Here is a 115438-nt window from a genome sequence, read left to right on the forward strand (position 1 = left end):
CCCACCAACATGGCCAAAGTTAAAGGACTGACAGTACAAGGGGTTTGGTGGAAAGCATCTCAAATTCTCATACACTGCTGGTAGAAGGATGTATTAGTTTTCTATTGCTGCGTAAAAAACATTGCCACAAAGTTAGCAGCTTAAAACACCACACATTTATTGTCTTCCAGTTTCTGCAGATCAGGAATCCAGACATGACTTAACAGGGTCCTGGGCTCTGGGTCTCAGGAGGCGCAATCAAGGTGTGTTTATGTCAAGACAATTAGGGAAGAATTCACTTCCCAAGCTCACTCAGGTTGTTGTGAAATTCACTTCCTTGCAGCTGTAGCACTGAGAGCTTCAGTTTCTTGCTGGCTGTTGGCCAAAGGCCACTCTCAGCTCTAGAAGCTGTCCCAGTTTCCTACAACATGGCCCTCTCCGTGGGCAGTTCACAATACGGCCACTTGCTTCTTCCATGCCAGCAGGAGAATGAGAGCCTAAGATGTGGTTTTATCAACACAGAATATAGTGGGACTATTATTTTTCTGTGATGAAGTCTACACCTATTTTTCAAAATTAGAATGGTTTCTTTTTCTGATTTAAAAAAGTACATAGTCATTATAAAACATTTAAACTGCACACAGAAGTAGAAAGAAGAAGGTAAAAATCACCCCAAACCCAAACATCCGAAGTTTACTACTCTTAACAGTGTGGAGAACCTCCTTCTAGTCCTTCCTCAGTGCATGCACACATACTATACTATCATTCTTGGGATGTGCATGTTTCTGTCACATGTTCCTACAGGGTGGCCTCTGTGCTGAAGTCAGTGTCCCCTGCTACCTCTTATGGTCTTCCCACATTTCCCCAATTTTAAAAGTTATGTATCTTTATAAAGGGAAAAAGAAAATATAAAAACCATAAACAAGAGGATAAAAATGCAAAAGAAGTAAAAAAAAAAAAAAGTAAGCATCACCCCCACTACCCAGATAATACCATTAACATTTCTATGTGTTTCCTTCTAGTCATCTCCACTACCCAGATAACACCATTAACATTTCTATGTGTTTCCTTCCTGTCTTTCCATCTTTTATATAATTGTATATATACCTCATAAATCTTGCCTTACCTCCTGGCTTCTCACAAATCTCAGACCCCTACTCATCCACCCCCCCATCCTGGACAGCCAACCTCTCCCTCCATTTATCCTTATTAGCTTCATGTTCTTCCCAGGGTACATGGGAAGAGAGAAAATCTTCTAACCCTGTGTCACCCTCCAGATACTGCCAGATCACCTTCCATTCATAGCCCTTTAAATTTTTTTCCTTTAAAATTTTTTAAGAATATTTTACTTAACCCAGTATATCTAAAATAATATCATTTTGGAATGTAATCAGTATAAAAAGTATTGCGATATTTCAGTTTACTTAGATACTAAGTTTTTGTGTATTTTACACTCACAGCCCATCTCAGTTCAGACTAACATTTCAAGCATTCAATAGCCACATTGGTGAGTTGGCCACCATACTGGGCAGCAGAGATCTAACTCATTGCTCCATCTGATCACATACCTTCTCCAGCATCCCCCCCTCCCCACTCCAAGAATCATCTAGCACCCTGCTACTCAAATGTGGCCAATTGGCAGCATCAGTATCACCTGGAGCTTGTTAGAAATGCAGACTCTTAGGCCCCGCAGAGGACCTACCTAAATTAGAATCTGCATTTTAACACTATGCCCAGGTGAACTGTTTGCATATGAAACTTAAGAAGTCTGTTCTGCCTTCTATTAAACACTTCCAGTAACAAGGAACTCCCTATCTCATCCCTAAGGAAGCCCATCCCATCTTTAAATGGTTCTAATTATTAGAAAAACATTTGTTCTTCCTTTATTGAGGATTCCCTGTAAGTCTGGCATTGTGCTAAGAACTTCACGTCAATTATCTCATTTAAGCCCAACACTCTATGAGATAGTTGCCAATTTTGACTCCTTTTGTTGTCGCCATTTATTGCAATAAAATATACAAAACATAAAAATTTGCCATTTAACGATTTTAAGTGTACAATTCAGTGGCATTAACTACATTCATAATATTGTGCAACCTTGACCACGTACCTCATATAAGTGAAATCATACAATATTTGTCTTTTTGTCTGGTTTATTTCACCTAGCATAACGTTTTCAACATTCATCCATGTTGTACACTGTATCAGAATTTCCTTCCTTTTTACAATAATTATTCCATTATATATATGTACCACATTTTGTTTATCCATTCATCTGCTGATGGACATTTGGATTGTTCCCACCTTTAGGCTATTGTGAATAAGGCTGCTATGAACAGTGGTGTACAAGAATCTATTTGAGTCCTTGCTTTGAATTCTTTGGGGTAAATACCTAGGAGTGGAATTGGGGATCATATGGTAATTATATATATTTAACTTAAGGAACCACCATACTGTTTTCCACAGCAGTTGTACCATTTTATCATAGCCCTTAAAAAATAGGAGTCATCATATGTGGAATATAAGAAATAGTGCAGAGGGGAAAGGAGGGAAAACTGAATGGGAAGAAATCAGAGACAGAGACAAACCATGAGAGACTCTGGACTCTGGGAAACAAGCTGAGGGTTGCTGAAGGGGAGGTGGGTGGGGGGATGGGGCAACTGGGGAATTGGCATTAAGGAGGGCATGTGATGTGATGAGCACTGGGTGTTATACGCAACTGATGAATCATTGAACACTACATCTGAAACTAATGATGTACTATATGTTGGCCAAGTGAATTTAAATTAAATAAATAAATAAAAATTAAAAATAGTCATTGTGGTTATTTTTCTGATCAGAAAATTTTTAAAAATGCTCTTTCAAGAAAACTGGACTATAGAGAGAAAAAAGATTTTTAAAAAATTGTAATCCCATTATCCAATGAAACTCTTCACATGTTCATAAAGATTCTTCCAGGATTTCTTTTTATGACAGTTGTTCCTTAAAATAAAGGTTTCTATGGGGCACCTGGGTGGCTCAGTTGGTTAAGCATCTGCCTTTGGTTCAGGTCTTGATCCCTGGTCCCGGGATGGAGCCCCAACATGGGGCTCCCTGCTCAGTGGGGATTCTGCTTCTCTCTCTCCCTCTCCCTCTGCCCCTCCCCACTGCTCATGTGCTCTCTCTCTCTCGAATAAATAAATAAAATCTTTAAAAATAAATAAATAAAGGTTTTGTTTGTTACCATGGAATTCTAAACATGCTTTTGAAGGAATAATATTTTAGAAATGTACTTGCCTTAAAAATATACCATTTTTCAAATAATATACAGCCATCAGAAATTATGTTTATGAGAACTACGCCATCATAATAATAAGCTTTATGTTCTATTCAATGCCGACTGTATTCCAGAAACTTTACACATGCTGACTCTAATCCTCACCACAGCCCTGTGTAGGCTTTGCCATTGGATGGGCCCGGTTTTGGCAGCTGTGTGGCCTTGAACCAGCACCCAAACTTCCTGTCCCTACATTCCCTCACCCATGAAAACAAAGAACCTACTCGCACCTACCTCTGGAGTTACTGAGCATTCAAATGAGGGGATCCACATAAGGCACTTGGAACAGAGCCTGGCTCATTATCAGCACTCAAGAAATGTCTATGTTCACCAAATAAATTCCAGGGGCCCTGACAATTTAAACATGAAAAATGAAATCCAGCCATGACAGTCCTCACAGTCCTTGAAGAATAGAATATACTAGGGGCACCTGGGTGGCTCAGTGGGTTAAGCCTCTGACTCTTGATTTCGGCTCGGGTCATGATCTCAGGGTTGTGAGATAAGCCCCATGTCACATATGGCTCCATACTGGACATGGAGCCTGCTTAAGATACTCTCTCTCCCTCTCTATCCCTCCCCTCAACCCCCCTCCACCTCCCCTCCACACTCAGTGAAAAAAAAGAATAGACTATACTAGAAGTATAACCCTGGGGGCAGGGAAGGCCTTCTAAGCACACTATCAAAGGCAGAGACAAAGCAAAGGAATATTAGAACTGACCACACAATACAAATCATGGCTGAGTGACAGAAAACACCAAAAAGTTAGAAGATAAGCCATAATTTGGGGGGAAAATTGTAACTAATGTGACAGACAAAAAGGTCTTTAATATACAACAAGCTTTACAATAAAAAAAAAATACAAACAACGGTATTTTCCTGGAAGAATAGATGAAGGATAGAAACAGTCAAGCAAGACAATCCGATGTGTATGCCTGGGGACATTTTGGTGAGCCCTCCTGACACAGCTGCCCTGACACTTGACACAGCTGCCCTGACACCTGACACAGCTGCCTGTTTCCGCTGTCCCCGTCACAGTGCACCCCCCGACCTCCAGTCCAGAGAACTCTCACCTTGTAGTTCAGTTCTTTCTGCATTATTTATGTGTTCTACAAAACTGTTATTTCTAATCCAAAAAAAAAAAGAAAATTTTTTAGACAAGGCTAAGCTCCAAGGGGAAACTAAAATCATCTTTATAAGAGAAGTTTTATGATATTAAATATAATGCTTGCATACTCGAATCCTGAGAGAAAAGTTGAGAATTTCATTGAGCATCTCCTCTACATTCTGGCATTCTGGAGCTGAGAATAAGGAATCTTACATGTTCCAAATACCCTCCTTCTTCCCCTCCACTCAGTGTCCATGGACAGATAGATACATAACTAGCTAGCTAGCTAGGTAGATAGATAGATGCAATTTATTCGTCCAGTCACTGGATAGGTACTTAAGAAGCACCTGTTGGGTGCCAGGCATTGTGCTAGGCAGAGGGATCTAGCAGTGAACTAGAAACAGTTCCTGCCTCCATGAAGCAGACCGTGTAGTTGGGGGAGGGGCAAACAGAAAGGAAGTCAGTATTCAGGTGAATGACATCGTCCGGTGTGAAGAAAAATGAGGCAGGGAAAGGACACAGAGAATGGCAGGGGCTGCTGTTTTAGATTAAATTGTCAGGAAGGACTCCTCTAATGCAGTGATATTTGAGGAGAGGCATGGAGGAGGTGAGGGAGTAAGCTATGAGGATTTCTGAGAACATTCCAGGCAAAGAGAACAACAACAGGAAAGGCCCTGAAGTAGGAGGTGTGTTTGATGAACCTTCAGGTCACCAGGGTGACTGGAGCAGAGGGATGAAGGGAGAGAGCAGTAGGAGATGAGGTGGGAGAGGTCATGGGTTGAGAGAAATCAGGTAGAGCTGTGTATATTATGGTAAAAACCTTGGATTTTATTTTAAAAGTCTGGGAAGGTTGACATAATAAGGAGAAAGCAAGCCTACAGAAAGCAGAGGTATCTATCCTTTATATTTTTAAACAAAAAGAGTAATTTCCATTAAAACAAATGATTTCCAGTTATATGTGATTATACACCAAATGGTGCCCAATCCCTAATCATCCTTTACTCCCCCATCACTAAGACCTTTACCTCAAACTGGCAGGGTTAGCAGTAGGGAATTTGGGTGTTATGAGGAAAGAGTTAACATAGCAGGTTTGGTGGCTTACTCCTTGCATGTCTCCAAGAGAACCAGGATAGACCCTTAGGCAACTCATGAGAATGTATCTGTCAAAGTGTTCTTTATAATGCCAATGGATTGATGATTTTGTTGTGTACACCTAGAGTAATAGGCCATGCCATGCCATCTTGTTAGGATTACTTGGCACAAACACAAAGACTGATGATGTGAACCTGATTTCATTGTTGAGGTCAACATTGTTGAGGTCCTGAGTCTCCTGGTCATGGCCAGTTATCAATAAGATATACATATGTGACCAGCCCTCCCATCTGTGACCCAAACCCTGAGACTCAAAATGGGCTTTACTGGGCATAGATATTCCACATGTGTCCCTGGAATTCACTGCTATAAAACATTGAAAGGGAAATTAGAAAGTATTTTGAACAAAATGAAAATGAAAACCTAACAACGTAACAAAAGCTGTGGGATACAGATCAAGCTGTATTTAGAAGGGAATTTATAGCACTGAATTCCTATATAAAAAAGAAGAAAGGCTTCAAATCAATAACTCCAGCTTTGATCTTCAGGAACTAGAAAAATAAGGAGAAATTAAACTAAAAGTAAGCAGAAGAAAGGAATTATTAAGGTAAGGGCAGAAATCAATGAAACAGAAAACAGGAAATATAGAGAAAAATCAATGAAACCAAAAACTGGTGATTTCAAAAGATCAATGAAATTTATAAACCTATATCCAGGAGAAAAAAAGAGAGAGAGAGAGAGAGAGAGAGAAGACACAAAGTATCATTATCAGAAATGAGAGCAGGGATATCACCATAGATCCTCCAGACAGCAAAACGATAAGGGAATACTATAAACAACAAACAATATAGGAAATTTAGATAAATTGGAGTTCTTCAAAATTTAAAAATTTTTGTGACTTAAAAAAATAAAAAACTTTTAAGATGTGGTTCATGTATACAGTGGAATATTACTCAGCCATCAGAAAGGATGAATACCCACCATTTGCATCAACATGGATGGAACTGGAGGGGATTATGCTAAGTGAAATAAGTCAAGCAGAGAAAGTCAATTATCATATGGTTTCACTTATTTTTGGAACGTAAGGAATAGCATGGAGGACACTAGGAGAAGGAAGGGAAAAACGAAGGGGGGGGAATCGGAGGGAGAGATGAACCATGAGAGACTATGGACTCTGGGAAATAATCTAAGGGTTTCAGAGGGGAGGGGGGTGGGGGGATGGGTTAGCCCGGTGATGGGTATTAAGGAGGGCACGTGTTGTAAGGAGCACTGGGTGTTATCCGCAAATAATGAGTCATGGAACACTACATCAAAAACTAATGATGTACAGTATGGTGACTGACATAACATAATAAAAATAAATAAATACATAAATAAATACATAAATTAAAAAAATAAAAAATTAAAATTAAAAAAATTTTTGTGCCTTAAAGGACACTACCAAGAAAGTGGTAAAATAACCCACAGAAAGGGAGAAAATATGTGCAAATCATATATCTAATTATAGTTTAGTATCTAGAATGAAGAACTTTCATAATTCAACAAAAAGATAAACAATCCAATTAAAAGTGAGTACTACAGGGGCACCTGGGTGGCACAGGTTGTTGAGCATCCCACTCTTGCTTTCCGCTCAGGTCCTCATCTCAGGGTTCTGAGATCCAGCCCCACATCAAGCTCCGTGCTCAGCACAGAATCTGCTTGAGATTCTCACTCCCTCTCCCTCTGCCCCTTCCCCCCCAAAATAAATAAATCTTTTTTTTAAATAATAAATAAGTAAATAAAAGTGAGTATTACCAGAGACAGAGATGGACATAATGTGATTATAAAAGGGGGCGGTAAATTTTGCAAGAGGACATACAATTCTAAACATTTATACACCTAATAACAAAGCTTCAAAATACATGAAACAAAAACTGATGGAATAGAAATGAAAAATAAACAAATACACACTTAGAGATTTCAACACACCTTTCAATAATTGATAGTAAAGTAGACAGAAAGTATGTAAGGATACAGAAGAATTAACACTATCTACCAACTTGGGGTGCCTGGGTGGCTCAGTCAGTTTAATGTCTGCCTTCGATTCAGGTCATGATCCCAGGCTCCAGCCATGATCCCAAGGTCCTAGGATGGAGCCCCGCCTCAGGCTATCTGCTCAGCGGGGAGTCTGCTTCTCCCTCTCCCTCTGCTTGCTGCTCTGCCTACTTGGGCTCTCTCTGCCAAATAAGTAAATCTTAAAAAAAAACACTACCAACTTGACCTAATTGAAATTTATAAAACAGTCAATGAACAACAGAATATACATTCTTTTCACATGACCAGGTAAGGTTTACCAAAACAGACCATATTCTGGGCCACAAAACAATTCACAACACATTTAAAAAGTATTAGAATTATAAAATGTATGTTTTCTGAACCCAATGAAATTAAATTAGATTTTACTAGATTAGATTAAATTAAATCAATAAAACAAAGATTTCTGGAAAATCCCCAAATATTTGGAACATGAATAACAAACTTTTTTAAAAAGATTTTATTTATTTGGGAGAGAGAGAGAGATAGGAGAGAGAGCATAAGCAGGGGGAGGACAGAGGAGGGGCAGAGGGAGAGGGAGAAGCCGACTCCCCACTGAGCAGGGAGCCCAATGTGGGGCTCCATCCCAGGACCATGGGATCATGACCTGAGCTGAAGGCAGATGCTTAACTGACTGAGCCACCCAGTGAATAACAAACTTTTGAATAACACATGGGTCAAGGAAGAAATCAAAAGGGAAATTATAAAGCACCTTGAAATGAATGAATATGAAAACAGTAAAAGGGTGCCTGGGTGGCTCAGTTGTTAAGCGGCTGCCTTGGGCTCGGGTCGGGTCATGATCCCAGGGTCCTGGGATCAGGCTCCTTGCTCAGCGGGGAGCCTGCCTCTCCCTCTCCCTCTGCCTGCTTCTTCCCTGCTCCCTGCTCGTGCTCTCTGTCAAATAAATAAATAAAATATTTTTAAGAAAGAAAAAGAAAACAGCAAAAATTGTGGGTTGCAGTTATACCCCTAGTTAAAAGAAATTTTATAGCAGTAAATACTTATATTAGAAAACATTAAGGATCTTGAAACAATGACCTCAACTTTCACCTTAAGAAACTAGAAGACAAGAGCAAATTAAACCTAAAGTAAGCAAACTTAAATCCAAAGTAAAGATGACAGAATTCAAACACACTGAAAATTAGAAGAAAAAGAAAGAAAGAAAGAAAGAAAGAAAGAAAGAAAGAAAGAAAGAAAGAAAGAAAGAAAGAAAGAAAGAAAGAGAGGGAGAGAGAGAGAGAGAGAGAGAGAAAGAAAGAAAGAAGAAAGAAAGAAAGAAAGAAAGAAATAAAGAAAGAAAGAAAGAAAGAAAGAAAGAAAGAAAGAAAGAAAGGAAGGAAGGAGGAAGGAAGGAAGGAAGGAAGGAAGGAAGGAAGGAAGGAAAGAAGCTGGTTCTTTGAGAATGTCAATAATATAGATAAACTTCTAGACATACTGACCAGGGGGAAAAAGGACCCAACAAACCAATATTAGGGTTGAGAGGAAGAGCATAAATTATACATCCTACAAATATTGTGGCAGGTAGACTCTAAAATAGTCCCCATTGATGCTTGTCTCCTGGGATTCATGCTCCTGTGTAATCCTCTCCCCTTGAGTGTGGTCTGAGGTAGTGACTTGCTTCTAACCAATAAAGTACAAAAAAGGTAGTGTGGTATCACTTCCATGACTAAGCTATGACTACCATCTTGTTATAGTCTCTCTGTTGCTGGCTTTAATAAAGCAAGCTGCCATGTTGGAAAGGCAGCATGGCAAGGAACTGAGGGCAAACTTTTGCCAACAGCCACCAGAAAATCGAGGCCCTCAGTCCAACAGCCCACAAAGAACTTAATCCTGCCAACAACCATGTGAGTTTAGAAGAGAATCCTTCCCCCCAGTCAAGCCTTTAGATGAGACTCTGGCCCTGGGTTACAGCCTTGTGAGAGACCCCAAACAGAGGACCCAACTAAGCTGTGCCTTCTGGATCTGCAGAATCTGTGAAATAGTAAATGCGTGTTGTTTTAAGCTGTTAAGTTTGCAGTAATTTGTTATGTAGAAATAGGTAACTAGTACAAATGTTAAAATAAGGAAATAGTATCAACAACTTCATGCTAATAAATTTGTGAACTTTGATTAAAAGGAAAAATGGACAAACTTCTTAAAATACATGAACTATCAAAACTCATTCAAGAAGAAATCAATAACCTGAATAGTCCCATTACTATTACAAAAGTTTGTAGGGGCACCTGGGTGGCTCAGTCAGTTAAGCGCCAGACTCTTGATTTTGGCTCAGGTCATGATCTCAGGATTGTGAGACGGAGCCAGACATTGGTTGGGCTCCCTGATCAGTGGGGAGTCTGCTTGAGATTCTTTCCCTCTGCCCCCCACCTCTCAGCGTATGCACATGCACTCTCTCTCTCACATTAATAAATAAATATTTTCTAAAAATTTGTAGTTAAAAACTTTCCCACAAAGAAAACTCTGGGCCCAAATGACTTCACTGGTGAATTCCCCAAGCATTTAAGAAATAATTAAAATTCTATACAAACTCTTCCAGAAAATAAAAGATAATAGAATACTTCCCATCTCATTCTATAAGAAAGCATTACTGTGATACCAAAATTAAAGACATTATGAGAAAGAAAACAAGGACCAATACTGCTCAAAAACTTAGATGCAAAAATTCTTTGTGAAATTTTAGCAAATTGAATCTAACTATATGTACAAAGGATACTTCATCATGACCAAATGAAGGTTTATCTGAGGAATGCAAAGTAGGTTGAACAATCAAAATCACTGTAACTCACCACATTAACAAAAGAATAAAGAAAAACCATATCATCATCTCATTAAACCTACAGCTAACATCACATTTAATGATGACACACTAAATGCTTTCCCCTTAACATCAGGAATAAAGCAAGGCTATCCACTTTTACCATTTCCATTCAATATTATACTGGAAATTCTAGCCAAGCCAGTAAATTAAAAAAAAAATACATCTAGACTGGAAAACCTTAAGGGAAGGAAAACATTAAACTCTCATTAGTCATGGATGATAAATTGGCAACACAGAAAATCTTCCAGAATGCATAAACAAGCCACAACAACTAATAAGTGAGTTTAGCAAGTTTGCAGGATATAAAGTCAACATACAAGGATCAGTTGTATTTTTATATATTAGCCATGAATAACTGGACATTAAAAATTTTTAAGCATCAAAAATACGAAATATTTAGAGATAAACTAGATGAAAAATGTCCAAGTCTTGTATATTGAAAACTACAAAAAAATTACTAAGAGAAATTAAAGAAGACTTAAATAGAAAGATATACTATACTTATGAATTAGAAGACTTGGTATTAATGTCAATTCTCCTCAAATTGATGAATAGATTGAACAAAATACCAACCAAATCCTAGGAGACTTTCTTGCAAAAATTGACAAGCTGATTCTAAAACTCCTAATTGATATGCAAAGAACCTAGAATAGGCAAAAACAATTTTGAATAATAATGACAAAGTTAAAAGACATACCACCTGATTTCCAGATTTCTTATAAAGGTACAGTAATCAAGACAGTAGTATAGCCAGGATAGACCCATATAGATCAACAGAACAGAATAAAGGGTCCACTGCTCTCTCCCAGGCTGGCGGGGGTCAGGCGCTAGGCGCGGGGGGGGGGGGGCCCTCACTCCCACCCTCACCTTCCAAGAAGGAGGAGCCCCTGCAGAGGGAGTGCCAGACCGGGGCGGAGTGCGGGGCCCCCCGGGGTGAGCCAGCGCCTAGGTGGAGAAATGGATTCAAGTGAAACGGAGACCCCAATAACGGAAATGAAGGGAGACAGAAGAAGTGTTTGAAAAGCTCCTTCCAGACCAGCTTGTCTTTCTTCTGGAGCATCTCTTGGAGCAGAAGACTGAACTCCCGAACTCTGCAAAGCCTCAAGAGGACACACCACCTCCCCCAACAGGATGCAGAGGGTCGCCATAGGTGGTGTGAACTCATTGTTAAGCACAAATGCACAAAAGCGTACAAAGACGTGGAGAGATTCCTCCAGGAGGATCAGGGCATGGGTATATACCTCTATGGGGAGCCAATGGTGAGCAAAGACGCCAGGCAGCACCAGGTTGCCCAACGTGCTTTGTGCTGACCAAGGAGCAGATGGATAGATCCTCAGCCGAGGTGGTGGCTGAGATGTTATTCTGAAGAGGAAAGACCACAGTAAGATTCTTTTTCATGCATCTATGCCTAGCCCTGATGGGACCAGGATCTCATTAACCCTGGACATCACAGGAAGGGTAATGGGGCTGCTAAAGCCAGCAGCCAGCAGCATCCACGCCTTGGTGCTTCTCTTTCCATAGGCTGCTCTCCCTGGAACTCGTGGACAGCATGGTGCCTTTGTCCTCTGCCCTGAACTTGCCACCTCAAGATACTGAATCTGCACTGGATCTCTTCCCTGAGGTGAAGGCACTTCTTTCACACAAATGATGAAAGCTGCCTAAGATACATTGGAAAAGCTGCTGAACATTTTGCATCAATCCCCTCAGCATATGGCTGCATTTCTAGAATTCCAGGAAGTCACAGATTCTGTATCCTGGGACCAGCGAACACCATTTGATAGTCTTCTCTAGATCATTTCAGAAAGATTCTGCAGGATTATTTTGATTGATATGTCTGTTGTTTAGATTTTTCCAAAATGGTAATACCCTTGGTAAAAGGGCAGGGTAAAATCCAAGATGTATTAATAATAAAACATAATGGATTACTAAACAAACAAAAAAAGAACAGAATAGAGGGTCCATGTTGCATATATGGTCAACTGATTTTTTACCAAAGTGACAAGGATAATATTTTCAACAAATGATGCTGTCAAAATTGGATAACCTTATGCAAAAAAATCAAGTTTGATTCATTTTGTCATATACAAAAATAAATTCACAATGTACTATAGACCTATAGGTATTAAAATACTTGAAGCTGTTATGCAGCAGTTAAACTTAATTCCTGATATAGAGGGATTCCGTGGTGTTAAAAAATATGAAGAATTATATTCCTCTCTTAAATATTTATAATGTAAAATAACCGATTAAAAACTGAGAAATATGGGACGCCTGGGTGGCTCAGTCAGTTAAACGTCTGCCTTAGGCTCAGGTCATGATCCCAGAGTCCTGGGATCAAGTCCCGCATCGGGCTCCTTGCTTGGCGAGGAGCCTGCTGCTCCCGCTGCTTGTGTGTGCTTTCTCTCTCTCTCTGACAAATAAATGAATCTTTTTTAAAAACTGAGAAATCCAACAATAAACAAATCTCTTTAATTTTGTTTAATCCAGTAATACACAAATGTATTTGATCATGGAGCTCTTTATTTGCACATTAGTAATACTCTATGAAACACACTTTGGAAACCATGATTCTGTTCATCACTTTTGCTTTACTTCTGAGGAATCTGATACTCAAAGACAGTAACTCACTTGACCAAGACCACTTGTCTAATGATGTCTCCAGGCATAAATTCTCTGCTCCTTGTATTATGCAACAGATTATCATTTTCATTAGATATGGGATAAGTCTTGAAGGTTTCATAAGCAAGTACTCTTTCTATTTCTGTGCTTCCACTACTCCAGGGCCTGTCCCTATTATAGCACTTATCATCATATAGTACAGTAATCTGTCTTCCCCATTAGACTGAGCACTCTCTCTGCCCAGGGAATGTGGATGGATATATTTTGTTTTGCCCAGGTAGTTCCAGTGACTAGAATATAGTGGAATCTCAGTAATTGTCCCACGAATAAAAGGACTTGGGGTGGGGGAAGGACTTCCATGTGAACAGCCCAATAACGAGAGTACAGATATCCAAGAGAAGAGCACAAGACTCCAAGTTGGGAAAAAAGATACTGAGGAACAGTGATCCAGGGGAGGGAGACAGGACTGAAGAAAAATTAAGAACAGTATTCTCACAACAAGGAATCAGGAAAGTAGTCACCAATGCAGAGAAGATATTTGGTTCAGGACAGCTGGTGCATTATTGCATAATCTCTAAATAATTAGCTATACTAAATGCCAAGAAAATGCTCTCCTTCATGCAAAAAAAATAACATATTATGACATAACCACATTAAAATAATTATTTCAGGGGCATCGGGCTGGCTCAGTAGAGCATGCAACTTTTAATCTCAGGGTACTCAATTCAAGCCCCACGTTGGGGTGGAGTGTGCTTTAAGAAATAGGTAAATAAATAATTATTTCAGTTGGGTAACACTGAATATCTATCATAAGTATCAGTTCAATATGTTGGGGGAAATCATTTCAAGCTTGTTACTCTCAAAATAAAAATCAAATATATGAAAACAAAATTACATCACAAAAAGAACATTATTGATCACAACAAGCTGTTAGCATACATAAGCTCATTTAGGTCTAATAACTACCCTGTAAGGTAAACATTTCCCTGTTCATTTTTAAGAGATTTGAGGAGGGGTGCCTGGGTGGCTCAGTCGGTTAAGGGTCTGCTTTCAGCTCAGGTCATGATCCCAGGGCCCTGGGATTGAGCACAGGGGCTCCTGCTCAGCAGGAAGCCTGCTTTTCCCTTTCTCTCTGCCTCTCTCCCCTGCTCATGCTCTCTCCCTCTCTCTCTCTCTCAAATAAATAAATAAAATCTTTTTAAAAATTAAAAAATAAAAAGATTTGAGGAACTAAATCTTCTCTTCTAAGAATCTGCATTCTGTCATAAGAATCTGGGTTGCCCCAATTTTCCCTCCAATAATTTCCAAAACCAAAGTTGCTCTAATGTGGTGAACTTCTCCAGTGACCTCAATTTTATAAAAAGAGTTTAATTTTTCTGACTCACATAACTTCTTGTTGAGCATTTAATAATGATAACAGGTGCATCATCTTGTTCAGGACAAACTGTAGGAATTCAAAACAGCTGCCTCTCTAAGGAGCATCCAAGACTTTTAAGAGTTCCTAATATGGGTTTTGTATCAAAATCAATTTGTAACTTTTCATGGGAAGAGAAGAAAAAGCGGAATGAACGCTTATAGAGTGCTTAATAAATTCCAGATATTGTGCTAAACACTTTAAAAAGCTTCCTGTATATAATTCTCATACCTTCCTTTTGAGATAAAATGGACCTTGCTTTCGGAATGTTTATCAAAAATTACGAGTTTTAAAAGTTAGAAAAACAAGGGACACAAATGGGATAAATGTTTAAGAATGGAAATTAGTCATAAATATACATAAAGTAAACTTAAAGACAGCACTACTACAGGAATAAAACCTAATTTAACTTTACATATAAATTTCTATTCATTTATATCACTCAGTAACATTTTAAATAATAGTCCACAAATATAAGGCAACTATATTGATAATATTTCCTAACACCACTTGGAAATATTAGTTATGCTCTATTGTAGAAAACTAGTCACTTAGATGAGATGAGAGATCTTAAGATTAAGTTTAAATTGTAAAGTTAACCTATGATCTTCGCTTTGGAAAAAAGTAAATTTCATTACATTTACATTTACACAGACGCAGTCAAAGTCGTGTTCAATAACTCTACCGCAGGAAAGATTTATTATAACACAGTTCTAGGGGCGCCTGGGTGGCTCAGTGGTTAAGCGTCTGACTTCCACTCAGGTCATGATCCCAGGACCCTGGGATGGAGCCCCACACTGGGCTCCCTGCTCAGCGGAAAGCCTGCTTTCTCCCTTTCCCACTCCCCCTGCTTGTGTTTCCTCTCAAGCTGTCTCTCTTTCTGTCAAATAAATAAATAAAATCTTAAAAACACACACACACACAGTTCTATAGAGCAGGTGTTGGTCCTGCCTCCTACCCAGCACTTAACAACAAAATTCAACCCATTAAAAGTAAGGGCAGGCCCTCTGGTTTGAGTTGATATATTTTTTTAGGTCATTAAGTTATTCCCCCCTTCCCCCAAAATTCCAAAGCAGTCTTAAAATAAAAGTGCCCAGCTCAAATGGCTGGAAATTCCAGCCCTGTACTGGCTTTCCTATAACTGACATTTCAGGTATCATAAACCATTATTAATCTGATCTTGGGAGGGGAATGGAAAGGGATGTTGAAAAAAATTAATATTCTTTTTGCATGTAAGACCTGATCCCTAAATTCCTAATAAACAGCAGGATCAGAGGGTGACTCATGATTACACTTTTATCCTTTTTAACTGGTTAAATCAAATGACCCCTCTGGCATTCACATTTTAAATCTGCAAGTCTAGACATTACATCAAAATTTAGATGTCCAACTTGGGGAAGCTGGATGGACTCCAGTCCCAGGAACTACCACCCAAAACAGATGGAGTTCACGCTACCTAGTCTACACATCGCCTTTTACCCCCCTTTTTCTTTCTTTGTCTTTGTGGAAACCTCGTCAGAAGTCCAAGATGCCGTGGAAAATTCTCAAAGGGCACTAAAGTCGAGCAGGTCGCTCAGCTGCTTGTTGATCCCTGTGAGCGGCCATGCGCTGCTGGGATTCATCTTTGGCCACTTCTTAGGAAGTCCTAAAGCTGCGAAGAGGGGCTCAGTAGGAGACCACCAAAGCCCAAAGTGGAGAGTGGGGAGATGAGGCAGCGCGTTAGGAAAGAGGAAGAAAGTTGGGGGCGCTGGGCTGATTTCCAACGTCCCCTACTCCTTCCCAAAGTAGTGTGAACAGGAAGCGGCAGAGCCCGGAACGGGTGAAGGCTCAGTTCGGCGTCCCGCCAGCTGGGCGGCGAGGAGAGACGAGAAGTGACCCGTTGGCCCCGCAAGGATAGAATTGACAAGCTGCAGGGCGCACGTCTGAGGTGTTACAACCGCCTTATATCCCCAGGCAGGTGTGCAGTCGGAAAGCTCCCCTCTGCAGGTCCAAGGCGCGTTGTTACAAAGAAAACAGAGATACCGACCACTAGTTGTCACTCTCGCCTGGCCTCCTCCTGCCTTTGCTGCCCCGTGCGCGAGCGACTACCCCTGGACGCGCCGAGCCCACGAAGCCCGCTGCGCGCCAAAGTCACGTGTTCTCCCACTTGCCCGGGAGCCCCGGCAGCCGCCCGCGAGCTCGTGACCGTGAGTCGCTGCGCGGCTCAGCTCGCCAACGTGGAGCTGACTCCGAGTTCGGCACCCTGCAGAGGAGCGCGGGCCAGGGCCGCCCCCCCCGCCTGAAATTGCCTGCCACCCTCAGGTCGCATCCAACCACCGGGATTAAAGTTCCCCTTGGCTGGGTTTACTTTGCCCCAAAGGGCTCTGGGTCCGAGCGAGGGCGGAGGGTGCTCCCAGCCCGCCCCTTCCTCCCAGGACCAAGTGGCCGCCCCCCCCCCTCCCCGGGACTTGAACTGGTGGGTCTGGGGCGGGCATTTGTTCCCTGGGGTGGTTTTAGCCCGGGGCTTGGCCACGGCTCCAGCTCTGGCGCCCTCTATGCCTGGAAAAGCCCCTAGTTAACCCCTTAGTCCCCAGCTCGCTGTCGTCACCTGCGCGGAGGAAGTAGGGTGGGTGGGGGGACGCGGAAGAGCCGGCGGGAACCGGGAGGAACCAATGTGCGCGCCGGCACAAAGCCCTCAGTGGCGGGAGGGAGGGCTGGCGGGAGAGGCATGCAGGTCCCCTGGGGAACGCAGCGCGGCGGGCGTGGGCACAGCCTGCCTCCCGCTCTTCTCACTCCTTACTGCGCTCCGAAGAGGAGCCAGAAGGAGAAGCAGCAGCGAACGCATCTGGATCCATTGCCCATGCCACGGCTAGCTGTCGGCCCCCATCAAGCCGCGCTGGATGCTGGAGATTCATGCCCCGCGAGGTTGCGCTGCGCTCCGCGCTGAAGATGGGCGCGTGGGGGAGGGGAGGCCAGGCCCTGTCGGCCCATCTCGGCCCACTCTCGAAGTAGGTTTTGGTTGGTCAAATTCGTGCGGCACCCAATGCAGAATAAAGGGCAGAACCGCCCTTGAATTCCACAAAGCAGTGTGGGCTTCATGTTTCCACACACTACAATCACTCAACCCCCTCCATGTCCACAAATCATGTCCTCCCATCCGAATTCTGTTCGGAATGCTCCACGGAATTTCGCAGTGGAACCAGTCCTTGGAAATGGATCAGAAAAATCCTTTTCATTTCACAGAGGTGAACAAGACAGGTTTTGTCACATAGCCACTATCTGGCACAAATTTTGAACTTGACTTGAGGAAGAAGCCTCAAACGGAGAAAGAAAACATTACTAGACCTCTATTATGTTCATTTCAGGGATGGAAGTAAGGACTTCTCCACTGACAACCAGTCACTTTTTCGGTCAGTGAATGCAATAGAACCCGTAAGGCCCAAGCAGAAGAGGCAGTGCAGAGACAGAAGACAATCCAGAGTAGTAAATTGAAGGAAACAGCCATAGCTGAGGGCAACACCAGGACAAGAAGGAGCCATTGGTACTCTGAATTGGATGAAAACAGGGAGGTAGAGTCAATGGAAAATATATGGATATATTACACTTACAAAAGAAAGTGTCCGGGGGCCCTGGGTGGCTCAGTCGTTAAGCGTCTGCCTTTGGCTCAGGTCATGATCCCAGGGTCCTGGGATCCAGCCCCGAGCCCCACATCGGGCTCCCTACTCCGCGGGAAGCCTCCTTCTCCCTCTCCCCTTCCCCCTGCTTGTGTTCCCTCTCTCGCTGTGTCTCTCTGTCAAATAAATAAATAAAATCTTAAAAAGAAAAGAAAGTGTCCGGCAGGGAAGGCAATTGTAGCTTGGGGGTGGGAATTTCCATGATATCAATAGCTTAAACCAAGACCCTGAGGCAGACTGACCCTATGGTAACTTCCCCAATACCCGCTTCTCCTTGTTAGTAAACACCTGCTGTTCTTTAACGTTACATCCCTGCCCTGAATCCCTTCTGATATGTGTGATTCCAATCTTAGCGAATTAGCACAATTCAAATCTAAATTAATCAGCATAATCCCATTCCCTGCCATTGATTGACTACGAACATGACCCAGTTGGGGCCAGTGAGTGTAGCAATCTCCTGAGGGCTTTGGGAAAAGTTTTTCTTTCATGTTCTGGAGGAGTTTCAGAGGCAATCCCCTCTTCTGCATGTGCTCAAAGAAACAAGGAGCTCCTGATACTGTGGGCAGCCATATCTCAACATAACAAAGAGCCAAGTTAAAATAAAGCAGAGGTCAAGAAAACATAGGCAGAAAGAGATCTGACTTTGGTGTCATTTTTGATCCTCTGAATAGTGGAATTTTTCATATCTATCATGGCCCATAATATTTTATTTTATACTTTCTTTTCCTTATTAGACTGCAAATTCCATCAGGGTTGGAGCTGCCAGGCCTCTTTCTATAACATAACTAACACAGTAGACACTTCAGAAATTGGGGCTGAAATGATATCTATCAATCACATGACGTTAGAAATAATTTTTATGCTGTAATACAGTCTTTGCATGTGTCATTGTTAATGTTTTTAATGACATATTTTGTTATTCCCACCAGTGGATTTCCTATAATAGCTCTGTCCACTTGGGACTAGAGGGAACAAGATGATACAAAAATTAATAACAATCAAGTTCATGCCTTTAGTTCACAGCATGCCAATCACCACTGAACTAAAATCCAAGATTGAGATCTACTCTATCATAAGCCATGTTTAGCATTTGCCAGCAGTTCCAAAATAGAAACACCTAAATATCCATCAAATGATAAATACATTAACAAAATATGGTTTATCCATACTATGGAATACTATACAGCCACAAAAGAGGATAAAGTACTAATACATGCTGCCACATAGATGAACCTTAAAAATACTATGTTATGTGAAGAGGCCAGGCACAAAAGCCACATTTTGTATGGTTAAATTTTATGAAACGTCAAGCATAAGCAAATAAAGAGAGACAGCAAGTAAATTAGGGGTTTATTAGTGCTGAGGGGTGTTAGTGTTAATATGGCAATACTCCCCAAATTGACCTCTAGATTGAATGTAAGACCAGTCAAAACACCACCTGATTTTTTTCTTTTTTCAGAAATGGATGAGCTGGTCATAAAATTCATATGAAATGGCAAAGGACCCCAAATAGCCAAAACAAATTTAAAAAAGAACAATGTAGGATTACCATTTCTCCATTTCAAAACATTCTACAAAGCTACAGTAATCAAAAGAGTGTGGTCTTGCCATAAGGACAGAAATATAGACAAGTGGGGGGGCGCCTGGGTGGCTCAGTTGGTTAAGTGACTGCCTTCGGCTCAGGTCATGATCCCAGGGTCCTGGGATCGAGCCCCGCATCGGGGTCCCTGCTCGGCGGGAAGCCTGCTTCTCCCTCTCCCACTCCCCCTGCTTGTGTTCCCTCTCTTGCTGTCTCTCTCTCTGTCAAATAAATAAATAAAATCTTAAAAAAAAAAGAAATATAGACAAGTGGAATAGAATTAGAGCCCAGAAGTAAACCCAGACAACTATGGTCAATTGATTTTTTACAAGGGTGCCACAACCATTTAGCGAAGAAAATTAGTCTTTTCAATGAATGCTTCTGGGACAAGTGATATCCATATACAAAAGGATGATTTTTGTCCCCTATCTCATACTATATACAAAAATTAAAACGGCTCAAAGACCTAAAACTATGATTTTCTTAGGATGAAATATATGTATAAATCTTGACTTTGGATTATTCAGGTTTCTTTTTTTTAAGATTATTTATTTATTTGAGAGAGTGAGAGAGTGAACAAGTGGTGGGGAGGGGCAGAGGAAGAGGGAGACGCAGACTTTCCACTGAGCAGGGAGCCCAATATGGGGCTCGATTGCAAGCCCTGGGATCATGACCTGGGCCAAAGGTAGTGGCTTAACCGACTGAGCCACCCAGGCATCCCGGATTATTCAGGTTTTTTAAATATGACACCAAAAACACAACTGACAAAAGGAAAAAAGTAGATAAATTGCATTTCATCAGAATTAAAAATGTTTGTGCCTCAAAGGAAACTAATAAGTGAGAAGACAACCCACAGAATTGGAGAAAATATTTTCAAATCCTATTTCTTATACAGGGCTAGTTCAGAGTACAGAAATAACTTCCCAAACTCAACAACAAAAAGAAAAACAATCAACTTAAAAACAATCAAATTCAAAGGACTTGAGCAGACATTTCTCCCCAAAGGCTAACAAACACACAAAAAGATGTTCAGCATCATTCCAATGCAAATCAAAACTACAATGAGATACCATTTCACATCCACCATTATAAGTACTCAAAAAAAGAGAAAATAACAAGTGTTGGTAAGAATATAGAGAAATTGGAACCCTTGTATATTGCTGGTGGGAAAGTAAAATGGTGTAGCCACTATAGAAAACAGTTTGGCAGCTCCTCAAAAATTAGAGGTATAATTATTGTCTCAGTCGGTCTGGGTATCTTAAACAACAGATATTTATTTCTCATAGTTCTGGAGGCTGGGAAGTCCAAGATCCAAGTGCTGGCCAATTCTATTCCTGGTGAGAGCCCTCTTCCTGGCTTACAGATGGCTGCCTTCCTGCTGTATCTTCACATAGTTCTGTCTCCTGTCTCTTCTTATAAGGACACCAATCTCATCGTGGGGCTATACCTTTATCACCTCATCTAAAACCATTTACCCCCCAAAGGCCCCACCTTTTTTTTAAGATTTTATTTATTTGTTTGAAAGAGACACAGTGAGAGAGGGAACACAAGCAGGGGGAGTGGGAGAGGGAGAAGCAGGCTTCCCCCTGAGCAGGGAACCTGACGTGGGGCTCGATCCCAGGACCCTGGGATCATGACCTGAGCTGAAGGCAGACGCTTAACAACTGAGCCACTGAGGTGCCCCCCACCAACTTCTTTTTTTTTTAAGATTTATTTATTTATTTGTCTGAGAGAGAGAGAGAGAGAGAGAGAGACAGAGAGACAGAGCATGAGTGGGGGGAGGGGCACAGGGAGAGGGAGCAGAGATGCAGACTCCACCCTAAATGCAGAGCCTAACAGAGGCAGGGCTCAATCTCACTACCCTGAGATCATGACCTGAGCTGAAATCAAGAGTTGGACGCTCAACCAAGCCACCCAGTCGTCCCCCACAGGCCCCAACTTCTAATACCATCACATTGTGGTTTAGGACTTCAACATATGAATTTAAGGGGGACACGAACATTTAGTCCATAACAATACCATATGACCTATCAATTCCACTTCTGGATATATACCCAAAAGAACTGATAGCAGGGACTCAAACAGTTATTTGTACACCCATGTTCATAACAGTATTATTCACAACGGTTAAAAGGTGGGAGTGTCCATTGACAGATACATAGATAAACAACTTGTGGTATGTGTGCACAATGAGATGTTATTTAGCTTTAAAAAAGATAGATTTCTGACACATGCTACAACATGGATGAAACTTGATAACATCATGCTAAGTGAAAGAAGCCAGACACAAAGGCAACATTATATGATTCCATTTATATGAAATGTTCAGACTAGGCAAATCTAAAGAGAGAGCAAGTAGATTAGTTGTTTATTATGGCTAAAGGTTTTGCAGGATAGGGGAATGATTGCTAAAGACTATGAGATTTTTATTGAGGTGACATAAATATGTTAATAATAATTGGCTGTGGTGATGGTGTACATATAGAGAAATTGGTGCACATGTGTATGACTCTACTAAAAATTATTGAATTGTACAGTTTAAATGGGTGAATTGTATGTTCATAAATAATATATCAATAAAGCTTGTTTTTAAAAAGATTTTATTCTTAAGTAATTTCTATACCCAATGTGCGGCTTGAACTCACAACCCCAAGATCAAGAGTCATATGCTCCACCAACTGAGCCAGCCAGGAACCTGTGGGTTTTTTTTTTTTTTATTGTATTGCTACATACTTGCATAGAACAAATGAAAGCAAAATTAAGAAAAGAACTGTATTTAAAATAGAGTCAAAACTGATTTAAAAAAATACCTAGGAATTATTAACCAAAGAAGTAAAAGACTTATACACTGAAAACTACAAGATATTGTTGAAATAAAGAAGACATAAATAAGAGGAAAGCCATTCCAGTTTCATGGACTAAAAGAACATGATATTGTTAAGATGGCAATCTCCCCAAATTGATTTAAAGAGTGAACGAAAGTCTATTAAAACCTGCCCTTTTTTGCAGAGATAAACAAATCCTAGAATTCATATGGACTTGAAAAGTACCCTGAAGAGCAAAAATCATATTGAAAACATAGAGGAATGAAACAGAATGAAAGTACAGAAATAACATCACACATCGATAATCAATTGATTTTCAATGAGGGTGCCACAACCTTTCAATGAGAAAATAATCTTTTCAACCAGTGGTTCTAGAAGAAATGGATATCTACGTGCAAAGGAAGGATTTTGCCCCCTACTTCACACCATAAGCAAAAATTAACTCAAAAAAGATCAAAGACCTAAATGTAGGACTTAAAAATCTAAAATTCTTGCAAAGAAACATAGGTGTAAGTCATGTTTCTGGATTAGGCAGGTTTTTTTCCACTCTTAGGTATACACCTAATGAACTGAAAACATATGTTTGTACAATTACTTGTCCATGAATGTTCATAGCAGCATTACTCTTTTTTTTTAATGTAAACTCTAAACCCAACATGGGGCTTGAACTCACAACCCCAAGATCAAGAGTTGTGTGCTACTCAGACTGAACCAGCCAGGCACCCCTAGCAGCATTATTTTTAATACAGGAAAAGTAGAAAGAACCCAGATGTCCACCAACTAGTGAATGAATAAACAAAGGAGGAAAACCCATACAATAAAATAGTATACAGCCATAAAAGGAAATGAAGTACCGCTATACGCTGCCACATGGAGGAACCCTGGACACATTTTGTGAAGGGAAAGAAACCAGACACAAAAGGCCACATATTGTATGATGCCATTTATATGAAATATCCAGAATGGACAAATCTATAGAGATAGCAAGTAGATTTGTGTTTGATTGGGGCTGGGAGCCTAGGGGTGAAAGTGATGTAGCTAAAGTATAGGGAGTTTCTTTTTGAAGTGATAAAAATGTGCGATAATCCACCATGGTAAAGAAGACATACAAATGGCCAATAATCACCTGAAAAAGATCATTCGTCATTAGAGAGATACACATCACAACAATGAGATACCACTTCACACTTACTAGGATGGCTATTTTTTCTATTTTTTTGAAAGATTTATTTATTTATTTGAGAGAGGTGAGGGAGGGAAAGAGGGAGAGAGAGAGAGACTCTCAAGCAGACTCCACACTGAGCAGGGAGCCAGACACAGGACTCGAACTCACCACCCTGAGATCAGGACCTGAGTTGGAACCAAGAGTCAGACGCTTAACTGACAGCACCACCCAGGTGCCCCAAGGATGGCTTTTTTTTTTTTTAAGGAAACTAAGTGTTGGAAGAATGTGGAGAAATTGGAACCTTCATGCATTGATGGTGGGAACATAAAATAGTACGGTTGCTGTGGGAAACTCTTTGATGGCCCAGCAAAATTCCATGCCTAGATACACACCCTAAGAAAAGAAAAACATATGTTCACACAATAACTTGTAACCAATGTTCACAGCAGCATTATTCATGATAGCAAAAAGTGAAAACAACCCAAATGTCCATCAAATGAAAGGATAAACCAAAGGAGGTATACCCATGGAATGCAATATTATACAACCATAAAAAGGAATGAAGTACCACATGGATAAACCTAGAAAACATGCTATATGAAAAAAGCCAGACACAGTAGACTACATGTTGTATGATTCCATTTATATGTAACATCCAGAATAGGCAAATCTGTAGAAACGCCTAACAGAATGGAGGTTGCTTATGGTTAAGGGAGAAAAAAAGGAGGTTAGGAGTGACTGCTTAATGGGTATGGGTTTATTTTTTAGGGTGATGAAAATGTTCTGACATTAGATTGGTGATAATTGCACAATATTTTGAATATACTAAAAAACATTGAATTATACATTTTAAAATGGTTAATTTTATGGTATGTGTACTACAACTCAATCAAAACTATGTTTTCTATACATGAGCAATATAGAAACAAATTAAAAAATTTTGCTTCACTTCTAATCCCACCAAACAGCCAATAAGGACTTTTTGGTATGTTTTCTTTCCCTTCTAATCTACATGTGTGTGTGTACATATATAACATGTATTTCAAAATTAAATGTGAGATCATATTCAAATACAATTTTACAACCTAATTATATTTTATAAAAAATTCATACCCTTGGGGTACCTGGTTGGCTCAGGCTGGGGAGCATGTGACTCGATCTCAGGGTCATAAGTTCAAGCCCCATGTTAGGTGTGGAGATCACTTAAATAAATAAAACTTTTTAAAAAGAGCATACCCTTACAATATGAATAGAACAGTATAATTAACCTCCATGAATCTGCTATCTGGGTCAACAAATATTAAACTCATGGTCAATTTTCCTTCATCTTTACTTCCTGATTAATTCAAAGCAAATCCCAGACATCAATTCATATTTTCCATAAATATTTCAGCATATATATAAAAGGTAAAGATACTTCTTAAAACCATAACAAGAATACCAATATTACAATTTTTGTAATAATTTTAATAGCATCAACCTTTCGGTCGGTGTTCAGATTTCCCCCAATTGTATCATGAATGCTTTTGCTATGATTGTTTGTTCAAACTGGGATCTAAATAAGGTCTACACACTACAATTGTTTGATATATTTTAGGTGTGTTTTAATCCAGAGCATCTCCCTCCTCTTTCAATGCATTTGTTGAAGCAATACTGGGTTGTCTGTCCTATAGAGTTTTCCATAGTCTGGGTTTTCGCATTGTGTCATTTAGTGTGTATTTATCCTCTGTATTTTCTGTGACTTATTATTTAGAGTTAGAGGCTTAATAGACTTTAGTTAGGTTTTTCACAAGAATACTTCATATGTGGTGTTGTATACATGCCATCAGGAGGCAATTATTGTCTGCTTGTCTTTATTTTGGGGAGGCTAACAGCCACTTAAGATCCCATCCTAGCTACAATTTTTCACTAAAGATAATAAAATTATGACATTCTATCATTTCTTCTCCATTTATTAACCGGACTACTTCTATAAAAAAAGGAAATGTCCTCTTATTAGTTATGTGGATAACCTTAGGAACAATAGGCATAAGAAAGGTGAGATAAAGGGGACGCCTGGGTGGTTCAGTCAGTTAAGCGTCTGCCTTCGGCTCAGGCCATGATCCCAGGGTCTTGGGATCAAGTCCCACATCGGGCTCCCTGCTCTGCAGGGAGCCTGCTTCTCCCTCTCCCTCTGCCTGCCGCTCCCCCTGCTTGTGTTCTCTCTCTCTGTCAAATAAATAAAATCTTAAAAAAAGGAAGGTGAGATAAAGATATTTCATTCTTTTTTATTTTCCAGTTTTTAAAATCATGAGTTGGTTCCCTAGCATTGTTTTAGAGTATCAGTCTGACCTAATGCACTGAAATAGATTTGATGTATTTCAATCCATTAGTTATTCTTCTCAAATTGTCCCCTCTTTCAGCAGCAGGAAGATCTTCAGGTTGGCTCCTGAGTCCTTCTTTGCATGACCCAGTGGTCTTTGATACTTAACCTCTTATATGACAAGATGTTCGAGGATCATTTTATAATTTTCTTTTTAAAAAAAAAGATTTTATTTATTTATTTGAGAGAGAGTGAGAGAGCAAGAGCAGTGAGGAGGGGTAGAGGGAGGGAGAAGCAGGCTCCCTGCTGAGCAGGGAGTCTGATGCAGGACTCGATCCCAGGACCCTGGGATCATGACCTGAGCCAAAGGCAGACGCTCAACCGACTGAGCCACCCAGGTGCCCCCATTTTGTAATTTTCTGCTCCAATCCTGAAGTCAGCTATATCTCCAAGGAGACCTGGAAAAGTTGATTTTTAATGGCTGCATGTTATGGATGTACTATTATTTATTTAACCAGTCCACTATTTGGAGGGAAAGAACTTTAGATAATTTCTAATTGTTTTGTATTATAAATTAAATACTGACCTATTTTATAGAAATAGTATATATAAGTTGACTGATGGTATGCTTATAAATGTTTTATTATTGTACTATGGGAAAAGATATGTTTTTTCATTAAAGGATTTTATTTATTTATTTGACAGAGAGATAGAGAGAGAGCACAAATAGACAGAGGGCAGGCCGAGGGAGAAGCAGGCTCTCCTCTGAGCAGGGAGCCTGATGCGGGGCTCGATCCCAGGGCCCTGGGATCATGACCTGAGATGAAGGCAGACGCTTAAACGACTGAGCCACTCAGGCACCCCGGGGAAAGATATGTTTTTAGAAATTACGAAATGTATTTGTAATTTTGCCAATCTAAAGAATTCCAGTGTAACAGACAGTTGACAATTGGTTACTACTTAATTTTCAGGTTTCTAAGAGTTAAAATTCTGCTAAATGTAATTAAGACTGCTAGAAATGATAAGGAAAGCAGCTCTGTATGTAGGGACGTAGGAAATGTGTAAGGAAGGTATAAGAAACGAATACATTTTATTGAGAGAAAAAGAAAGTTGTAGAAGTTTTGTGAAGGGAAATCTATGGAAAAGAATTTTATATGTGATCAGGACTAAGATTGAAATAAATGGATTTTAAAAGTACCAAAAAATAAATAAATGTTTTCTTTATTATTTAATATTTAACGAAAGCCTAGTCAGTTGACTTATTTATGGCCTGACTCATGAACTAGTGTGTATCATTAACCTATTAGAAACATCTGCCTTGGGACGCCTGGGTGGCTCAGTCGGTTAAGAGTCTGCCTTTGGCTCAGGTCATGATCCCAGGGTCTAGGATTGAGCCCCTCAAAGGGCTCCTTGCTCAGCGGAGAGCCTGCTTCTCCCTCTGCCTGCCGCTCCCCTTGCTTGTGCTCTCTCTGTCTCCCCTTCTCTGACAAATAAGTAAATAAATAAAAATCTTTAAAAAAAAGAGAAACATCTGCCTCTAAAGCGGGGCTTGCAAATAATGAGTTAAAAGGTGGCAGCAAACATGAAATAAAATCTCTGGAAGGAAAAGTATGTATATTTAATCCCTAATACTCATTAGCCCTTAAGGATGTTCTGCTTTCTGGAACTATAATCCCTTGACAGTCCCTGGACATTTCATCACCAGCCAGCTAGGTAAGACTTGGTGGGAATAAGACAACTGAAAGGTTTTTGTTGTTAAGCGTCATTGGAGGTGGCTCACTTATTCATCTCAGCAAGAAGCTTTTATTTAGAAAACTACTCTCTTACTCCTAAGAATTATAAACAGAAAGTCACTCTCCCAACCACCCAAAATTCCCTATTTGGTTGCTTGGTGATATTTGTATTGGCTGAAATGTTAGAGTGAATTAAGCCATTTCAAACTTGGTATAAATATCAAGGCAATTGGTATATATTTTGGAGTACTAAAAGTTTTCTTTAATTTTTGACCATGATGCTTCTAATTCCTCTTGATACATTATAGAATCTCTCTTTCTCAGACAGAATGTTTGAAAGCTCTTTTTCTAAGACTCCTAGACATGGGCAATAGCTCTTTAGGAAGAAAACGAAGCATTCTCCAGAGAAATGCCAGCACATATTTTCATATTTTTTAATTTACTACATATTTTCTTTATTTACTTTAAGACTCATTTCATCCATATTTTGAGAGAAATGTAAGTCAGGTTCTATGAGATAAAGGTGCTTTTGATCAAATTTCATTAAGTAAAAGTAGTTGCAATTCATAGTGTATTTGGGGGAAAAAAAGACTTCATTCTATGGAATAGTTAATAGGGGAAGCCACTCACCCTTCAAATTTTAGAGACCCCAGGCATGGACTGCTTACAACAGAACTCAGTGTGCTTGAATCTATGTAGAGTTTACCGTTCTGCTGTCGTGCTCTCTATAACCTACCATGCCAAAACAGAAAACTGGTTTGCATGCATTCCTGTAGGCTATGTTAATTTTTCCTTTTGTTCAATTTGTTAATTGTAGGGAGAGGGGTATATGGATGAGTGCAGGTGCTGGATAAAATACAGGCCATGCTTATACTAAAAATTATTTATTGTTTATCTTGAAATTCAAATTTAACCATGAGTCTTGTATTTTTATTTGCTAACTCTGACAGCCCTACTTATGAGTAGAGAGTAATAGTGACTAATCTTTAGAAATTAAAAAGGACTACATATTGTATAACGTAAAGCAGCACTTCTTTATTTTTTTTTATTTTGAGAGAGAGAGCACTCAAATGGGGGTGGGGGTGGGAAAGATAGAGGGAGAGGAAGAGAGAGAATCCCAAGCATTCTCCTTGACCAGTACAGAGCCCAGTGCTGGCTGATCGATCCCACAACCCCCAAATCACGACCCGAGCAGAAATGAAGAGTCGGACACCTAACTGAATGAGCCACCCAGGCACCCCTAAAGCAGCACTTCTAAACTTTAATGTACATACAAATTATCTGGGGTGCTTGTTAAAAACCAGATTCTGATTCTGAGGATCTGGAGCAGGACCAGAGGATTTGCATTTTTAACAGCCGATGACAATAATCCTGGTTTGTAGACCACCATTTGAGCAAGGCTGTGGTGGAAAATTGTGTGTGTGTGTGTGTGTGTGTGTGTGTGTGCGCGCGCACGTGAGTTTTAGCTGCCCAGCATCTGAACTCACTTTCGTTAGGGAATTCACCAGTGTATGATTCTTGGAGGAAAGTAGAGCCTGGTTTCCACTATGGAAGCTGATAAAAAGTGTCAAATACTCATTTTACCAGCCTGCTTTGCAGCCTGGATTTAGCTGTATGATCTACACTGGACCAATCAGAAGCCCCTACAAAGTGATCTGAATCAAGAATTAGTATCACATAAAAACAATGACGGCAGTGAGTTCTCTCTCTGACAAGAGCCACAGCTGTGGCCAAAATGAGTTCCCAGGGCAGTAGGGGTGGTGGAGGAAGGGGCAGAGTCCAGCATGAGCAAGAGCATCAGTAACAGCAGTCCTCTCGCAGGGCTGAATCTGCAGCATGATTTTAGGCATTGTTCCTGACTGCACAGCTCTGAACTTGGTTCCTAGTCCTTATAATGATTCTGTGAGCTGCTTGATTCCTTTCCTACCTCAATCACTCAGAACTGATCTTTGTGGCTTGAAACGAAGACCTCTGTCTGATCAAGCCAAAAGATCTGCCAAAGGCTAGTTGATTTGTATGGCCCTGTCAGTTGGCAGTATATGTGTGAGATACTATCAGGTCACCGCTCAGGTCATCTTTGCCTCACAGGGTGAGCTTCATTCTAAGAGAGAGGCAACCTCCACTCATGGGAAGGATATCTATTTCTTGGCATACATTTCTATGTCTCTTCTTTTATTATTCTGGTGACAATTGGTCTTGGCTTAATAGGACAAGCTTCATATACCCACCCTATCACTAACCAGTTATGTGATTTGGGCAAACCACTTAGTCCTCCGTTTCCTGTTAAAGGGGGACAAGGCTCCATGATTGTACTATTGCATTTATTCACATTATTTCATAATTATTGTTTTTTTTTACAATCTTACTGAGATACAAAGTATACATCATAAAATTCACCCATTTCAGGTATACAATTTAATGACTTTTAGTAAATTCAGCAAGTTGTCCAACCATCACCATAACCCAGTTTTAGAACATTTCATCATCCCAGTGAGATCCCTAAGGCCCATTTACAGTTAGCTAATCCTCATATTCACCCTCAGGCCTGGGCAACCACTAATTTACTTTCTGTGTCTATAGATTTGCTTTCTCTGGCCATTTCAAATAAATAGGATCATTCAATCATAATTATTTGCTACACAGGTTTTTTCCTGCTATATATGAGTGCCCCAAAGGCCTGTGTCTAAGAGAAGAAATCAACAAAACTGAGAACAGAAAGACAATAATCAACGAAACAAAGAGCTGGAGCTTTGAAAAGATCAGTAAAATTGACAAATTTCTAGCAAGTCTGACAAAGGAAAAAAGGCACAATTACCAATATCAGGAATGAAACAGGGAATATCACTACAGATCCTGCAGACATCAAAAGGATAGAAAAGGAATATTACAAAAAATTCTACACACCTGTATTTTAGAATTTAGATGAAGTAGACTAGTTGCTTGAAAATCACAAACTACCAAAAGTCACTAAAGACAAAAGAGATATTCTGAATGTTCCTGTAACTATTAAGTAATACTAATTCATAACTTAAACCTCCTCAAAAACAAATCTCCAGTCTTAGATGGTTTTACTGAATAATTATACCAAACATTTAAATAGAAATAATACCAATTCTACCCAACATCTTCCAGAAAATAGAATAGGAGGTAACACAATACCAAAAAAGAACTTCAGAATAATATGTCATGAACTTAGACACAAAAATCTTCAACAAAACACTAGCAAACAAAATCTAATTCTATCAAAAGAATTATATAGCACAACCATGCGGGATTTATTCCGTGTATGAAAAGCTGGTTCAACATTTAAAAATCATTCAACGCAACCAACCATATCAACAGCCTAAAGAAAAAAAATCCTCTGATCATATCAATTGATGATGAAAAGTATTTGTCAAAATCCAAACTCCATTCAGAATAAAATCTCTCAGTAAACTAGGAATAGAGGGAATTTCCTTAGATCATAAAGTACATATACAAAAACCTACAGCTAATATTATACTCAACAACGATAGAGCATCATACTTAACTGTAGAAACTGAATGCTTTGCCCAGGGGAGCACAGTCCGCCCATGTGGCTCCAAGAGTGTAGCTTTGGTCCAGTCCACTCACCTCCCTCTGGCCCAGCCTCTGGGCGGTGGAGCGGCCCAAGAGAAAAATTTGTCCTTCTGCAGCGGGGGTCCAAGATTCTGGGGCCCCAGAGACCTTGTCTGCTTGTCTGGCAGGATGAGTGGCAGGAGATTAGCCTAGGGCTAATGCAGAATCTTTTTAGTTGAGCAGCCTCCACCCCCATGCTTGCTCCCCTTCTCACTCAGCATCCTTTCTTCCACAGCCTTTCTCCTTTGAACCTCCTCCAGTTCTACACCCTGCCATCTGAATACCATGATATTTCTCTCTACAGTGAAAATGAATGAGCGAAGAGGATGTTTGTTAGAATAGTAGTTAGCATTTCTGTCAAGGTTTATACTAAACGTTCCACTGCTGTCCAGGCTTTCTTAACAGATTGCGTTTAAAGCAATGCCATGGAGACTTCTCAGTGAGGAGGGAGAAAGAATGCATCTCTCCTGATTCTTTAGCGACTCTGTGATGAACCCTTTCAGCATTCTTGAGTGTTCTCTATTAAGAGAATCTTAAACTGGTGAATTTCTCACTTGGTTTTCAGCTGTGGTCCATTCAGAGCATTTGATATATCTTTTACTTTTTATATCTTGGTCGGGGGGAAGCACCACTCCCTCCTGCACACATTTTCAGACTTATGAGCCACACTTGATGCACTTATTTGAAAGAGGAAAATATATTGTGCCTTGTTTTCTCACTTGCATTACATCCTCCTGAGACTGTGGCTGACCTGTAGCCCGTGGTGTTCCTGAATTTGATTGACATGGGTAATCAGCAAGCTAGTGAGAAAGAACAAAGAAAGTTATATCAAACAAGTACATAGAAGGACATCAGAACAATGGCTTCAGAGCCTGAGGACTTAGTGGACCACCCTAACTCTGCACAGATACCCTCTGGGACCTTGGCCAGGTTAGATCAACTGGATGTATCTTCACTTCTTCTTGGTAAATTAAATTAAATTAAACTCTTCTTACCATTCCTTATCTCACAAGTATGTTATAAAAATAAACTTACATAATCGAGGTGAAAATATTGAAGGTTTTGCTTGGCAAGGGAAGGGAATGGTGGGTGAAAGGAGCTCTCTGAATGGAAGATTTAGTAGAAGAAAGCCATCTGACCTTCAGTTTACAAGCCATTCATTTAATTAAATTCAATGCGCATCTATTGAGCACTAACTCTGTATATGCAGCATTTGGGGTTGTGTGCTATGTGGTTTTCATAGGAGTTATAACCCAGGGGAGCCATGCCAACACCTGTGCACTCTGACCTTCTCTTATGCCTGTGCCAGTTCCCAGCCCTGAGGCTGGTCCATTTTCATTCTCTTCCTATTTGTGCTCAAAGTCTGCAGAGCATTCTAAATACAGGCACAAAATGGTGTGGAAGTTGGGGCTCTCCACTTGAGCCTAAGTTGTGGGTTGGGATTCAGACATGTCTGAATACTCCAGGGACGGAGGAACCTCCTGGGAGAGCACATGTCCTCAAGGAAGAAGAAGCCAAACACAATAAGCTTGAGCCAAAAACAAAGACTAGGTCATCAGAAGGGAGAGATCCTCTGAGCCCAGTTCTGTCTCCTGGCCCTTGTCTGAGTCCAGAGGGCAGTGAGGTGGGATGGGGTGAAGAGAAAGAAGAGGGAGGGGGGCTATAGGTAAAAGCTGAAGTATCTGTTTCAAACTTTTCAAATCCCAAACTTTATATTTATCACACATGCTCTCATTTCTTACCTTTCTTGAAGGATCAAGGCATCAACACAAGTGCAAGCAATAGAATACCTGACTAGAAGTGACTTTTTAAAAATAAGAAATGTATTATCTAATAAAATAAGTTGGGGGGAAGATGATTCCAAGGTTGGTTAACTGAGTAGCTCAAGTACATAATTGAAGACCCAAGTGGATTTCTTCTTTCTACTCTGCCACCCTCAGCATGATGGTAATATCTCCTATCATCTCCTGTCAGGGCTACACCATGGTTTCAGCATTCCTTGGCATCAGATGCAAAGGGAGGCATCCAGCAAGGAGGGACGATGCCTCCCAGGTCTGTGATTCATTCCTTACACCCTCTCTCTCAACAAAGGAAGGAAAAGCCTTTCAGGAGTCCTCTAGCAGAATTTCCCTTGGGTCCTATCAGGCAAAATTGTGTCATGCACCTATCCTAAACTAATTCTTTGTAAAAGGAATGAGACTAATCATAATGAGCTCCTCACGCTGAGGAGGAAAATCGCCTTGCCAAAACATGTGGCAGAGTAGGCTCCAACAACATCAATTTTTTCCAGAAATAAGGAAAGGTGACTGTGGCTTAAGCCTCAAGCTCCTTCACCTTCCCTCTCCTCCACTTCAAAGGTTTGTACATACTTCCTTCTACTATAAAATCTTTGTGGATCTATCCCTCTTCATCACCTGTATATTGTTCTGTCTTCATCCAGATTCTGTACTATCTCAATCTGAGAGGTAATACCCCTCCATTTCAAGACCTGGCCCTCTGTGTACCTGACAGGTCCTTGACCTTGCTCTTGTCCTAGCCCCTCACAGTGATTCCTGAACCACACCTACATGCTGTTCCACCTGGCACTCCATAGCTGAAAATCAGAGAATATCTGAAGGCCTTTTATTTGTCCCAGAAGAACACAGATTTAAAGATTCAAGAACACTTTCAAACCCTATGAGGTGGGACAAGAATGGGGGTAGAGAGGTAAGGACCAAGAACATGCTTTATTCTTTCCTACCAGGATTCTATACACAAGGATTCTCTGTCCGATTCTGGTATGTAAGAGTATCATGTGGTATCCACAGCCTGTTTTGAGGCTCCCTCCTTTCTCCACCAGCCACAATCCCCTGGAAATTGAGTTCCACTCTAATTTTCTGTGTCTCATCCTGGAGATATGAGAATGACTGAGAATGATTTGGCTTGAACTTGAAACTTGTTCCATTTTCTTACACTCCATTGATGCGTTTATTCATTCAACAAATGTTCAACTCTGTTTCAAGAACAATATGCTGGGGAGACATTGGTAAATGAATCAGGGTTCCCAGCCTCATGGAGCTTACATTCTGGTGGAGGAAATTGTTTCTCTCACAAGACTTGCCTTGAAATTCATGGCTCTCCGGCAGGGACCAGAATGGAAACAAGACCTAACAGCAATGCTGAGTTATTAACTCTATACAGTATAACTCATATTTTAATCCTTCACAAACAACTACTATTATTAGTCTAAAGTATTTTGATCTTTGTACAACTCATAGGATCGTATTTTTTCACTGAGGGCGTTGTTTCAGTCAATTACCGTTTCCAACAAGATAAACATTGTAGGGCAATGTACTTGTGGTACAATATGCTTTACTAACAACATGCCTTGTCATCTGGATGGGCTAGGCCAAGGATAGATGATTACAGCAAACAAGGAGCTTGTATCTGATCCAAGTTTATGTGCCGTCAGAGTTGTTACCCTCTCTGCTCATGGTCAGGAATCAATCTGATTATTTAACAGAATAGTTTGTAGATGATTTTTTAGGGGATAAAGTATTTACTGTTACCCACTACCTTTTGGTTACACTTACTGGAGAACATATGGTAAAATAGAATTTTATTTTCTATTTTAATGTTTAAAAATTCACCCAAGTTTATCATTCCCATTTTTTTAAAGATTTTATTTATTTATTTGACAGAGAGAGACACAGCGAGAGAGGGAACACAAGCAGGGGGAGTGGGAGAGGGAGAAGCAGGCTTCCCACGGAGCAGGGAGCCCGATGTGGGGCTCGATCCCAGGACCCTGGGATCATGACCTGAGCCGAAGACAGATGCTTAACGACTGAGCCACCCAGGTGCCCCTATCATTCCCATTTTTGCTCAGAAAAAAAGAAATGTTTCACAGATGACAGATGGTGCTACACTATATGGAAATACAATACTGCTGTTTTATATTTTCTACTTACGGTAGTTTTGCTTCAGATGGTATCATGGACCCTTGGTTTCTAATTTATTCTGACAGTGTCCAAAGTGGAACTAAGCCAGTTCAGAAATATGAGTCTGAGAAGATGGATGTGAAATGAGAACATTTAAAGGAAATATGAACCCCGGGCAATCTGAATGAATTCCCTAGCACCTTGGTTCAGGAAAGAACTTGTAAGGGTCTTAATTCACTCACAAGGAAGTTCATGACCCCAAGCAAGTCACTTAATTTATCTCTGGGTCTTGGTGTCCCTGCTTTTATAACAAGGTTAATAGGACCAATAGTGCAACTGCACTTACAGGAGAAAAGAGAATTACACCCTTTCTGAAAGTTACTTGATAATTATCAATCATCAAGAGGAATTTACTGAGCCTTGGGTGTACTCATCATTATATGCCCAAGGCCTACTAAGTACCTTACATATAAATACTCAAGAAATCTTTGTTGCATGGATGAATGAGAAAATGAATGAATGAGCCATTTACTGAGTGCCAGGTCCTGTGCTATAGAAGATCTGAGATGCATCCCTGCCTTCAAGGAACTGATCATCTAGTCAAATAAGACATATATAGATAAGTTATTTAACAATTTAAAGTAGTAAGCACCAAATGAATGTTATAATTCATCATCTTCAAACTAGAATTTCCAGATTCTCTGCTTCATTATGAATTCTTCCCTAAAATTTATTTGCTTTATCTATGATTTTATTGCATAGAAGTACTTGAGGATATTTAATTAAAGACTTCCAAATATAGAAATATATTTCATTAGGATAAAATTCTGTAGAGAAGTAGAATGGAATATAAGTTCAAGGGGAAAAAAAGAAAGATATAAAACATTTCCATCACTTCCAAAATTTTCTCACGCCTCCATCTTGTGCATTTCTCCCTCCATCCCCAACTCCAAGCAACCACTGATTTTGCACATTGTTACTATAGGTTAGTTTGCATTTCTAAGATTTTATACAAATGCTATCACACACTATGTACTCTCTTTTCTAGCTTCTTTCACTCAGAGTATTGATTTTAAGATGCGTCTATATTGTTCCATGTATTCATAATTTTTTCCTTTTTATTGCTGTATTCCATTGTATGGATATGGCCCGATTTCCATTGTATACCACAATTTGTTTATCCATTCATCTGTTGATAGACATTTGGGTTGTTCCTAGTTTAGGCTGTTATGAATAAAACTGCTATGAACATTTGTGTACAGATCTTAACAGGGACATATGTTTTCATTTCTCATGGTGAATACCTAGAAGTAGAACGCCTGGGTCATATGGTAGGTATATGTTTTTTTTTTTAATTTATGGTAGGTTTATTTTAAACTTTTTTATTTGAGTATAGTTTACACACAACATTACATTACTGTCAGGTGTACAACATAGTGATTTGACAAGTTTATACATTATGCTATGCTCACCACAAATGTAGCTACCATCTGTTACCACACAATGCTATTACAATATCAGTGACTGTATTCCTTATGCTGTGCCTTTTATTCCGTGATTTATTCATTCCATAACTGGAAGCCTGTATTTCCCACTCCCTATCACCCATTTTGCCTGCCTCCCACCTCCCTCCCCTCAACTATTCATTTGTTCTCTGAATTTGTAGTTCTGATTCTGCTTTTTGTTTATTCGTTTTTTGGATTCCACATATGAGTGACATCATATGGTATTTGTCTTTCTCAGTTTGACTTATTTCACTTAGCATTAATACCCTCTAGGTCCAACCATGTTGTAGCAAATGGCATTATCTCATCCCTTTTTGGGGCTGCATAATATTCTTGTGTGTGTGTGTGTGTGTGTGTGTGTGTGTGCGTGTGTACCACATATATAAATACCACATTGTACATATATAGTATATATGTATATATACTTATATATACCACATCTTCCTTATCCATTTATTTATCATTGAACGCTTAAGTTGCTTACATATCTTGACTATTGCAATAAACATAGGGATGCATACGTCTTATTTTTTTTTTAGATTTTTTTATGGGGGGGGCTTAGGGAGAGGGAGGAACAGACTCCCAGACTCCCAGCCAAGCAGGGACCCCGACGCGGGGCCCAATCCCAGGACCCCGGGACCATGACCTGAGCCAAAGGCAGACGCCCAACCGACAGAGCCACCCAGGCGCCCCAGGGAAGCATATACCTTTTTGAATTAATGTTTTCATTTCTGGGGCGGTAATACCCAGTAGTGTAATTATTGGATCATATGGTATTTCCACTTTTAATTTTTTTGAAGAATCTCCATACTGTCTTCTACAGTGACTATGCCAATTTACATTTCCTCCACATTCTTGCCAACACTTTTTTTTTTTTTTTGTCTTTTTGATTTTAACCATTCTGTCAGGTGTAAGGGGATATCTCATTGTGGTTTAGTACCATGTTGAAAAGAAGTGCTGATAGTGGCATCCTTGCCTTGTTTCTATCTTAAAAAAGTCATTCAATCTTTCACCATTAATTGTGATGCTACGTGTTGGTGTTTTATAGATGCCCTTTATTAATTTGAAGAAGTTCCTTACTATTTCTAATTTTCTAAAAATGTTTGTCAGGAATAGATACTGGATTTTGTCATGTGCTCTCTGCATCTATTGGAATAATCATACGGGTTTTCTCTATCCTGTTAATATGGTGAATTACAGGGGCACCTGGGTAGCTCAGTCAGTTAAGCATCTGCCTTCCACTCAGGTCATGATCCCTGGGTCCTGAGATCCAGCCCCGCATCGGGCTCCCTGCTTGGTGGGCAGCCTGCTTCTCCCTCTCCCACTCCCCCTGCTTGTGTTCCCTCTCTCGCTGTGTCTCTCTCTGTCAAATAAATAAATAAAATCTTTAAAAAAAAACTATGGTGAATTACATTGATTGATTTTTAGAAGTTAAATTAACATTGCGTTCTGGGATAAACCCTCTTGAGTCTTGAAGTATAATTTTTATATCCTGTTTATTTTACTTGCTAATGTTTTGCTAAGGAAATTTGCCTCTATACTCATGAAGGATATTGATCTGCAATTTTTTTAAATATTTTTCTTTTTTTAAAGATTTTTATTTATTTGAGAGAGAGAGAGCAAGCACAAGCAGAGGGGAGGGGTAGAGGGAGAAGCAGACTCCCCACTGGGCAGGGAGCCCAATGCGGGGCTTGATCCCAGGACTCTGGGATCGTGACCTGAACCGAGGGCAGATGCTTAACCGGCTGAGCCACCCAGGCACCCTTTAAAATACTTTTCTTATGTTGTGGTATGAAGGTTATGCTAGCCTCATAAAGTGAGCTGGACAGTGTTTCCTCTTTTTCTGTTTTCTGAAAAATGTTTGTAAGATTGGTGTTATTCAGTAGTGAAGCCATCTGGCACTGCAGTTTTCTTTTGAAGAAATTTTTTTCTAACAAATTCAATTTTTTTAATAGATAAAATGATATTCAGATTTTCTGCTCCTTAAGTCTATTTTGGTATTTTGTATTTTTTCAAGAAATTTATCCTTCCGGCTATGTTGTTGAGTTGTTGACATAATGTTATTCATAGTGTTTTCTTCTTATTCTTCAATGTCTGTAGGATCTGTGCTGACAACCCTTAGCCATAATCATAATCATTACTATATATGCCTTTGTCATGTATGTTAACATGTAATAGATTTATTATTGTTAAAACAAATTAATAAATAATTTTTAAAATTTTCACACATTTTACTTACCAGAATTTGGTTTAAGGAACACCAGTCCAAGATAACATGGTTCAAATTTCAGTTATTACCATATATGGAAGTGTAAGGGAATACTATGCACAATTTATTTATTTATTTATTTATTTATTTATTTATTTATTTGAGAGAGAGAGAGAGAGAGAAAGAGCATGTGCAAGTGGAGAGACGGGCAGAGGAGGAGGGGGAGGGAAAGGGAGAAAAAATCTGAAGCAGATTCCATGCTGAGTGTGGAGCCCCACATGGGGTTCAATCTCTTGACCATGAGATCATGACCTAAGCCAGAACCAAGAGTCAGACACTTAACCAACTGAGCCACCAAGGCGCCCCTATGCACAATTTTACATGAACAAGTTAGATAACTTGGATGAAATGGGCAAATTCTTAGAAAGACACAAGTTATGAAAACGAATGCAAGAAAAAATAGAAAATCTGAATAGGTCTATTACAAGGAAAGAAGTTTATCTAGTAGTTCAAAATTTCCCACACAGAAAAGTCCAGGACCACATGGATTAACTGTAGAATTCTACCAAACATTTAAAGAAGAATTAATACCAGTGTTTCACAAATGCTTCCAGGAAATAGAAGAGGATGTGATGTTTCCCAGCTCATTCTATGAGGTCACTGTTACCCTAATACGAAGACCGGAGAGAGACATCATATAAAAAAGGAGGAAAAGAAAAGGTCCCTATGGATATAGACTCAAAAAATCCTCAATATGACTTAAATTAATGGAAAGACATCCTGGAATCATGGGTTAGAACACTTAATATTGTTAAGATGACAATGCTACCCAAATGATCTACAGATTAAATACAACTTTATCAAAATTCTAACTGGTTTTTTTTTCCAGAAATAGACAAGTTGACCCCAAAATTCATGTAGAAATACAAGAGACCCTAAACTGTCAAAAAAAAATCTTGAAAAAAAAAAGAACAGTTGGAGAATTTACACTTGCTAATTTCAAAACTTAGTACAAAGCTACAGTAATCAGGGTGCCTGGGTGGCTCAGTCAGTTGAGCATCCAACTCTTGATTTTGGCTCAGGTCATGATCTCGGGGTTGAAGGATCAAACCTTGAGTGGGGCTCTGCACTCAGAAGCATGGAGTCTGCTTGAGATTCTCTCTCCCTCTCCCTCTGCCCCTTCCCCCACTCGCACATGCTCTCTCTCTCTAAAATAAAAAATAAATAAATAAATAAATAAATAAATTTTTAAAAAAGCTACAGTAATCAAGGCAGTACAGTACTGGTATAAAGATAAATATAAAGGTCAATGGAATAGAATTGGGAGCCCAGAAATAAATCTTTGCATTTACAGTCAACTGATTTTTGACAAGAATATCAAGATCATTCAATAGGGAAAGAATAGTCCTTTCAGAGAATGGTGCAGGGACAACAGGATATTCACATGCAAAGAATGAAGTTGGTCCCCTAAGTCACACTGTATATAAAAATTAACTCAAAATGGATCAAAAACCTAAATTTAAAACCTAAAACTATAAAACCCTTAGAAGTGCCTGGATTAACTCAGTCGGTTGAGCATCTGCCTTCGGCTCAGGTCATGATCCCAAGGTCCTGGGATCAAGCCCTGCATCGGGTTCCCTGCTCAGCGGGGAGCCTGCTTCTCCCTCTCCCTCTGTGCTCTCTCACTCTCTCTCAAGTAAATAAATTAAAATCTTTTAAAATAAATAAATAAATAAAACCCTTAGAAGAAAACATAGGTAAATGTTTGTGACCTTCGATTAGCCAGCAGATACGATACCTAAAGCATATACAACAGAATAAGAATATAAAGTGGATTTCATCAAAATTAAATTTTGACGCATCAAAGGACACTATCGAGTAAATGAAAAGACAACTCACAGAATGGGAGAAAATATTTGCAAACCGTAGAACTATATATCTAATAACAACCTAGTATCCAGAATGTTTAAAGAAGTCTTACAACTCAACAATAAAAAGATAGGGGTGTCTGGGTGGCTCAGTTGGTTAAGCATCTGCCTTCAGCTCAGGTCATTATCCTGGCATCCTGGGATCGAGCCCCACCTAGGGCTCCCTGCTCAGCTGGGAACCTGCTTTTCCCTCCCCCTGTGCCCCTCTTGCCCGCTCGTGCGCTCACTCTCTCTCTCTCTAATAAATAAAATCTTTAAAAAAGATAAACAATCCAAGTAAAAATGAACAAAGGATTTAAATAGACATCCATCCAAAGAAGATATACAAATGACCAATAAGTACATGAAAAATGCTCAAATGCATTAAGTGAATCAAAATTACAATGGGATACCAGTTTATATCCATTAGGATGGCTTCACACCCACTAGGATGGCTATAACAAAAACCAACCAACCAACCAACCAAAAACAAAAAAAAAAACCACCAAACAGAAAAAATAAACTATTGGCAAAGTTGTGGAGAAATTGGAATCATAATAAATCCTAGTAGAAATGAAAGGTGGTGCAGCCACTTTGGAAAATATTGGTAGTTTGTCAAAAAGTTAATCAGAGTTACCATATGACTCAGCATCTACACTCTTAGGTACATACCAAGAAAATTAAAGAAATGCATATATGAATGTTCATAGCAGCATTATTCATAGTAGCTAAATGTGGAAACAACCCAGTTACCCATCAATTGACAAATGGCTAAATAAAATGTGCTATATGCATACCATGATATATTATTCAGCCATAAAAAGGAATGATGTATGTGCTACAACATGGATGAACCTTGAAAATACTATTCTAAGGGAAAGAAAAGCCAATCACAAACAATGACACATTATATGACTCCATCTATATGGAATGTCCAAATCAGGGAAGTCAATAGAGACAGAAAGCAGAGTGGTGGTAGCCTAGGGCTGGGGAGTAACTGGTAGGTGGGTAGGGGCATGGCAGTTAACGTGTATGGGGTTTCTTTTGGGGTGATTAAAATATTCTAAAATTGACTGTGGTTATGATCACACATATCTGTGATTGTACTAAAAACCATTGAATTGTACAATTAAATGGGTGAATTGTATGGAATGTGAACTATATCTCAATAAAGCTTTTTTTGAAAAAGTCTTATACACAGTGTTCATAGCTGCATTATTTATAAGAGCCCCAAAAGTGGAAACAACCCAAATATCCATCACCTGAAGAATGGATAAACAAAAATATGGTGTAATCTATATGATGGAATATTATGCAGCCATGAAAAGGAATGGAATACTGATAAACAAAAATATGGTGTAATCTATATGATGGAATATTATGCAGCCATGAAAAGGAATGGAATGCTGATAAACAAAAATATGGTGTAATCTATATGATGGAATATTATGCAGCCATGAAAAGGAATAGAATACCCCCCCATGCTACCACATGGATGAACCTACCTCAGAAACATTATGTTAACTGAAAGAAACCAGATACAAAAATCTACATATTGCATGATTCTGTTTATATGCAATGTGCAATGTCCAGAAGAGGCAAATCTGTAGAGACACAAAGCTAATTAAAAGTTACCAGGGTATGTGGGCAGGAGGGAATTGGGAATGGCTTTAAACAAGTATGAGGTTTCTTTTTTGGGATGAAGGAAATGTTCTGAAAGTGATGATGGTTACATAATATTGTGAACATATTAAAAACCACTGTGTTGTACACTTTAATTTTTTTTTAAAGATCTTATTTATTTACTTGAGAGAGACAGAGAGAAAGGGGAGAGGGAGAGGGAGAAGCAGACTCCCCACCTAATAGGGAACCCAACGTGGGGCTCGATCCCAGGACCCCAAGATCATGACCCGAGCCGAAGGCAGATGCCCGACTGACCGAGCCACCCAGGCACCCCTGTAATGTACACTTTAAAATGGTGAGTTTTTTTATGTGAGTATCTCGATTTTTAAAATTGCCCCAAAAAGGCTAATAGGAGTAACTCCTCATTTAATGGCAGTCCAGAAAAGAAAAAAAATAACCAGTGGCCAGATAATCAACAGAACCAACAGACTGGTTTTCTAGAAGCTTGAGGAGTTTTAAGGAGAGTCAACCATTCAAACAATTTCCCATGTGTTGACTCCATTCTCACCAGGCATCCTTTTTATTATAGTTCGGCTTCTGTGTACATTTCCTTTTGAGAGAAAATTTGCTGACCAGGGTTTTCTGGTCTTCTTGGTTGTTATATTTTCCATGAAGAAAGAATAACATGGATTGGAAGTTTGATTTGGTTTATAAATGTTTTCTGATCATCCCACTTTCCATATTTGTTATTTTGATTATTCTGTTTTTCCTGTAAAGCTTATTTTCAGGACCAGTAGCAGGGTAGTATAGATGAGAAAGAAGAAACTAACTCAAATAGAAGAATTGGTAGGATTCAGCAACTGACTGAACTTACGTGTGTGTTCAGGAACTAATGAAGCAAGATTTTAAATCTGGGTAATTTGAGAGCGGGACCACTGGTGCCATAGACCTTCTGAAGGTCTGTTGGGAGAAGAAACTTTTTTACTCTTCAGAACACACATGTTTAGAAAATGTTTGTGCGCAGTATCTTGGCAAATGTTTTTCTTGTAAATGTATATTTTTCTTAACATTTTAATAACTATTATAGATATCTATATGACAAGATTAACAGAGTTGCAAGTGAAGTTATATTATTTAAAACAAATTTGGTGAAATTAACCAATAATTCAAATAATCTGACTTTTATTCCTTTTACTCATCTGGTTTATGTCTTTGCCTCTCAGGTACAATACTTTTTTTTTTTTTAAAGGATTTTATTTACTTATTTGATAGAGAGAAAGTGCACGCACAAGCAGGGGGAGCGACAGGCAGAGAGAGAGAGAGGGAGAAGCAGGCTCCCCAAGGAGCAGGGAGCCCGATGCGGGACTCGATCCCAGGACCCTGGGATCATGACCTGAGCCGAAGGCAGTCGCTTAACCAGCTGAGCCACCCAGGCGCCCACAATACTTCTTTTTATTGGTGTTCCTGTCTCTTACACTCAAGGAAGACCCAGAATTCCCATTTTCACGGTGGGCAGCCCAAATTTCAAGATTGCAACTCAGGTTGAACAATGGATTCACTGAGGAGATGGGCATCAGCGTGGGACCCTTACTTACCCTGGCCCTCCCCCCACGACCCGTGGCGCAGAGTCCACTGCCAGAATGCCTCTGCCTTCGAGAAAGCGTAAGACCACGCACATGTCCGCGCCGCCCTCAACAGTCGGTTAGAAAAGAAACCCGGATGTGCAGGGGCGGGGAGGAGTTGGCGTCTACCCATGAGGCAGTGCGCGTAGTTATATACTTTCGCCGTGGTCTGAGGCGCTCATTCCGCGCTGGGAGTCGCCGCGGCAGCCGCCGTTTCTGTGGCTGCCGCCTAGTGTCTTCGCGCTCCTCCCTTTCCTCCTCCTCTTTCTCCTCCTCCTTCGAGTCCCAGTCAGGGCGACCTGCTCTGCTCACGGTAAGTGATCCCCCGCCCCCGCCTGCTTCTCGCTGAAGCCGGCAGCGGTTGTGGCACACGGCCGTGGCCGCATTGCTCTGAGGGTGGCGGCGCCGGCTTGAATCTGAGGGGGGCAGGTTGAGGGTCCGGATGCCGGCGTGTGTTGCTAGGATGGCCCAGGGAGCGGGGGAGGGGACGAACTTGGCGGCGCGGTGGCGGGTGGGCCACCATCTTGCGCCAGCCCCGGCGGGGGAGGGATCTCGGAAAGGTAGCTGCTCGGCGGCAGGGTTTGGTGGCCCGCTAAGGCCGTTGGCCGGGCGGGCCGCCGCCGCCGCCGCCGCCGCCGCCGCCGCCGCCGCCGCCCCCCCCCGCCCCCCCCCGCCCCCCCCCCGCCCCCCCCCCGCCCCCCCCGCCCCCCCCCAGGGCCCGTGCGTCTTGTCAGTCCTCAGCCTGGTTTTGGCTTTTCTTTCTGGAGGCAACTCCCTTTGGTCTTTTGTATATTTGATACCAATGTTTGGTGAGACCCGCCCACCCTCAAGTCTCTTCAGTCTTAAGAGACCACAGAAGGTTCTGAACTTTCTGGCTTCTGGGCCTCTTGGGCCCCTCCTTTTCAGTCCCGGTTCCTCCGTCCAGGTTACTGGTCATTCAGTGCTGATACCCTTGTTCTTGCCAAAGGGACTGTGCTGCTTGTTGTAGAAATCGTGCTCCATTCAGTTATTGTCTAGAAGAGAAGAGCCCTGAGGAGAAACGTGGAGTTAGATACAGAATTTTTTAACAGTGAGCTTTGCACGTTTGGCTTGGATGGAAAAAATTATTTCATTTTGAGGTTTTATCCTTCTCTAGACACAGAGGGAGTTCCTCTTAAGTTATCTCAGTTTTAATGCTTTTTTAAAGGAGAAATCATAGAAGAAAATGTCAAGTGAGCCAGCTTCTGCAAGCACAGGAGATCTTCATCCAGGGGATTGTCTTTGTTTGCAAAGATTTTTTAGATGTGTTTTATTTTTTTTTTATCTGTGAACTTAAATTTTGCCTTTATTGTTTTCAGGTTTGGACTGAATTTTAATGTGTTTTTGTGCCATTAAAAATAAAATTGAAACCAAGAAATAGAGTTTCAAACTACAAAAGTCTCTTAGCATTTGTGAGATGTCCTGATTTGGGGGTTAATGTAAAAACTCAAGTTTAAGCAGAAACTTTACTGAGCTTATGAGGGAATTGGTTTGCTTATAAAATTAAGTTAGGGCTGTGTGCCCTTGGTGCTTTAACATCGGTACAAATTCCACTATAATTGCGTCTTTCATTTGTATAGTCATTGATAATTGGTCCTTTTAAGGTGAGCTGTGGAGTGTTGGTAGAATTGCTTAGAAGGTGAGAAGACAGCCTCAAGGAGAAGACTTTCCCTGAGGCAACTTGGATAGGAAGTGATAGAACCAGTTCTTGAACCTAGGTCTTCTGACTTCTCCAATGCACAGTTCACTGTATCATGCCGCACTTCTAATGGGAATGAGGTGGTCAAGGAGAATAAGCAAGGACACTCACCTAAAAAAATATGGGAGCTATTTTTCAATTCCCCTTTCCTTTATATTTTCATTTTTAAGACTTAATATCTTTTCAACTTTTTAGTATTTAAATGATATCGTTATTATTTCTAAGCATGTTGAAATGTTGAAGAATAGCCCATTCTTCCAATAGCTCATTTTTCCATCAGAAAAAGTTGTCATGTTGAAGGGCTCCAAATTTCAGCTTCCCTGTTTAACCCATTTCCTCACTTAAGTTTTCTAGTCCAATCTGATTTCTTCAGCCCAGTGTTTTACTACCCAGCACCAGCATTTTTAGAAGAAAGGAGAGTTAAGTGGAAAGAGTATATAATTCAGTATCCTTGCTTCTCTCTCATTTGTTTTCTTTATTAAAGAGGACATTTAGAACCATATCAAAAAAATTGTTGCTGTTGTTATACTAATTGGACAGGAAAAATATTTAGCTGAAACGTGATTTTTGTGAATAGAAAGTAATCCATAGTTTAGTGACTGGATATAGGAAACATTGAAAACATAGTTTGTTGTTTCAAAAGTAACTTTTCAAAGAACAGAGATATTTATGATATATTGAGTAATTAAATATATAACGCTGAATATTTTTTCTGTCCTCCCGCTTCAGGGAGGGACTTGAAAATGTTTGGTTTTCATAAGGTTTTAAATAATGACTCAGGAAGACATGGTTTACTCAGTAATTTGTATCAAAAATGTGTTTTTGATTCATTCTCTGCAAAGCAGTTTTATTTTAAGGAGTGGTTTTATTAACCCTCAATATGTCAAGGAAAATAGTGATCTCTATGTATTATCTGGATAAAATGGACCATTTTATTTTATTTTTTATATTTTAAGTCCTTTTACAAATAATGTACATAAAAATAAAGAAATAGTGAAATCAACTTTATTAGATATTTAATAAGGATTGAAACATGGTGTACTTCTTTGTATATATTTAGAAAAAAATACATTTTGGAAGCTGATAAAGAATCCAGCTGTCTTTTATTAAACAGATATTAAAGACGTGCAAAAATGTAAATCAGTGCCACTCTTCTCATTAAATTTTTTGTTTTAGAAAATGGTTATTTTCATTAAAATATTTATATGAACATGTAATGGCCTTATTACTTTAAATAAATTAATACATATTTAATTTTTTCTCACTTTCAATTTCTAATATGGTAAGTATCAATAGATACAATCCATATAAACAAGCTCATTTGGGTCTTCAGGTTTTAAGAATGCAGAGAGGTCCTGAGACATCCTGAGACCAAAAAGTTCGAGAACTACTGGTCTGGTGTACATTATTGGTGACAATATCTTAGCAGTTCTTTACATCAACTAGGATTTAGTTTTCCTTTAGTGTTCATCAACTTGTAATATGACTTCCAGTAAAGAAGGAAAAGTTGAGTAAAATAATGTAAAGTACGGTACAGTAATTTTTCTTGTGCTTTATTTAATCTTCCTAATAATGCTGCAAGGAAGATACTACTGTTTTTACTTTACAGGTAGTATAACTAAGCTCAGAGAGATTGATTAAACATCCTGTAGGTTTGGCAATCAGAAAGTGGTAGATTCAAAATTCCCAGTTATTCAGCCCTTATGTCAAGTGTTTTCATCATTGTACTCTACTCTTTTATTTGACATTTTCCATAGTGGATAAGTTTTGTCCCTATAAAATGTGAATTAATTAATAATACTTCCTGAGATTACTTTAGTAATTAGTGATCATAGAATATCTTACGAAACTTATATAAAATATTTATTATATAATTTGGCTTTGAAAAGCCAATTATTTTAGTCTTTTCTGCATATGAAGTGCAATAAAAACATTCTTATAGGTAAAATCTTTACCTTGAGTATGATATAAAAATTACTTTGCAGAAAGTAAATTTTATAGCACCCCACCCAAAAAACTAACATAAAAGAAAATGTTTTAAAATATAAGCAATCTTAGCAAAGTATTATGCTAATGAACTTCAGTTGTAGTGTCAACTAGCTACTTTCCACAAATAGATGAAATCTGAATGTCGACAGAGGGAAAAAAATGAAAACCTAAATAAAATAAGGGGGAAATAGGAAAGTTATTAAATAAATATCTTCTCAAAATATGCCAGGACTTCATGTGTTCAGACTTGCAAAAAAATAAGTCCCACAATATAAAAATTTCTTAAAAAAAAAAAAGATGATGAGCCTAAGTTTTCCTTCTAAGTTATATGTGATTTGTTCCCAAAACCTGGTTTGAGAGTTTGAATTGTTTAGGTGTCAATGAAATTGTCTAAGGAATTAAGGTATATCCCAGTGTTCCTTGCATTTGAGTACCGTGGCAATTAATTTCTGTTATAAGAAAACATTTTCATAGACATCTTCCTACTTAAAATGTTTAAAATAGGGGCGCCTGGGTGGCTCAGTTGGTTAAGCGACTGCCTTCGGCTCAGGTCATGATCCTGGAGTCCCTGGATCGAGTCCCGCATTGGGCTCCCTGCTCAGCAGGGAGTCTGCTTCTCCCTCTGACCCTCTTACCTCTCGTGCTCTCTGTCTCTCATTCTCTCTCTCTCAAATAAATAAATAAAATCTTTAAAAAAAAACTTATTTGTAATTTAACAGTTCATCAGATTTCTTCGAGTAATAAATGCTTAATACGTTTCAGAATTTTATGTACTAAATTTGCATTTATAATTAGGTAAAGTCAGCATACGTATATCAAACATATCAAACTCAAAAGGTAAGCTCTTTGTAGGAGAAAATGATTAAATGTGAATACATTTAACAAATCCACCCTAATAGTAGGTATCTTTATCTTATAGGGCAGAAAACTAAGACTTAACTTGCTGTCTTCTCTGGAGTCATATGGTGAGTTTGCTGGAGATCAAAATTAGACCCAAAGATTTCTAAATCCCAAGTGTCATGTTTCAATATTTGGTGTTAAAGTAACTCATAAAATTGATTGATGTCATGTGTTGGTGCTTAGGTGACTCTGCAACTTGATGGACGACGACAACCCTTTTCAATCAAAAAGTAAGTATTCCTGCTGCAAGTGATACTAGTATGCATGGCTTTTGTACTGATTTACCTTCATGACAGAAGGTAAAAGAAACAGAAGTATGCACATTTTAAAAAAACACTTAAATTTATTAAAGTAATGCATGCTCATAGTAAAAAAGAAAATATACAATAAAAATGTCAGTAAAGTAGAAATGAAGTGTTTCTTCCTGAGCTTCAGAGATAACTACTATTATTGGTTTGGTACACATAATCACAAGCTTTTTTCTTTTTTTTTAATTTAAATTCAATTAGGCAAGGTATAATACATCATTTTTTTTAAAGATTTTATTTATTTGACAGAGAGAGATAGCGAGAGCAGGAACACAAGCAGGGGGAGTGGGGGAGGGAGAAGCAGGCTTCTTGCCGAGCAGGGAGCCCGATGCAGGACTCGATCCCAGAACCCTGGGATCATGACCTGAGCTGAAGGCAGACGCTTAACGACTGAGCCACCCAGGCGCCCACATCATTGGTTTTTTTATATAATGTTCAATGATTCATCAGTTCAATATAACACCTAGTGCTCATCACATCACGTGTCCTCCATCCTTAATGCCCATCACCCAGTTATCCCATCCCCCCACCCACAAATTTTCTTCTATGCATAGTCAAAAAATTTCTAAATAAGACCATACTATATATGCTATTATGTGCCTTTAAAATTTTTTTACTCAACAATCTATCTTGAATATATTGACAGTGGTAGTACCCCGTTAAAAAGAATGAGGAAGATCTATGTGTCAGACATGGTATCAAGACCATGGTATCAACATAGATATAAATTATTTTTTTATTATCTATATACATGAGTGTCCCTCATTTTTTTTAAATTTGGCATTGCCTGACTGCCTAGTTTCTTAGTTCACTGATTATCATGTTAAGTGCTGATGCTTATCCAGTAGACTACTATGTATAGGAGGAGATACAAAGGAAGAAGAAAATAAGTTCTTCACTCTTCCTTTGGATCTTACTTTGGTGTTAGACGTGTACAGTAAAGAAACACACTTTAAGAGGGGTGTCTGGGTGGCTTGGTGAGTAGAGCATCTGACTCGATCTCAGGATCATGAGCTCAAGCCCCACATTAGGTGTGGAGCTGACTTAAAAAAAAACCACATTAAGAAATAGTGAGCAATTTGAAATTATAAATAGTAAATCTTGAACCGTATGGTATAGAATGCCAGTGTAGTAAAAGGTGGAAGAAAAACAAGGTCTACTGGTTTACTGAGGAAGTTGTAACTGAACCAAGAGTTGGGAATTAAGATTTTGTTGAGTATTTGCTTGAGGTTAGGTTAGGAACTTTATATGACATTTTTCTCAGTCTACATTGCCACTTCTATTAGGTAGATATTGTACCCATATTAGAGGTGAGAAAACAAGATCCAAGTAATTTCTCCAGAGTCACGTGATTAGAAATGGTGCAATGGAGATTTGAGCTATTCACTTTGATGTCAAGTCCATGCTCCTTCTACTATACTTGAATAACATGGACAATATAAGGTAAAGAGGAAGAATATTTTAGTTAGAATAAACACTACGAAGGAGGACTCCAGAGGACACAACGAGGATGGTGTTTTCAAGTATTCAGAATACGCAAATGCTAAACTGAGTTACTCTTTTAATTATTTGACTTAGACCATTCTGTGTATGTGTTTTCGAAGTAAAGTTAGAAAAGAAAGTTCATAAAACTGGTTACATTTGGAAGGGTGAGAAGGTTTTTGTTTTGTTTTGTTTTATGGTAAGTAGAGCACTAAACATTAAACAACATTATGCCAAGAAATTATTTTGGCATACCTATATAGATGAGGAAATTAAATTTAAATAACTTTAAAAGAATAGTGCCTATTTGGTTTTTTTTTAAGATTTTATTTATTTGAGAGAGAATGAGAGAGAGAGCATGAGAAGGGGGAGGATGAAAAGGAGAAGCAGACTCCCCACTGAGCAGGGAGCCCGATGTGGGACTCTGTCCTGGGACTCCAGGATCATGACCTGAGCCGAAGGCAGTCGCTTGAACCAACTGAGCTACCCAGGCACCCGAATGGTGCCTATTTGTTATGGTGTTTCTTTTGTAAGCCATCCCCAAATCATTGTTTTCACACACGAATTTTGAGTCAAAATTAGAAATGACATTTAATCTAGTAAAATTACCTTTAGAAATGATTGCATTAAAAAAACAAAGATATCATTGTCTAAGAAAAACAGATGATTATTGTCTAAGCCAGAATCCTGGAATTATTATTTTGTTTTGTTTTGTTTCCTTTTGTTCTTCCACCCACATCTCACTCCATATATCTAGTACCACTTGTATTCATCCCCATTGCTATTATATTAATTTAGGGGCTCCCTTAATACTTTTTTTAAGATTTTATTTATTTGAGAGAGCGTGCGAGCACAAGTGGGAGAGGGGCAAAGGGAGAGGGAGAAGCAGACTCCACTGAGCAGGGAGCCTGACATGGGGTTTGATCCCAGGACCCTGGGATCATGACCTGAGCTGAAGGCAGTCGCCTAACCAACTGAGCCACTCAAGCACCCCCCTCAATATTTTTTTAAAAGCAGAACAATGCATGCATAGTTCTAAAAAATAATCTGAAAGTTATAAAGTTGCATAACCACAGTTTCTTGAAGGGTAAGAGTGAGAGAGAGTGGTGTGTATGTGTTCTGGGCCTGTTACTCCCTGTTTTTGCAAGGCATTCACTTTCAATATTTTAGCTTTTTTTTCCTAATAATTTCCATATTTCTAAATTAAAAAAAAATTTTAAGATTTTATTTGAGAGAGAGAGAGAGAGAGAGAGAGAGCACAAGCCCGGGGGGAGGGGGGAGAGGCAGAGGGAGAAGCAGACTCCCCGCTGAGCAGGGAGGCCCAATGTGGGGCTCGTTCCCAGGACCCTGGGATCATGACCTGAGCCGAAGGCAGATGTTCAACTGACTGAGTCACCCAGGCGCCCCTCCATATTTCTAAATTTTTAAAACACACATACTCCTGTCTCTTAAATCATCATTTTCTTGCCATTATCTAATAATTTTTCTATCAATGGAACATGATGATTTTAGTTTTCTTACACTTACCCCTCCCTCTAAGCATCTCCCACTGCATTTATATCTCAATTTTTGGTTAAATCATCTTAAATGTTTTTATTATAATGGCCATAATAAATATTGTTCACTGATGAGTGTAGTACTATGGTATTAATATGTTATGGATATATTCCCTTTTTCTCTTTTTTGTATATACCCAGATACTTAAATTTTTAATTTTTTAAAATTTGCTAAATTTTATTTTATTTTTTATTGAAGTATAGTTGACTGAATTTGCTAAATTTTATTAAAGTCTATAGCCAAGTCTTCTTACACCCTTCCGTAGCCTCTTAACTCAATTTTCTACATGGTAAAACTTGTCAGGTAATCTAACATTTTAAGTTTTGAATCTGTGTGTGTGTGTGTGTGTGTGTGTGTGTGTGTCTGTGTCTGTGTGTGTGTGTGTCTGTGGTCTCCTGGAGACATTCCTCCTGGGAGTCATGTTCTCTTGCTCTACTCTGGCTGGTTGTTATCTAGACCTATCGAACAGCTATTATCCTGGGACTTTCCTTTGTCTTTGTATTGTATTGAATGTCATGTTTTCTGCATTCTGTATCTTCCTCTTTCTTTTTTTTTTTTAAAGATTTTATTTATTTGAGAGAGAGAGAATGAGAGAGAGAGAGCACGAGAGGGAAGAGGGTCAGAGGGAGAAGCAGACTCCCTGCTGAGCAGGGAGCCCAATGCGGGACTCGATCCAGGGACTCCAGGATCATGACCTGAGCCGAAGGCAGTTGCTTAACCAACTGAGCCACCCAGGCGCCCCTCTTCCTCTTTCTTAAGTCCCATATTTTGGTGGATTCTTCCTAAGAAAGAAAGGGTGAATGGGGGGTAAATTTTGCGTGATGTTGGTGATCTTTATTTTTGATGAAAGAATATGTACCTCTTGCTTGATGAAAACCTTGGCTGGTGGGTATAGAATTCTAATTTGAAAATTATTTTCACTAATACTTTTGAAAGCATTATTCTAACTCTCTGTTGTGCTGATTTTGGGATAGTTTCCCTCTCCAGCATTCTCAAGTCTTATGAGAGATTCCTCTACTGTAGACTTTTTTTCTTGATTTTTGTGCTGGGTCCTGGTAAGCCTTTTCAATCTGGACATTTATGTCCTTTAGAAGTAGAAATTTCTTTTGTATTTTTCCTTTGATTATATCCCCTTTCTTTTTTCTCTGTTATTTTTCTGGAACTTTTATTAGGTGAATTGTACCTTTGAAATTGATTTCTAATAATCTCATCTATTTAGTGTATATCTATTTTTTGTCTTTTAGTTCCACTTATGGGACAGTTATTCAACTTTGGCATTTGTGTTTTTGGGTTTTTCTTTTATTGAATTTTGGCTGTCTTATTTTTAAACTTTTTATTTTCTGAATGTTAGTTTTTATAACATACTTTTTATAACATTTTATAACATTTGTTTCTCTAAAAATCCTAATTACAGTCTAATAACTTTTGCATTCTGTACTATCTCTGTTTTCTTTAAGAGCTTTTAATCTGTTTTATTGTTTTGGTCTTTCACATTGGAGGTTTAGTCATACTTCTGGTATTCAGTGGTTGTCTATCCATATTTAGGAGGCACTAAAATGCTTCCTCAGAACTCTGAATGGCTTGGTCAGTACTAGTAGGCTGGTGGTATTCACCGTATGTTCTTTGCTTAGTTTCTTCAGGTGAGAAACGTCTAATCTTTCCTGGGATGGAATAAGCCTCAATTAAGTCCCCTATTTTCATTCTTGCACTTCATCCCTGCTTTGCTCTGTGCCTGGTGTTTATGGACCTAGTTCAGTTTTTCTAGTATATCTCCAACCTGTTGCCTCTTATTCTTAGCTTACCTCCTTTTTGTTAATTTAAAAGTTTATGGGTTTTTTTTTCAGATATAGATATAATAGATATATATTATTTAAGAGATATATTCTGTTCATAAAACTGAAACTCCTTTTGATTGGATTTGATTATTCTTTTTTAAGTTTTTATTTAAATTCCAGTTAGTTAACATACAATGTAATATTAATTTCAGGTATACAATATAGGGATTCAGCACTTCCATAAAACACCTGGTGCTCATCACAAGTGCACTCCTTAATCCCCATCACCTATTTCAACCATCATTCCCACCACCCCCCCAACCACCCCCGACCCCGCTCTGGTAATGATCGGTTTGTTCTCTGTAGTTAGGAGTCTGTTTCTTGGTTTGCCTCTCTCTTTTTCCCCTATGCTCATTTGTTTTGTTTCTTAAATTCCACATATAAGTGAAATCATATGGTGTTTGTCTTTCTCTGACTTATTTTACTTAGCATAATACTCTCTAGCTCCATCCACACTGTTGCAAATGGCAAGATTTCATTCTTTTTATGGCTGAGTAATATTCCATTGTATACACATACCACCTTTTCTTTATCCATTCATCAGTTGATGGACATTTGGGCTATTTCCATAACTTGGCTGTTGTAGATAATGCTGCTATAAACATAAGGGTGCATGTATCCCTTTGAATTAGTATTTTTGTATCCTTTTGGTAAATACCTAGTAGTGCAATTGCTGGATCGTGGGTAGTTCTATTTTTAACTTTTGAGGAGCTTCCATACTGTTTTCCAGAGTCGCTGCACCAGTTTACATTCCCACAAACAGTGCAGGAAGGTTACCCTTTCTCCACATCCTCACCAACACCTGTTGTTTCTTGTGTTCTTGATTTTAGCCCTCTGACAGGTGTGAGATGGTATCTCACTGTAGTTTTCATTTGTATTTCTTTGAAGATCAGTGATGTTGAGCATGTTTTTACGTGTCTGTTGGCCATCTATATGTCTTTTTTGGAAAAATATCTCTTCATATCTTTTTTTTTTTTTTTTACAGATTTTATTTATTTATTGGATAGAGCACAAGTAGGCAGAGCGGCAGGCAGAGGGAGAGGGAGAAGCAGACTCCCCATTGAGCAGAGAGCTCGATGTGGAGCTCAATCCCAGGACCCTGGGATCATGACCTGAGCCAAAGGCAAACACTTAACCAACTGAGCCACCCAGGCGCCCTTCTATTCATGTCTTTTGTCCATTTTTTAATTGGATTGTTTTTTGGGTCTTGAGTTGTATCGTTTTTTTATATATTTTGGATACTAACTGTTTATTAGGTATGTCATTTGCAAATATCTTCTCCCATTCCATAGGTTGCCTTTTAGTTTTGTTGATTGTTTCCTTCACTGTGTAGAAGCTTTTAATTTGATGAAGTCCCAGTAGTTTATTTTTGCTTTTGTTTCCCTTGCCTCAGGAGACATATCTAGTAAGAAGTTGCTACAGCTCATGTCAAAAAGATTACTGCCTGTGTTCTCCTCTAGAATTTTAATGGTTTCCTGTCTCACATCTTTCATCCATTTTGAATTTATTTTTGTGTATGGTGTAAGAAAGTGGTCCAGATTCTGGGGCACCTGGGTGGCTCAGTGGGTTAAGCGTCTGCCTTCGGCTCAGGTCATGATCCCAGGGTACTGGGATCGAGCCCTGAATCGGCTCCCTGCTCAGCAGGGAGCCTGCTTCTCCCTCTCCTCCCCTTGTTTGTGCTTTCTCTCTCTCTCTGTCAAATAAATAAAATTTTCAAAAAAAAAAAGTGGTCCAGTTTCATTCTTTTGCGTGTCGCTGTCCAGTTTTCCCAACACCGTTTGTTGAGGAGACTATCTTTTTCCCATTGGATATTCTTTCCTGGGTTTGATTATTCTTTTTTTTATGTTTCAGGTTTTTATTGGATTTGATTATTCTTAAAATTTATTGACAACTACTAGTAACTACTGTCGTCTGTTACTTAGCCAGCTAGCTTAATTTTACTAGTTTACTAGTTTAGATCTTAGAGATTGAGTTGAGTTGTACTGACTGTAAATATCAATTCAATAATTAATTTTAAGATTATTAAAGTATATCTTAAATATCATACTATGCATTGCAAAAAGTTATTTAAAAAATAAGATGCGTTTCTCTCTTGAAAATTAGATAACCCAAAAATGGCAGAACTCTTTATGGAATGTGAAGAAGAAGAGCTGGAACCATGGCAGAAGAAAGTAGAAGAAATTCTGGATGAAGATGATGATGAGCTGATTTTTGTTGGAGAGATATCAAGTTCAAAACCAGCCATTTCAAGTAAGCATTTATTTCAGTGAAGTAAAGTTTTGTAAGTTGCTGTTTCTAATAGAAAAACCTGTGAGCTGTCTTCTATGTCCTTGTTATTCTGTAAGGAGTTGAAGCATACAGATCAGTAAGAATTTGTGAGAATCAGAGGGAGGATGTGATTGGGGACTTGAGTAAGGTCAGGGGTTAAAATATCATTCGAGAGAAAAGGGAAATGTTAACTAAGGTAACTAAAGGTTAAGATTACCTGACAGCATTATAGGCCTTCTGAAATTGGAAATCTTAAGTTTTAGTGGAGCTAAGTAGCCTATTCACCTGTTTGTTAATTTTTCTTTTTCTCCCTTAAGTCCAAGCACACCTAGAATAGGAAGTGTTTGGAGTGCTTTGCTTAAAATATCAGAATACTGAATAAGTTTGTGTTAGTCTCTGGTGAGGGTTCTCACATCCAGACAACTGCCTCATCACAGTGTCATCTTGAATCATGGCTACAAAATGAACAGGCACTGCATGATTATACAGTCTCTAGTATGTGTACCAACATGAGCTATAGTTTCTGGCCACACCCATCTTCCAACAACTCCTGATTATATTCATGAAGGAAGGAGGGTCTGGTCTTTAGCTACTGTGCTTGTACACTGCAGGCGGTTAGCACACTTAATCCTCATGGCTTTCTAGCAGAACACGTTCAGTAATTTTGTAGATTGTTAGATTTCAGTTAGAGTTAGAATTGCCATTGTGATAATATTATAGTGAAGATATTGATGACATTTGTTAAAATGTTCAATAAAAAATGTGTAAAGTGCAGAGGAACAACATACTGAATTTCAGGGGAGAAAGAGGAAATAGATTCTTTTCCATTATGTTTACTTTTTTTAAGCCAGGAGAATTTAGCAAAGAATGTAGCCAGCATACCAGTGTTTTCTTACCTACCATGGCAGTGTGTAATATTGTGGTTAAGAGATGAGTTTTTAATTTTCTGAAAGCCCTGTTTTTGCTTCTCTTGACTCTAAACTTCAAATAGCACTTCTATTCAATTTTATCAGAGATAGAATTTAATTCTCAATATCATTTCCTGTGGCAAATTGAGAGGTGCTAAGTGGAATGTTACTTCAATTATAAAATGAAGTATGTTGGCATGTTTGTTGCTGATAGTGGAACAGAATATTATAAATATTGTTTCCTAGTTGCTGTGATTATTTTTATCCTGAAATATTATCATATTTCAGATTATTATTCAGATCATCTTATTTAAAAGCATGGCAATTCAGATTGGGTTTATATCAACTGTAGATAAGTGTTAACAGTACTCAACTTGAATAATGTGTATTAGTTTTAAGTGATTCTATCAAAAAGAACGTTGACCCCAGTGAAATTTCTTTTCTAAATGAACTCAAAATTTAAGTTATTTTATTGATGTTTTATGTGTGAGCCATAAAATATTTTTGGCATATGGAGTATGAGCTAAATATTTCTATAGAACCATCATTAAGTTGGAGGGATGGTAAAAGGTTGTGTTTGATAGACTACAGTCACCACAAAGTACTATAGGTTTAACTCTTTAATGGCTTGAGTAAATACTTATTTTAAAATTCTGAATGAAAACAATATCAAGTTGTTTGAGCAGATTTTTCTCCTAGGAAACTTCTGTAGTGCCTTGTTTTAGAGAACTCAATTTCCATTATCATAAAACAACCCTACTTTTGTGTGACCCTTTACTTTATAGAATTATTCTATGAGATCTGGTTATTTTCTACCAGGAGGGGAAAAGGAAAATTTTTTGAGGTTTTATGGGATTTTTAAAATGTACGTTTTCCTGATTAGCAATTTTAGGCATATCTCTACTCTTCCAGATTTTCATTTGATTCCTTAATAACCTAGAAGTTATGGGTTCACATGGGTACAGGAGTGAGCATCTTAAACTGATTCATAGGGTCATGTCAGGCTCAAATTGACTTTTGGTATAGTAGTAGATTTGAGATACTCTGGTAAACTCTAAATTTAGTCTGCAGTCTTCACTAGTGTCCCTCTCAGAACTCAAGAGGAGTGGTACAGATAATGTGACCAGCTTACCCATAATGAAACTTCCAGGCTTTTGGGGGGTATGAATGTGGCATGGGAATTGGGGAAGGGTTTGATCTGGGGTCACCACTAAAAGAAAGAAATATACTTAAATTATTAGTTGTATGTGGATATATTTTTGGGACGTTTTTTATTATCTAAATATAAATTCAAATAATGAGTTTTAAAATAAACGTAATATTTGTAGATATTTTGAACAGAGGTAACCCCAGCTCATCTTCAAAGGGAATAAAGAATGAGACACTCACTCAAGGTATAGTATTATACCATTTTAATTATAAAGTGAAGTATTTTAACAAAATTGGTTGTATAGAAAAATATTCAATATGTTTAATTTTGAAATGCAGGTGTTACTGATCCATTCAAGCCTACAAGTCAACACTACAAAGATCCAACATCAAATCCAGTGGCTGCCTTGCCTAGATTTCATCCTGAATCGAAATCTTCACAGAATTCTGTTATTGTTCAGAACGTGTCTAAGCCTGTAAGTGTTTCTGAAACTATAATTAGCTCAGGGATGCAATGGATATTATAGTACCCGGTTAGAATTGTGGACTCTCATAGCTAGTCACCATTCCACTAAAAGCATAATCACAATCAGAAAATGTCACTATCTTTGACAGCTCAACCAATACCCAAAGTAGTAACTGTAGGAACTAACCAACTTGTCAATAAATCAGGTAATATGCTTAAATTAAATAGGTATAATATTGAAATCTAGGCTAAAACTGAGTAAAAAAAAAAAAAAGATCAGTAATGAATGTTGCATAATGGCAAAACTCTTAAGAGAGTAAACAGAACCAGGTATTCTTATTTGGGAAGATTGTTCTGAGGTCATTGTTGCTGTTTACTCTGAAAACATACTTTCATGGCTTAGCTTTTAAAACTTTTAACAGAAGTAATAGTTAATGGTAATATTTAACATTTGTTATTCTGTTACTATGGGTAAGTCTTTATTCTAAATGTTGTATGTAAATTAATATCATTTAATTCTTATGATTTCCCTCTGAGGTAGGCATGATTATTAGCCCCATTTTATAGTTGAGGAAACTGAGACTCAGGCTAAATGATTCACTCAAGGCCATATAACTCATAAATAAAAGATGGATCTGGGATTTCAATCCAGGTTAGCCCAGAGGTTTTATTTTATTTTTTTAAGGTATTATTTATTTAGGGGCGCCTGGGTTGCTCAGTCGTTAGGCGTCTGCCTTCGGCTCAGGTCATGATCCCAGGATCCTGGGATCGAGCCCCGCTTTGGGCTCCCTGCTCTGCGGGAAGCCTGCTTCTCCTTCTCCTACTTTTCCTGCTTGTGTTCCCTCTCTCACTGTGTCTCTCTCTGTCAAATAAATAAATAAAGTCTTTAAAAAGAATTTTAAAAAAGATTTATTTTTTAGAGAGAGAGCATAATCAGGGGGAGGGGCAGAGGGAGAGAGAGAAGCAGATGATGCAGGGCTTGATCCCAGCACCCTGAAATCATGACCTGAGCCAAAGTCAGATGCTTAACCAACTAGGCCACCCAGGTGCCCCAGCCCAGAGGTTTTGAAATATGCATACACATATCCATTCATACATTTAAGCATTGCTATACATAGAAATACTGCCTTAGAGCAATATCATAGCGCACAGACCATTGGGGTTCCCTGAGACCCTTTCGGGGGTTCGTGAAGTTAAAACTGTTGTGATAATTACACTGAGACATTTCTTCTTTTCACTCTCAACATTTGCACTGATGATGCAAAAGCAATGGAGGGTAAAACTGCTGTGCTTTAATATGAATGAGGGCAGTGGCACCAAACAGCATGGGTAGTTTTTGTATTAGTGACCATCAAACACGCACGGTAGAAAAATTTCACTTTGACTTGAGAATAACCTTGAAGAAGTGATAAATTGTTACTAATTTTATTAACTCTCAATCCTTGACTTGTATCTGCGTTCTGAAACAATAATAATTTGAGTGTTGGAGTAGTAGTCCAAGAAATCTAGGTTAAAAATGAAAGACTTGAGTGTTGATTCTGTCTGTTCCTAGCTAAAGCATTGTTTACAACCTCAGTGGGCCTCACTTTCTTCATTTTTAAAATGAGAATCTTTACCCAAACCAATGGCTCTCAAACTTGGATCCTCTAAGCAACCACAGGCTGTTCTTAATAAACACTTAATAGGTGTACCTGATAATGGCAGGCTGCCAGAAATGCTAAAATTATTTTATTTTAGCTGGAATCAAACTAATTCAGTGGTTATGCTATCATAAGCTGTTTGGCATTTAAGAAAAGCAAAAACAAAAAGGGAACATGATTATTTACATGGAGATAGATGAAAATTATTCCTACCTTGGACCTAGAGAAGGAGAACAATGGAGGGGGTGGTATCTTTCATATTAAAAAAAAACTTAGAAACTAGAACTCATTCAAAACTCAGAACTTTTTGTTTTTGTGGGCTTGGTTGTTTAATCAAAGCTCCTCAATCAGTTTCCCAATCCTAGGGAGCTTTAAAAAAAAGTTTTTTGTCGTTTGATCTGGGGTGAGGCCTGGGCATGATAGTTTTTTTTTTTTTTTTAACTCTCCAAGTGATTCTAATGTGAGCCAGGGTGGAGAATGACAGATCTATATTTTCAAATTAATTGAGAATCCTATGTGAGGGAATTTTCTCTGATAATTTTAAGTTTTTTCTTCTCTTTACCACAACTCTTCATGGCAGTCTAGAAGATAATTGTTATTGTCCCTTTTAATGTCAGTGTGATATAGCTTAAGGGCACAGGTTGTTTTTTTTTAAATAGGCTCCACACCCACGGGTCTTAAACTCAGGACCCTGAGATCAAGATTTGAGCTGAGATCAAGAGTAGGATGGATGCCTGGGGTGCCTGGGTGACTCAGTCAGTTAGGCTTCCAGCTCCTGGTCTCAGCTCAGGTCGTGATCTCCATGCTGTGTGGAGCCTACTTAGAAAAAAAAAAAAATTAGGACGCTTAACCGACTGAGCCACCCAGGCATCCCAAGGGCACAGGCTTTATAATCAGGCCAACCTTGGTTCCAATTCCAGCTTCATCATCAAGAACAAGCTGGATTGTATTGGGAACCTTACTTAACTATACTGAACTTTAGCTTACCTATTTATAAGGTGGGAGATAATATTAGGTCTTTATTAGTACTGTTGTCACAACTACCTGATATAATACATGGACTGTAAAAGAGTCAAGTACGTTTTAAATAGACAATTGGCAGCTATTATTTCAGTTGGAAAGGTGAAAACTTGAATCTCAAGTGCCTGGCCCATAAATAAATGGAGGTCTTTTAAATTCCAGTCTATTGCCTGTTGTACCTCACTGTTGTATTTGGTATCTTTCTGAACTATTTTATGAGATATAAAAAATTCCCAATTAGAGAATTATTTTAATAAGTTATTTGTTGACTAATATGTCTGCTCTCTGAAACAATGGTACTTAATTGGCCAGAGTTATCACCTAGGAAAAGGTTTAAAGTATTAACTTTAGGGGCGCCTGGGTGCCTCAGTTGGTGAAGTGACTGCCTTCAGCTCAGGTCATGATCCTGGAGTCCCAGGATTGAGCCGCTCATCAGGCTCCCTGCTCAGCAGGGAGTCTGCTTCTCCCTCTGACCCTCCCCCCTCTCATGCTCTCTCTCTCTCATTCTCTCTCTCTCAAATAAATAAATAAAATCTTTAGAAAAAAATGAAGTATTAACTTTATTTGGAGGAACTTCTGTGAAAGAACTGTTTGGAGAATTGCTAGTGAATATTTTCCATTTGTAAGTGCAAATATTTGGAGAAAATATTTACCTTGCAGAAGATTATGCTTGGTTACAGTTAAGTCATAAAGCCATCATTGAGTCATACAGTCATTTTATATAATACATATTAAGGCTCAAATGCAGAAATCTGCCTGTTATGCTCAAATTCTAGGAATGGAATGGTTTGGTTCAGTTCAATATCTGTCTCTATAACTTCTTACTAAGCCCATGTAAACAGAAAACAATAACAAAGTAAAATTCTTGAAACCTGATTTTTTTTCTCAGCTTGTAAGCACAAAACATGCAAGCAAGATCCCTATATTCCTGTTTTATAAACGTACTGTGTATGGGGGCAGTAGTTAGAAAAGAAACAAGACAATACATACTGTACTTTGACTTTGTTTTTTTGCAGATGGGTAGTGTGGTATATAGAATATATCAGGATTATATTTTGTACGCAGATATGTGCTCCTCTTTTTTCACTGAACTTTATATTGGAAACATTTTTCTTTGTTTTTGGTTATTTTTCAAAAGCATGATGTTGCATTATAGTCTATCATTTATTTTATTTAACCATTCCTCCATTGTTGGATATACAGGTTTTTATTTTTTGCTGTTATAAATAATTCTCCATTAAATATTTTCATTTCCTTAGCATAAATTAATGTAAGTGGAATATTTGGGTCAAAGGATATGAACTTTTTAAAGCCCTTGATAGATATTGCCAAAATTTTCTTGTAGAAAAGTTGTACCAAAACATGTCTACTTTGCCAATAATATTGTCATTATTTCTTAACTTTAACTTTTAATTTCAAACTAATTTTAGATTTATAGAAAAACTGCAGAAGTAATCCAGAGAGTTCCCATATAACCCTTACCCACTAAATGCTAACTTTGACAGAATAATAATTACCTTAGTGTCTTATAGCTTATTAGTAATTAAATTATTAAGGTGTTATCTTTATAGTATTGTCATACAATTAAATTTACTTTTATAAAAGTTTATGAAACAAAATAATTATAACTTTTTACAGGATTTTACAAAGAATTCATCACAAGTTGAATCGGATGATTCTTCAGAGTTACTATTTGACTTGACCCAGGATACAATTCCACTGTCCCAAGAGGGATCAACAATTTATATAGAAGGTTTGGCTTAGCACTTTTTTGGGGTATAATAAAAAGAAACTTGATGAATATAGATGTGGAATGAATTTTTATTTTGAAACCCATACCTTCGTGTTAAGTTTTTCATATACCGTAAAATAGAAGCTAATAATCCCTGAATGCCTTTCTTGTGTGATTTTTTATAAATTTGTATTTAATAATAGAATATTGTATCTCTTTCTATTAAGTTAGCTAACATGTATTTTTTGAGCTCATTCTCACTTAGAGCCAGCCATGGGCTGAAAAATCTTAATATAAATTCTCTGAGTCTAGGAAGTCTCCTAATGACCTAATACTATCATTTTTTAAAAAAAAGTATTAATCATTTGGAAGGCCATTAGTATGAGAAAAAGTACATGGTTATAGTTGAGTTTTTTCATAGACTTGTGTCTTTCTTTCCAAATAAATGATGTTGATATGATAGTTAAATATGATTATAGAGTATCATTATAAAAAGGAAGTATTACAAAAATAGTCATTTGTGCATAGTAAGTACTTAGTAAATATCCATTGAAGGAATAATGTAAATTTTTAATTGAAGAATTAGTTCTTTGTGTACAATAACAAAGTTCTTCATTAACTTGAAATAAATTAGTATGCCATGAAAGAATTTTATTTAGTTGAAAAATTCCCCATAATCAAAGCAATTGCTGTTTGTATATTAGTAAGTTTGTTATATTTCAATAATTGGACAGAGGTACATAAGAATTTTTTAATGTTTAAATTGTTTACTAGCAAATTCATATACATTTACCAAACCAAAATAGAAAAAAAATTATAGTAATATGTTTGCCAAAAATATTTTTCCCATTTTGATAACACATGGCTTGTTATTTACCTATCTAGGTGTCACTTATCTAGTTAGTAAAGTAGGCAAGAACCAAAATAAACGAGAAAGTAAAATAGTTGTCTGAAATCTGATTTTATAATGCACATGGTCTTTATTCATAAAAACATCTGAATTCTTGAAGATTCTAGGGGGTAAAACAGTGATGCCTACTCTTTCTGTAAGTTGTTGTATTGCAGGGAGTGGAACTTTGCCTTGATGGGAAATAGGGTTATAGTCAGTTAGGAAGGTGTAGATTTGAGCCTGTATCCTAAAGATTTTTGTGACCTTTATCAAGTCACCTCTTTACACTTCAATTTTCTCATTTTATTGAAATATATACTTTTATCTTTCTCAGATAATACATTCATTTTCCAGACCTGAAGTCACCATTTGGAGATAGAATTTTAATTCTTGCTCTCCTTATCTCAGGCCTTTTTTGAGGTTCAAATGAGATAAGTGAGAAATGAAAAATGCCCTAAGCCTTTAAAGAACTTGACAGTAAACAGTTCTTAGAATGATAATTATGAATGATAATATGTATTATGTGTTCAGAAGCATGATTAATGGACTCCTGTCAAGGATGATCATAGAAGGTTCTTGGAGAAGGTTGGATTTGAACTTGATTTTGAAGAATGAGAATAGGATTTTTATTGGCATTGTTGAAGAGAGTGAATGGCACAAGCCAAAGGCAATAGAAATAAACAAGTTAAACGGTTAGAATTTAAAACTATTGAGCTCAGAGTGATTTTATTTAACTTGGAGATTTACTCATGCTTAAAAAAATTATATACAAAACAGTCTATTTTTACTATACAGCCTGCTAGAGAACTAATTGCCAAAATACCAGCACTCATTGGTTGTTCAAGTAACCTAAGCATCTGAGGAAAATGTTAGTGATTACACAGAAATCAGTCCCAAGTGCCTGCAGTATAGCTGTCAGTAACCATGTGCTTGAAGATGGAAAAAAAATCGTTTCTGTTATCTCAAAGAATGAAAGACAGATTTGACAGGGAGCCCACTAATGCAGTGCTCTCCTTTTCCTTGTATTTCTCTATTCTACTGCTTCGCCTATTAGTGTACAGTTGGGAGCATTAAAATATGATGTGCAGTTTTAGAATCTTTATCACAAAGTACAGTTGTGTGTTATTTTCAAAAGGACTTTTGCTGTGTTTGATTATATCCTAAATAGCCCCACTGTTCTTGCAGATGCCCTGAATTACACAATCCCTTAGCCTTTAAGGTGATGGTTTTCAAGCTCAGAACTATCTTTAGTGATGAAATCTCCTCAAAAAAATTTTATGTAAAAATCTAATTTTTTAAAAAGGGTAAAAGGAGAGTTTTTCTATCTGACATGCTTACTGTATTCCCTAAAGCAAAATCGTTAGCCTCAGGGGAGTGTCATTTGAAGACCATTATACTAACTTCTTAAGACTTTCCATATGAATGAACAAGGTATTATTCAAGATTAGTTGTACTTTGTTCATAGGGAATAAACAGATAATTTAAATCCATCAGATTGTTAATAAGTGGAAAAAGAACCAACTAGAGTTTTCCATTAGACATCTTAAGTTTTTTTTAAGTATCTAAAGGGTTTCTCTAAATTTTTAGAATAAAGGTAGTTTTTGTTTCCAAGCCCAAATGTATTTAAGCATCTAAAGATAAATTCATTTTTGGGAACTGAGCTTAGAACATTCTCTGTGCTTTAATTTTTTTGCTTCGGATTCTTTTGGTCTGACCTCTTTTATACCTATTTACATATTTATTTGAAAGTATTTTTAGAATTTTATTGTATAAAAAGTTTATTTCATGAATTGTTCAAATATGTGTAGTTCATAATAGCTGTTTGTACAATTTCTTTTGACCTATTGATCATATAAATTTTTTCTTTTTTTGATCATTCTTTGTTATTTGTATGATATAATTCAATTATGTTATCTTTAATTTAGCTTCAAAGTGTTTTTACTTAAATTCAAATATAAAGCCATTTTAGTAGCATTTGTAAGCAGTGTTCTATACATATTTACAAATATTTTTCCCACTATTTATATCATTGTAGGTATAGATCAAACTCTGCCTATATTAAAACGTTCTTCTGCTTCTAAAGTAAACAGTGTTACTCCAAAAAAGCCAAAGACCAGCGAAAGTGTTTCTGAAATAAGTCCTTGTGCTTCATTGTCTCTAACTAACTCTCCTCCAGTGACATCTTCCCATGTTATGATATCAAAAGGTAAATATGAATCTAGCATATAAAATAGAAATTATATTATTTATACATAAATTTTAGAAATTGTGATGAATTTTTAAACTTTTTTTACTGGTTGTTTAATGTTTAAAAAAGAATTTGAGTCATAAAAGTTCTTAATCTATTTTAGGTACAAATACCTCATCAGCTCACTATAAAACTGGAACACCTTTTCTAAGATCTTGTCCAAAGTGCAATGTAAAGTTTAATCTTCTGGATCCTTTGAAATATCACATGAAGGTAAAACTTTTTCCAAAATTTGATTTTTAAAAATACTGACAAATCCCTGAAAGCATTAAGGATTGATATATAGTAAATGCTAGTTTGTCCAGGTATTTAGATAAGAAATCTTCTCATTGGTATTTCTATATAACTTAAGTAAAAATTGATATTTGTGATGATTATCTTTTAAGATTTTATTTATTTAAGGAGGGCATGTATTGAATGGAGCACTGGGTATTATATGCAAATAATCATGGAACACTACATCAAAAACTAATGATGTATGGTGACTAACATAACATAATAAAATAAAATTTAAAAAAGATTTTATTTATTTGACAGAGAGAGACACAGCGAGAGAGGGAACACAAGCAGGGGTGAGTGGGAGAGGGAGAAGCAGGCTTCCAGTAGCACAGGGGGCCCGATGCGGGGCTTGATCCCAGGACCCTGGGATCATGACCTGAGCCGAAGGCAGCCGCTTAACTGACTGAGCCACCCAGGCACCCCATGATGATTATCTTTATACAAGATTTTAAAATCTTTCCCAGTCATGAAATCTTAAAAATTAAGCTTATATGTACTATCGTATATGCATATTGTATTTTGGGGGGGATATTAGAGGATACGAAGTAATCCTTGGTAATTTTATTAGATGTGATAATGGCTTTATCAACCATAAAATTATTGGTAAAAATATCTGTTTTCTGGAGCTGGATGCTGAAGTAAGGTGAAAATGACAATTTGTGGGAGTTGCTTAAAACTAATGATGCTAGATCAAAGCTTTAGTTGTTGCTTTGTCTAAGAGATGTGACTGTCATTGATCTCTCTGAGGCTTGAGAGAATACATTAAACACAGTATGTAGTATTTTAAGAAATGGAAGAAATAGACCTACCTCCGACCTCTTTAAAGTATTATATCTAGAAGACTTTGCAGAAAGTCCGATGTTTCTCTTAGTGACAGCCCTGAGTGTTTGTGGGTATTGGAGCTTTCCCAGGTTGAGTCATTTATTTCTCGGATCTTAACATTTCTTTCTCTTCATTTCTGACATTTTGCCACTTGTAGAGCAGATGTCTGTGGCAAATCTTATTTGGAAAATACTTTGCCGCAACCAGCAAAAATGGTTCAGGGGTAGGGGAATCCTCTCCCTCTCTGGGGTGGCCTCTAATCGCATTGCTTTATTCGATCCCAAACGGTTCCCAGCTAAGTGAGTCCCATGTACCACAGCCACCGAGTCGTGCAGGGGCTGCAGCCTTTGTCGGGTTGGGTCCCCAGGTAGATGGCACTCACACATGACACTTGAATCTCTACGCATATTGTAGGGCACCTGGGTGGGTTAGTCAGTTAAGTGTCTGACTCTTGATCTCTGCTCAGGTCTTGATCTCACAGTGGTGCGTTCGAGCCCTGCATTGGGCTCCACGCTGGGCGTGGAGCCTAGCCTACTTAAAAAAAATCTCTATGCATGTTGTATTTTAACTTTTAATGACAATAATGTATTAATCAGAATATTTTATTGACTAGGTCATGCCATTCTTCAAAGCTCTTGTAAAGCAGGCCTTTTGTTTGGTGCTTAATCTTTCCTGTAACTTAAAAACTCCTTTTTTTAACATGATTTTTTTGTCTGGTGACATATGAATGTCACATTACTCAAAATCTCAGTCTTGCATTTTAATGTTCAGAACTCAGACATAAACTCATAATGGTGGAGCATTTCTCAAGAAATCATAGTGTTAGCTCAATCCAGAATATAGTTTGTATAGTTGTTATAAATTCTACCTTTATGTTGGTGTAGGAAACTCTTAAAATTAAGTTTTAGGCAATTTTCGAAGTACTAATGAAGTATGAGGTCTAGGTATTATTCCACTTAAGATATTTTAGTAGATATTACAGTGTTCTGTGTGTCTGTGGAAAGAGAATCTGTATTCTTCTTGCATGCCCAATATAAATGGCAGGAAGGGAGAAAGGAGGCAAGAAAAAACGCAATGCAAATTATATTCAGGAAAGAGGGGGTGAGAAGACTGCAAAGCAAAGAAGCAACTTAGAAAAAGTTATTGCTTGCTATTTCAAAGATCGCCAGTTTTTTCATTGAAATTCAGCATTTTACAAAAAATGTAGAAAGAAAAGTGTAAAATTCCAAACACAATTTCTTTATTCATTGGGCAAAACTGTATTTGATTTATCACTATTTCTACCTCCCTGAGTGTAATTCCTGTGAACTGGACTTTGGGTTTTGGTTTTATATAAAAATTAACTTGTGCCAGTGTTTTCAGTCTTCCTATCTATGTAATATTGTATAGAGATACTTGATGTTTTATGTTTTGCATCATAGATGGAAAGAGAAAAGAAAAGGCTGAGTAGTTATCTTTAGTTTATTTAATTTGGGGGAAGGGTAATAAAGTCACGTGATTCAAAAAGTATAAGAAGGTAGGTGTTCATCATCCTTTACCATCAAGGAAATGCAAATTAAAACTACAATAAGATACCACCTCACACCTGTCAGAATGGCTAAAATCAACAACACAACAGGTGTTGGCAAGGATGTGTGGAAAAGGAACCCTCATGCACTGTTGGTGGGAATGTGAACTGATGCAGAAAACAGTATGGAGATTCCTCAAAATGTTAAAAATAGAACTACCCTACCACCCAGCAATCGCACTACTGGGTATTTACCCAGAGAATACAGAAACACTAATTCAGAGAGATACCTGCACCCCTATATTCATAGCAGCATTATTTACAATAGCCAGGATATGGAAGCAGCCCAGGTGTCCATCAATTGATGAATGAATAAAGATGTGGAATATATACACAATGGAATATGATTCAGCCATAAAAATTGAAATCTTGCCATTTACAATGACATGGATGGAGCTAGAGAGTATAATGCCAAGCGAAATAAATCAGAGAAAGACAAATACAATCTGATTTCACTTATATGTGGAATTTAAGAAACAAAACAAACGAGCAAAGGGAAAAAGAGAAAGAGAAGAGACAAACCAAGAAACAGACTCCTAACTCTAGAGAACAAACTGATGGTTACCAGAGGGGGAGGAAATGGGTGAAATAGGTGATTAAGGAGTGCACTTGTTTTGGGCACCTGGGTGGCTCAGTTGGTTAAGCGACTGCCTTCGGCTCAGGTCATGATCCTGGAGTCCTGGGATCGAGTCTGGCATCGGGCTCCCTGCTCAGCAGGGAGTCTGCTTCTCCCTCTGACTCCCCCCCCCCCCACATGTGCTCGCTCTCTCTCATTCTCTCTCTCAAATAAATAAAATCTTTTAAAAAAAAAAGGAGTGCATTTGTTTTGATGACTACCAGGTGTTGTGTGGAAGTGTTGAATCATTATATTGTACACCTGAAACTAATATAACACCGTATGTTAACTATATTAGATAAAAGGCTAGTATACAAAATGTATAAAGAACTTATCAAACTCAACACCCAAAGAACAAATAATCCAATCAAGAAATGGGCAGAAGACATGAACATTTTTCCAAAGAAGACATCCCAATGGCCAACAGACACATGAAAAAGTGCTCGACATCGCTCAGCATCAGGGAAATCCAAATCAAAACCTCAATGAGATACCACCTCACACCAGTCAGAATGGCTAAAATTAACAAGTCAGGAAACAACAGATGTTGGTAGCGATGCAGAGAAAGGGGAACCCTCCTACACTGTTGGTGGGAATGCAAGCTGGTGCAGCCACTCTGGAAAACAGTATGGAGGTTCCTCAAAAAGTTGAAAATAGAGCTACCATACAACTCAGCAATTGCACTACTGGGTATTTACCCCAAAGATACAAATGTAGTGATCCGAAGGGGTACGTGCACCCCAATGTTTATAGCAGCAATGTCCACAATAGCCAAACTATGCAAAGAGCCAAGATGTCCATCGACAGATGAATGGATAAAGAAGATGTGGTGTATATATACAATGGAATATTTTGCAGGCATCAAAAAACCCAAAATCTTGCCATTTGCAATGACGTGATTGGAACTAGAGGATATTATGCTAAGTGAAGTAAGTCAAAGAAAGATGTGTATCATATGATCTCACTGATATGAGGAATTCTTAATCTCAGGAAACAAACCGAGGGTTGCTGGAATGGGGCGGGTGGGAGGGATGGGGTGGCTGGATGATGGACATTGGGGAGGGTATGTGCTGTGAATTGTGTTAAGACTGATGAATCACAGACCTGTACCTCTGAAACAAATAATACATTATATGTTAAAAAAAAAAAAAGTAGGAAGGGAAAAATGAAGGGGAGGAAATTGGAGGGGGAGACAAACCATGAGAGACTATGGATTCTGAGAAACAAACTGAGGGTTCTAGAGGGGAGGGGGGTCGGGGGATGGGGTAGCCTGGTGATGGGTATTAAAGAGGGCATGTATAACTGGGTGTTATACACAATGAATCATGGAACAGTACATCAAAAACTAATGATGTATGGTGATTAACATAACAATAAAATAAAATTTAAAAAATAAAGTAATTTTAAATTAAAAAGAAGGTATACAGTGAAGAATCCCACTTCATCTATTTGCTTAGTTCCCAATAGGACTTGCAAAAGAAATCAGTTTTTATTAATTTGTTTTATGTCTTCTTTGACTTAATTTCTGAATGTACAGGCACACATGAATGTTCTTATTTTCCCTCTATTTTATACACAAATCATAGCACATTATATATATTTCTGCACCTGAAGAAAGTGGCAAGCATTCTCTAAAATGTAGCTTTTATTTCTTGTAACATTGTTAGTCATTAAAAAAATGAGACTTTCACATTTTACCTTACGCATTTTTTTTAAAGATTTTGTATTTATTTGTCTCAGAGAGAGAGAGAGCACGAGCAGGGGAGCAGCAGAGGGAGAGGGAGAAACAGGCTCCCCACTGAGCAAGGAGCTCGATGTGGGACTCAATCCCAGGACCCTGGGACCATGACCTGAACCAAAGGCACACACCCAACCGACTGAGCTACCCAGGCATTCCACTTATGCATTTTTATATATCAGTTAAATTTACATAATATTACAGTAAGGATTTCCATTTTGAAAAAGTGAATTTTAGATTATTTGTGAATGATCTTTTGCTGTTATTATAGGTAAGGAGATTGGTATACCACAAAAGTAATCTTTTCTTCCAAAGGAAGAATTTTGGGAGTGTAAGTCAAACATCCTATTGATCTAAGACACTGTACTAAGCTTTAAAGTATTATTTCATTTAATCCTTAGAAAATTCTTGAGGCCAGATCTTTTTCTCATTGTCTTATAACCAATTAATTGGCATAGCTGAGATTCAAACCTCAGTTTCTTTGCTGACAATGCCCAGGTTCCTTTTCTCTCCATTTTGAAATTTGTATGTGCTGTTTTCTTGAATGTTACATAGAAAGTTGAAAATAAAGGGTGTTATTTGTTTTTGGAGTATGGAATTTGATAGTTATCAGTCAGATCTAACATACTAATATGTTATTGAGGTTCCTCTGTCTTCATTTATAGTCATCTATTTGCTCTGTCATTTTTTGAGTAGGTCTCAAAGTCTCAAATTACCACTATTTTCTTTGATATCTTACAATTCTGTTTTATGGAGGTTAATATTTGGGATATAGATGGATCTATCTCTTTTAACTTCATTGTGAATGTATCCTTTAGCATTTTTATTAAGTGTTCCCTTTTTGGCCTGGATTCTGTTTTGTTTGACATCACAACCCTTGTTTTCTCATTATTACCATTTGCCTATTATATTCTTTGTTTATCTTTTTATTTTTTTAAAGATTTTGTTTATTTATTTGACAAAGACACATCGAGAGAGGGAAAATAAGCAGGGGGAGTGGGAGAGGGAGAAGCAGGCTTCCCTTGGAGAGGGAGCCCAATGTGCGGCTCGATCCCAGGATCCTGGGATCATGACCTGAGCCGAAGGCAGACGCTTAATGACTGAGCCACCCAGGCACTCCTCAAGCCTTCCAATCTCTTTGTTTTTGGTATATTTCTTAATTTTCACAGTCATTTTTTCTTTTGTGATCCCATGTGAAATTCCTTTTTTCAGTAGCTGAGTTAAACCCACCCATCTGTATTCATTGATAGGTTGGATTTAATTGATCTGATAGATTTGATTGGTCTTGATTCTGTCACAATTTTTTCTTTATTTTTCTAAATTTTTCCCTTTGGGTTGCTTTGCGAGTATGTAGTTTGGGTTATTTTTGCTCTCTAGTTATTCTTAAAGAATTCTTCTAGTGAAATTCCACAGCTAAAAATTGTATATAATAAATGAACTAGTTTTATCTCACTGAAAATTAAAAGTTTATGTATGAAAGTATTCCAGGGGCCCCGGGTGGCTCAGTTGTTAAGTGTCTGCCTTCAGCTCAGGTCATGATCCTGGGGTTCCCAGGGTTGAGCCCCGCATCGGGCTCCCTGCTCAACGGGAAACCTGCTTCTCCCTCTCCCATTCCCCCTGCTTGTGTTCCCTCTCTTGCTGTGTTGTCTGTGTCTGTCAAATAAATAAATAAAATCTTTAAAAAAGTATTCCCTATTAGGGTCAGTTTATATGAGGTCTTAATTTTATTCATGAGATTGATTTCCCCTTAACATATTTCAGCATTCTAGATAGAATGTGTTGAGGTTTTTAAATTATAACTTACGCTTCTTTTTTTGTGTCCCATACATTTTCCAGTATCTTGAATCTGGGGAATGGCAGGTTACCTGTGCTCAGCGTCTAGTTCCAACCAGGCTTTACCAAAATACTACTATATTATTTGATAATTTAGCATGTGCAGAATGGCATATAAAACTACCTTTCCGGGGCACCTGGGTGGCTGTCGATTAAGCATTTCCTTTCGACTCAGGTCGTGATCCTAGGGTCCTGGGATCGAGCTCCGCATTGGGCTCCTTGCTCAGTGGGAAGCCTGCTTGTAGCTCCCCCCACTGTGCTTTCTCCCTCTCTGTCAAATAAATAAATAAAATCTTTAAGAAAAAACAAAACTACCTTTCCTTTTAAGCTATATCTTGACAGATATGAAATGAACAATTTTTGGCCAGGGATCAAATTATTATTAAATATTTACATCTGAGGGGCGCTTGGGTGGTTCAGTTGGTTAAGCGTCTGCCTTCGATTCAGGTCCTGATCCAGGGTCCTGGGATCGAGCCCCGCATCGGGCTCCCTGCTCAGCAGGAGGCCTGCTTCTCCCTCTCCCACTCCCCCTGCTAGTGTTCCGTCTCTCGCTGTCTTGCTCTCTGTCAAAAAAATAAAAAATAAAAAATCTTTAAAAAAGGTATTTACATCTCAAAACTGGAATTACAAGGAAAATGGTATTAGATATATAACCGTCCCTGGCCTCAGGTTTTTGTTTTTGAAGTTATTTCTTTATTAAGGTAAGAGGTGTTTATTGTTTGATTTTTTAGACTCTATAAAGAAAGAAGCCAACATTTTGGTGACTCTCTCCAGATATATTGCCAAGCATAGTTTTACATAAGCCTGCCCTAGTTATAAACACAGAATCATTTTTTTTGGTATCTAATTTTTTAAAGAGATTAAGTAAAACTTACATGTATTTTTTTCTCTTTCAGCGTTGTTGTCCAGACATGGTAAATAAATTTTTGGAAATGATTAAAGCAGAACTTGCAATTACTGAAAATAAAAAGACTGGTGCAGAGAAAGGAAAATTGATCATGTTAGTTAGTGACTTTTACTATGGAAGACATGAAGGAGCTGTTGATGATGAACAGAAGACTTACACAACCTTTAAATGCTTCAGTTGCTTGAAAGTTCTTAAAAACAATATTAGGTATGTAAATACTTATTTCTCTTTCCGTCTGAAAATTGGGATGCTACTGATGTAAATATCATATCTTTATTTTCCTGTGCTATCCTAGATAAGCAATTTAAACACTTCCTAAGAATAAAGGCAGATTATCATGTCAAAGCATTTCTCTTTTATTGTATTTTAGGAGTTTAACACTTGATTTGTATTTAATACAGCTTAAGAAAGGGCAAAATTTATTTTAACTTAGAGAAAAATCACTTATCTATATTACCATTGAATTCAGAATTTTCAATGTGATATTTTTACTATTTAGCTTCTTTTGAATCTACTTTTCCTATCACAAGAAGTACTTTATCCAGTTTGACCTCTTCCATATTAGTCTTATTTAATGTTCTAGTTTTTCAATTCATTTTATCATTTTTACCACATTAACCTTGCAGAGAAAGTGACATTTTTGATGATCTTTAGAGAAGTGCCAGTTTATGAAACATGTCAGCTTTGAGTTTATAATTTAACACATTTTAAAAGTAGAGATTTAATTTTCAATTTTGAAGGTTTTGAAGACTTATACATATATGTTTTAAATGTTAGGAACTTACACTTTGCAGTCATGGAGTAATATGGCATATTACATATCTACAATCCTAAGTAAGATAGTAACCAAAACAAAGTAACAAGATAGACCCATTGGTATTTTGCATTGGTTACGTAGTTTGACATTGTCTTTTCAACATTTTATTATAAAAATTTTCAAATATTCAGCAAAGTTGAAAAAATTTTACAGTGAACATCTGTATATTTACCACCTTGATTCTACCATTAACATTTTACCTCACTTGTGTTACCACATACCTGTTCATCCATAGACTCTATCTGACTTATTTTACATTTCAGAGTAAATTGTAGGCATCAGTGCACTTCCCTTAGATGAGATAGTCATATGTATGTATATTGTGGCACACACACATACACACATGTATATGTAAACTTTTAAAGATATTTACCCTTGATAACTGTCCTTTGTAACTAACATTCTTAAGTGTCCTATAGGTCATTTCTAAGCCTAGCATTTATTTTATTGTCTGATGAATCCTTGAGTCCAAAATGAAGTACATAGAAAAACCCTGAAATGCACTGCAATATAAACCTGAAACAATTATGAATGCTACATTTGTGATAGTGCCTTATAGTTTTCATAGACCTTTCACATATATTATTCATATGAGTTTTCACACTTCTTTACCTCCTTTTATCAAGCCCTAACAGCCATCAGTTGCTAATGGCCCAGTAGCTTAACAGAAGAGAATTGTGCTTTGAGATATAACACTGAAACAGTGTTACAATAGAACTCTGTGACCTGCTTCCATATCTTTACCTTTTTACAGTAAAATGTATCAGAAAATAAAATTAGCAAATTTGGTAAAATACATAGAAAAGTGGGTCCCTGTTTAAGTTCCTTATTATACTTAAATGTTAGGCATATGATATTAGAAGTTCTTTAAACAATAGCTTTTTGTTTTCTCCCGTAAGATTAGTCCATTTACTATTAAACATGAAATTTCCTTTTTTCTTGTTTTCCTTCCAAAAGACTGGTTACAGATTATCAGAACATCTAGAAATTTTAAGCTAAGCATATTTTATAACATTTAGAAAAAAATTTTTAAGACTTTATTTGTCAGAAAGAGAGAGCAAGCAGGGGGAGCTGCAGGCAGAGGGAGGGGGAGAAGGAGGCTCCCCGCTGAGCAGGGAGCCCGATGTGGGACTTGATCCCAGGACCCTGAGATCATGACCTGAGCCAAAGGCAGACGATTAACGACTGAGCCACCCAGGTGCCCCAACATTTAGAAATTTTGTAGCATTTTTGACATATTGTTTAGCAAATAAAACCTGAACAGTAGACACTAGGTAACCAAAGATGTTAATATGTGTTAAATAACATTTTACCTTAATGGTAAAATCTAGGATGGCAAATTGATGGTTTTAGAGAATGATAGAAGCTAATAGTTCAAGATTTCTACTCTCTGCCCTGTCAAGATATTGTAGGATTATTTTTTCCTATATTAAGTGTCACTAAAACCAGTTAGGGCTATTTTATTCTAAGAATAGCTTTGTTGAGGGGGTTGCTTTTTCCCACATCTCCATCTGCTGGTTTGAGAAACGTGCACTGCTGATGGGGGCAGTGTAATAATTGAGACATAGCTAGTTAGTTAACAGATCACTTTATACAGATAGATTTTATTTATTAAAGTTATGAGCTGAAAGGTTAATGGCTCATGACCTTTATATGTAAATATTTAGGCAAAACTAGGATTTTTTAAAACAGATTTTAATAGAGATGATGTTAAAATTAAAGGAGGAGGGGGTACCTGGCTGGTTCAGTTGGCAGAGCATATGACTCTTGATCTCAGAGTCATGAGTTCAAGGCTCACGTTGGGTGTGGAGCCTACTTAAGAAAAAATTAAAGGAGGAAAAAAGATGTTTCAAAGTGTACCATCAGCAGGAGATGTGAAAAGATAAATCTTAAAGCCTGCATATTACAGTTGCTATCTAGGTTAAAGACATAATCACTTCATGATTATATCCTTTTGGGACTCATAATGAATAACTTAATATTTGACTGCATATTAAAGTTGTTAATTTGATTGAATAACTTTACTTTGAAATTTAGTAAAAAGTTTTAATAAGCCCTATGAAATAGATCTGCCTTTTTATATTGTACTCTCTGCCATTGAAGGTCACCGTTCCTTCTCATAAGAAACCTATTATGGAATCTGACAGCGGAATGTAGAGCTGAAAAATGGACTGTGCTTCTGAGGGCACAGTCTGTGAAAAGTGAAGTGTTTGTGCTCACAGTAAACCAGCATCATTAAATAAAACAAAAGTTCTTGTAATTAAGAAAAGTTCTTGTAATTATAGGTATTAAGATTGCTAGTACATGCATTTAGAAACCAAACCACAAATAAAAATACTAATTTGCCATTAAGCAGCAGACAACCTATTGTATATCTTTAAGGTCTTTAAAAGATTTCTCTCAGGACTCTGTAGCTGCTTTTGGTGATAGGGTTTTCTTTCCTTAAGGATTTTATTTTCAAAAGTAAATAGTACTTCATGTATGGAAAAGAAGCCTGTTTTTTGTTTTTTGTTTTTTTAAAGATTTTATTTATTTGACAGAGACACAGCGAGAGAGGGAACACAAGCAGGGGGAGTGGGAGAGGGAGAAGCAGGCTTTCCGCTGAGCAGAGAGCCCAACACAGGGCTCGATCCCAGGAGCCTGGGATCATGACCTGAGCCAAAGGCAGACGCTTAACGACTGAGCCACCCAGGCGCCCCTGGAGCATGTTGTTCTTTACAAAAATTTTTAAATATGAAATAATGATGAAGAGTTTTAGCAAACTAGTGGTATTTCATATGAACTATATTAATGGATTATTTTAAAACAAAGATGGAAAGAAAAATCTTTACTGAGCCACTTAATGAAAGTGATTATTAGGACACCTGGGTGGCGCAGTTGGTTAAGCATCTGCTTTCGGCTCAGGTCATAATCCCAGGGTCCTGGGATCGAGTCCCCCATCGGGCTTGCTCTACCTCTGCTCTCCCCCTCTGACTGACAAACAAACAAATAAATGTGATTATTTAAAGTGCATACTTTTCTAGAGGACTTTAAAGCTTTGGAGATATTTTGAGTACTACAACTGCATTTTTACCATTTAGGTTCAAATCCTTATTTGAGAGGTTTTTTCTCTTGGTTATAAATCTGCATATTTGCACCCATTGGCAATCACTTACAGGTTTATGAACCACATGAAGCACCATTTGGAACTTGAGAAACAGAACAGTGAGAGCTGGGAAAACCACACCACCTGCCAGCACTGCTACCGTCAGTACCCCACGCCGTTCCAGCTGCAGTGTCACATTGAGAGCACACACACTCCCCATGAGTTTTCTAGTAAGTCATGGTTTTATTGAAGTCTTGAACAGTAATGATTTTGGTCATCTAAACTATGAGGAATCCTTAAGAATTCTGATAAAAAACCTAAAAATAAGAAATAGACTTTGGATTTGAGGGCACAGTTGAAAAACACATTTTAACTTGTAGAAACTTTTCAGTAGAATTGCTTGCTAAAACTGAAGTCTCTCTTGTACATAGAAACTTCCTTCACATACCTCATGCGTTCATTGTATGTAGGGGGCTAAGTTAGAAAATCAGATTCTTTGGTCTGCAAGTATGAAATCATCGGTCTTGATTTACACTCTCATAAGAAAAGTAAGTGCAATGATAGTTAAAAATCACAGAGTCTGGGGCTAGCTAGGATTTAAATTCCAGTTCTGTATCTTAATATAGTTGCGAGATCTCAGGCAAGTTACTTAATCTTTCTGTGCCTCAAGTTCCACATCTGAACAATGGGAGTAAAATATCAGTACTCTGTCAGTGATGGCATGAGAAGTAAGCTAATGTAAGTAAAGTCCATGGAACAATATTACGGAGTTAACAACTATAGAAATGTTGGAGCCACCACCACGATTACTATCACTACTTATTGTTGTTGTGGATGTACAAAATGAATCTTTTGTTTATATACATCCATAAAATGGTGTAATGTGTTTTTTTCCACTTTCAGCTATTTGTAAAATCTGTGAATTATCATTTGAAACAGAACATGCTCTTTTGCAACATATGAAGGACACTCATAAACCCGGTGAAATGCCATATATTTGCCAGGTACATATTCATTTTATCATGTACTTCGGTGTTGGTTTTATTTTCATGTGCCACAAAATAGTATTATTCTATCGCTCTTTTTAACCGTTAGAATAAAATGAATTACTAAAATTGAAGACCCTCTTCAATAGTGGAAACTCCCTTGATATAACTGTTGTATGTGGAGATGGTGGCTCGGACTTGGACTGGAGGCTACAGTTTACTGACTCCTCTACTAGACAGACAGAATGCCCTGCTGGAGAAGACAAATATATGGATTTTCTTACCATGTAGAGAAGAATATAGACATGACAGAGAGATAGGAAATGCCATTAGTTATGGGGAACTGAACTAAATGCTTTGGGACTAGTATTTTTCCAGAATTTGAAGTGGTTCCCAATAAGATAGCAAGATAAGAAAAATTTCCTGTCATAGCCTGGATGCTATTTAAAATCCAAAGAAAAGAATATTCTATTTTATACAGCAGGAAGAACTTTCTAGGACAAGAGATGTCAGAGTTTGAAAATTTAAGCAAGGTAGGGAGGGTAGTAGATCTGAGAAGAAGAAGGAAATCTGGTTATATTTAGAAATAGATCCCTAAACTTTGAAACGTAACTTTTCTGTTTCAAAGATGATACTTCCTATTTTCAGTGCTAGAATTCTTGGTTGTATATAGGCAACAGAGCTGAATTAGTAGTGCATAATATTCCTCTAAAACAAATGACTCCTCATTGCTACTTTGATGTAATTGCATATCAGTTATAAACTTTCAAGTTAAACTAAACCTTCTTTATATTTCTAGGTGTGCCAGTTTAGATCATCAACATTTTCTGATGTAGAAAGTCATTTTAGAACATCCCATGAAAACACTAAGAACTTGCTATGTCCATTTTGCCTCAAAGTTAGTAGAATGGCAACTCCCTACATGAATCATTACATGAAGCATCAGGTGAGATTTAGCAGTTATTTGCTCATTTTGTCTTAGTAAAAAGGTAGATATATAAAACTTCGAGCATTTGTTAGATTTGTTCTAAAAGGAAAGTTAAGTGGTTCCAAATGACACAATTAATTTACAATTTATGCTGAATGACTTTTGAAACTTCCACTTCTTTTCTTTGTCTGCTTCCTAGTGGTGATGAGGCTCTTGACTAGTGAAAATACGGAAACAAAGGTAGAAACAGGAACCCTAGAGTGGAAGGGAAAAGGGAAGATGGGTGAAATACTTAAGTTGAATATTTCAGGGGTCTAAGAGTGGTGAAAATGGAAAATGATTTTGAAGGTAGTTAATCAAGAGCAGGGAAAAGGATATGTTTGAACTGGGGAATAAGATTGAAGACTCAATCTTTTTTCCTCCTCTTCAAACTTCATTTCTACTTTTTAGCTTTTCATTATGAAAAGACATGTGGTTGTCATTAGCAACCCATAATGGTCTTCTGTAGCAGCCAGTGACAAAGGAAATAGCAATGACACTTATTTCTAGATATGTGAACTATGCCAGAGAACTATATTTAGGTTACAACTTGTTTCCTAGATGACTTTTGCCAGTTCTGCTATGTAATTTCTGGGATACCAGTGTTAGTGCTTCTACCTTTCTCTTGAATTCTCATTTTATTCTTGCTGGGTCTTTTACTGACACAACTAGACCATCCTTTAGTTAGGCTGAAAACTTTGATGAAACCGTAAGCCTATTCTTGAGTGTTTGAAAGAGCAACAGTACCTTTGCCAAAATTAGAAGTCAGTGAGTTTACTTAATGTGATTATGTAATCAAGTTTTGTCTCCTCACTGATCAGCTCATTACATTTTCTTATTATTGATTGCATTGCCATGGCCAATTTACTCAGTACTGGTGCTAACACTGTTTTCAGTTCCAGTCATTAGATGATCATGAAATCAACTTGTAGTTGTTAATTGAAAAAAAATTACAAAAGTAGAATATCCAGGGGCGCCTGGGTGGCTCGGATGGTTAAGCGTCTGCCTTCGGCTCGGGTCATGATCTCAGGGTCCTGGGATCGAGCCCCACATCGGGCTCCCTGCTTGGCGGGGAGCCTGCTTCTCCCTCTCCCTCTACTGTTCCCCCTGCTTGTGCTCTCTCACTCTCTCTGTCAAATAAATAAATAAAATCTTTAAAAAAAAAGAATATCCAAGTACATTCAGGATCACCTATGTTATGAATGGGATGGTTCCAACATGCTGGTATGGCATATCACCGTTAAGAACCTCTGGCAAAATCTTTCTATTCTAGAGTTTCCCTAACAGTTTTCCATCAGATGTTAATAGATATTCCACTCTAAAATTGCTCCTGGAAAAACAAATTCAGTAAATGGCTAGATTTATAAAATTAAGTTTTTTATTTTTAAGATTAGAGCTTTTAAAATGCTGGAAAACCTCATAAATCTCCAAGGAAGGGATATTGTACATATTGTTTCCAAGACTTATTTAACCATTTATTTGCACAATACCTATTAACATTTCTTGAGAAATAGTTCGGAAAACGCTGGTCTTGGTTCTCTATTCCATCTTTTGACCTTTGATTTTGGGTTTTTTTAAAATATTTTATTTATCTGATAGAGACACAGCAAGAGAGGGAACACAAGCAGGGGGAGTGGGAGAGGGAGAAGCAGGCTTCCCGCGGAGCAGGGAGCCCAATGTGGGGCTCGATCCCAGGACCCTGGAATCATGACCTGAGCCGAAGGCAGATGCTTAACGACTGAGCCACCCAGGCGCCCCTGACCTTTGATTTTGAAAGGAAGGATGAGATGTAAAACACTGGCTCTATTTTATTATGAAGCTTTTAACATAGTGCTTTCTGCCATGCTTTCCTAAGCTCCGGAGTGAGGTATAGATGTAAGGAGAGTAATGGTATCCTTAGAAAGGTAAGAGATGGATGGACTTGGTATGGGGACTGTGTCTCTTAAGTGGTTTACCTGATCTGTAGTCACTCTTCATACCCTGAACTGTATGTCTTAACTTGCCATGTGTATAGGAAAGAGTTAACCCAGCAGGTCTGAGTTCTTCAAATCGTGTACATTTTCAGAAGGGTCTACTTGCATACTTGCATAATTGGCCCTTGGCTAACTCCTGGAAATGGAGCCTTTGTTATTAATTGATGAGTGTTTTGCATGCCTGGAACCTTGAGCCATATTGTACCAGCTTTTCTAGATCATTTGTACAAAAAGTATGATTATGGTGAGCACCTGCTTTTCTTCTGGAAGACTGAAGATGTGGTGACTGAACCCTTTAAAAAAAAACCTGGCCTCTTATACTCAAGAGAGCTGTCCTGGTAAAAAGCACTTCATACCTGTTGCTGCAGTTAGTTGCTGGGGGATTGATTGAGGCGTGTCCTCTGCAACTCCATTGGGAGAGGGTGCTTGGAAGCTGGTGCCAGTATCCTCCAGACTCCACCCAATGCACTTTTTTCCTTTATTACTCCTGCTCTGTATCCTTTCACTATAATAAATCATATCTATGAGTATAATAACTTCTAAGTCCTGTAAGTTCTACTGCATCATCAAACCTGGGAGTAGTCTTGAGAACTACTGACACACCATCGGTGCCCAGTTTTTGTGAGTTTGGAGTACCTAGGAGGTAGGCAGTCAGCATTCAACAGAGGAAAGACTCTATTAATCAGAAGGATCATCACACATTTTTCAAAGCACTTGCAATTTACACAGTTCACAAAAGACTCAAAAACCATAACTGAGCAGGACTATACTTGTAATTGAGGTAATATAAGTGTGATTTTAGATATTAGGAATTATTGAATATATGGCTCATTTTATTCTTTTTAAAGACTTTAGTTGTAACCTTTTCCTAAAAACATATTAGCATGGCTTAAGTGATTTTGGAGCTAACAAATACAGTTCACACAATTTTTAAGAAAGGATGAGGGATTTTAGATATGTTAGATATTCTTATTAGATCTTTATAAAAATCACAAGTAAATATATACTAATCACTTGCCATATGACAGTCACAGTGTTTTTACTTGCATTATTTTGTTTAGTCTTCTCAACCACCCTACAAAACAGATATCTGATCATTTCATTGATAAGGAAACAAAGCTTTATAGAGAATAAGTTACTTGCCCAATATCATATTCTCTCATAAATGGTAGAGCCAAAAATAGACTTAAAGCCCGAGGTTTTATCATAGAGTCATATCCTTTACTGACACTGTCTCAAAGCAGATGTTACAGATAGTCAGAATTAGCCTTGAAAATTCCTCAAATCACCCAAACAATACAGTATGTTTGTCAGAACGTTCAACCCAGACAGGTTATTCTCTATCCTTGGAACAGATCACCAATTTTTTGGTTGAATGTCATATTATTTAAGAGGTACTGTATTTTCCTCCTTACCACATCTCAAGCATACATGCATAAGAGAGATATGCTAGACTTGAGTCCAACTAAGGGAATAGTAGATTAATGTCTCCCATCCCAGGGCTCTGGGTAAATGCTCATTGAATGAAATGGCAGACATTTTGAACTAGTTAAATTGTGCCTGCTGCTCATGTGCACACTCTGTCAATCTCTTGCTGTCTGCCTCACTATTTATTTAACAAATATTTATTGAGTGCTTAATGTATGCCAGGGACTGTTTTACAGAAGTGAACAAAGCAAAGTTTGTGCTCTCTGGAATTTGCATTGTAGTGGAAAAAGTATGTGTATTATGTCTGAATGTATATGTATGCCAGCTGGTGATAAATACCATGGGAAGAAAACATGTGAGGGTTGGGAGTGCCAGGACTTAGGAGGTGAGGAGCTGTTTCTGTTTTATATATTGGCGGGGGGCGGGGGTCAAAGAGAGCCTCTCCAGAGAAAATAAGCGGGTTAGCTGTGTGGGTATCTGGGAGAGAACATTCAACAGTAAGTAGGCAGTGAGTTGAGCATATATCTAGATGTTCAAGGAGCAGCAAGGCCAGTGTGGCGGGAGCATGGTAAACAAGCGGAGGAAGAGCAGTAGGAAAGGAGATTGTACAAATAGAGTGCAGAGCAGATGATGTAGGGTCTTGTGAGCCAGAGTTAGGATTTTGGTATGTATGGAAAGCCACTGGAGGCTTTAAGCATGTGAGAGATGACTCTGGCAGCTATGGAGAGAAGAGACTGTTAGGAGGAAAGAGTGGAAACAAGAAGGCAGGAGGCGATTGTCAGAGTCCAGGTGAGTGGCTTGGACTGATATGGTGGCTGAACAGATGAAAAAAGTGGAAAGATTGTTTCTGAAGGTAGAGCTGACAGGTTTTATTAATGGGTTGGTGGATGTGGGGTGTGAGAGAAAGACAAGAGTTAAGAGTAACCGAGTTCTTTTGTCCTGAGGCACTGCCAAGAATGGTGTTCCTATATATTGAGATATTGGGAAGACTAGGCAAGGAACAGAGTTTTTTTTCTTTGCAGGGTGTATGGGGGGAAATCTAGGGTTCAGTTTTGTCCATGTTGATTTGAAATGCCTATTAAATATCAAGTAGTGATGTCAAGTAGGCAATTGGATGTATACTATTTAAAATCATGAAACTGGATGAGATATAGGTACAGGCAGAGAAAAGACTTCTGGGAACTGTACTCTGGGGAATTTTCTTATCTGTCCTGTGATCTTGCTGTCTGTTTCTTGACTGAGATCTTTTTCCCTCTTTCCTTCTCTCTCTTGAGCACGTATTAGGTGAATCTGTTTACATTGCCTGTACCTATGATATGATCCGATACACCATACTTCTAAAATGGTCTTAAAAATGAAACTAAAACAGTAATATACAAACATATTTCTATATTGCTTTGAAATTTTTTTAAAGATTTTATTTATTTGACAGAGAGAGAGTGCACAAGCAGGGGGAGCGGCAGGCAGAGGGAGAGGGAGAAGCAGGCTCCCCGCCGAGCAGGGAGCCCGATGCAGGACTCAATCCCAGGACCCTGGGATTATGACCTGAGCCGAAGGCAGGCACTTAACCGACTGAGCCACCCAGGCGCCCCTGCTTTGAAATTTTTAAAGAACTTCTATTTATCAAATGCCTGCTGTGCACCAGTAACTGCTAGTTACTTTCGTTTATGTTAACTCATTTGCTTTTCCTAAGTGATTATTTGTGCTTTACATGGAAATAGTGACAGGCCTGTGGAGATGTAGCTTTGGAGAAAACATTCTTTTGCATTTGTATGTTCTAAATTTACATATAAATATAAAATATATTTTTTAATTAGTGAGAACGTATACATAAAGATTGCAGTTGATAATATATACTAGAAGACCAACTAGCTGTGAGCAAATGACTTAGATCTCTCTTGGGTCCTAATTCCCATTGATAAAATAATAATAGGCCTGAGTTTGAGAAGGGACCTAGTCAAGGGGTTCTCTGACAGTAGATTGGGATCAGTTGTTCTGATTTGTACTTCTACACCCATGCTGTCCAATATCACACCCACTAGCCACCTGTGTCTATTTAAATCTAAATTAATTAAATTTGTTTGGCTGTAGGAATTTCAGTTTTTTTATGAAACAAATAGAAATTTTAAAAACTAAAAATAACTTGGTCTTTTCTAGGATTAAAAATTAACTCATTTTCACAGTATCATGTGCTTGAATGGTTTATACTTCAAATTTATAATTAAGCTTTCACACTACAAAGGTATAGGACTTGTCACATTTTAAACTAACTGATATAATTTTCATTTTGATTGCCTATATGGTAACAAATACTTTTTTTTAAGATTTTTTTTTTTAGGTAATCTCTACACCTGATGTGGGACTCCAACTTAAAAACCTGAGATCAAGAGTTACTGTATGCTCTACCGACTGAGCCACCCAGGCGCCCCACAAATACTTTTGAAACTCAAATACTAATGCAAGCAGTGTTTTTAAAAATGAAATAATATTTTGGCATTATTTATGATGGGATATGGTAAAATACTGGTTTTTAAAAATTATTTAGCAATTACAATTAAGAGCAACTTCAGGTCCCAGGATTTGTAGTGGTAGAAGTTATTATTTCTGATAGTATTTTTAATGTTTTTTGTAAACAGAAAAAAGGAGTTCATCGTTGTACAAAATGCAGACTGCAATTTTTGACCTGCAAAGAGAAACTGGATCACAAGACCCAGCATCGGACCTTTATAAAGCCTAAAGAGCTAGAAGGATTGCCTCCTGGTACAAAAGTGAGTTTTAAATATGTTGTATTTTAACAATTCGTGTGGTAGTAGAAATAAATTCCTGCCTGGCTTTATCTGTAATATTAAAAATTAACTTCTGCTTGTCATTAAGATTTAATTTTAGGTTTTGTCATTCTTTTTTAAAGATTTTATTTATTTATTTGTCAGAGAGAGAGCCCAAGCAGGGGGAGCGGCAGGCAGAGGGACAAGCACGTTCCCCACTGAGCAAAGAACCTGATATGGGACTCGATCCCAGGACCCTGGGATCACGACCCAAGCAGAAGGCAGACACAACCAACTGAGCCAGCCAGGCATCTCTTAGGTTTTGTCATTCTTATGTTTGGAAAGAAAAACTAATATCCATTTTTTTTAAGTTAATTGACACATGCTATATTGGAGCATATTCCTTTGTAGTGAGTGCAACTAGATTAACTGTAGACTGAGTCAGTGAGTTGTTTCAATACTCTGTAGGCTGTTCGTGAGCTTTTGCAGCATATATGTCTGCTTCAGCTGCTAGACTATAAGGTCAAGAATCATGTTTAGTTTATCTTTGTGTCCCTAGCATCTATCATAGTGCCTTGAATGCCATACTTTGTTGAAGTTGGTATTACTGAGTCTACTCTCAGTTCCTTATATATTCTGTATACAAGTCCCTTATTAGAAATATGACTTGCGGGATGTCTGGGTGGCTCGGTTGGTTAAGTGCCTGCCTTCAGCTGGTCATGATCCCAGGATCCCAGGGTCCTGGGATCGAGTCCTGCATCCAGCTCCTTGCTCAGTGGGGAGCCTGCTTCTCCCTCTGCCTGCTGCCCATCCTGCTTATGCGCTCTCTCACGTGCTTGCTCTCTCTCTCTGACAAATAAATAAAATATTTTTTAAAAAAAGAAATATGATTTGCAAATACTTTCTCTCATTCTGTGGATTGTCTTGTCACTTTCTTAACAGTGTCCTTTGAAACACAAGAGTCTAAAATTTTTATGAAGTCCATTTAATCTATTTTTTCTTTAAGAGTTTTGTAGTTTTAGCTCTTATAATTTGATCCTTGATACATTTTGAGTTAATTTTTGTATCTAGTATGAGGTAGGGGTCCAAATTCATTCTTTTGCATGTAGATATCCAGTTGTGCTATAGCATCATTTGTTTGAAAAGACTATTGTTTCCTCCACCGAGTTGTTTTGGTATCCTTGTCAAAAACCAATGGACTATAATGTCAAGGCATGCAGTGAACTTTTTAATATTAATGCGATGATTAATTTTCTAAAATATGTATATATTTTGCCTTCATTTTTATAGGTTACTATTCGAGCCTCAATTGGACCGCTTCATTCAAAACCGGTTACATCATCTCCCAGTAGTAGTGTTCCAAGCACTTCTTCTTTTCAGCTCTCACCTGTGAGGTCTAAAAGTACAGCTGCTAAAAATTCCACAAAATCTAATCCAAGTAAATCTAAGACAAGTAAGCTTCAGGCAGCTAAACCTAATACCAGTAAGCGAGGTAGAGGTGCATCTAAATGCAAGACTAAAACCTCTTACAAGCAAAAGAAACAACGCAACAGAAAGAATAAAATCAGCATAGCTTTGAAGAACTTAAGGTAATATCTTTTATTCCAGATATATAATACTAATTGAATATTAAAGGTTTATTTTAATATAATTTACCATATCACAAAGATCCCTTGCATGGTTACGTGCTGATCACTTGTCTGGCATAAAGGCTAAGCAGATAAAAAAAAAAAAGGTACTCTTTACAACTGCTGAGCAGAACTGGAATTAGTGTTCATTGTATAATTATCATCAATTACACTAATCTATTTTGTGCTTATATCTTGTGATAGTTGAATTGATTAATGTGATCCTTTTTATTCCAGGGAAACATTAACTGGTGTTTGATTTTTGACACTTTATTCTAGCTTATTGTTTCAAATCAAATTTTCAAATTATGTCTCTACTTAAAGATGTTAATTTAAACATTTTAGCTTCAGTTAATAAAACATGAATGAGGCTTTACCTTATTATTTTTGTTTCATGATATATTTTCATCTTTTTTTTCTGTCTCTACAAGGTGTCGTCGGGGAGTTCACAAGTGCATTGAGTGTCATTCCAAAATAAAAGATTTTGCAAGCCACTTTTCAATATATATCCACTGTAATTTTTGCAAATACAACACTAACTGTAACAAGGCCTTTATAAATCATATGGTGAGGTAAGTTAAACATGTACACCACCAATCAAAATTCCCATTTAAGATGTTTGTTTTTTTAAAAATAAAGTTGTCCTAATAGTTGTCACATCAAGGAGCTAAAAGGATTGAGCAATAGGGAACTTCTAGGATATTACTTAATATTATTTTCCAACATAATAAATCATGAAATTAGGGGGACAGAAATTTTTAAGAACAGTTAGACCAATGAAATTAGAATAGGTTTGTTTGGGAAATTTGTTTTTCTAAGTCTTTTAAAAAGTGGTTATTCTCAAACATAAAAATTTTTAATGTTTTCAAAATATTTATCACATAAATACATGTAACTCCATGAGTGTTATCCTCTTCAAAGCAGTCACTTTGAGAGACTTCAGGTTTGTCAAAGATGCTAAGAATTTCTCCCCAGCTTCTCCCCCTTCTTTTCATCCATCTTTCTGCCCATTAGTCATTCAAGCCATTTATCTTTGCATTCAACAATGAAATGTGAAATGAGAGACTATAGGGATATTCTAGTCATGATGCTACTGTTAGAATTCCTTTTCACACGTCAATTCAATTTATCTTATTTGAGCACCTACCGTGTACTCTATGCTAGAGAAAGACGTCAGAGACCACATTACTTCATTTGGACCTCATTTGTAGAAGCTTACTTTATTCTTTCAGGAAGGATTTTTTTAAATACATAAAAATTGTTCAGATATAAATATGCTAAGTTGATTATTCAAACTAAGGTAGTTCCATTTATTTTCAGTCAGAAATAAGATATAACTAATAAAAGTGGTTTTCGTGCAGAGCATAACAAGACCCTCTGTTATATGTTGTACCCCCTTCCTTACCAGTGTCCCAACTTAGCTCATCATATACAGTATTCATTTTGAATTCTCATTACCTCATGATTTTTAGAGTCTTGACCCTTCTTTCCAGTCCAGCTGCACCAATCTGACTTCCTATCAGCCTGACCCTTAAGGTCATCTGTTGTGAATGTTGCTTGCTTTTTATCCTAGAATCTTTTTTAACCTTCAGACATGTTAAACCTTGCTATCCGTGAATCTCTTATCCTTTTCGATCTTTTGCTGCGCTCCTTTCTAAACTACCAAACTACACTTGATTTAATTAGCTCTGAATTTGTGATTTTTAACTTTAATTTCGTTCTGTTTTTAAAAATACCTCTTTGTTGAGGGCACGTTCTGCATGGAGCACTGGGTGTTACGCACAAACAATGAATCCTGGAACACTACATCCAAAACTAATGATGTAATGTATGGTGATTACAGATGCAAAAAAAAAAAATCTCTTTGTTTTTTTTATCTACATCTGTTTAAATCCTTTTCAGTACCCTCAAGATTTTATTCTAGTCTCTTTGTTGTTAGTCTTGTTCTTACTAATTACTCAGAGGCCATCCTTCTCATTTTTCCCAAGATTAACTTTTTTCTACCTCAGGTTTTTCTCCCTTTATCCAGACATAAATCTCAGAAAAAGACATTTCTCACTTTTTGAAAGCAAATACTGCCCCTCGTCCCTTCCATTTTCCCCACAACCTCATTCAGTTATTTTGTGTCTTCATTTCATCTCTTTTTCTCTACCACATTCCTTCTGCCTGCACATATTTTCAGGCATTTTTTTTAGGATGAAGGAGATTTGCCTTCACTTTGCATATTTTTTTGTCTTCCTTTTACCGTCAACATTTTAAAGAGTTTCTTTACTACCTATTTGCCACTTCTTTACCCTTTGTAATTTGAGTATCACCCCCACCTATTAGTTAAAGCTGCCCCTTTAAAAATTATCAGTCAGTCATATCCTAATCACTAAATGTACTCACTAATTTCCATTCTTACTTTTCTGTGACTTCTTTAGAATATTTGATGCTTTTGATCACTCACTTTTGAAAATCTTCTCAACTTCTCTTAATATGTTACCATAATGTTTTTCTTCCCTTTTGGCTACTGCTCTGTTTCATTACCTTTTCTTTTTTTTGCCTCAGACATTTTTTTACTTTTTAAGTTTTTCATTTTAATTCCTGTATAGTTAACATACAGTGTTACATTAGTTTCAGGTGTACAGTATAGTGATTCAACAGTTCCATACATTACTCAGTGCGCATCATGATAAGTATGCTCTTATTCCCCATCACCTAACCCACCCTTCCCCCACCCACCTCCCCCCCCCCCCCCGCCCGGTAACCATCAGTTTGTTCTCTGTAGTTAAGAGTCTGTTTCTTGGTTTTGTCTCTTTTTTTCCTTTGCTCATTTGCTTTTTTCTTAAATTCCACATATGAGTGAGATCATATGGTGTTTGTCTTTCTCTGACTTATTTTGCCTGGCATTATACTCTCTAGCTCCATCCACATCATTGCAAATGGCAAGATTTCATTCTTTTTATGGCTGAATAATATTCCATTGTGTGTGTGTGTGTATATACATATAGCTATATACACACACACACATCTTTGTCCATTCATCTGTCAGTGGACACTTGGGCTGCTTGTACAGTTTGGCTATTATAAATAATGCTGCAATAACACAGTAGTGCATGTATCCCTTTGAATTAGTGTTTTGCACTTTTTGGGCAGAAACCCAGTAGTGCAATTACTGGATCCTAGGGTAGTTCAATTTTTACCTTTTGAGGAGCCTCCATACTGTTTTCCACAGTGGCTGTACCAGTTTGCATCCCACCGACAGTGCATGAGGGTTCCTTTTTCTACACAATCTTGCCAACACTTGTTGTTTCTTGTGTTTTTGATCTTAGCCATTCTGACAGGTATGAGGTGATATCTCATTGCAGTTTTGATTTGCATTTCCCTGATAATGAGTGATGTTGAGCATCTTTTCATGTGTCTGTTAGCCATCTGGATGTCTTCTTTGGAGAAATGTCTGTTCATGTCTTCTACCCATTTTTTAATTGGATTATTTTGTTGAGTTGTATCAGTTCTTTATATATTTTGGATACTAACCCTTTATTCGATACGTCATTTGCAAATATCTTCTCCCATTCAGTAGGTTGCCTTTATTTCCTTACCTTTTCTCCTTTTCTTTTTTTCAACTCTTCTTGCCTCCTTACATTCCTTTTCTTGGTTCCTTAATCACTCAGAATTTTGTTTTACCTTTCAACTGTAAATCCTCCAGTTTCAATGCTGAGTTTTCCTGAGATCCATCTCTTCATCAGTTTGATAGATATTTTCATCTTTGACCCACTGGCATCTATAAAGAACAAAAATAAGTCAGACATCACTGTCTGGGATCCAAACTACCATCACCCCAATACTCTTTAAGCTCAGTTTGTCTCAAGGTGTCATTTGTGGAAATGTGGAGCATCAACTGAAAATAATACACTTTAAGTTTCTGAAGCCCATGGTGCTCTCTTGATCTGCCACCATTCATAATGGCTTCCTGAATGTCCACCTTCTGCACTTTACCACTCTGCCTCCCAACTACTGCAGGGATTTCTATACCTCAGTTGCTCTAAACCAGGCCCCAGCGAATCTTTCTCTCAGTATACTGCTGGGAAGAATGCTGGTATTTTGTTAATTTAAGTATAATTAACATACAATTATATTAGTTTCAGGAGTACAATATAATGATTCAACAATTCTATACATTGCTCAGTGCTCATCAAGATAATTGTACTCTTTTTTTAAGATTTTATTTACTTATTTGAGAGAGAGCACAAGCGGGGCAGGGGAGGAGAGGAAGAAGCAGACATAACATTTGCAAATTTCTCCCATTTAGTAGGATGCCTTTTTGTTTTACTGATGGTTTCCTCTGCTGTGCAAAGGCTTTTTATTTTGAGGGCCCCTAGGTGGCTCAGTCAGTCAGGCTTCCAACTCTTACTCTCAGCTCAGGTCTTGATCTCAGGATCAAGTGAGTTCAGGCCCTGTGTTGGGTTCCACACTGGGCATGGAGCTTACTTTAAAAAAAAAAAAAAAAGCTTTTTATTTTGGTATAGCCCCAATAGTTTAATTTTGCTTTTGTTTCCCTTACCTGAGGAGACATATCTAGAAAAATGTTTCTACAGCTGATGTCAAAGAAATTACTGCCTATGTTTTCTTCTAGGAGCTTTATGGCTTCAGGTCTCACATTAGGTCGTTAATCCATTTTGAGTTTATTTTTGTGTATGGTGTAGGAAAGTGGTCCAGTTTCATTCTTTTGCATGTAGCTGTCCAATTTTTGTAGCACCATTTGTCAAAGATACTGTCTTTTCCCCCATTGTATATTCTTGCCTCCTTTGTCATAGATTAATTGACCATGTTAAGTGCGGGTTTATTTCTGGGCTCTCTATTCTGTTTCACTGATCTATGTGTGTGTTTTTGTGCCAGTCCCAGACTGTGGTGATCACTACAGCTTTCTAGTATATCTTGAAATCTGGAATTGTGATACCTCGAGCTTTGTTCTTTTTCAAGATTGCTTTGGCTATTTGATGTCTTTTGCGGTTCCATACAAACTTTAGGATTTTTTTTTCCAGTTATGCAAAAAATGTTGTTGGTATTTTGATAGCAATTATGAACGCTGGTCTCTTATTCTGTGCCAAACACATGGCTGCCCCAATGGAGCTTTAATTCTGCCCCTAATTTATAGGAGATTAAATTGGAAAATATTTTTAGTGTTTCTTAAACCCATGGTCATTCTGTCCTCCTGCCTCCCATTTTCCATAGGTCCTTCAGCTGTCTTCTAGGACCTCCAATACCATTCTATCCCAAAATATTCCCATTTGGCCTCAGGCTTCCTTTATAACCTTTTCCTAATTTCCAGTGAGCCCCAGCCTTGCACTGCATTGTTATCACACACATGGAGCACTTACTCATTACTAGCCTCATAAAGAACTGAAAGTATCCACTTCTGCTTTTCTAAGGGCCTTTGCATTTCTCCTAATTCAGTGGTGTCTTGCTTCCTTTGTTGCCTCAGGTACCTCCCCCCGAATGGTACACCCTGACCCAGTGTGGACTTTTGTCATAGACTTGAGCTCTGTACCTACAGAGTCTCATTTTCTTAGAGGTTGAGTACCTTTATTCCCAGCCCACACCAACTCTGTAACAAGTCAGGCCCCCCAAATTAATCTTCCCCAACATATAGTTTGTTTCATATTCAATATCTAAAGTGGTTTTCCATATTCTTTGTTATTCCTTGGACTGCCCCTCTTCTTCCCTCTCAGTTTACCTTCTTCTGTGAAGAATATGATCACCACAGCCACTCATAGGAATCATTCCTTCCTTTGAGTTCTGTACCATTCAGCTATTCTGCCTCATATTAAATATGTGTCTTATCTACTTGAGAGAGCAGTTCTTTGTATTCAGCATGGCACCTATTCTGCAGCTATTTTCATGGGGTTATAGCTAGCCAGAATCGTGTTTTTTTTCCCATGCGTACATGGTATGCTGGTGATAGTTACCTTTTGTCTAATGATAATCATTGACCTGGTGTGTTGGCTGGTTTGGGTCTGTCAGTGCAAGCTAGGGCAGCTAGTGTTTCTCAAACTTTAGCTTGCATAAGAATTCACCTGAAAAGGGGCACCTGGGTGGCTCAGTCGGTTAAGTGGCTGCCTTCAGCTCAGGGCATGATCCCAGGGTCCTGGGATCAAGCCCCACATCGGGTTCCCTGCTCAGCGGGAAGCCTGCTTTTCCCTCTCCCTCTGCTACTCCCCCTGCTTGTGCTCTCTCTCTGTCAAATAAGTAAGTAAAATCTTAAAAAAAAAAATCACCTGAAAAACTTGTTGAAACTGGTTTCTGGGTCTCACTGACAGCAATTAATTCAGCAGGTCTAGAGTAGGGCCTGAGACTTTGTATTTCTGTTGAGTTCCCACGTGATATGGATGCTGCTGGTCCATGAACCACACTTTGAGTAATACTGTGCTATGCTAGTCCTGGCTAATCCCACCTGACTTTCTAATTCAGGAAAGCTTTCCTTATCAGTTTAAAAGGGGGTATAGGGATGCCTGGGTGGCTCAGTAAGTTAAGTGGTCGACTCCTGATTTTGGCTTAGGTCATGATCTCAGGGTCCTGGGGTCAAACCCCATGCCAAGGCTCCATACTCAGCAGGGAATCTGCTTGAGAATCCTCTCTCCCTCTCCCTCTACTCCTCCCCCTGCTCACGCGCTCTCTCTAAAATAAATAAATCTTTTAGAAATAAAAATAAAAGGGGGTATAAAAGCTAATGCCATTGGCTGCAAAGCTTGGTTAGTGTTTTTTTTTTTTGTTCTGTGCATAAAAGAAATATTGTTTTAACTCATGAGCTCTGCTTTGCTTTCCCTAAAGGCTCTCCTAATAATTGCAAAAGATTCTTTAAGTGTTTCGTTTTACTGATGGCAGGTAAAGGTAATGTAATTTAGCCCAAGTAGCATTTACTTCAAGGGTCATTCAGATTCTCCCCACTTGCTAAGTATATTAAGATAAGAAAGGGATAATTATTATTCATAACAATTTATATTATAGGAAAATACATTATTAACAAATACCTTTTAGATTGTTTTTAACTCTTAATTGTAAAAATTTAAATTGATGCTCTTTACATTTTTAACTTTGAGAGGTTTTTTTTTATATAATGGTGAGGGTACTGATCATTTAAGAATATTCTCAGGGAAATATGTTGTTAGAAAATACACAGGTAAAATGAAATGTAAGATAAAAAATGAATTAAAGCAGAAGAATAGAATTTAATAATTTAGGTCATGATCTTTTATTCAAAACTAAGAAACTAAACATGGACTTTGAAATATGGTCATAAAATTAATATGACTTACTGTATAATAAAATCTCACTTGTCTGTTGTCTCTCCAGCTCTCATAGCGACCATCCAAGTAAACGGTTTTATATTTTTAAGAAGCATTCTGGAACTCTCAGGTAACTAGTTGATCTTTTTCCATTCTCTCTTTTGAAAAATTGTAGTAACTTTTTTTTAACCTGATGTTTAAGTACCTAGTTTGGAAAATGAATGATTGCTACCAGACATAAGACAGTTCTATTCATTATATCATAGATCGAAGAGGAAATAGCTATGTTTTCTAGCTAAACTTTGTTGCAGTGGTGTTAGGCATTAAGATGAAATTTTCATGGATTTGCATTATAAAATAAAAAATAAGGCTCTCCAACAATATTTGAAGGTTAGAAAGATGTTTAAGATATCTACTAAATTGAGTAACACTGGTTTTGGTCAATATATAGCCTTCACAATTCTTAGGGTTTTTTTTAAATTTTGAAATAAAAGTACACAACCTGTTTACAAAAGGAATTGCTGATGAACATTTCTAAAGGCACTGACAATTAACTTTGATTATACCACACACCCTTAGCTCAGAAATCCACTAAGCATCATTTTTTTCCACGTTCTTCTGATTTCTTTTGACTTCATATTCCTTTGTTTAATTATTTTGCTCATGTTGTCATTGCTATTTGAAATTACAGTGCCAAGATCTTGGTAGCACTAGGCTAAGACAAAGACTTAAGTTTAGCCAGTACTTATTTTGATGCTTTCACTTAGTGGGAAAGTGGAGGAGGGGATGATAGATCTCAAGATCTTTGTATTTATTATTCTTTCTTTTTTTTTTTTAAAGATTTTATTTATTTGAGAGAGAGAGAGAGAGAAACAGCATGAGAGGGGAAAGGGTGAGAGGGAGAAGCAGGCTCCGCGCTGAGCCGGGAGCCTGATGTGGGACTCGATCCCAGGACTCCGGGATCATGACCTGAGCCGAAGGCAGTCACTTAACCAACTGAGCCACCCAGGCGCCCATATTATTCTTTCTGCTTGTTGACTCTTCCCTAGATATCTGCAGGACTAGCTCCCTCATCTCCTTCAAGTCTCTAGTCCAATGAGTGAGGCTTTCTTTGACCACTCCATTTAAAATAGCATTCTTTCCCCTGGGCTCCATTCCCACCACTCCCTATCCCCCTTTATTTTATTTTTGTTCACTTTTTACTTTCCAACATGTTGCATACTTCACTCTTTTGTTAATTATCTGTGTCTTCTCACTAGAATGTGTATGGTTTGGATATTTGTCTATGTCAGATGCTTACTAAGCATTGAATAGTGCCTGACACATGGTACACATTCTGTAAATATTTTGAGTAAATTAGTGTATATGTTGAAAATGACATATATGGATGATGGACCAACAGCTCATAGGCAGAGGAAAGATTGATTCTACTGCAAAAATATATTCGTGCTATTTTTAAAATATTACTAAATTCAAGGAAGTAGAATTTTACTGAAAAATTTTATAAGAATGAAAAGGGATTTATTAAGTCTAAAGATTAGAGAGTTTAATTTTATTTACCTCACTATTGTCAAGCTTAGTTGTGTGCTTGATTCTTGAATTCATTCTGTGACTTTAAAGATCTGAGATGCTTTTTTCTTAACTTGGGTGGGCCTCAGATTTAAATAAAAAGTTGATAAATTTCTGTGTATGGGACTTAACATATTTATAATTCTATAAAACAGTAAATTTGTAATTACTGTTTTGTTACAATGCAATGTTCATTTTTTATTTATTGTGCACCTATTATGTATAACACAACGTAGCAGTTCCTATTAAGTTGACAATGAAGAAGGCTTGGTACCAACCTTCAAGGAATGTACAATTTATGATAAGGTGTGAATATAAGTAACTACAGTAATACAGGAAGGTTCATAATAAGTGCCGTGAGAGTTACTGATTTCAAAGGGAGGAGAGACTTCCACTTAGAAGAAACACAAGGGCATTCTCGTTGGAAGAAATAGTATAAATAAAAGTACAGAAAGGAAAGAGCAGAAGGCATACACAATGAATGACTAGTAGTACAATTTAGATGAAGCATGAAGTTTATATAACATAGTATTAAGATCAAAGTCTGGGGGAATAGTTTTGAGCTCAGATCTAGATTATGAAATCCTTGAAAACTAGGCTAGGGAGTTTGGACCCATTGGGGAAACTGTTGGTGTTCTGTGTGTAGAATTAAGGAAGATCAACGTGGAGGGCATATGAGGTAAGATGTAGCTGCATGGGACACATAGACTGTTTAAGATTATTATGGTAGTTAAGTCTGATTTAATAAGAATCTGGGTTAAGGTGGTGAACTGGTATCACACTGTTTAAGAACATGGACTCTGGAATCAAAGGGTTCATTTTCTTTTTTTTAATTTTTTTTAAAGATTTTATTTATTTATTAGAGAGACAGCGAGAGAGGGAACACAAGCAGGGGGAGTGGGAGAGGGAGAAGCAGGCTTCCCGCTGAGCAGGGAGCCCGATGCGCGGGGCTCGATCCCAGGACCCTGGCATCATGACCCAAGCCGAAGGCAGACACTTAACGACTGAGCCACCCAGGTGCCCCAAAGGGCTCATTTTCAATCTAATTTTGGCCTTGGTAGGTTATTAAACCTGACCTTGTCCTTTATAAAAAAGTAAAAATTTTAGCACCTACCTCTTTGGTTTGTTACAGGATTTAGATGAGATAATATGTCTAAAACCCTCAGCCTGGCACAAAGTTAAGTGCTCAATAAATTGTTAATATTGTAAAATATTTGAAATATTGGCTGTTCTAAGAACAAAGAGAGTCAAATAATTTTGAGCCTTTGTGTTGGGAGCATGACATCATAAGAAAGATTAGTTAGGAGGAATGGTTTTCAGGGGTGGGGACGGAAGTACAATTTCAGTTTATGAAGATCATTTTTGATGTGCCAGCATATGACAGCCAGGTATAAATATACAGCGGGCTGTTAAGACTAGAGCTACAATAGGAGCACCTGGGTGGCTCGGTCAGTTAAGCGTCCAACTCTTGGTTTCAGCTTAGGTCATGATTTCATGGGTCATGGGATCAAGCCCCCCTCTGGCAGGTGGGCCCTGTGCTCGGTGGGGGAGTCGATTTGAAAGATTCTCTCCCTGTACCCTTCCCCCTACTCTCTCTCAAAATAAGTAAATCTAAAAAAAAAAAAAAAAAAACCTAAAGCCACAGGGGAGAAGTCAATCTAAAGTATGCTACTGGTTTTTATTCCTATACAAGTGAAGTACTTAAATTTAAAGTATTCAGTGAACTGTAAAGGTATGTTTATGCTCGTTAACTGACAGATAATAACAATAATTAAATTACATGATTTATTTTTAAAACTTTCCCATTTCTTTTCTAATTTTATCACCACTAAAATAAGATACTAGGTTATAGGCTCCACAGAGTTTACCCTCTTTTTTTGTTCACTCTTGTATCCACAACACCTAGTAATATGGAGTGTGTAAAGAAGGTCCTCAGAAAATGTATATTGAGGGGCGTCTGGGTGGCTCAGTTGGTTAAGCGTCTGCCTTCGGCTCAGGTCATGATCCCAGTGTTCTGGGATCGAGCCCCGCATCGGGCTCCCTGTGCAGTGGGGAACCTGCTTTTCTCTCTCCCTCTACTGCTCCCCCTGCTTGTTCTCTCCCTCGCTCTCACTCTCTCTCTGTCAAATAAATAAATAAAATCTTTTTAAAAAAGAAAAGCAAATGTATATTGAACGAGTATTATATCCTTGTTTTCCAGATGGGCGAAGGTACAGAAAGGATGTGACTTGCACAAGCTATACAAATTGTTAGTGGAGCCACCACTGGGTTTTAGGTCTCTTAACTCCTGTCTTTTAGCAACCAATATGAGAGGGAACAGTTTACAAAGCACTGAATGTTAGCATAACTTAAACATGGCTCTATCATTTTCTAGAGTACCATTTCAGATAAATCAGGCTTGTATAACAAAATTGGAAATTGATGGTCATGACACATAAAAAGCACATCAAGAGTTGTTACATGGAAAAATAATTATTGAACTTCTATATGGACTTTCATGAAAGATTGAAAAGATTAAAAACCTTTGCTTTCTTTTTTTCTTCATAGGGGCATTACTCTCGTGTGCCTTAAATGTGACTTCCTAACTGATTCTTCTGGTTTAGACCGTATGGCTAAACACTTGTGTCAACGTAAAACTCATACTTGCCAAGTTATAATAGAGAATGGTATGTGTATATATAATTGTGTTACTTTGAATTTCTGATATTTATTCCAGTATTTTTGATCAGCCACAATATGGGCTCTTCTGTATTAAGTTAATAGTCTCACTCATTATACTATTTTAAACATAAAACTCTTCTAATTTCAGTTCCCAAAAGTACCTCAACTTCTGAACCCGATTCTGAACCCACTTCTGAACTCAGTTCTGAACCCACTTCTGAGTAAGTTTTATTTTCATTTAGTGCATTTTTCTTTGATGGATTTTAGCACTGTTGCATTTTTAAATGTATCATTAATAGAAATGAAAAATATTAAAGTATTTTGTTTTTGTTTTTGTTTTTAAAGCCGCTTGTTGAAATAGATTCCTGCTCTATGGAGCTCGTGCAACCTGGTGCAAGACAAGTTGGAATTTCCTAAGTTCAAAGTTCTGAAGTGTTTTCTTATACAAAGGCAGTTTCCTAAGTTCAAACTTCTGAAGTATTTTCTCACACGAAGGCGGTTAAACAGCCAAGTTCATGACACTAGCTCTGATTCAGCTCTTTTCAGCTTTCAGATGGCACTAGATTCTTATTCCACCTTATCTTTGTGTCAGGTTAACATATCTTAACATATGCTTTTTTCTCCAGTTGGCTCTCTCCAAAAATAACTTTTGTTGCTATGGTCTTTTTTTGCTTTGCTTAAAATAATTTGTGTTTTTCTCTGCTGTACTTCCCTTCAGAATATTGCATTCCAAATGATAATGGCTATTCATTTTCTTTGTCTGTTTTGTCTGGTTTCTTAGTTAATTTCTTATGAGTCTTACATTTTTAGGTCAGATAGCTGTCTTTTTCCTCTTTCCTTGTCTGTCATTGTTCTATTTTTCATATTTTTCAGATGCAGAAGCAACACAGAAATTTCAAAAAATGTCCAGGATACTCCTGGTCAGTGTCCCCCTTCGATGGACACAACTGATGCCTGTTCTCTCTTTCCAAGGAATGTGAATTATTTGACTGTGAGACCTCCTCTAGATTGCGGCCTTAAGAAATCAGACCTTGGGGAGAGTCCCTTCCTTCATGACTGGCCTCCCATAAGGCTGATGCTAATTTGGCCAGAGATGACCTCAAGGCCCACCAAATTGAGCACAACTTCCCACTGGGGGCTTTGGTTTTTGATCTTATGCTTATTGGGTTCATTCTAACCAAGAAAGACCCATCAAATCATTGCTTCAACATCCAAGTTGAAGTTTAATCATTTTGGCTGCTGCCCTTTAATCTTTGTCTAGTTTGCATGCAGTCCAAGGAATATAAAAACTGGTTGTGTAGGGAACCAAGGTTACTTTCATGTTCTTGGAAAACAAGTTTCTAAAATTACAGTTCCAAAGTTATAGTTATTTGTACTGTCATTTGAAGTTTTATCCAGTATTAACCCTAGGAGTTTTCAGCAATACTAATATTCAAATTTTTTAAGTTTAATTTTATCTTGGTTTTATGTTGTCCTTCACCAAATTTATTAATGTGTGTTTTGTTATGTCCACTTTTATCTCTTCTCTTTAAAACTTTCGTTTTGTGTTTGTTTTGTTTTGTTAAGAACCTCAAGAAATTCTTTAGAATTCTCTACAAATTTCATGTAGCTACTTATTGATGGCTTCTAGATTTGGTAATTATTCAGACCATTAGACATTATTACATCCTCTGTCTCTCTTGGGACTATCATTATCTTAGTGATTATCAGTTCAAAGACATAAATAATTGGCAAAAAAACACTTCCTACAGACCTTAAAACAAATTTTAAAGCTATGTTTCTGTACATCTAATACATAATATCTTCTTAGCCATTAATGTAATTCCTTTGGATAAAGATAATATATTCAGAAAATATTGGGACCAAAAAATGCACTTGTTTCTTGCCCATATATATATAGATGTATATTTTTTTTATTTTGGTGTTTGTTTATTTTGGTTACATTGAATATAGATTTGCTGAACAGTTTGATGTTATTACTTATTTTTTTAATAAAATTTGTATTGGTAAAGTGCCTCAGGAGTTATTCATGTAAAAGCTGTAGATTTTATCATGTAAGTAGGAGCATTGCTTTGCTTCTTACATGGAAGCTTGATTGCTTGGCCTACAGACTGAGAGCTTTACTGAGTGCATCTTACAGTCTTTCCTCCAGCACAGTTAAAAGCTCACTATGTATATTTTACTAATTTCTTGAACTTTAGAGACTGGCAAAGTCCCTTTGTGACCTTTAATAACCATTAAGGTGGTCAGGCTCTGAAGTTGTTTGACTCAATCATGAGTGGTTTTTTCATCTTAACATCAGAACTTACTGTGCTTTGTACTCATAATTGTACTTTGAAATGGTCTTAGTCCCTTTGGGCTGCTGTAGTAGAGTATCACAGACTAGATATCTTACGAACAACAGAAATGTATTTCTCACAGTCCTGGAGGCCGGAAAGTCCATGATCAAGGCACTGGCAGATTCAGTGTCTGGTGAGGACCCGCTTCCTGGTTCGTAGAAGGATATTGCTGTATCCTCCTGGCAGAAGGGGTGAGAGAGTTTTCTGGGGTCTAATTTATGAGGGTACTAATCCCACGCATGAGGGCTCCACCCTCTTGATGCAGTCATCTCCCAAAGGCCATACTTCCTAATACCATCACGTTAGGGATTAGGTTTCAACATACGAATTCAAACATTCAGCCTATAGCAGAAACATATTGAAAACCAGTTTCAGTGACCACTTCTTACTACTTATAATTCATAGTCAAAAAAAGTTGAATCCAGGGCGCCTGGGTGTCTCAGTTGGTTAAGCGACTGCCTTCGGCTCAGGTCATGATCCTGGAGTCCCGGGATCGAGTCCCACATCGGGCTCCCTGCTCAGCAGGAAGTCTGCTTCTCCCCCTGACCCTCTTCCCTCTTGTGCTCTCATTCTCTCTCTCTCAAATAAATAAATAAAATCTTAAAAAAAAAAGTTGAATCCATTAGTTTTAATTTTCCAGACTGATTTCTGCTGTAAATGATTTTTCCAAAATCTCCAAAAGTGTTGTTTCTTAGTAGTGTTTCTACTCATACTTGTTTCTTAATAGTAGACTTGGCAATGTTCGAGTCTTTATTTCCATATAGTCCCCAGAATGTTTGTTCATCCACCATCTTTCTATCCATTTTTTTTTACTTTTCAAAAATTGTAATGAAAATATATAACATAGATTTTGCTATCTTAACCATTTTCAAGTGAAAAATCCAGTACTAATTACACCAAGTTTTAAACTTTTGTCCAGATATAAATTCTCTGTGGTTTCAACATAGATTCTCTTTTTGTATGCAGATATTTTCCCTGGCTCTGTTATAGTTTGAGGATATGATAAACTACATTGATGCTATAGCAATACTTTAGGTAGGGGTACGTCTTTTTGTTCTTCCATAGGGTTCTATTTCTAACAGCATGTATTAGGTTCATCCTCTTAAAGTATAATACTCTTATTAAAGTTCTGTGTCCTGTAGCACCATTTTTTTTTACTTTCTTTAAAACATTTCAAATGGTAAATACTAAACTTGCTGCTTATAGGCAGTTAGTTGAGTTTTAATTGGGGCAAATGAGTTTTAGCTTGACATTTTGATCCCATTACCCTCAGGCTTTTCTAAATAGTTCTTTCACTTGATTCAGAAATAGCCATCTCTTGCATGTGTGCTTTTTAAAAGGCTATAGCTGAATAAAAGTTGTGATTGGCTCAGTTTCAATCCATCACCATTCTTAGAAAAATAGCCTCTGAACTACAGAGACAGTTTCTTGTTCCTTTTTGTCACACTTTGCCAAAACATCTCTTTGGGCCTCACTTACTTGTTCAGCAAATACTTATTGAGCACTTACTATGTGCCTAACACTATTCTAGGTGCTGGAAAAAACAGACTGAAATCTTTTCCCTGGTGGAGCTTACATTTCAATGGTTGAAGATGACAATAAAAATTAAGAAAATTAAGTAGTGTGTTAGATGATGATCAATGCTATGGAGAAAAATAAAGTGGGCAAGGAGGATGGTAAGTATGGGCTGGGATTGGGAGGTTGCCATTTTAAATCTGGTGGTCAGGACAGGCCTCTGTGAGAAGAGGACATTGAGTAAAGACCTGAAGGAAGTGAGGAAGTGGGCCACTGGATTATCTATTGGAAGAGCATTCCAGAGAGAGAATAGCAAACGCAAAAGTCCTGAAGGGAAAATTGGAACCCTCACACATGGCTGAGGGGAATGTAAAATGGTTCAGCAACTGTGGAAAAAAGTTCAGCAGCTCCTCAAGAAGTTAAAACATAGAATTACCATATGAACCAGCAATTCTGCTCCCAGGTGTATATCCAAAAGAATCTAAAGCAGGGACTCAGATACTCGTACATACATGTTCATAGCAGCACTATTCCCAATGGCTGAAAGACGGAAAGAGCCCAACAGATGAAGGAATAAATAAATGGTAGTATATTCATACAATGGAGTAACATTTAGCCATAAAAAGAATGAAGTACTGATACATGCTACAAGGTGGATGGACGTCAAAAACATGCTAGGTGAAAAAAGCCAGTCATAAGAGATCACATATTGTATAATTGCATTTATGTGTAATATCCAGAATAGTTAAATCCATAGAGATGAAGAAAAGTTTGGTGGTTGCCAGGGGCTGAGAGGGCAGTGGGGAATGGGGAGTGACTACTTAATGGGTACAGGGTTCACCTTGGGGTGTGATGAAAATGTTTAGGAACTAAATAAAGATGGTTATACAACATTGTGAATGTATTAAATGCCACTGAATTGTTCACTTTAAGATGGTTGACTTTTTAAATTTTGATTTTAAGGTATGTGAATCTCACCTCTACAAAAAAAAAAAAAACCTTAAGCTTAGCAAATCAGGAATATGAAGGAAACCTTTTTAACCTAACCTAATAAAACTCAGCTAACATAACAATGAAAGGTAGAATGAGTCCTGAAGTAGGATCATGCCTAGCTCAAGGAACAGCAACAAGACTGATGGGGCTACAGTAGAGTGGCGCTGGACAGGGGAGTGTGTAGTAGGAGATGGGGCCTGTAAGGTGATGTGGACCATGTAGTATAGGGCCTCCTAGGTAGTTGTAAGGATTTGGCTTTCATTCAGAGATAGGAAACCATTAGTGGATTCTGAATGGAGAAGTCTTTAATACCTCAATGAAAAACAAAAAAAAAATTTTTTTTTTTTAAGTAGGCTCCATGCCCAGCGCAGACCCCAGTGCGGGGCTTGAACTCATGACCCTGCCACTTGAGATCAAGACCTGAGCTGAGAGCAAGAGTCGGACGCTTAACCGACTGAGCCACCAGGTGCCCCCACAAAAATTCTTTATTACAGTCTTAACAGGATCACCCTAGCTGCTGTCTTGAGAACAAGCTGCAGGGGACCAAGGGCAGAATCAGGAAGATAAGCTAGGAAGCTGTTGTAATAATCCATCTGGGAGTTAATAGAGGTTTAATTAGGATAATGAGAGTGTAGGTGATAAGTGGCTCAATTGAGGATATATCTTGAAGGTTGAGCCAACAGAATTTGTTGATGGTTTGGATATGAAGTATGAGAGAAAAAGTGTGGAGGATGGCACAGTCATTAGCCTAGGTAACTGGAAAAGTGATGTTATTAACTGAAATGGAAAAGACTAAAGGAGGGGAGTAGATTTGGGAGGGAAGATGCAGACTTTGATTTGGGACATGTTTGCATTTGAGATGCCTAATAGATATCCTAGTGGGGATGCCCTGGACATCCTAATGTGTGAGTTTGGAGTTTAGAGGAGAAGTCCAGGCTGTCAGTAACCTTTAAATTTATTAAAGAGTCACAGACTATGAGATCACCACAAATAGAACAGGGATAGAGAAAGGACAAGGTCCACAGACCGAGCTCCAGGGCATGCTAACAATAAGAGGTTAGAGAGATGAGAGGGAATCAGCTGAGGAGACTAAGGAGTGGCTGGTATAAATTGTTCTTAGGAGAAAATGAATTCAGAATGCCACATACCACCATCCCTAATAGCAGAAACAGGGACTCTTTAAACATTGAGAGAACAAAATACCCCCAATTACTCCTACGCATGGAAAACTCCCCTCCTGGACTCTTGTAAAAGTAACACTTGTCCAAAAGTATCTAGATCTGGAATGAATGTCCATAATTTATAAATGGTCTGCAACATAAAAGTGCCATGGCCAAGTAAATGTAGGAAATACTGGGTTACAGTTGCACAGATTCTTTATTACGGGATTGTTCATGCTACATGTGGTCTGTGGTTCTCTAGAATTTAGTGAGCACTTACTGGATCCTGGAATTTCCCCCCCCTACTTAATAACTTCTAAACATTCATCTCCATAAGATACAGTATGGAGAATGCTGACCTAGATTAATTATTGTCAGATTTTCTGAATTGAAAAATAAAAAATAGTTGAATGAGGGCATTGACTAAGATGAACTTCTAGACATTTCATTCATGTTCATGAGTCATTTGTAAGGTGGCATATGTAGCTGGAGGCTAGTAATAGCCATTTTCATAGTCTTAGAAATTATATCAGGAAAAAATTATATGCTCATTATGATGTTTATAAAACCTCAGAAATATATAACTGGAACAGACCAGTAATTTGTGTTGGAGGGCATCGTCATTTTACATTATTTCAAACTCCAAAAGCTTCAGACTCTTACCATAATAACATCTAGCTTCTCTCTATAACTTATACTTAGCTTATCAATCTACCCACTTGCCTACTTTTCTTGAAACCATTACTATTTTCAGCCTATTATTATCTATTAAGGAGTATCTATTAAAGTTTACTTCCTGCTTACACAGCTTCAAGAGATCTTCCTTGACACTAAGATTATGAGCTTCAATACCAGACTCCAGAGTAAACCCTCCCTGTACCTTCAAGGGGCAGTGTGCTGGAGGGGCTACGAGTCCAGGCTCTGCAGCAGACTGCCTAGGTGGGATGGAGTTCCTACCCTACCAATGACTACATGTGTGTGACTTTGAGCTCTGTGCCTCATGTGTAAAATGTAAACAACAGCACCTACTCATCAGGCTGAGGGAATTAAATGACTTCATACATGTGTATAGCAGAACAGTGATTGGCACACAGGAATGTAAGTCACCATTTTTACTATTATTGTTAGTTTATTACCACCCTTCCTGATTTTTTGTTTTCATTTTATTCAGATAGAATGGCCCTAATCTTTACCCTATTTTTCTATTTATTCATTCATTCATGTAATTTATAGAGAGTGTGTGCAAGAGCAGGGGGAGGGCAAAGGGAGAGGGAGAGGGGATCCCAAGCACACTCCCTGCTGAGCACAGAGCTGGAGGTGGGGCTCAGTCTCACGACCCTGAGACCACAACCCCAGCTGAAATCAAGGGTCAGGTGTTTAACCAACTGAGCCACCCAGACGCCCCCACCCTATTTTTCATTATGACCTTCCTACAATCATTTCTGGTAATTTTCTTTTCCTTAACCACTGTGTCTTTCTTGAGAGTCACTGGGGAAGCACATAGTACTAAAGGTCGGCATACCATTAGATTCTTCATGTCTTAAGCCCACCAGACTTCTATCTTTATGGAATATCTATGAATGTTTCTAGGTTCGTTTGAGTCATAACTGCCTTTTTAAAATAGTATTAAGGTATTTTCCCTAAATTATACTGCCTTTCCCTTGACCACACCATGGTTTGCCTCACACTCAGACTCACACACCTCACTTCTCTGATTTTGAGATCCTTCTGCAGCCTCCCTCCTGTCACTTTGTTATTCAACTCCCTGGAAAAGCTTGCTATCCTCAACAAACTCGGAGAGGCTAAGGTGTATCTCTTCAATTGTTTGCAATCCTTCACACTAAAAATACCTATTTATCCATACCACTGTGATGTATGCTGGTGTACATAGAGTTAAGCCTTGAAATAAGACAGTCCTAGGTTTACGTCCTGGTTTGTTGCGTAACCTCAAATAAACTACCTCAAGCCTCAGCTTTCGCATCAGTGAAAGGTATGTAATGACGACTTTCTCACAAGTTTGCTTTAACAATTAGAGTGTGTGTGTGTGTGTGTGTGTGTGTGTGCGCGCACACGCGCAAAATTTGGCACTGGCTTGACAGAAAGAAGGCAGTCGATAAATACTGCTGCTCCCACTATTACCAATCATGTTAGTGCTCTTCCTGCGGATTCTGCTGTTACTGCTTCCGTTGCTGTTACTACTATTACCACTGCTGAGAGGAGACCCTGGAAGCTACTCATCAGTAGAATCTTCTCCTTGACAGTTTTAGTGGCAATCCGTCAGCACTGCGGTTATCTGGAACCTTGTGTTGTAGTTCCCAGGTCTCGCGGTACATTCCTCCGAACTGCTGGGTGGATGATGTTTTATCACAGTGCTTCAGTTACATGTGGTGTAATTCTCCAACGTTGGAAATGAGTGTAGTTCTGTCTAAAGGCTATGAAACGATACTGCCTTGTTGAAAACTAGTGTAGAATCCAATCTGCCTTGGAGAAAAACATGTCTTTCGTGCTTAGAGAATCCTTTCCTTATGGGAGGCTTTTTAGTAAATTACCAGGAATTCATTTCCAGGAATCTCGGCTACTTATCCAATACTATTAATTTTGTGGGAAAGTGTCATTGTAAATACCAACAGTAAAGTGGGCTTTCTTTTTGTAGGACTTTGAAATGATTAAGAAGTTGCCTTTTCTCAGAGGTTAAAGATAGTGTTACTCAGTCTTGGAATTGTTCTGTTTCCCCTTATCTCCTTCCCCGCTATCCATCTTCTCCAGTATATCTCCCTGACTAAATTAATTATAATGCAGAAGATTTTAAGTTGTACACTTCTTTTTTTTTATAGATTTTATTTATTTATTTGAGAGAGAGAGAATGAGATAGAGAGAGAGCACGAGAGGGAAGAGGGTCAGAGGGAGAAGCAGACTCCCTGCTGAGCAGGGAGCCCGATGCGGGACTCGATCCCGGGACTCCAGGATCATGACCTGAGCCGAAGGCAGTCGCTTAACCAACTGAGCCACCCAGGCGCCCAAGTTGTACACTTTTCTTTTCTTGATAAAATTTTGAGAATAGAGTGGGGTAATTCTGTCTAGCAAATCTTCAGAGCCTTAGAGCATAAGAATTCTTTTTTTAAAACATTGTTTATTTGAGAGAGTATGCATGCATGCAAATGGAGGGGAGGGGCAAAGGAAGAGGGAGAGGGAGAATCACAAGCAGACTCCCTGCTGAGCATGGAGCCCAATGCCAGGCTTGATCCCACAACCCCAAGATCATAACCTGAGCTGAAACCAAGAGTCGGATGCCCAGCCAACTGAGCCACCCGGGCACCCCTGTAGCATAAGAATTCTTGAGTGAATCAGTAAGTATCTCAAGCTTAGAAAACTAGGCTATTGAACCAGTTGTCTCAAATGTCCTAGGGGCGCCTGAGTGGCTTAGTCATTAAGCGTCTGCCTTCGGCTCAGGTCATGATCCCAGGGTCCTGGGATCGAGCCCCGCATCGGGCTCCCTGCTCGGCGGGAAGCCTGCTTCTCCCTCTCCCACTCCCCCTGCTTGTGTTCCCTCTCTCACTCTCTCTCTCTGTCAAATAAAATCTTTAAAAAAAATCAATCAATCAATCAATCAAATGTCCTAAAGACCACAATGTGAAGTGATTTTAAGTTTATTTAATTCTTCTGGTGACTTTCAAGTAGCTTTGTGGTCAAATTATTTCAGTTCCGAATAATTTAAAAGAAGAATATATTCAATGCAGCTTTATTTTCAAAACTGAATGATCAGGAAAAACCTGAATAGTCTTCCATTTTCATTCCTTCCCACTGCCCTTTATATCAGAGGAATTGAATAAGTATAGTATACAAACTTTTTTCCATAAACTGCATTTCACATGTATTATCTTAGTTAAATCTTCAAAAAAATCCTGTAACGATGATTTTCAATCCCATTTTACAGCTGAGCAAACTGATTTCACTTGTCATTCTGAAAACAGTATCAAGAAGTACTGACTTGGGGCACCTGGGTGGCTCAGTTGGTTAAGTGACTGCCTTCAGCTCAGGTCATGATCCTGGAGTCCCAGGATCGAGTCCGGCATCGGGCTCCCTGCTCAGCAGGGAGTCTGCTTCTCCCTCTGACCCTCTTCCCTCTCGTGCTCTCTATCTCTCATTCTCTCTCTCTCAAATAAATAAATAAAATCTTAAAAAAAAAAAAAAGTACTGACTTGCTCACATTACAGAAACATCCTCCCTGCCCCGGTTTTAGTCAAATCTGAGCATTTTCATTAATAAAAGCTATGCACAATTTCAAAGCTGATTCTGATCTGTAGACAAATGAACAATCCTCATTCAGAGGCCTAAAACTGCATTATCTTCATAGGTGGCTTAAAATACATATGGACCATGAAAAAAAGCTAATGCATGATCACCCTTTTTGTTCATAGTAATGGAAGGCCGGAAAGGATCTTAGAGGTCATTTCTTCCCATTTCAAATGGTGCAAGAAGGTCTTCTAAAATACCTCTTCTGAATGAAAACAGTTCCGATTATTAGAGCCAGCCCATTCCTAGACTTTCCATCTCCCTATCCTGCCCTCCCATCCTAGGAGGACAGTTTGGTCCTCGGTTGCCCACTCAGTCCCTGTCCCCAGGTTCTGGGCCTATAGCTGAGCTAATAGTGATTAAATCAGTTCAAGACCTGGCATCTAGCATCAACTCCCAACTCATTTACTACTTAGTCCTAAATGCAGCAGCAGTGGAGCCCTTAGTCCCAGGCCCAGGAACATATCCTCCTCTTGGGCTTAAGAGAAATAGAGAAGAATAAGAGAAGTTAGCATTGTGACTAGCTCTGCAGTTAGACAGATCTTGGTCACACCCTGCTCTAACACTGGGCAGCATTGCGACCCTGGGCAAGCTACTTTGATCATTCCATGCCTCACAGGTTATTGTGAGGATTACACATGATAGTCCATGTTAAGCACATAACCGAATACTTGGTGCATAGTAAACAATGTTGGGCGCCTGGGTGGCTCAGTCAGTTAAGCGTCTGCCTTTGGCTCAGGTCATGATCCCAGGGTCCTGGGATCTAGTCCTGCATTGGACTCCCTGCTCAGTGGGGAGTCTGCTTCTCCCTCTGCCCCTCCCCTCTGCTCGTGATCTCTCTCTCACACACACTCTCTCTCAAATAAATAAAGTCTTTTAAAAAAGTTCGCTGCCATTAATGTTATTTCAGTTGGAGGAATAGAGGTTGGAAACTAGGCTAGGTCTGATATTCTTCGCATCTAATGATCTCCCTGGAAGGAGAGGCAAAACCACAGTACCTGGGGCACACCCTCTTTATCCGAAGCATTGGGATTTCCACCTGGGATTGCTGGGTAAGTGTCAGGTAGGCCATCTTATCCATGATTTTACCTGACACTTCCTCCAGTACTTTAAGATTAAATGCAAAGGGTCACAGTACTTAATTTATCACTAGGGAAGGGATTAAGTACCAACTATAGAGTCAGCTCAGGTCTTGAGGTCTGTTTCCCAGTCTTTTTCAACTGGTGTAGAGGAATATTCTTGTGCCCTCAATAGTATCTCCTAAGACTCTCAGGCTTCCTTACCCACCCAGCTTCAAAATCTAGCTCCCTGGGCAGGTGAGGTGCTTCACAATGTCTCTTCTCCCTCCTTGCTGCCATGCTAGTAGTCCCTACCAGAGTCTGCAGATTTCCCTGAGGAGAGGTGAGCCCTAGTGATTCGGGAGAGGTAGCTTACTTCGTAGAGTAACCCTTAACGTGAGATCTCCCCTCTTAACAAATTTTAGGTGTTCTTACCACACACACGAAAAAAGGGCACAAAGAAACTTGGAGGTGATGGATACGTTTATTCCCTTAATTGTGGTAATGATTTTATGGGTATATGCCTATGTCCAAACTCATCGCATTGTATAAATTAAGTAAGTTCAGTTTTTTTATATATCAGTTATACCTCAATAAAGCTATTTTTTTTAATTAGTAACCCTTCTAGTTTCAGGTGTCTAAGTGCCCAAACTGGGACCAGGATTAGCTGCTTCTGTACAGCCTTCCAACCAAGGAAATAGTCGGTATACCCCAGTTCTAACTCCCACTGGTGAACACTTTCTAACCTTCATGAATTTTAACCAGCAGAGGGCACCCAGCAGACGTGCAATCTCTATTGAATTATCAAGCTGTGTCTTGTGTGGAGTGGTCCTCACGGAAGCTGGGTTCCATGATTGCCCACATCACTAGTTTTGAAGCTCTGGCTTGGGAAAGGTAGTTTCTGATTTGAGAGTTCATCAGGAAGCCTGGGGACACCCAGCTACCCAGAGAGAGAGAACACGTGCCAGAGAGAAGAGACCTGGGAGGCACATGAGAACCAACTATGGACATTTTAAAAATACAGATTCCTGAGCTCTGCCCCCAGATCTAGTAGATCAGGGTGTCTGGGGCTAGTATCCCAGGAATCTGTACTTTAACAGGTTGCCAAGTGAGTTCATGCAGGTGGCTATGAGCCAGCATTTTGGAGCCGCTAATCTAAGGGAATTTCTGGGACCTCTCTTTCGGTCCTGCTGCCCCAGCGCCAGTTGTTAGGGTCATGGATATTCAAGGGGACTTGGAGTCGGAACAAGATTTGAAAGCAGTGGCGCCTAGACCAGTCCTTCCAAAGGGAGCAAGGCCTCTCCCAGTGCGGGGATGAGGGATGGTGAGTGGAGGAGAGCCTATAAGTTAAGGAGGTGACTCTGTCCCCTCAGGTGTTACAAGAGGATAATCATTGACCTCTTTCTGCATCTGCTACTCGAAGTTGCTATAGAGAAGCTGAGCCTTGCTATCTAGGGAGTTCTCAGCACATCTCCACACTCGCCATCCCCTCCCCACACTCAGGGTGGGCTGCAGTCAGTTTCACTTGGTGGGTGGGCTTCTCCAGCTTTTCTGGGCTGGGTATCCCTCCAGGGCACTGCTGTAGGTGGTGGTGCTCAGAGCAGCATCTGGTCTTGGGCTCTCTGACTGAAGGATCTTGCTGAGACAGTCCTCAGCCTCAGTGAACTTGGCCAAAGCAAGTCATCAGGCTGAATTTGGAGGCCTGAGCAAATGCAAGATACTGGGAGAGGGATAGTTCGTGGGTCGGGATGGGGGGGGTACCAGTGACAATATCCTACAGCCTCAAAGGCTGAGCAGCAGAATCCAGCTGTCTGTGTGGTTCCCAGCTATTGTCCAAAGGCAGGGATATCTTGGGACTCCTTTGGCTCAGAGCTGACAATTCTGTCAGCCACTTGGGCTTCTTGCAGAGACCTGATCAGGCATCCCATTCAAGAAGGAATGTTCCCATTCTGGCCTCCTGGATATTGAATGACCTGCTTGCCAAACCCCCATGGGTCAGGGGGACCACCTCTATTGAACCTGCAATCCCTGCAAGAGTTCTGGAGCTTGGAACTAGCTAGAAAGACAGTATAATATCACTGAAAGAGCCTAGACTGAAGTAAGACAGATCTCGCTTAACCACCTACTATATCGGACAAGTCACTAAATCTGTCAGCACATCTATATTCATATATGTAAAATGGAAATCATTATTCCCACCTCATAGGGTTGAGGGAGCATTAAGTGAGCTAGTGAAGGAATGTAGTGTTTTATTACAGGGCCTGGCATATAATAGGCATTCAAATGCTGGTAGTTATTTCTCTGGGTTCTGTCTCTGTTACACAGGTGAAGATTCAAGGGCATAGCTCCAAAAAGTAAAGAGGAGCTGTAGAGGAGACATCCTGGCCATCATGGATCATTCCAGAGACATAGTGAGGCTGAATGAGAGGCCTGGAAGCACCTCACTTCACTTGATTCTCCCTGCTCCTCACCACCCTCACAACAACAAGGGTGTCATGGTTCTCTGGCCTCCTGAGTTCCCTCCCTCTGGTTGCATTCTAGGAACAGCCCATTCCCAAATCCTTTTGCTCAGTCTGATGGAGGCCTGAGTGCCATTGTGCCACCCTGCTGGTGCCAGCAGAAAGTTCTAGGGCTAGGAGACTGGGTGAAGCCCGGAGGTTCTCAGGATTCTCTGTTCCCAGGTACCTGAGGGAGAGCAGTGTCATTACTGCAGGTAAGGAGAGGATCACGAAGGTGAGGCTCAGAGGACAGAGGCAGGTAGGATTGGTGAGTGCCTGCTATAGTCACTGCAAAATTACAAGAGCCTTCGCAGGACCAAAAGATGATAGTCTTGGGGAAGTTCAGAGTCTGGTTTTTTGTTTTGTTTTGTTTTTTAAAGATTTTATTTATTTATTTGACAGAGACACAGCGAGAGCAGGAACAGAAGCAGGGGGAGTAGGAGAGGGAGAAGCAGGCTTCCTGCCGAGCAGGGAGCCCGACGCGGGGCTCTGTCCCAGGACCCTGGGATCATGACCTGAGCTGAAGGCAGACGCTTAACCAACTGAACCACCCAGGCACCCCCAGAGTTTGGTTTTTAAGGTGGGGACCAGCCAGCATGGAAATGACAGCCCTGAGACCCACACTCAGGAGTTACCCAGGAAGGGTGTCTATTCCTCTCAGAGGAGCTAAGAAAAGTAGAGGCTTTTCCCTCTTTCTTGCTGGTCAGCAAGCCTCCTGAATCTTTCCAAAGGTTACCGAGTCTAGATGATGCTAAAACTTTCCACTGGCTTCCCACTGCACTTAAATAAAACCCTAGCCAATAGACCTGGCCTTACTTACTCCTCAACCTCATCTCCCATGTTTCCCCCCTTGCTCACACTAGCCTCTTTTTTGTTCCTCACATGCACCAACCTCACTTCTGCCTCAGGGCCTTGACATTTGCTCTTTCCTCTGCTCGGGGTTCTCTTTCTGACGTTATCCCTGGTTGCTTTTCTTCATTCGGGTCTCAGCTCAAATGTTATCTCTTCAAAGGTATCTTTTGTGTTCACTTTATCTAATATATTGCCCTTCCGCCCCCTCTCTCACTTTCTATCCATTTACCATTTTATCGCCCTCAGAGTCCTTATTGCTCTCAAATCCTCTCATATGGATCTCATTTCTTGTTTAGTGCCTATCTCCTTTATGAGAGCAGAATTTTATATTGTTCACCTACTTATCCCGAGGGCTTAGCACAGTGGCTCATAGTAGATGCTCAATAAATGTTTGTTGAATGCCTAAAAGGTGTCAGAGGCAATTCAGGTCTAGAAGAGGCAATCCTGATTAGAGGACTTAGAAGGTTGTTATCTTGACCCTGTTACAGCAGAGAAGGTCCCTGACCAAGACAGGCCAGGACCTGGACTGAAATGTACCCACCAGAATGGACGAGCGTACCTGCGGCCACTGAGAGATGATCTGGCCCTGCAGCCAGGTCAAGAACCCAAAGACACCACAATAGCAGGTCGTGTCCCGGGTAAGGAGTCAGCATCTCAAGTCTGAGACAAGGCCCAAGGTTATTCTGCTGGGGAGAAGCATAGCAACAGGGGTTTCGGCAGGCAGTTCGCCAACAGACAACAGGCTCCCAGCCGCTTGGGGGAGATTCAGGGGCAGGGCATTGGGTGGGGACAACTAGTAAGAAAACACAGCCCTAACCAGGGGGTATTAGGCAGGCTCCAAAGACAGATCCAGGCAGAAGCCAAGGGATGAAAACCAGACTGGGGGCTGGGACTCAGCCTGAGGCCGGGTGGAGGGTGGGATGGGGATGGGGTGCGGAGTTAGCCAGTTCTAGAGGAAGAAGGTTGTAGGGACAGGCTAGTTGTTTGGGTGGGAAGCACATTTGGTACATATTACCTTTTGCTGGGGTGACGGGGAGGAGGACAGGGGACAGACCTGAGTTCACCTACCAGGGGAAAGTGCTCAGGGGCCGTCTGCCTGGGACCCTCTCTCTGTGGGCTTCTGACAAGAGAGCAGCCTTAAGGAGCACCCCCAAAACAAAGAAATCTAGCTGGGGCTACTGTAGCTATGCCTTTAGAGCCACTCTTAGTTGCTTTAACAATTGGACGGGGGGCTTTCGCATCCATAGGACCAGACATTTAAGAAATACCTACAGGACTCCTGCTGGAGAGCCACCAAAAACTCCCAGTGACTCAAAGAGCAACAAACTGTCCTGCCTCTTGTGTAGGCCTTCCTACCCTCAGCTCCCCACTAGGGCTGCTCAGCTCTTATCCTTTCACTCAACCCCCAAGGTCATTCCTGCCTCCCTACTTTGGCCCAGCCCCCTCCTCTTTACCAATCCTAATGTAACACTATTCAACATACAAAACAAGGTCAGTTATTTTTCGGTGACTCCTCCCTAATGTTGAGTACATAACGCTCTCAATTCCCAGAGCACAGACTCGAACTTGGTGATGTCATTGTCTAATTTTCGTTTGCAAGTGGTTTCAGTGTGTACATTGTTCCCACAAGATCAGAGGGTCTTTGAACATAGGGGACAAATCC

At 38.6% G+C, this 115438-nt stretch overlaps 1 protein-coding gene across 2 annotated transcripts; it reads left to right on the plus strand.

Moving 5' to 3' along the window:
- The first annotated feature begins 44230 nt into the window (after nt 1–44230).
- On the plus strand, nt 44231–101076 carry ZNF280C (zinc finger protein 280C). Of its 2 annotated transcripts, XM_027609394.1 has the most exons (20): nt 44231–44363; nt 48676–48721; nt 48840–48886; nt 55942–56088; nt 58343–58408; nt 58503–58639; nt 62928–63042; nt 65946–66116; nt 66262–66371; nt 73910–74127; nt 77895–78052; nt 78726–78826; nt 79608–79754; nt 85813–85944; nt 87232–87530; nt 88001–88141; nt 94905–94967; nt 98954–99072; nt 99216–99288; nt 99413–101076. In XM_027609394.1, the coding sequence occupies exons 3-20, from the start codon at nt 48856–48858 to the stop codon at nt 99426–99428; spliced, it is 2244 nt and encodes a 747-aa protein (XP_027465195.1). In that variant the 5' UTR covers nt 44231–44363; nt 48676–48721; nt 48840–48855; the 3' UTR covers nt 99429–101076. The 2 variants fall into 2 exon arrangements, with proteins under 2 accessions (XP_027465195.1, XP_027465196.1); XM_027609395.1 differs by lacking the exon at nt 58343–58408.
- Nucleotides 101077–115438: the final 14362 nt, after the last annotated feature.

The sequence above is a fragment of the Zalophus californianus genome, chromosome X, assembly GCF_009762305.2.
Source record: "Zalophus californianus isolate mZalCal1 chromosome X, mZalCal1.pri.v2, whole genome shotgun sequence".
Lineage (NCBI taxonomy): Eukaryota > Metazoa > Chordata > Mammalia > Carnivora > Otariidae > Zalophus > Zalophus californianus.

What these genes read in the sequence shown, in the direction of transcription:
- ZNF280C (XM_027609394.1), top strand. Translation starts at nt 48,856, where the DNA reads ATGGACGACGACAACCCTTTTCAATCAAAAA. An exon ending in GATTGCCTCCTGGTACAAAA is followed by an intron (nt 85,945 to 87,231) that starts GTGAGTTTTAAA and finishes TCATTTTTATAG; the next exon opens with GTTACTATTCGAGCCTCAAT. An exon ending in TTTATAAATCATATGGTGAG is followed by an intron (nt 88,142 to 94,904) that starts GTAAGTTAAACA and finishes TTGTCTCTCCAG; the next exon opens with CTCTCATAGCGACCATCCAA.